The sequence below is a fragment of the Glycine soja genome, chromosome 16, assembly GCF_004193775.1.
Source record: "Glycine soja cultivar W05 chromosome 16, ASM419377v2, whole genome shotgun sequence".
Classification (NCBI taxonomy): domain Eukaryota; kingdom Viridiplantae; phylum Streptophyta; class Magnoliopsida; order Fabales; family Fabaceae; genus Glycine; species Glycine soja.
Window position 1 is genome coordinate 35,853,119 of NC_041017.1, and position 144,179 is coordinate 35,997,297.

The 144,179-nt window shown below is 30.8% G+C and overlaps 5 protein-coding genes, 3 long non-coding RNA genes and 2 pseudogenes across 10 annotated transcripts; 9 read left to right on the top strand and 1 right to left on the bottom strand.

The window, feature by feature from the left end:
* Nucleotides 1-7,130: 7,130 nt before the first annotated feature.
* On the top strand, nucleotides 7,131-61,550 carry LOC114388910 (receptor-like protein EIX2). Of its 3 annotated transcripts, none has more exons than XM_028349455.1 (3): nucleotides 7,131-8,467; nucleotides 27,784-29,772; nucleotides 61,138-61,550. In XM_028349455.1, exons 1-3 carry the CDS (start codon nucleotides 7,138-7,140, stop codon nucleotides 61,182-61,184), a joined length of 3,366 nt encoding a protein of 1,121 aa, XP_028205256.1. In that variant the 5' UTR covers nucleotides 7,131-7,137; the 3' UTR covers nucleotides 61,185-61,550. The 3 variants fall into 3 exon arrangements, with proteins under 3 accessions (XP_028205256.1, XP_028205254.1, XP_028205253.1); XM_028349453.1 differs by lacking the exon at nucleotides 61,138-61,550 and adding an exon at nucleotides 39,525-39,966; XM_028349452.1 differs by lacking the exons at nucleotides 27,784-29,772; nucleotides 61,138-61,550 and adding an exon at nucleotides 56,123-57,723 and having other exon boundaries at nucleotides 7,131-9,203.
* On the top strand, nucleotides 32,213-33,244 carry LOC114388920. Its single transcript, XR_003661649.1, has 2 exons — nucleotides 32,213-32,400; nucleotides 32,968-33,244. It is a non-coding gene; the product is annotated as an uncharacterized LOC114388920 (long non-coding RNA).
* A 10,399-nt stretch (nucleotides 61,551-71,949) lies between the features above and the next one.
* Nucleotides 71,950-75,165, top strand: LOC114390079 (annotated as a pseudogene).
* Nucleotides 75,166-82,888: 7,723 nt separating this feature from the next.
* On the top strand, nucleotides 82,889-84,202 carry LOC114390083. Its single transcript, XM_028350765.1, has 2 exons — nucleotides 82,889-83,361; nucleotides 83,939-84,202. The coding sequence occupies exons 1-2, from the start codon at nucleotides 83,127-83,129 to the stop codon at nucleotides 84,031-84,033; spliced, it is 330 nt and encodes a 109-aa protein (XP_028206566.1). The 5' UTR covers nucleotides 82,889-83,126; the 3' UTR covers nucleotides 84,034-84,202.
* A 6,998-nt stretch (nucleotides 84,203-91,200) lies between these two features.
* LOC114390082 (receptor-like protein 34) lies at nucleotides 91,201-94,413 on the top strand. The gene has a single exon (XM_028350764.1). The coding sequence runs from the start codon at nucleotides 91,270-91,272 to the stop codon at nucleotides 92,104-92,106; it is 837 nt and encodes a 278-aa protein (XP_028206565.1). The 5' UTR covers nucleotides 91,201-91,269; the 3' UTR covers nucleotides 92,107-94,413.
* Nucleotides 92,219-94,416, top strand: LOC114390028 (receptor-like protein EIX2). The gene is made up of 2 exons (XM_028350714.1): nucleotides 92,219-92,245; nucleotides 92,344-94,416. Exons 1-2 carry the CDS (start codon nucleotides 92,219-92,221, stop codon nucleotides 94,216-94,218), a joined length of 1,902 nt encoding a protein of 633 aa, XP_028206515.1. The 3' UTR covers nucleotides 94,219-94,416.
* A 4,035-nt stretch (nucleotides 94,417-98,451) lies between these two features.
* LOC114390029 lies at nucleotides 98,452-101,499 on the top strand (annotated as a pseudogene).
* A 10,562-nt stretch (nucleotides 101,500-112,061) lies between these two features.
* LOC114390078 (receptor-like protein EIX2) lies at nucleotides 112,062-115,226 on the top strand. Its single transcript, XM_028350763.1, has one exon. The coding sequence runs from the start codon at nucleotides 112,094-112,096 to the stop codon at nucleotides 115,145-115,147; it is 3,054 nt and encodes a 1,017-aa protein (XP_028206564.1). The 5' UTR covers nucleotides 112,062-112,093; the 3' UTR covers nucleotides 115,148-115,226.
* Nucleotides 115,227-117,545: 2,319 nt separating this feature from the next.
* On the top strand, nucleotides 117,546-118,576 carry LOC114390085. The gene is made up of 2 exons (XR_003661821.1): nucleotides 117,546-117,733; nucleotides 118,304-118,576. It is a non-coding gene; the product is annotated as an uncharacterized LOC114390085 (long non-coding RNA).
* Nucleotides 118,577-141,548: 22,972 nt separating this feature from the next.
* LOC114390084 lies at nucleotides 141,549-143,356 on the bottom strand. The gene is made up of 3 exons (XR_003661820.1): nucleotides 143,312-143,356; nucleotides 142,116-142,217; nucleotides 141,549-141,993 (listed from the first exon to the last, which is right to left on the bottom strand). It is a non-coding gene; the product is annotated as an uncharacterized LOC114390084 (long non-coding RNA).
* Between the last annotated feature and the right edge of the window lie 823 nt (nucleotides 143,357-144,179).

A 144,179-nucleotide genomic window follows, 5' to 3' on the forward strand; every position in this document is an offset into this window, starting at 1 on the left:
GCTATTCATGCATTTTTTCTATAATACTCATTAACAGGACTTAGGCAATAATTGGGTAATAAAAAGTATAATTTCTATACTATGAATATTTGAAATTAATTAACATTAGCTAATTTGATTTAAATAACAATATGCATAAAGATAAAGAAATTAAAGGAAGAAATAAAAATAAGAAAACTAAAGAAGAAAATAAAAGAAAAAATTAAGGATAAAATTGTTTGAGAATTTTAACAAGCACCCCATGTAATTGTTGGGGTTAAATCAATGAAAAAATTGTTGGGGTTTAATTTCATTGAAGTTTCTATCACCTAATAACTACACATTCATATTTAATAAAGGTTATATTATCATAAACCCATTATATTATCTTCACTTTAATTCCTAGTGAAGAGACCTAAATCCCTTAATTACACTATCAATCCCTTAAATTAATATAACTAAATTATTTTCATTAAGATAAAATGTTTATTGATGCCCAATTCTTTTTATCTTATTCCTAGACATAAAAATTATTAGGTGTTTTTTGCAATTCGTAGTTCAAAGAAATTTTTTAATTACAATTGAATAAAAAAAATCATACAAACGGGTGATTAAGCCAAAAACACATATTAAACATTGAAGAGAAACAATTAGAATGCTTTATTCAATAAAAAAAATAGTCATTAGATGAAAAATGAACCAATTATATTCAACTCCAACAAAAGAGAAGATTAGTTCATGACAATAAAAAAAGCATAAAAGACATATATCATATAAATATCCTAAAATGACACCAAAATCTAAGAATACATGATAATTATCTATCATCCAAACTTAACTCAGGATAAAAAAAAAAAAAGTAGCACATTAAAATTTTACAGGGATAGAAATGATATATTTTACCCTATTTTTTTCATGCTTGACTTAACTCTCAACATTTGTTGTCAATGATAAGAAACTTTGGCATAGATTTGATGGAGTGGCCTATGGTTCAAGTTGAAAAAGTGGGGACCTTGATATGGATTTGGTGGAGTTGTCTGTGGTTTGTCTAGAAGACAATTTTTTTTTCTTTTATTTTATTTTGAATAATAAAAATTTGATAATTTAAAATTAGTTATAGGTTCAAATTGCATGTAATAGAAGACTTGAATTTAATAATGCAAGAATTTTTTTGTTGTTTATTTGGCACTAGAATAAATTATATTTCTTTGTAGATTATTTAAGTTATCTCATGAATTATTTTTTAAAAATATTATATTGAACGTGAGTATTTTTATGATTGCTTAAATTTGTCACTTAAAATTATTTAAAAAGTAAAATGGAAATTAAAATTATGTTGCTCCTATTAGTATTTAAGTTGATAACTTGTAAAGAAAATAAAAATATGATACTAATTTTTATGATAAAAAATTAAGATTCATTTTCAAATTAATTAGAAATAGACAATTAACACAAAAAATATTTCCAAATAATGATAATATATAAACTGAAAAGCTTATGCATTAAGAATGCAAATCTTCATAAGTTAGATATTTCAATAAATTATATATTTATTTTTCTCTTCTATCACTATTCTTAAAATATCACCACACAAGTAAATGAAATTCAGACAAAGACTTTAATATATGAAGACTTGTGGTCTAACAATAAAATAGCTAAGGCCATAGATAAATAATTTAAAAAAACATGCCACACTTCTTGGTATATCATATCCTCTAATTTACTTTTTAAGCTAAATATGATCTACAATATATGGAGAAATTTGAACCAAGACTTATAAAAGGAAAAAGTAATGATCTCAATAATTATGATAGACCAAGTTAAACAAGCATTTTACACTTCTTTGTATCTTACTAATTAATTTTTAATGAAAAAGAATATAATATTCATGCTAAAATACAATTAGAAATAGACGATACAACAATCTTTCCGATTAATGACAATGAAAATTAGCCTTTTTCACATATAAGAAGAATATTATTTTGTAAATTAAAAAATAGATCAAAATTAAATAGTTAGATTGAAACGAAAGTGTCTTTTTTTATATAGATTTTTTAACCGAAATAGTCTTTAAATTAGATCATTTTCCTATAATTGATGTATTCATCATTTATAATTTTTTCCTTGCTTACTTAATTCTAAACATTTGTTGTCAATGATAAGTAACTTGATATGAAGGTAATATAGTGACCTATGGTTCATGTTGAAGAAGATAGAGACCTAAATATGGTTGGCTGGACTTTGTGGAGTGTCCTAAGGTTCAAGATGAAAAAATGAAGGACATTGACTTGGACTTGATGGAGTAGTCTATGGTTCAAGTGGGAAAAGTGGGGTCCTTGATATGAATTTGGTGGAGTGGGAAGTGGTTTGTCTAGGAGACTAGACAATTTTGTTTTCGTTTCTTTTATTTGGAATAATAAAAAATTGATATTTTAAAATTAATTATGGGTTCAAACTGCAAGTAATAGAATATTTGAATTTTATAAGGCAAGACATTTTGTTATTTACTTAACACATACAGGTTTAATGAAAGGATTAATTAATTTAAATAATAGTTAAAATTTTAAGAATAATTAAGCCGAATTTAATTACCTTTGCTGTAAACTACTCAAAGTTTTAAAAAAATTATTAATATTTTATTAAAATAAAAATTTCATTGATTTAAGAAATCCTATACTGTAAATTAAAATAAAATGTTTCTTATTTTAGTATTTGAGACAAGAATAAAATATATTTCTTTGTAGAAGATTGTTTAAGTTATCGTATAAATATATTTTTTAGAATATTATATTGAACGTGAGTATTTTTATGATTGTTTAAATTTGGCACTTACAATTATTTAAGAAGTAAAATGAAAATAAAAATTATGTTTCTCCTATTTAAAAAGTACAATGAAAATAAAAATTATGTTTCTACGATTATTTAAGTTGATAACATATAAAAAAAAAACAAAATATGATACTATTTTTTATAGAAAAAAGTTAAATTCTTTTTCACCACTTCTTTTTATATCAATAATTAATTTTTATATGATAAAGAAAATCATATTTAGGTTTGAATACAATTAGAAATAGATGACACAAACAACCTTTTCAATTGATGACAATTAAATTTAGTCTTTTTTTTCATATATAAGAGAATATTATTTTGTGAATTAAAAAATTGATCAAAATTAAATAGTTGGATTGGAATTAAATACTCTGTCTTTTATATAGATTCTTTAGCCGAAATAGTCTTTAAAGTACACCCTTTTCCTATAATTATTGATGTATTCATCAGCTATATTTTTTTTCCTTGCTTGACTTAACTCGCAACATTTGTTGTCAATGACAGGGAACTTGATATGAAGGTAATGAAGTGACCTATGGTACCTATGGTTCAAGTTGAAGAAGTCAGACCATGACATGGCTGGACTTTGTGGAGTGTCCAAAGGTTCAAGATGAACAAATGGAAAACCTTGAGATGGACTTGATGGTGTGAGCTATGGTTTAGAAGACAATTTTATTTTGCATTATTTTTAATTGGAATATTAAAAAATTGATAATTTAATATTTATTATGGGTTGGGATATGATGAAATAGAAGACTTGATTTTTTTTTAAATGTTGGACTTTTGTACATAACAAAAGTTTAACGAAAGATTGATTAAATAATGGTTAAAATTTGAAGTTTAATGACACCAAATTTTCATTTAATCAGTTCTAAAGGGTAAATTAAAATAAAATAATGGTTAGCAAAGTAATTTTTTTTCACATGGTAATCCAAAGCTAGTTCCATTTGCCAAAAGAGGTTCAATTAAAGATCGACTGTTCCCAAATAGAAGAGTTTTCTTGTACGCCACAAAATTTTGGTACATGATTAGAGTGTGATCTTTTAGGGCAAAAAGTGATAAAAGTTAAATGCCACATAAATCCTCGATTCGGTTTGGTTTGACTTTCATGTACATGTTACTAAGAAATAAATAAAAAAATTAATAAATGTTTTATATGAAAATATATAAGAGATATATGATACAGAATAGTTTGTTGTAATAGTACTTGACTTATATTTTCAAAGACTTCTCTATATAAACAACATTATATAAGATGCACTTTCATTATTTTTGGAAATGTCTATTTGTTTTTCACCTAAAGGAAAGGAAAACATCATGGAGGAAATGTTCTCTAAAATCAATAATTTGTTCTTCATATCCTTATTTTGAAACAAATCTTTTAAAATTTGAAGTGGCAGATAAAAATATTTCAATGTGATTTTTCCTTGCATACCACATTTTTGTGTTAAGCAAAATTTAGATTCGCATATAGCATCTCCAATATCCCAAATACCTATAAACAAATGTAAATGTAGAACGATTTAGATTTATTTCTTAATTATTGTTAAAATATAATTGAAAAACATAAAATTATTTGTAAATTTAATATCCTGAATTTAATGCATTCATGTGATTCTCAATGAATTAATCGTTACATCAACATTGTTCTCCAATGATATTGGATGTTCGTTTTGCCACAAATGATACGCGATTGAAGAAATATCAGTTATTATCAAATGAAATTAAGTGCAATAAATATTAGTTGTCAAGTGTCAATTATAATACGAAATTAATGATTAAATTGTTAAATATTTTTATGATAATGAATACGGAATTTTTTTATAATTAGAATTTAATACAATTATTTAAATTAGGTATCAATTATTCTTAACGGATACGAAAGCTAATGTCCCTATTTGAATTAAAAAAGAATTTGATTCACTAAAAACAACCTATATGCAATTTTTTTTTGTATAAAATTAATTTTGATGTGTAGCTAAATATAACATTGAATTGGAAAAAAATCACATAATATAACATTGCATGTGGAGGACCTTGACATAGAGTTGATGGAGTAGTCTATGGTTCAAGTTGGAAAAGTGGGGACCTTGATATGGATTTGGTGGAGTGGTCAGTGGTTTGTCTAGGAGACAATTTTGTTTTCATTTCTTTTATTTTGAATAATTTAAATTTGATAGTTTAAAATTAATTATGGGTTCAAACCGCATGTAATAGAATGTTTGAATTTTATAAGAAAGACTTTTTGTTGTTTACTTAACACGTACAGGTTTAACGAAAGGATTGATTTGAATAATAGTTAAAATTTGAAGACTAATTAAGCCAAATTTAATTATCTTTGATGTAAATTACTTAAAGTTTTAAAAAATCATTAATATTTTCTTAAAATAAAAATTTCATTGATTTAAGCAATTCTATCTATACGGTAAACTAAAATAAAAAAATATTTCTTGTTTTAGTATTTGGCACAAGAATAAATTATATTTCTTTATAGATGGTTTAAGTTATCGTATGGATTTTTTTTTGAGAATATTATATTGAACGTGAGTATTCTCATGATTATTTAAATTTGGCACTTGCAATTATTTAAAAAGTAAAATGGAAATTAAAATTATGTTTCTCCTCTTATTTAAGTTGATAACTTGTAAAAAATATAAAATATGATACTGATTTTTTTTTTTAGAAAAAAAGTTAATATTCTTTTTACTTCTTTTATATAACTAATTAATTTTTATATGATAAATAAAATAATATTCAAGTTAGAATACAATTATAAATACATGACACAATAACTTTTCCAATTGATGATAATTAAATCTAGTCTTTTTTTCCTATATAAGAGAATATTATTTTGTGAACTGAAAAATTGATTAAAATTAAATAATTAGATTGGAAGGAAATAATTTTTTTATAGATTTTTTAATAGAAATAGTCTTTAAAGTACACTCTTTTCCTATAATTGATGTATTCATCAATTAATTGAGTTAGATATTTCAATAAATTGAGTATTTATTTTTGTCTTCTATCACTATTCTTAAACTATCACCATAAATGAAATTTAGACAAAAACTTTAATATATGAAAACTTGGGGTCTAACAATAAATAGCTAGGACCATAATTTTATAATTTAAAAAACATGTCACACTTCTTTGTAAATCTTCTAATTTACTTTTTAAGTTAAATATGATTTACAATACATGGAGAAATTTGGACCAAGACTTATAAAAGGAAAAACTATGATCTCAATAATTATGATAGATCAAGTTAAACTTCTTTGTATCTCACTAATTAATTTTTAATAAAAAGAAAATAATATTATGATTAAAAAAACAATTAGAAATAGACAACACAACAATCATTAATGACAATGAAGATTAATTAGTCTTTTTCACATATAAGAAGAATATTATTTTGTGAATTGAAAAATTGATCAAAATTAAATAGCTAGCTTGGAATGAAATAATTTTTTTTATAGATTTTTTTAACCAAAATAGTCTTTAAAGTAAACTCTTTTCCTATAATTGATTTATTCATCAATAATATTTTTTTTCCTTGCTTGACTTAACTCGCAACATTTGTTGTCAATGACAGGGAACTTGATATGAAGGTAATGCAGTGACCTATGGTTCAAGTTGAAGAAGTCAGACCTTAACATCATGGCTGGACTTTGTGGAGTGTCCAAAGGTTCAAGATGAAAAAATGGAAAACCTTGAGATTGACTTGATGGTGTAAGCTATGATTTAGAAGACAATTTTCTTTTACATTATTTTTAGTTTGAATATTGAAAATTTGATAATTTAATATTAAATTTGATAAAATAAAAGACTTGATTTTTTTCTTAAAAAAATGTTGGACTTTTGTACGTAACAAAAGTTTAACGGAAGGATTGATTAAATAATAGTTAAAATTTGAAGTTTAATGACACCAAATTTTCATTTAAGCAGTATTCTAGAGTAAATTAAAATAAAATAATTCTTATTTATTTTTGTAAAAAAAAACTGTACCTAAAAGAATTTAGTGTATATAGGAATTTTAAAAAGGGAGATAGATATAGTAAATACAAAAAAATTCGTATTCTAAGAATTAATTCGGGAGAATTGGATAATTAAATCGATAATTTAAAGAGGCCAGCGTAAAAAAAGAATGGAAGAATATTTTAGTATTTGGCACAATAATAAAAAAGGTAAAAAATAATGAAAGTGAAGAAAAAAACAGGCAGGGCAGCAGTATAAATAATAGAAGTTTGATGATTTATATGCAGAACCAACAACTACACTTGTTTCGATCAGCTCTAAAAAAAAAACACTCGTTTTCTATATTTGCGTTGCATGATCATGAATTCCTCCTCCATTTATATTCTTGTCTTTCTCCACCTTTGGTTATGTAGGTTACCATGCAGAGATAGTGTGTGCATCCCAAGTGAGCGTGAGACACTTATGAAGTTTAAGAATAATCTCATAAATCCTTCAAATAGGCTTTGGTCTTGGAATCATAATAATACCAACTGTTGCCACTGGTATGGAGTCCTCTGCCACAACGTCACTTCCCATATTCTTCAGCTTCACCTCAACACTTCACCTCCTGCTGATTTCTATTATGACTACGAAGTTTATTGGAGATCCCGGTTTGGTGGAGAGATAAGTCCTTGTTTGGCTGATTTAAAGCATTTGAATTACTTGGACTTGAGCGCCAATGAATTCCTTGGAGAAGGTATGTCAATTCCTTCTTTCCTTGGGACAATGACTTCCTTGACTCACCTCGACCTCTCTCATAATGGATTCAATGGGAAGATTCCTCCTCAGATTGGGAATCTCTCAAATTTGGTGTATCTTGACCTGAGTTATGTTGTTGCCAACGGAAGAGTACCCTCTCAGATCGGGAATCTCTCTAAGCTTCGATATCTTGACTTGAGCGACAATGATTTACTTGGAGAAGGTATGGCAATTCCTTCTTTCCTTTGTGCAATGACCTCCTTGACTCACCTCGACCTCTCTGATACTGGATTCATGGGGAAGATTCCATCTCAGATTGGGAATCTCTCCAATTTGCTCTACCTTGACCTTGGATTTAATAATCTGTTAGCTGAAAATGTAGAATGGGTATCAAGTATGTGGAAGCTTGAATATCTTGATTTGAGTAATAAAAACCTATCCAAAGCATTTCATTGGCTACACACTCTCCAATCTCTTCCTTCTTTGACCCACCTATATTTGTATCAATGCACACTCCCTCACTATAATGAACCATCCTTGCTCAACTTCTCATCTCTGCAAACTCTCGATCTTTCCCTTACTCGTTATTCCCCTGCCATTTCTTTTGTCCCCAAGTGGATATTCAAATTGAAGAAACTTGTTTCTCTTCAATTACAGGGTAATGAAATTCAAGGTCCCATTCCTGGTGGTATTCGAAACCTCTCACTTCTTCAAATTCTTGACTTGTCTGAAAATTCATTCTCATCTTCTATACCTGATTGCTTATACGGTCTTCATCGTCTCAAGTTCCTCAACCTAGGGGACAACAACTTGCATGGGACTATTTCTGATGCCCTGGGAAATTTGACTTCTCTTGTTGTACTTGATTTGTCATACAATCAACTTGAAGGAAACATTCCAACTTCTTTGGGAAATTTGACTTCTCTTGTTGAACTTGATTTATCACGTAATCAACTTGAAGGAACAATTCCGACTTTTTTGGGTAATCTCCGCAACTCAAGGGAGATAGATTTAAAATATCTCTATCTCTCTATTAATAAATTCAGTGGAAATCCATTTGAAAGTCTTGGATCACTCTCTAAATTGTCAGTTCTTCATATTGATGGCAATAATTTTCAAGGAGTTGTCAACGAAGATGATCTTGCAAATCTTACAAGCTTGGAGGAGTTCGGTGCATCAGGAAACAATTTCACTTTAAAAGTGGGTCCCAATTGGATTCCTAATTTTCAACTTACCTATTTGGATGTGACATCATGGCAGATAGGTCCCAACTTTCCATCGTGGATTCAGTCACAAAACAAACTTCAATATGTTGGACTGTCTAACACGGGGATTTTAGATTCTATTCCCACTTGGTTCTGGGAACCACACTCTCAGGTTTTGCATTTAAACCTCTCTCATAATCATATCCATGGTGAGCTTGTGACTACAATAAAAAATCCAATATCTATCCAAACTGTTGATCTAAGCACAAATCACTTATGTGGTAAATTACCCTATCTTTCAAATGATGTGTATGAGTTAGACCTTTCAACCAATTCATTCTCTGAATCCATGCAAGATTTTTTATGTAACAATCAGGACAAGCCAATGCAATTAGAATTTCTCAATCTTGCATCAAATAATCTATCAGGAGAAATACCTGATTGTTGGATTAATTGGCCATTTCTAGTGGAAGTGAATTTACAAAGCAACCATTTTGTTGGGAACATCCCCCCATCCATGGGTTCCTTGGCAGACCTGCAGTCTTTACAAATTCGTAACAACACACTCTCAGGAATATTTCCTACCAGTTTGAAGAAGACTAACCAATTGATATCCTTGGATCTTGGAGAAAATAATCTTTCAGGATGTATTCCAACATGGGTTGGAGAAAAGCTCTCAAATATGAAAATCCTCCACCTTCGATCAAACAGTTTTTCCGGTCACATTCCAAATGGAATATGTCAGATGAGTCTTCTTCAGGTTTTAGATCTTGCAAAAAATAGTTTGTCTGGCAATATACCCAGCTGTTTCCGTAACTTGAGTGCCATGACACTAGTGAACCGGAGTACAGATCCCCGTATCTATTCTCAAGCACCAAATGATACACAATACTCTTCGGTATCAGGTATAGTTAGTGTGCTACTATGGCTGAAAGGAAGAGGAGATGAGTATGGAAACATTCTGGGTTTGGTAACAAGTATTGATCTGTCAAGTAACAAATTATTAGGAGAAATTCCTAGAGAAATCACAGATCTAAATGGATTGAACTTTTTGAACTTGTCCCACAACCAATTGATTGGTCCTATTCCAGAAGGTATTGGTAATATGGGATCGTTACAAACCATTGATTTTTCGAGGAATCAAATTTCTGGTGAAATCCCTCCAACCATTTCTAATTTGAGCTTTTTGAGCATGCTAGACGTGTCTTATAATCATTTGAAGGGAAAAATTCCAACAGGAACACAATTGCAAACCTTTGATGCCTCCAGCTTTATTGGCAACAATCTATGTGGTCCACCACTGCCCATAAACTGCAGCTCCAATGGGAAAACTCATAGTTATGAAGGAAGTCATGGGCATGGAGTGAATTGGTTTTTTGTTAGTGCCACAATTGGATTTGTTGTGGGACTTTGGATAGTGATTGCTCCTTTGCTGATTTGTAGATCATGGCGGCATGTCTATTTTCATTTCCTTGATCATGTGTGGTTCAAACTTCAATCTTTTTCCTCGTATAGTATCACTGTTTAGTGTTGCTTACAACCGATGTTGTATCATTGTATTGCCAGGTTGTTCAATTTGCATTGTAGTTATTTCTATCTTTTTTTTCAAATTTGAGAGTCTTATTTAAATTCTGTTTTGGGATGTACATATTTGCATATTGAGCATATTTGTAGTTAAGATCAACTAGTTGTAATTCTGTGTATCACATTCTTGTTTCCAAAAAATGGGGGACTAGTGGTTCAAGAAAACGTGGTTGAATAGGAAAAAAACTTATATTTAATTTTAGTCGCTAACCATTGAAGTGAAAAATTAGTTCTTTCGTGTTAATTAAAGTCTCTCGTGGCTGCATACAAGACTTGACTCTCCAAGCCGGCCAGGCCAAGAACTTTGATGAGATATCCGTAGATAACCAATGATGCTAAAGATCAATTAAGGGTATTTTTCAACATTTACTCACTTCTTCCATTATAATGAACTGGAGGCTGAAAGTCGTAATCTTCATTTTTATACTTTCTAGATTATACAAAGTTGGAAAAATTAAAACATTATGTGGTGGGCGAATTAGTGAACAAAAATTATAAGATCTGCACAGCTTATTCTAATTTAATTCTAATTAAGAAATTAACTATTTTCCATTTTACTCCCTTTATGACAAATTTAATTTTTACTTATAAGCCGGTCTCTGATAAACCTTGTACCATATTTTAAAGCAAACCGTAACACATCATAAAATTTAGTGATCTAGTTTTAGATGTCTTTGTGTGTGTGAGATGTATTGTTAATATTTATAGCATCCTTCCTCATAAAATTTAGGGATATAAAATAATTTGATTTGCCTTTTATGTGTGTGCGCGTGATGTAATGTTAATGTTTACGACCAAGCGAAAAGTACAACAAAAATAATTTTTATCTGAAGGTTTTCTTGTAATAAATATAATGGCCGGGTGAAATTAGCCATAATCAAATTCTAGCTACTTTTTTTATTTCCTTTTTATATACAGTGCCATATATAACAGGAAACTGAATTTGTCCGTTTTCACACTAGACTAACAGCGCCAAGAATGAGAATGAACATAATTTTCAGCAACTTTGATCTGTAGACTCTAGGTTAGTATTAAAAACATAAAACAAAATATTATTGTAAACATAAAGATGAAAATTATTGACTCTAACCTTTTTTATGAAAAGAGGGAGGAAAGGAAGAACCAATAGAAAAATCAATTTTTGATTCAAAACGTTCTTAATTGCCCCTGTAGCTCAATGGTACGTAGAGACTTCAGTCTTGCAAACTGAAGGTCTGTAGTTGCACACTATGGGGGCATCCAATATTATTAATTTTTTTTTCACTTGATTATGAAAAATGAATAAAGTACTAACTGATTAGATATTTTTTTCCAACTTATTTTCAGAGCATAGTAAATAAATTTTTCTTAGAATGTAAGTTGATAAAATTATATATGATAGAAATATGACACTCTTACAACAATTCATATAATTCAGACAACGTCAATTTATTTATCTATTTCTAACCATCATATCATTTATTATACTTTATTTGTAACGAAAGAACTGATTTAAATAATAGTTAAAATTTGAAGACTAATTAAGCTAAATTTAATTACCTTTGATGTAAACTACTCAAAGTTTTAAAAAAATTCTTAATATTTTCTTAAAATAAAAAAGTTTCCTATTTTAGTATTTGGCACAAGAATAAATTATATTTCTTTCTAGATTGTTTAAGTTATCGTATGAATTTATTTTTGAGAATATTATATTGAACGTGAGTATTTTTATGATTGTTTAAATTTGACACTTGCAATTATTTAAAAAGTAAAATGGAAATAAAAATTATGTTTCTTCTCTTATTTAAGTTGATAACTTGTAAAAAATACAAAATATGATACTGATTTTTTTGAGAAAAAAAGTTAATATTCTTTTTCACACTTTTTTTTATATAAATAATTAATTTTTATATGATAAAGAAAATAATATTCAGGTTCGAATACAATTAGAAATATATAATACAACAACCTTTCCAATTGATGACAATTAAATCTAATCTTTTTCTCATATATAAGAGAATATTATTTTGTGAATTGAAAAATTGATCAAAATTAAATAGGTAGCTTGGAATGAAATAATCCTTTTTTATAGATTTTTTAACCAAAATAGTCTTTAAAATACACCCTTTTCCTATAATTGATTTATTCATCAATTATATTTTTATTTTTCTTGCTTGACTTAACTCGCAACATTTGTTGTCAATGAGAGGGAACTTGATAGGAAGGTAATGTAGTGACCTATGGTTAAAGTTGAAGAAGTCAGACCATAACATGGCTGGACTTTGTGGAGTGTTCAAAGGTTCAAGATGAACAAATGGAAAACCTTGAGATGGACTTGATGGTGTGGGCTATGGTTTAGAAGACAATTTTCTTTTGCATTATTTTTAGTTTGAATATTGAAAATTTGATAATTTAATATCAATTATAGGTTGGGATATGATGAAATAGAAGACTTATTTTTTTTTTTTAAAAAAATGTTGGACTTTTGTACGTAACAAAAGTTTGAAGTTTAATGACACCAAATAAATTTTCATTTAATCAGTTCTATAGGGTAAATTAAAATAAAATAATTCTTATTTATTTTTGGAAAAAAAACTATACCAAAAAGAATGTTTCTTATTTTAGTATTCAGCACAAGAATAAATCATATTTTAAAAAAAATATTTTAGTATTTGGCACAATAATAAAAAAGGTAAAAAATAATGAAAGTGAAGAAAAAAAAAACAGGCAGGTTAACAGTATAAATAATAGAAGTTTGATGATTTATATGCAGAAGCAAGAAGTAGACTTGTTTTGTATATATTCTTGTGTTGCATGACACATCATGAATTCCTCCATTATTTATATTCTTGTCTTTGTCCAGCTTTGGTTGTTTAGGTTACCATGCAGAGAGAGTGTGTGCATCCCAAGTGAGCGTGAGACACTTTTGAAGTTTAAGAATAGTCTGAATGATCCTTCAAATAGGCTTTGGTCTTGGAATCATAATCATACCAACTGTTGCCACTGGTATGGAGTCCTCTACCACAACCTTACTTCCCATGTTCTTCAGCTTCACCTCAACTCTTCACTTTCTGCTTTCGATCATGGCTACTATGACTTCGATGAGGAAGCTTATGAGAGATCCCAGTTTGGTGGAGAGATAAGTCCTTGTTTGGCTGATTTAAAGCATTTGAATTACTTGGACTTGAGCGGCAATGATTTTGAAGGTATGTCAATTCCTTCTTTCCTTGGGACAATGACTTCCTTGACTCACCTCGACCTCTCGTATACTGGATTCATCTGGAAGATTCCATTTCAGATTGGGAATCTCTCCAATTTGGTCTATCTTGACCTTGGAAGTGATTTTTTGGAGCCTCTGTTTGCTGAAAATTTAGAATGGGTATCAAGTATGTGGAAGCTTGAATATCTTCATTTGAGTAATGCAAACCTATCCAAAGCATTTCATTGGCAACACACTCTCCAATCTCTTCCTTCTTTGACCCACCTATATTTGTCATACTGTACGCTCCCTCACTATAATGAACCATCCTTGCTCAACTTCTCATCTCTACGAACTCTCCATCTTTCCAATACCAGTTATTCCCCTGCCATTTCTTTTGTCCCCAAGTGGATATTCAAATTGAAGAAACTTGTTTCTCTTCAATTACGGGGTAATGAATTCCCAGGTCCGATTCTTGGTGGTATTCGAAACCTCACACTTCTTCAAAATCTTGACTTGTTTGAAAATTCATTCTCATCTTCTATACCCGATTGCTTATACGGTCTTCATATCTCAAGTTCCAGAACCTAATGGCCAGCAACTTGCATGGGACTATTTCTGACGCCCTGGGAAAACTTTCATCATTTAGATATCTTGATTTGTCTACTAACAAATTCAGTGGAAATCCATTTCAAAGTCTTGGATCACTCTCTAAATTGTCATTTCTTCTTATTGATGGCAATAATTTTCATGGAGTTGTCAAAGAATATGATCTTGCAAATCTTACAAGCTTGAGGGGAATTGATGCATCAGGAAACAATTTCACTTTAAAAGTGGGTCCCAATTGGCTTCCTAATTTTCAGCTTTCCTATTTGGATGTGAGATAATGGAAGTTAGGTCCCAGTTTTCCATCGTGGATTCTGTCACAAAACAAACTTCTATATTTAGACATGTCTAACACAGGGATTATTGATTCTATTCCCACACAGATGTGGGAAGCACTTTCTCAGGTTTTGTATTTAAACCTCTCTCATAATCATATCCATGGTGAGATTGGGACTATATTAAAGAATCCAATATCTATCGACAATACTGATCTAAGCTCAAATCACTTGTGTGGTAAATTACCCTATCTTTCAAGTGATGTGTGCCGGTTAGATCTTTCAAGCAATTCATTCTCTGAATCCATGCATGACTTTTTATGTAACAATCAGGACAAGCCAGTGCGATTGGAATTTCTGAATCTTGCATCGAATAATTTGTCAGGAGAGATACCTGATTGCTGGATGAATTGGACATTTCTTGTGGATGTAAATTTACAAAGCAACCATTTTGTTGGGAACTTACCCCAATCCATGGGTTCCTTGGCAGAGCTGCAGTCTTTACAAATTAGTAACAACACACTCTCAGGAATATATCCAACCAGTTTGAAGAAGAATAACCAATGGATATCCTTGGACCTTGGGGAAAATTATCTTTCAGGAACTATTCCATCATGGGTTGGAGAAAAGCTCTTAAATGTGAAAATCCTCCGGCTTGGATCAAACAGTTTTGCCGGCCACATTCCAAATGAAATATGTCAGATGAGTCTTCTTCAGGTTTTAGACCTTGCACAAAACAATTTGTCTGGCAATATTCTGAGCTGTTTCAGTAACTTGAGTGCCATGACACTAAAGAACCAAAGTACAGGTCCTCGTATCTATTTTCTAGCACCTTTTAGTTCAAGTTATACTTCCAGATATAGTATAGTTAGTGTGCTACTATGGCTGAAAGGAAGAGGAGATGAGTACAAAAACTTTCTGGGTTTGGTAACAAACATTGATCTGTCAAGTAACAGGTTATTAGGGGAAATACCAAGAGAAATCACAGATCTAAGTCGATTGAATTTTTTAAAATTGTCCCACAACCAATTGATTGGTCCTATTCCAGAAGGTATTGGTAATATGGGATCGTTACAGTGTATTGATTTTTCGAGGAATCAACTTTCTGGTGAAATCCCTCCAACCATTTCACATTTGAGCTTTCTAAGCATGCTGGACTTGTCTTATAATCATTTGAAAGGAAAAATTCCAACAGGAACTCAATGGCAAACCTTTGAAGCCTTCAACTTTATTGGCAACAATCTATGTGGTCCACCACTGCCCATAAATTGCAGCTCCAATGGGAAAACTCACAGTTATGAAGGAAGTGATGAGCATGAAGTCAATTGGTTTTTTGTCGGTGCAACAATTGGATTTGTGTGGGATTCTGGATAGTGATTGCTCCTTTGCTGATTTGTAGATCATGGCGGTATGCCTATTTTCATCTGCTTGATCATGTGTGGTTCAAACTTCAATCTTTTTACTCATGTAGTATCAGTGTTTAGTGTTGTTTAGAATACACCGATGTTGTATCATTGTATTGGCAGGTTGTGATCAATTTGTAGTCATTGCTATCTTCTGTTTTCAGATTTTAGAGCCTTATGTAAATTCTGTTTTGGGACGTAAAGATTTTCATATTGAGCATAATATCACAGATGAATTCTTGTTAATTTTGTAATTTAGATCAACTAGATGTAATTCTATGATAAAAACATTTGCTAAATCCCGTAGATTAAAATTCAAATAGTTAGTAAGTACTCTTGGTTAAAACCAAGTTTTGAAATCACATGTTAGGTAAGTTGCTTAAGTTAATATTGAATGAGTTTTTTTAAACTTTAAGAAAAGTAACTTTAAAATAAATGTTTTTTATATAAGTGTTTTTTTTAAGAAATAGATAAAATTCGTTTCTTAAAAAAAGTAAAAATAATTTAGAGAAACATACTAAAAAAAGTTACTTATTTTATTAAAATAATTAACCATTTATTTCAATAAATAGTTTAAACAAATTGATGTATTATATTGAAATCAGATTTCAAATATTCATTTATTGTTGGGTATTACATCCATTTCTATCCAATTATTTGGGCTTATAACACATTCCTAGTATTGGCTGCCTTTGGAGCACAATTGAGACTTTTCTAGAGTTTCTATTGAACATGATTCAGAAAGTACGCCCTTAGAGCCTTAGAAGCAAACAAAATTTTATGATCAAAGTAAGCAAACCACATGACCACAAAATAAATGTTTACTTCTACTAGTCAGCATGTCTTGGATATATATATATATATATATATATATATATATATATATATATATATATATTCTGCAATGTCAATTTTTTTGTTGAACCTATTTTTTAGTTCAACAATTGAGGTACGACAATTTAAATAATAAATTCTTCAGCTTGTTTGTAAGCTTAAGGACATTGATAATAGAATTTCAGAAGTTTTCTCGTCTTCATTTTAGTTCATACCCACGTTATTCTCTTTTCTGCATTTAATTTGCTTGCTGTCAAAGACTTGGCAACTTGTCATTGTTTAAACATTTGTTGCATTGTTAACATAGATGTATCCTAACTTGGTAAATGTTTGTCTTAACTTACAAATTCTTTCACAAAAATACCTCTGAAACTTATTCTATTTTTTCATAATTAATTTCTTATTTCGGAAACTGCAATACAAATGTTTGCTGAGTAGTCAAACTACACCTTAAGTACTGTTGGGGTTTGATCAGAACCTAGGATCATGGGTCGTAACACAAATTTTAGGTTCTTAATCAATGTGCCGTATAAAAAAAAAAATAATCTATCTTATTTAATAGTACTATCTGAAAGAGGTTGTCAATTTCTCTGTATATTTAATCTTATCCAATTTACAGAATAAAACACTCATATATGGAAGTTTTTTGAGGAACTGCACCTCCCAAGCCAAAAGCCATGAACCATAATTCTCTCACAATTGACAAGATACTCCTTTCACTCCATCTCTCCTCTTATTTATAAGCAATCTGCCATACTTCTTCTCTACCTAAGCTCAACAAACAGGTATCAACAATTAAAAAACTAACGAACTGACTAACTCTAAATACTAACAGATATTCTTTTTAAACGTATTAGATGGAATGTTACCAATGCCTTTTAATTATGAGTAATTATCCAATAAATGAGTTAACTTAAAATGGAATATTCTTAACACACTTTTTAAACGGTCAAAGAACAATCATTTAGGTAGTATAGAAAGAGTTGGTGAGGGATAATTGTAGAGCATAATTGAGGAGGTGATGACACATAAGCAAATAGTGTGGTGTGGCAATATATACTTGACATGGCAGCCACGCTGCATATTGTCTTGTAGCTTAAGATTTATATATTATAAATAGATAGATAGTGTATGCATCAAAGGTTGCTGGCATGACATAGTTGGTGTAGTGACAACTGACAGAGTTGGGAAGCAAAGTACAAAAGTTCAATGTTGAGAATTATTGTCCACAAATCTGCGCTCACATGCATCTGGTGTCAAATACAAAGATGACTCAACCGTACGCGTTGAAATGTTGAATGCTCCTTCCGAAAGTGATCTTTAAAAAACTTAAAATCTCATAAACTTTTTCGATCTCCTGTGTTCTGTCCTTTGGAATTTCAAAATTAGGAGGTGAAAGGACGAAATCTGCTGTGTGTGTGAAAGTTGTTGTCATTTCATAACTTGTTATGCCGAAATTTAAATTATGATAAGATGAATTGGAAAGAAAACATTGATCCACTGGAATGTGAAAGGAATTTAAAAAGTCCACAGGAATTAGAAAAAAAAATTGTAGAAGATGTGGCCGTACAAGAGGACTTGATCATAAAAAAACTCAAGTAAGGGTCATTCAACTGAGAAGAAAAAATAAAGCGGTTGCTAAAAGATAAAGTCATGAAGTTACAAGCCTAAAACAAGAAAGTCATGGTATAATTAATAGAATCATTTGGTTACTTAGAGACCAAGTTGTTCTTGGATTATAAATGAAACTCGTTACCCTCAAAGAGGGGGACGAATAAAGAAGGAAAATTCAGTGAAGGGGCATGTATTTGTTTTATTCCATTTTTCTGTTGTTAGAAAGTGATGAATTATTTTCCTTGTAGTATAAAAATTCCGAGTTTATGTTCTTTCTTAATTTATATTGCTTTTTTTTAAATAAAAATAATTTAATTTTAACTCATTCAATTGTTTGTGACATTAAAAGAGTAGCACTCCTACTTTTTGATGTTGCTTAATCATAAAATTTAATTGAATAATCATTAATTTGTTATCTTAAAAGTTCATAGTTTTTATTTATAAAAAATTGATTCAAGTATCAATCAATAACATTAACAAATAAAAATTCTATCTTCAATATTATTGGATTGTGAGGGTCTAATGAATAATCATTTTGCTAGCTTAAATCCTTGGGCTACATTTTTTCTTTTGATAAAAAATTAAAAAAAAAAATCTTTAAAAAAATCAAATGTGCTCTTTTTAAAATAAATGAAAAGAATGTTTTGGTGTAAAATAAATATATATAAAATTATAAAGATTTTGTGCATTTAAATATAGGTTCCATTTTTTTAATGGACACTTTAGGGTGTCAAGACCTTTCCTAATCCACTCCCCAACCTATTTTTTGTTCAAAGACCATTATTTTTTGAGGATTTTTCAATGTTTACGTGTGTATTCTGGTCACGTAAACTTTTGCTTCCTATTCTTTAGGCTTGTCAAATAGATAGATTAAATAATTTTTTTTATTTAGATTACAGTGGATGGATTATTAAAAGCAATCCGTTAATCATTTATGATCTATTAAAAAGTCGGATAGTAATTATTTTGTTTATCTTTTAATTAGAATACCATTCTGTTAGACAATCAGTTAATCAATTTAGGATCTATTGAGAATACTATATATTTCTGTCAACAGTTCATAAGAAAAAATGATGCAGGTTTATCTTTTATCCTTTCCATTATATTAGTTTATCTTTTAGAATAATTTATCGTTTAGTTTATTTATTTTTAGATTAATTTATCTTTTAGTTTACTTTTTATTCGTGAACACACATATTCAAATAAATAAATAATAAACTATTCAACCTATTCTTTAAAAAGATATTATAAAAGGTAAAAAATAAACTAAGAGATTAATCATCGATTATATATCCGTTGAATGAAATTCATCCAATTCATCTTATTTATAAGCCTTTCCCTTTACTTGGTCATCCTCATAACTCACAAGCCACGATGGTATTCATCTTTCCCTTCCTTTAATTATGCGATTCATTACAATGCAAAGTATTTCTAGCTTTTCATTTTCTGATACTGCTATATATTGATAACGGGATATTGGAAACGATTTTTGTTTTGGTTTTTCGCCCATGATATTACATTATTAATGCTGTGCATGATTCATATTTTAAGGACAACACAAAATGATAGAGTAAACATAAAAGTCATTTCTTGTTGGGTTACAAATGGGTTGGGGTTGTATATGTGTTTCTCTCATATCCTTCAGAATTCTTGTAGTTATTCCTAACAACAATTAAATTTTATTCTTCTTTTTAGACAACTATCTCTACTTTTTTGGAACAAAAAATTGCATGCAAAGTTATTGATATCAGTATTATCTAAAATAAAAAAATTGAAGCATTTGTACGTCTAACGTTTTTGTGGACAGGCACCAGGAAAAGGAAAAGAAACATAGGGGGAATTGGTGGTGAGGAAACAGACGCAAATTATAAGAAATGCAAAAGATGATAGGGACAGGATCAGTGAGTTACCTATTCACGTTTTCCTCAGAATAATATTGGAATTTATGAACACAAAAGATGTTGTTCGGCTTTGTGCTTTGTCTAAAAGTTGGAAGGATTTTTGGAAACGTTTAACTACTCTCTCAGTTTTGATTCCTGGGAGTCAAGTATTTTCAATTGCCACAAGTTTGTGTTCGAGGTTTTGTCTGGTCGAGATGGTTAATTCCATTCCTCTACTTAATCTTGAGATCATTCTCCGCACCGACCTCGAGCAACTAGATGATATATATCCTGAAATATGGCGTGTCTCACAACATCCAGCAATTGAAAATCTTTCTTTTTGTGAACCATAGATTCCATTTGGTGTTTCCCTCTTCTATTTTTTCTGTCCAACTATGACATCTCTTCGCTTTTCCCCTTCCTGAAAATATGCTGTGTTAAAGTCCTTTGGATTAATAATTCTAACCCGGATCTTGCTTACCCTATTGATGGTTACAAAATTGTGTTTTCAACTCCGAGTCTTGGTTTTCTCATTATCAACAATGTTCATCATGGTCACCAACTTCCCTCCACGTGTAATCTTTCATCTCTTGAAGTAGATATTAATGTCAGTGTTTCGCCATGTTCTCCATTCTTTAAAAGTTTGTTGCAAGTGCTTGCTAATGTTAACAAATTGACACTTTCTTGGAGGACCCTTAGGATGATGCTATTTTTAAGTTTTACTTTGTATGTTTTTTCTTTTTCGGTATGTGTTTGAAAGTATTTTTTTTTTCTCTACGATTTTAAACTTATTATCTATTCTAATAAAGTGCTGAAAGTTATATTCCTATTTCTTGCTTAAATAATTTAGTAAATATTTCTTTTATTTCCCTTTCTTTCTGATGCTCTCTTGAAAGAAACTATAGGATGTTATATATATTGTGGGGAGTGAAAAACACAAACTTTTCTTATATATTCTTTTGAACGTTTACTTAAAATTCTTAAGGTGAAGATTTTTTTAAAATTGTTTAGTTTTTTATTTCATTTTATTATTAACTTATTCCTTTTTTTTTCGGTCCAAGATTAACGTATTCCCTTATGCTCTCTTACATTAGATTATAGATTGTTACACTGTGAGTGCTCTGTTTGCTCTGTTTGTTATATATGTTGTTTTTAATTGACTTTTACGTAAGATGAAAGTTTTTAATTATAAGAAACTATTAGAGTGAAGCAGGGGAACAAAAATCTTGCATTGATATTAAGAAATACATTCTTTGGTGATGCAGAAACAATGTTGTGCCATTTGCAGAGCATTATTTGAGAAAATAGTATCAAATAACGACATAATCAATTGGTGTGGTTTGTGTGTGTAAAATAGAAAAGCAAGTAGCATAGCAAGAGCAGGAGTTTGAATAAGAAATAAATGTTGAGCATGTTAAATCAACAAAACAAAATTGCAAATAATGATTTAAGAATATGGCTGAAAACAAGGATGTGATCCAACACTAAGGTAGAAAATAAAAGCATATCAGTCAAATGGCAAGCCAGGACAGAAAAATATTTATTTAGTACTTTGTATAGACTAATAGTGATTAGGAAGGGAAGGTGGAATCTGGGTTTGTGGAGTAGGTCTAAATTCCTAATAATTTGCATATAATATTTCAGTTATGTATTTTTAATATTTGTTAACATGTTTGTAATCTTTTGTTTATTGCAATCAATTACTTATCTCATTTTATGCACATGTAAGTAGTAAATTTATAAAATATTTTTGTCAATTTTATAAGTTAGTTGTTTTGAAGCAAAATGAACATTGGGGAACTTGAAGTCTCCTTGCTGAGCTGTAGTCTTAACACATTCCTAACATAAAACCTACAGGAATATTTCCTACCAGTTTGACGTAGAATAACCAATTGATATCCTTGGACCTTGGGAAAAATAATCTTTGAGTAACTATTCCAACATAATGCAGTGACATGTGGTTCAAGTTGAAGAAGTCAGACCTTAACATGGCTGGACTTTGTGGATTGTCCAAAGGTTCAAGATGAAAAAATGGAACACCTTGAGATGGACTTGATGGAGTGGGCTATGGGTTGGGATATCATGAACTAGTACACTTGATTTTTTTATTTTTTTTAAATGTTGGACTTTTATTGTTTACATAACAAAAATTTAATGAAAGGATTGATTATAATAGTTAAAATTTGAATTTTAATGACACCAAATTTTCATTTTAAGCAATTCTATAGGATAAATTAAAATATAATGATTCTTTTTTTTAAAAAAAACTGTACCAAAAAGAATGTCTTTTATTTTAGTATTCAGCCCAAGAATAAATCATATATATTTCTTTGTTATTAATTTTGAATTTTATTTTATGAATTTTGTGTATATATGAATTTTAAAAAGGGAGATAGATAAAGTAAATTCAAAATTATTTCCTATTCTAAGAATTAATTAAGTCGGGAGAATTGGATAATAAAGTCAATAATTAAAAAAAGGCAACTAAAAAAAAAAAGAAGAAGAAAGGCACTTGCGGCAGTATAAATAATAAAAAGAAGTAAGTTTAATATGCAGAAGCAAGAAGCACTTATACAATTAACTTGTTTCATATATACGTTGAATGATCATGAATTCCTCCATTATGTATGCGTTGCATGCTTGAATCTCTCTTGAAATGAGATTTCAAATATTCACTTGTTGTTGGGTAATGAAATCCAAGGTCCGATTCCCTGGTGGTATTCGAAACCTCACATTTTCAAAATCTTAACTTGTCCAAAAGTTCATTCTAATATTCTATACCTGATTGGTTATACGGTCTTCGTCGTCTCAAGTATCTGGACCTAAGGTACAGCAACTTGCATAGGACTATTTCTTATGTTCTAGGAAATTTTTCTCTTGTTGAACTTGATTTATCAATCAATCAACCTGAAGCAACCATTCGAACTTCTTTGGGTAATCTATGTAACTTAAGGGAGATTGATTTCTCATATCTCAAACTCAACAACCAGATTAATGATATTTTAGAAATTCTAGCTCCTTGTACTTCCCGTGGACTCAACACTTTCAGGAAATTTGACGGTTTGTTACCGTTCAGGGGCAAATCTTTTCCATTTTTTACCATATGGAAGTATTTTCTTAAATTATTTTTCAAAAGAGGATAAGTTGTATCAATTTTTACTGAGTTAGAAGTCGTGATATCGATCATGACTTATTATTTTTTTCTTTTTTAACGGAAATCATAAAATTATTTATGATTTTAATGTCATTTTTTTATCTACAACTTTAAAGTTATTATTTTTTTAAAAAATTTATGAATTTAAAGTTGTAAGTGTGACACCCTTTACCCCAACATATATATAAATAAATAAAATATATAAAAATATCAGTAACCAAATTTACACAGGATCACATTCACTTCACTATCATCAATTAAAACTTATTAAAACATATTCGGCTCAAATAAGGCCGTCAAAATTTACAAAAATATTTTGTTAAATAAGTGAGATAAAATAAAGTAGACTAACATCATGCAATTAATATAAAACTTATGCCCCACATTCACATCCTATCAGTGCATTGTGTCCCGACATCCTTCAGCACAAGGTTTCTTAAATCACTTCACCTAGCCATCTGCTTCCCCGAATACAAGGTTCAAGATCATCACAGGATCCGAACACAAACAACACACAGAGAGTGAATTATCACATTCCTAACTAATAGAGAAAAATAAAACAACATATAGGTATAAATATTATATAACAAAATACAATTTACTTGAGCATAACTCACGTTATTTCACCACATGTCTCATTCGTTTTCACAACATTTGCATACTCAATAGTCAAAACACAATATCATCAAATCAATCAATATAGAACAATACACAAGTGTTATGCAGCAGATACACTAAGACTTAATCTTATATGCAATGTAGTACCATGTCAGTGAAAAATCTCGTCGCCCTTAAAGGGTCTTAACATTAACTCATCGTCCTTAAAACTCTTAACATTAACTCATTGCCCTTAAAGGGTCTTATAGTCATGTGATTGTCAGCTTACAACTCAAATGCACACAACATCTCAATCACGTGCATACTCAGTTTATCACATACACTCGATCTCAATTACAATGTTATAATATCAAAATAGCATGTTGTCACACCTCATGAATCATATTCACTTTACCTATGAACTATGCAATACTTGACATGGACTATGTTAAGTGTCCTAAGGTTCAAGATGAAAAAATGGAGAACCTTGACATGGACTTCATGGAGTAGTCTATGGTTCAAGTTGGAAAAGTGGGGACCTAGTTATGGATTTGGTGGAGTGGCCAGCGGTTTGTCTAGGAGAAAATTTTGTTTTTCATTTCTTTTATTTTGAATAATAAAAAATTGATAATTTAAAATTAATTATGGGTTCAAATTGAAAGTAATAGAATATTTGAATTTTATAATGCAAGACTTTTTCTTATTTACTTAACACAGGTGTAACAAAAGGATTTGATGTAAACTACTAAAAGATTAAAAGAATTATTAATATTTTCGTAAGATAAATTTTTCATTGATTTAAGAAATTATATATGGTAAACTAAAATAAAAAATGTTCATTATTTTAGTATTTGGCACAAGAATAAATTATATTTCTTTGTAGATTGTTTAAGTTATCGTATGAATTTGTTTTTTTTTAGAATATTAAATTGAACATGAGTATTTTTATGATTGTTTAAATTTGGCACTTGCAATTATTTAAAAAGTAAAATAGAAATTAAAATTATGTTTCTCCTCTTATTTACATTGATATCTTGTAAAAAATACAAAATGCGATACTGGTTTTTTTGAGAAAAAAAGTTAATATTCTTTTTCACACTTCTTTTTATATAACTAATTAATTTTTATATGATAAAGAAAATAATATTCACGTTTGAATACAATTAGAAATACATGACACAACAATTTTTCCAATTGATGACAATTAAATTTAGTCTTTTTTCATATATAAGAGAATATTATTTTGTGAATTGAAAAATTGATCAAAATTAAATAGCTAGATTGTAACGAGAGAATCTTTTTTTTTTTTTATATAGATTTTTGAACTGAAATAGTCTTTAAAGTACACCATTTTCCTATAATTGATTTATTCATCAATTATATATTTTTTTTCTTGCTTGACGTAACTTGCAACATTTGTTGTGAATGACAAGGAACTTGATAGGAAGATAGTGCAGTGACCTACGGTTAAAGTTGAAGAAGTCAGACCATAACATGGATGGACTTTGTGGAGTGTCCAAAGGGTTCAAGATGAACAAATGGAAAACCTCTAGATGGACTTATGGTGTGGGCTATATATGTTTAATTTAGAAGACAATTTTCTTTTACATTATTTTTAGTTTGAATATTGAAAATTTAATAATTTATTATTAACTATGGCTTGGGATATCATGAAATAGAAGACTTGATTTTTTTTTTAAAATTGGACTTTTATTGTTTACGTAACAAAAGTTTAACGAAAGGATTGATTAAATAATAGTTAAAATATGAAGTTTAATGACACAAAATTTTCATTTAAGCAGTTCTATAGGGTAAATTAAAATAAAATGATTCTTATTTATTTTTGTAAAAAAACCTGTACCAAAAAGAATGTTTCTTATTTTAGTATTCAGCACAAGAATAAATCATATTTCTCTGTTATTAATTTTGATTTCTTTTATGAATTTAGTGTACATAGGAATTTTAAAAAAGGAGATAGATACAGTAAATGCATAATTTTTCGTATTCTAAGAATTAATTCGGGAGAATTGGATAATTAAGTCGATAATTTTAACAAGCCAGCTTAAAAAAAGAAGTGAATTACAATGTTAAAAAAATATTTTAGTATTTGGCACAATAATAAAAAAAGGCAAAAAAATAATGAAAGTGAAGAAAAAAATAGGCTTAAAATATAATTGTTGTCTTTTTTTTTAATATGTTATTTTATTTTTTTATTTTTTAATTTAAATATTTTATCTCTTATTTTTTTAAAATCTTATAATTTTAGTCTTTTTATTTTTTAATTGAGATATTTTTAAAAAAATATGTCATTTTAGTCCATTTGATCAAATTCTTGTTTTTTAATTAGGATATTTTGTCCTTTAAAAGTTAGAGACAATAATATCGCTGGACTTTGTGGAGTGTCCAAAGGTTCAAGATGAAAAAATGAAAAACCTTGAGATGGATTTGATGGAGCCGGCCATGGTTTGTTTAGAAGATAATTTTCTTTTACATTATTTTGAGTTTGGATATTAAAATTTTAATAATTTAATAATAATTATGGGTTGGGATATCATGAAATAGAAGACTTGAATTTTTTTTAATAAAATGTTGGACTTTTATTGTTTAATTAACAAAATTTTACGAAAGGATTGATCAAATAATAGTTAAAGTCAATAATTAAAAAAGGAGATAGATAAAGTAAATTCAAAATTATTTCCTATTCTAAGAATTAAGTCGGAAGAATTGGATAATAAAGTCAATAATTAAAAAAAGGCAACGTAAAAAAAGAAAAAAGAAAAGAAAGACGCTTGCATCAGTATAAATAATAGAAAGAAGTAAGTTTAATATGCAGAAGCAAGAAGCACTTATACAATTAAGCTGTTTGATATATCCTTGTGTGATCATGAATTCCTCCATTTATATTCTTGTCTTTGTCCAGCTTTGGTTGTTGAGCTTACCATGCAGAGAGAGTGTGTGTATCCCAAGTGAGCGTGAGACACTTTTGAAGATTAAGAATAATCTCATAGATCCTTCCAATAGGCTTTGGTCTTGGAATCATAATCATACCAACTGTTGCCACTGGTATGGAGTCCTCTGCCACAACGTCACTTCCCATCTTCTTCAGCTTCACCTCAACACTACGTTTTCTGCTGCTTTCTATGATGGCTACTATCACTTCGATGAGGAAGCTTATGAGAAATCCCAGTTTGGTGGAGAGATAAGTCCTTGTTTGGCTGATTTAAAGCATTTGAATCACTTGAACTTGAGCGGCAATTATTTCCTTGGAGCAGGTATGGCAATTCCTTCTTTCCTTGGGACAATGACTTCCTTGACTCACCTCGACCTCTCTCTTACTGGATTCATGGGGAAGATTCCATCTCAGATTGGGAATCTCTCCAATTTGGTCTATCTTGACCTCGGAGGTTATTCTGTCGAGCCTATGTTAGCTGAAAATGTAGAATGGGTATCAAGTATGTGGAAGCTTGAATATCTTCATTTGAGTTATGCAAACCTATCCAAAGCATTTCATTGGCTACACACTCTCCAATCTCTTCCTTCTTTGACCCACCTAGATTTGTCAGGATGCACACTCCCTCACTATAATGAACCATCCTTGCTCAACTTCTCATCTCTGCAAACTCTCCATCTTTCCTTCACTAGTTTTTCCCCTGCCATTTCTTTTGTCCCCAAGTGGATATTCAAATTGAAAAAACTTGTTTCTCTTCAATTATGGGGTAATGAAATCCAAGGTCCGATTCCTGGCGGTATTCGAAACCTCACACTTCTTCAAAATCTTGACTTGTCTGGAAATTCATTCTCATCTTCTATACCTGATTGCTTATATGGTCTTCATCGTCTCAAGTTCCTCAACCTAAGGGACAACCACTTGCATGGGACTATTTCTGATGCCCTGGGAAATTTGACTTCTCTTGTTGAACTTGATTTATCAGGTAATCAACTTGAAGGAAACATTCCAACTTCTTTGGGTAATCTCTGCAACTTAAGGGACATTGATTTCTCAAATCTCAAACTCAACCAACAGGTTAATGAACTTTTAGAAATTCTTGCTCCTTGTATTTCCCATGGACTCACAAGACTTGCAGTTCAGAGTTCACGACTTTCAGGCCATCTGACAGATCATATTGGGGCATTTAAAAATATTGACACGTTACTTTTTTCCAACAACTCAATTGGTGGTGCTCTTCCTAGATCATTTGGAAAACTTTCATCATTAAGATATCTTGATCTGTCTACTAATAAATTCAGTGGAAATCCATTTGAAAGTCTTGGATCACTCTCTAAATTGTCATCTCTTTATATTGGTGGCAATCTTTTTCAAACTGTTGTCAAGGAAGATGATCTTGCAAATCTTACAAGCTTGATGGAGATTCATGCATCAGGGAACAATTTCACTTTAAAAGTGGGTCCCAATTGGCTTCCTAATTTTCAGCTTTTCCATTTGGATGTGAGATCATGGCAGTTAGGTCCCAGCTTTCCATCGTGGATTAAGTCACAAAACAAACTTGAATATTTAGACATGTCTAACGCAGGGATTATTGATTCTATTCCCACACAGATGTGGGAAGCACTTCCTCAGGTTTTGTATTTAAACCTCTCTCATAATCACATCCATGGTGAGAGTGGGACTACATTAAAGAATCCAATATCTATCCCCGTTATTGATCTAAGCTCAAATCACTTGTGTGGTAAATTACCCTATCTTTCAAGTGATGTGTCTCAGTTAGATCTTTCAAGCAATTCATTCTCTGAATCCATGAATGACTTTTTATGCAATGATCAGGACGAGCCAATGCAATTACAATTTCTGAATCTTGCATCAAATAATTTGTCAGGAGAGATACCTGATTGCTGGATGAATTGGACATTTCTTGTGAATGTAAATTTACAAAGCAACCATTTTGTTGGGAACTTACCCCAATCCATGGGTTCCTTGGCAGAGCTGCAGTCTTTACAAATTCGTAACAACACACTCTCAGGAATATTTCCAACCAGTTTGAAGAAGAATAACCAATTGATATCCTTGGACCTTGGGGAAAATAATCTTTCAGGATGTATTCCAACATGGGTTGGAGAAAAGCTCTTAAAAGTGAAAATCCTTCGCCTTCGATCAAACAGTTTTGCTGGCCACATTCCAAATGAAATATGTCAGATGAGTCATCTTCAGGTTTTAGACCTTGCAGAAAACAATCTGTCTGGCAATATACCGAGCTGTTTTTGTAACTTGAGTGCCATGACACTAAAGAACCAAAGTACAGATCCTTCTATCTATTCTGAAGCACAATATGTTGGTAGCTCTTACTCTTCCATCTATAGTATGGTTAGTGTGCTACTATGGCTGAAAGGAAGAGGAGATGAGTATAGAAACATTCTGGGTTTGGTAACAAGCATTGATCTGTCAAGTAACAAATTATTAGGAGAAATACCTAGAAAAATCACAAATCTAAATGGATTGAACTTTTTGAACTTGTCCCACAACCAATTGATTGGTCATATTCCACAAGGCATTGGTAATATGGGATCATTACAATCCATTGATTTTTCTAGGAATCAACTTTCTGGTGAAATCCCTCCAACCATTTCAAAATTGAGCTTTTTGAGCATGCTAGACGTGTCTTATAATCATTTGAAGGGAAAAATTCCAACAGGAACTCAATTGCAAACCTTTGATGCCTCCAGCTTTATTGGCAACAATTTATGTGGTCTACCACTGCCCATAAACTGCAGCTCCAATGGGAAAACTCATAGTTATGAAGGAAGTGATGGGCATGGAGTGAATTGGTTTTTTGTTAGTGCGACAATTGGATTTGTTGTGGGATTCTGGATAGTGATTGCTCCTTTACTGATTTGTAGATCATGGAGGTATGCCTATTTTCATTTCCTTGATCATGTGTGGTTCAAACTTCAATCTTTTCGCTCAGGTAGTATCACTGTTTAGTGTTGCTTAGAATACTCCGATGTTTTATCATTGTATTGGCAGGTTGATCAATTTATGTCAACAAAGAAATTTAAACAAACTAATCCATTATATTTCAATTTTCAGTAATGTGTTATATTTAATGAATAAGAGTTGTACCGTGGGAATTGTTGTCATTGCATCTAAATACACAAGTGTATCTATTTTTTTTTAAGTTATGTTTCTTTGAAATTTATTCATATGTTTGAATCTCTCTTGAAATGTGATTTCAAATATTCCCTTGTTGTTGGGTAATGAAATCCAAGGTCGATCCGATTCCCTGGTGGTATTCGAAACCTCACACTTCTTTAAAATCTTGACTTGTCTCAAAATTCATTCTCATATTCTATACTTGATTGGTTATACGGTCTTCATCGTCTCAAGTATTTGGACCTAAGGTACAGCAATTTGCATAGGACTATTTATGATGTCTGGGGAAATTTGACTTCTCCTGTTGAACTTGATTTATCAATTAATCAATCTGAAGCAACCATTCGAACTTCTTGGGGTAATCTCAGCAACTTGGGAACTTGGGGGAGATTGATTTCTTATATCTCAAACTCAACCAACAGGTTAATGATATTTTAGAAATTCTAGCTCTTTGTATTTCTCATGGATTCACAACACTTGCAGTTTCGAGTTCACAACTTTCAGTCAATTTGACTGCTTTTTACCATTCAGGGATATTTTTCAAATTATTTTCCATAAAATGACTCTTTAATAAAAAAGTCTTATCAGGTGCTACTATATGAGTTAGAAGTCATAAAATGACTCTTTTTAATAGAAGTCATAAAATTATTTATAACTGTAATTTTTTTTATTTGGGACTTCAAAGTCGTTAATTTTTTTTTATTTTACAACTAGTCTTTTTTTAATTTTTTTAACTTAAGACTTTAAAATTGTAAGTTTAATTTTTTTTTATTTTTATGACTTTTGAAATTGTGTTTCGTTTTTTTTTACGTTTAAATTTTTTAATTTTAGAATTTTTTACTTACTTGTATTTTATTTTTTATTTTTTTCAAAAATTATAAAAAAATTATTTATTTAATTATTAAGTAAATATTTTATTTATTCATTTAAAAAATAAAATTCTATAACATTATTTAAAATTTATCTAAATTTTAAATATGTAAAATATATTAAATAAAATAATATTAAAAAACATAATATATTTTAAATAAAAAAATATTAAAAAATATATAATATATTTAATAAAACCATAAAAAATATAATACAAATCAAATAAAACTAATAGTATGAAATTTTTCCATTTTAATTATTTTTTATTTATCACATTTGGTTTATTTAAAATTTAGATAATCTTTTAATAATGTCATTGAATTTTTTTTAAAATGAATAAATAAAATATTTATTTAATAATTAAATAAATAAAATTAATAACATTTTAAAAAAATGTAACAAAATAAAAAATAAAATACAAGAAATTAAAAAATTCTAAAATTCTAAAATTAAAAAGTTTGAACTTAAAAAAAAAACCAAAATGACTACAAAGTCGTAAAAAGAAAAATAAAATAAAAAAACAAAACTTATCACTTTGATATCATAATAAAAAAAACTATTGACTTTGAAGTCGTAAAAAAAACACAAATATTGTAATCGATTACCGGCTTCAAAATTTAAATTCAAATTTCTAAAGGATGTTACAAAACGTTTAAACCTAGTGATCGATTACAAGCCTTGTGTAATCGATTATAGGCTTTAAAATTAAATTCAAATTTTATAAGAGCATTTTAGAAATTAATTTGATCACAGGTAATCGATTACATTCCCTGATAATCGATTACCAGAGAGTAAATATTACTTTTATGAAATCTCAAAAAGCTTCTGGAAAATATTCTTTGGTCAAACCTGTGCATCATCAATTCATAAACTCTTTCTAAGATTCTAGGAACTAAGTTCATCAATTATATTGAATTTCTGGATTCTTGACTTGGATCAAACGTGAGAAGCACTTATCTTTGACATCGTCAAAACTTCATATCATTATATGCTTCTACAAAAATATGATATTGATTTTTTTGAGAACAAAAGTTAATATTCTTTTTCACACTTCTTTTTATATAACTAATTAATTTTCATATGATAAAGAAAATAATATTCAGATTTGAGTACAATTAGAAATACATGACACAACAACCTTTTCAATTGATGACAATTAAATCTAATCTTTTATATATATATATATATATATATATATATATATATATATATATATATATATATATATATATATATGAGAATATTATTTTGTGAATTGAAAAATTGATCAAAATTAAATAGCTAGATTGGAACGAAATATTTTTTTAATATATTTTTTAACCGAAATAGTCTTTAAAGTACACCCTTTTTCCTATAATTGATTTTTTTTTTCCTATAATGAAACATCAAAGAATACTGGGAAAGGTAACTGAGTCAGAGGAAGTGAAGAGAAGGTTAGGAGGGGAAAGTGTGGTGACAGAGAAAAAGTACCAAGAGATGTATGTGAATAGTCCAGGGAAAAGTGTGGTTGATAAGCTTAAAGGTATGGTTGGGACATGGTTTACCAACCCAGCAGAGAATCAATCTTCACAAGGTAAATAACAATGAATAGTAGCTCTAGTTGTCTCCATGAGGTTTCTCTTGGTTGATCAATGCTTTTTGCAAATTTTACTTATTTCTAAATTAGTTTATTATATTCTTTTACCATACTTCTCTGACTAATTCTTTTGTTACTCTTCACGTTCTGCTTGAGTTTTGCAGTTAGACAAACATATTTTGTATCGATATTAAAATTTATTTTCTCTATATTTGTCTTGTGACATTTTTTCTATTTTCTTATCTTGGAAGAAGTGTTTTCAGAAACAAACGAAATTATGATTATGTATGTTTCTCTTAGTCTTAAGACTTGATTCCAAGATGAATCGCAGTTATTTGTTTGCTTATTTTGGGCATGCTTGCATATTTTTCTATTATGTTTTTTTTTTCATTTTGTAAGAGCTGTTTCAAAAATAGTGGAGTATTTATTTTCTAGTAGTTTTAGACTTCAGTCCAAGATGAGTTACAGTTTTTTTTTTTTTTTTTACTTTATTTTGGGTATGCTAGTTTTTGCTGAAGCAAAGTGCCACATTAATTTTGAATTTGTGGTTTGCATGGGTCGAAGATTTATCTATGAATTATGAGGCAGGAAGGGCAGAAGTGGAACAAGTTAACCAAGGTGCAGCAGGTGAAAGAAGGCTGCAGGAGTCATCTAATTGAAGAAGGGCTTTGAAGGAGTCTTTGCTTTGGGTGATTGTGTAGATTTTCTTAAAAGCTGTTTCAATATCTAGCCGTGTGTCTAGTTCTTTCTTGGAAGAAAGTTAGGATGTTCAAGTCACAGTAAAATAAATATTTGTGTTTTTTTTAATGTTTATGTAAATATCCAATTTTATCCGGGTTTAGTTTTATCTTTTAAATAAAAATATTTAAAATATTTTTGAGAAAAAGAAAAGAAAAATTATATATAGAAGATTTGACAGTTACAAGAAGACTTGGCATCAGAAAACTGGAGTAATGGTGATTCAATTGAGAAAAAAATAAAATATTACTAAAAGATAAGGTCATTTAAAATATTTTTGAGAAAAAGAAAAAAGAAAAATTATAGAAGATTCTTTTAAATAAAAATATTTAAAATATTTTTGAGAAAAAAAAAGAAAAATCATAGAAGATGTGACAGTTACAAAATTGATATTCAGAAAACTGGAGTAATGGTGATTCAATTGAGCAAAAAAAATAAAATATTAGTAACCGATAACGTCATCGAAGTTGTAAGTCTAAAAACAATGGTATAATGGAATCCTAAGTTGTTCTTGGATTATAAAAGAAGAGACGTACTAGCATACAAGGAGGGGGGCGGAGAAAAAAGGAGAATTATGTGAAGGCCGGGACACCCATAGAAAGATTTTTTTCGCAATTCTTTCAAAAGATGATTATGATGCTATAAGATCAGGTCCTTGTTCTTTTTTCTCTATAAGATCAGGTTTGTTCTTTTTTTTTCTTTTCTCGTTCATTTCTTGTTATGTTTGGTTTTTTGATTTAATTTTTGGTTTCATGAATTCGTGTATGTATGCTATCCAAATGTTTATTTTCTGAATAAAATAAGTATATATATTTTGACCACATGTTTACCTTCATATTATGGGTTAAAAAGCATCATTTTTTATTACTTATTGGTCCCCCGATAAATATTTATTTTTTATGTTTGGTCTCTAATAAATTTTTTTGAGACTGGATTCCTAATATTTGAAATTTTGTCTCTTATATTTGTTGTTAGTCCCAAATTATTATCTACCTATGTGGTTGTTTGACCATGATGTATGTCACGTGTGGTGTCACTTGTTTGATTTGGATTACACGTGAGAAAAAAATTTTAAAAATAAAAATAAAATCTATGTCGTATTGTCCCCTTCTTCTTTCTCCTTTTTGTCTCCATCACCCTTCATCTTCCTTATATCTCACCATTGTGTCACGGATGGTGTTTCATTTTCTCCCCTAGTGGATGGACTAAAGGAAAACAAGCTAGATGAAAGAATAGATATAAATCAACAAAATCTTAACAACAAAACATCAAACCACAAAATGAGAAAAGAAAAATTGTTTGGTGGGCTTCACTAAGGTTCACGGCTGGATTGGTAGTTGGACTTCATGTGGGGTTTCACAATGAGGTTTGCCATGAGTTGGGGCTCATTGAGTTTGGCAGTGACAGTGGAGATCACAGTCTTTGGGTTTTATGATGGGATTGTGCACGCGCGGTTGAGATCACAGTTGGGCTCCTACCAATATTTCTACCCTATGAATAAAGATAAAGAAATTTCTACACTATGAATATTTGGAATTAATTAAGATTAGCTAATTCAATCTAAATAACAATATGCAAAAAGATAAAGAAATTAAGAGAAGAAATAAAAATAAGAAACTTAAGGAAGGAAATAAAAGAAAAAATTAAGGGAATTTTTGTTTGAGAATTTTAACAAACACTCCTGTATGCAAAGTAAATTGAGATTAAATCAATGAAAAAATTGTCTAGGTTTAATTTTATTGGAGTTCCTATAAAGTAATCACTACACATTTATATTTAATAAATGTTATATCATCATTAATCTACCATATTATCTTAACTTTAATTCCTTAAGTGAAGAGATCTAAATCTCTTGATTAAACTATCGATTCCTTGGATTGGCATAACCAAAGGATTTGCATTAAGACAAAGTGTTTATTAATGTTCTATTATCCCTAGACATAAAAATTATTGGATGTTCTCTCTAATTCGCTACTCAAAGAAATTTTTCTATTACAATTGAATAAAAAATCATACAAACATGTGTTCAAGTCAAAAACACATATCAGACATATAAGAAAAACAATTACAATATTTTACTGAATAAAAAAGTAGTCATTTCATGAAAGAAGAACCAATTACTGTACATTAAACTCTAAGAGAAGATTAGTTCATGGCAAAAAAAAAAACATAAGAGATATACATCACATAAATGTCTTAAAATGACACCAAAATCTAAGAATACATGATAATTATCTATCATCCAAATTTAATTTAGGATAAAAAGTAACATTAAAATTTTATAGGGACAAAAATGATATATTTTACTCTATCTTTTTCATGCTTAAGGTAACTCTCAACATTTGTTGTCAGTCATAAAAAACATTGACATGGATCTGATGGAGTGGCTGTGGTTCATGTTGAAAAAGTAGGGACCTTGATATAGATTTGGTAGAGTTGTCTACGGTTTGTCTACAAGATAATTTTTTTTCTTTTATTTTATTTCAAATAATAAAATTTTGATAATTTAAAATTAATTATAGTTTTATATTGCATGTAATAGAAGACTTGAATTTAATAATGCAAGACTTTTTGTTGTTTACTTTACACAGGTGCATGTAACAAAAGGATTGATTTAAATAATTGTTAAAATTTGAAGACTCATTATTAAACCAAATTTTATTACCTTTATTGTAAACTACAAATGATTTTTTATAAAAATATTAATATTTACTTAAAATAAAATTTTCATTAATTTAAGCAATTCTACACGTTAAACTAATAAAATAAAATGTTTCTTATTGAAGAGAGAGTGTGTGCATCCTCCTCCATTTATATTCTTGTCTTTGTCCACCTTTGGTTATGTAGGTTACCTTGCAGAGAGAGTGTGTGCATCCCAAGTGAGCGTGAGACACTTTTGAAGTTTAAGAATAATCTGAATGATCCTTCAAATAGGCTTTGGTCTTGGAATCATAATAATACCAACTGTTGCCACTGGTATGGAGTCCTCTGCCACAACCTTACTTCCCATCTTCTCCAGCTTCACCTCCACACTTCTGATTCTGCTTTCTATCATGATGCCTACCATTATCGATTCTACCATAGATTTGATGAGGAAGCTTATAGGAGATGGAGCTTTGGTGGAGAGATAAGTCCTTGTTTGGCTGATTTAAAGCATTTGAATTACTTGGACTTGAGCGCCAATGCATTTCTTGGAGAAGGTATGTCAATTCCTTCTTTCCTTGGGACAATGACTTCCTTGACTCACCTCAACCTCTCTTATACTGGATTCAATGGGAAGATTCCTCCTCAGATTGGGAATCTCTCAAATTTGGTGTATCTTGACCTGAGTTATGATGTTGCCAACGGAACAGTACCCTCTCAGATCGGGAATCTCTCTGAGCTTCGATATCTTGACTTGAGCTACAATTATTTTGAAGGTATGGCAATTCCTTCTTTCCTTTGTGTAATGACCTCCTTGACTCACCTCGACCTCTCTTATACTGCATTCATGGGGAAGATTCCATCTCAGATTGGAAATCTCTCCAATTTGGTCTATCTTGGCCTCGGAAGTTATGATTTCGAGCCTCTGTTAGCTGAAAATGTAGAATGGGTATCAAGTATGTGGAAGCTTGAATATCTTTATTTGAGTAATGCAAACCTATCCAAAGCATTTCATTGGCTACACACTCTCCAATCTCTTCCTTCTTTGACCCACCTATATTTGTTAGAGTGCACACTCCCTCACTATAATGAACCATCCTTGCTCAACTTCTCATCTCTGCAAACTATCGATCTTTCCGGTACTAGTTATTCCCCTGCCATTTCTTTTTTCCCTAAGTGGATATTCAAATTGAAGAAACTTGTTTCTCTTCAATTAGGGGGTAATGACATCCAAGGTCCGATTCCTGGTGGTATTCGAAACCTCACACTTCTTCAAAACCTTGACTTGTCTGTAAATTCAATTGCATCTTCTATACCTGATTGCTTATACGGTCTTCATCGTCTCAAGTTCCTGGACCTAGAGGGCAACAACTTGCATGGGACTATTTCTGATGCCCTGGGAAATTTGACTTCTCTTGTTGAACTTGATTTGTCATACAATCAACTTGAAGGAACCATTCCAACTTCTTTGGGAAATTTGACTTCTCTTGTTGAACTTGATTTATCAGCTAATCAACTTGAAGGAACCATTCCAACTTCTTTGGGAAATTTGACTTCTCTTGTTAAACTTCAATTATCACGTAATCAACTTGAAGGAACCATTCCAACTTCTTTGGGAAATTTGACTTCTCTGGTTAGACTTGATTTGTCATATAATCAACTTGAAGGAACAATTCCAACTTCTTTGGCTAATCTCTGCCTCCTAATGGAGATTGATTTCTCATATCTCAAACTCAACCAACAGGTTAATGAACTTTTAGAAATTCTAGCTCCTTGTATTTCCCATGGACTCACAGCACTTGCAGTTCAGAGTTCACGACTTTCAGGCAATCTGACAGATCATATTGGGGCATTTAAAAATATTGACACGTTACTTTTTTCCAACGACTCAATTGGTGGTGCTCTTCCTAGATCATTTGGAAAACTTTCATCATTAACATATCTCGATCTGTCTATTAATAAATTCAGTGGAAATCCATTTGAAAGTCTTAGATCGCTTTCTAAGATGTCATCTCTTCAGATTGATGGCAATAATTTTCAAGGAGTTGTCAAGGAAGATGATCTTGCAAATCTTACAAGCTTGATGGAGTTTCATGCATCAGGGAACAATTTCACTTTAAAAGTTGGTCCCAAATGGCTTCCTAATTTTCAGCTTTCCTATTTGGATGTGACATCATGGCAGTTAGGTCCCAACTTTCCATCATGGATTCAGTCACAAAACCAACTTCAACATTTTGGACTGTCTAACACGGGGATTTTAGATTCTATTCCCACCTGGTTCTGGGAAGCACTTTCTCAGGTTTTGTATTTAAACCTCTCTCATAATCATATACATGGTGAAATTGGGACTACATTAAAGAATCCAATATCTATCCAAACTATTGATCTAAGCTCAAATCACTTGTGTGGTAAATTACCCTATCTTTCAAGTGATGTGTTTCAGTTAGATCTTTCAAGCAATTCATTCTCTGAATCCATGAATAACTTTTTATGGAATGATCAGGACGAGCCAATGCAATTAAAATTTTTGAATCTTGCATCAAATAATTTGTCAGGAGAGATACCTGATTGCTGGATGAATTGGACATTTCTTGCGGATGTAAATTTACAAAGCAACCATTTTGTTGGGAACTTACCCCAATCCATGGGTTCCTTGGCAGACCTGTAGTCTTTACAAATTCGTAACAACACACTCTCAGGAATATTTCCAACCAGTTTGAAGAAGAATAAAAAATTGATATCCTTGGACCTTGGGGAAAATAATCTTTCAGGAAGTATTCCAACATGGGTTGGAGAAAAGCTCTTAAATGTGAAAATTCTCCGCCTTCGATCAAACAGTTTTGCCGGCCTCATTCCAAATGAAATATGTCAGATGAGTCTTCTTCAGGTTTTAGACGTTGCACAAAACAATCTGTCTGGCAATATACCGAGCTGTTTCAGTAACTTGAGTGCCATGACACTAAAGAACCAAAGTACAGATCCTCGTATCTATTCTCAAGCACAATATAATATGTCTTCCATGTATAGTATAGTTAGTGTGCTACTATGGCTGAAAGGAAGAGGAGATGAGTATCGAAACATTCTGGGTTTGGTAACAAGCATTGATCTGTCAAGTAACAAATTATTAGGAGAAATACCTAGAGAAATCACAGATCTAAATGGATTGAACTTTTTGAACCAAGTAATTTTAAAAGCTTTGGTAGTCTCAATAGCATTTTTGATAGTGACAATAGTAGCCCATATATATATAAATGATTATATGTGTGATACAACAAAATGCAGGATAGATAAAACAACCCATACCAACTATACAAATTACAAGTTAATTATTATTTTTACATATTTTGATGTACAATAAACAGCACCAACACAAAAATGTTATATTTACTAGTAGCAGTAGTAATTAACTAGTTTTTTATATATAAAAGTGGTAATTAACAACTCTTTCATCACACATATGGACCCCTCCAAATACAATCTTTTTTTTTCATAGTAAAGGGAATCTGCCGTCAATTTAGTTCTCACTATCAGATTTAATTAAACCACTGCTCTAACGAGGCACATATCCTGTTAATAAATTTAGTATTTTTAATGAAAAATTAAAATAAAATATCTCAATAAATAATATACATGCACTTACACATATAAAAATGTTATTTAAACCCTGAACTGAACACACAATGATATATGATTATAAATTGTCTAATAAATTATAAGTTTTGTCTTTCATGTATGCACAGGTGTGTTTCTTCCCAAATTGTGCAAATGCTCGTTGACAAATGGGTGAGATCAAAAGCTCAGGTATGGTGGCTCCAGGACCTGTGCACTCTCTTCAATTCACCTCAATTTCTCCACAACCTTTTGATGCTATGGAGCTCTCAGATGAACCTGCCGTTGCTCCATTCCCGCAATACTAAGTAGAAGTATTTTTCTTAATGATTGCAAGAAATAATTTAAATGAGTGTATTTTGATGCTTAATGCGTGTTTAGTTTGTAATAAGGATGTTGCGCTGCACACCAATATGTAGCTACGTAGGGGATTTGGAATGTGTCATTAATTTATGTATTCTGTTGTACAAAATTTTAATGCTGGAAGTGGTCTCTCAGACTCTTCCCATTGAAAACCAGTGTAGTCGGCTTTCATTATTTTTGGTTAATATATATAAATTGTTCTTTAGTACTGATTGGTCTGAATAGTGTGATAGATTCTAACTCTTTAAATGAATGGTTAAGAATTTCAATTTTATCAACTTTTAGTTCTTCATGGAATATGCTTTGTCACACTATGTCCAGCTCTTGAAAATCATTATTTTTTGTCCTTTGGGTTAATAATTGTTGGGCTGTGACCAAAATTCATATGGAAGTTTATTTTTGTTATTTTTTCAGTTTTTTCCTCTGCTTATATAAAGCAAGGATGCCCTGTATTTTACATAGAGGATAAACTTCCACTTGTATACTGCAACCATAATAATAATAAAAACTTTCTGTTTTCCTTTCCGTGGATGTAACCTTACTCAAAGTGAACCACGTAAATTTGTTTGTGTGTTCTTTCTCTCATCTCTTTCTCTTTCATTTTGCAGCAATCTGTGTGTATGATATTTTTGTTCTGCTGCATCTACTGTTGCTGTTCTTGTTTGTTCTTCATCACTTCCATAACAATAATTCTAACCTGGATCGTGTTTACCCTATTGATGCTTACAAAATTGTGTGTTTTCAACTCCAATGCAAGTCTTGGTTTTCTCACTATCAACAATGCTCTCCATGGTCACCAACTTTCCTCCACATGTAATCTTTCATCTCTTGAAGTAGATATTAATGTCAGTGTTTCGCCATGTTCTCCATTCTTTAAAAGCTTGTTGCATGTGCTTTCTAATGTTAACAAAATGACACTTTCTTGGAGGACCCTTAGGATGATGCTATTTTTAAGTTTTATTTTGTATGTTTTGTCTTTTTCGGTATATGTTTGAAAGTAATTTTTTTCTATACATTTTTAAACTTCTTATTATATATTCTAATAAAGTGCTGAAAGTTATATTCCTATTTCATGCTTAAATAATTTGGTAAATATTTCTTTTATTTCCCTTTCTTTCTTATGCTCTCTTGAAAGAAATTATAGGATGTTTTATATATTGTGGGGAGTGTAAAACACAAACTTTTCTTATATATTCTTTTGAACGTTTACATAAAATTCTTAAGGTGAAGATTTAATTTTAAATTGTTTAGTTTTTTATTTCATTTTATTATTAACTTATTCCTTTTTTTTTGGTCCAAGATTAACTTATTCCCTCATGCTCTCTTACGTCAGATTATAGATTGTTATATTGTGAGTGCTCTGTTTGTAATGTATGTTGCGTTTAATTGGCTTTTACGTAAGATGAAAGTTTTTGATTCTAAGAAACTATTTGAGTGAAGCAGGGGAACAAAAATCTGGTATTCATATTAAGAAATACATTCTTTGGTGATGCAGCAACACAATGTAGTGCCAGTACATGATTTGCAGAGCATTATTTGAGAAAATAGTATCAAATAATGACATAATCAATTGGTATCGTTTGTGTGTGTAAAATAGCAAAGCAAGTAGCGTGGCAAGAGCAGGAGTTTGAATAAGAAATAAATGTTGAGCATGTTAAATCAACAAAACAAGATTGTAAATAATGATTTAAGAATATGGCTGAAAACAAGGATGTGATCCAACACTAAGGTAGAAAATAAAAGCATGTTAATCAAATGGCAAGCCAGGACAGAAAAATCTTTATTTAGTACTTTGTAGAGACTAATAGAGATAAGGAAGGGAAGGTGGAATCTGGGTTAGTGGAGTAGATCTAAATTCATAACAACACACCCTCAGGAATATTTCCTACCAGTTTGAAGAAGAATAACCCATTGATATCCTTGGACCTTGGGGAAAATAATCTTTCAGGAAATATTCCAACATGGATTGGAGAAAAGCTCTCAGATATGAAAATCCTCCGCCTTCGATCAAATGAAATATGTGAGATGAATCTTCTTCAAGTTTTAGACGTTGCACAAAACAATCTGTCTGGCAATATATCTAGCTGTTTCAGTAACTTGAGTGCCATGACACTAATCAACCAAAATACAGATCCTCGTATCTATTCTCAAGCACCAAATGGTACAGATTCCTCTTCCACATATAGTATAGTTAGTGTGCTACTTTTGCTGAAAGGAAGAGCAGATGAGCACAGAAACTTTCTGGGTTTGGTAACAAACATTGATCTGTCAAGTAACAAATTATTAGGGGAAATGCCAAGAGAAGTCACAGATCTAAATGGATTAAATTTTTTAAACTTGTCCCACAACCAATTGATTGGTCATATTTCACAAGGTATTGATAATATGGGATCTTTACAGTCCGTTGATTTTTCGAGGAATCAACTTTCTGGTGAAATTCCTCCAACCATTTCAAATTTGAGCTTTCTGAGCATACTAGACTTGTCTTATAATCATTTGAAGGGAAAAATGCCAACAGGAACTCAATTGCAAACCTTTGATGCCTCCAGCTTTATTGGCAACAATCTATGTTGTCCACCACTGCCTATAACTGTAGCTCCAATGTGAAAACTCATAGTTATGAAGGAAGTGATGGGCATAGGTCAGTTGCTTAACTTTGAAATTGATCCCTTGGTGCTTGAATCTCTCTTGAAATGAGATTTCAAATATTCACATATTAGTGGGTATTACATCCATTTCCATCCAATTATGAGTGCATATTAGAATTGGCTGCCTTTGGAGCAAATTTGTTTCCAACAATGACGAAGGTGATTGTAGAAGATTGGTAGGAGGAGGTTGGGGTTTCCGTGTGCTATGTCCTACGATAATTCTGCAGGCATAAAAGAATCCAATGGATATAAAAATAAATAAATCATTTTACAGAGGGATCTTTAAAAATGAAATTCTGATAAGAAGATTGTGATAAAAAACATGGTGGTGAAAATAATAAAAAACATGCAGCTGCCAAATTTGTTTCCAACAATGACGATGGTGATTGTAGAAGATTGGTACCTAGGAGGGGTTTGGGGTTTGGGTGTGCTATGTCCTACGATAAATCTCTAGGTATAAAAGAATCCAACGGATGTAAAAAAATTGTTCACAGTGGATCACTTAGACGTCGTCTCTTTTACAGAGTGATCTTTAAAAATGAAATTCTGTATTCATGTTTGCGTGTTGAATGTTTCTTCTTTCACGGTGGTCTTTAATCAAAATAGTATTTAAATTAGACCCTTTTCCTATAATTGATGTATTTATCATTTATATATTTTTTGTGGTCTATGGGCTATGGTTAAAGTTGAAGTCAGAGACAATAATAACATGGCTGGACTTTGTGGACTGTCCAAAGGTTTAAGATGAAAAAATTAAAAACCTTGAGATAGATTTGATGGAGTGGGCCATGGTTTGTTTAGAAGACAATTTTCTTTTACATTATTTTTAGTTTGAATATTGAAAATTTGATACAACAACCATTCCAATTAATGACGATTAAATCTAGTCTTTTTTTTATATATAAGAGAATATTATTTTGTGAATTAAAAAATTAATCAAAATTAAATAACTAGATATGAACGAAATAATCTTTTTTATATAGATTTTTTTAATCAAAATAGTCTTTAAATTAGACCCTTTTCCTATAATTGATGTATTTATCATTTATATATTTTTTGTGGCCTATGGGCTATGGTTCAAGTTGAAGTCAGAGACAATAACATAGCTGTACTTTGTGGACTGTCCAAAGGTTTAAGATGAAAAAATTAAAAACCTTGAGATGGACTTGATGGAGTGGGCCATTTTGTTTAGAAGACAATTTTCTTTTACATTATTTTTAGTTTGGATATTGAAATTTTAATAATTTAATATTAATTATAGGTTGGGATATCATGAAATAGAAGACTTGAATTTTTTTTAATAAAATGTTAGACTTTTATTGTTTAATTAACAAAATTTTACGAAAGGATTGATTAAATAATAGTTAAAGTCAATACAAAATTTTGTGTATATAGGATTTTTAAAAAAGGAGATAGATAAAGTAAATTCAAAATTATTTCCTATTCTAAGAATTAAGTCGGGAGAATTGGATAATAAAGTCAATAATTAAAAAAAGGCAACCTAAAAAAAAGAAAAAAAAAAAGAGAGACACTTGCATCAGTATAAATAATAGAAAGAAGTAAGTTTAATATGCAGAGGCAAGAAGCACTTATACAATTAAGCTGTTTGATATATCCTTGTGTGATCATGAATTCCTCCATTTATATTCTTGTCTTTGTCCAGCTTTGGTTGTTGAGCTTACCATGCAGAGAGAGTGTGTGCATCCCAAGTGAGCGTGAGACACTTTTGAAGTTTAAGAATAATCTGAATGATCCTTCAAATAGGCTTTGGTCTTGGAATCATAATAATACCAACTGTTGCCACTGGTATGGAGTCCTCTGCCACAACGTCACTTCCCATCTTCTTCAGCTTCACCTCAACTCTTCACCTTCTGCTTTCGTTCATTACTATGATGGCTACGATTGGGAAGGTTATAGGGGATTCCAGTTTGGTGGAGAGATAAGTCCTTGTTTGGCTGATTTAAAGCATTTGAATTACTTGGACTTGAGCGGCAATGATTTTGAAGGTATGTCAATTCCTTCTTTCCTTGGGACAATGACTTCCTTGACTCACCTCAACCTCTCTGATAGTGGATTCCATGGGAAGATTCCTCCTCAGATTGGAAATCTCTCAAACTTGGTGTATCTTGACCTGAGTTCTGTTGTTGACGACGGAACAGTACCCTCTCAGATCGGGAATCTCTCTAAGCTTCGATATCTTGACTTGAGCGACAATTATTTTGAAGGTATGGCAATTCCTTCTTTCCTTTGTGCAATGACCTCCTTGACTCACCTCGACCTCTCTTCTGGATTCATGGGGAAGATTCCATCTCAGATTGGGAATCTCTCCAATTTGGTCTATCTTGGCCTTGGAGGTAGTTATGATCTGTTTGCTGAAAATGTAGAATGGGTATCAAGTATGTGGAAGCTTGAATATCTTCATTTGAGTAAAGCAAACCTATCCAAAGCATTTCATTGGCTACACACTCTCCAATCTCTTCCTTCTTTGACCCACCTATATTTGTCAGACTGCACACTCCCTCACTATAATGAACCATCCTTGCTCAACTTCTCATCTCTGCAAACTCTCCATCTTTACCGTACTAGTTATTCCCCTGCCATTTCTTTTGTCCCCAAGTGGATATTCAAATTGAAGAAACTTGTTTCTCTTCAATTACAGAGTAATGAAATTCAAGGTTCGATTCCTGGTGGTATTCGAAACCTCACACTTCTTCAAAATCTTGACTTGTCTGGAAATTCATTCTCATCTTCTATACCTGATTGCTTATACGGTCTTCATCGTCTCATGTATCTGGACCTAAGTTACAACAACTTGCTTGGGACTATTTCTGATGCCCTGGGAAATTTGACTTCTCTTGTTGAACTTGATTTATCACGTAATCAACTTGAAGGAACTATTCCAACTTCTTTGGGAAATTTGACTTCTCTTGTTGAACTTTATTTATCAAATAATCAACTTGAAGGAACCATTCCACCTTCTTTAGGAAATTTGACTTCTCTGGTTAGACTTGATTTGTCATATAGTCAACTTGAAGGAAACATTCCAACTTCTTTGGGAAATTTGACTTCTCTTGTTGAACTTGATTTGTCATATAGTCAACTTGAAGGAAACATTCCAACTTCTTTGGGTAATGTCTGCAACTTAAGGGTGATACGTTTATCATATCTCAAACTCAACCAACAGGTTAATGAACTTTTAGAAATTCTTGCTCCTTGTATTTCCCATGGACTCACAAGACTTGCAGTTCAGAGTTCACAACTTTCAGGCAATCTGACAGATCATATTGGGGTATTTGAAAATATTGTGCTGCTAGATTTTTCCAACAACTCAATTGGTGGTGCTCTTCCTAGATCATTTGGAAAACTTTCATCATTAAGATTTCTCAATCTGTCTATTAATAAATTCAGTGGAAATCCATTTGAAAGTCTTGGATCACTCTCTAAATTGTCATCTCTTTATATTGATGGCAATCTTTTTCATGGAGTTGTCAAGGAAGATGATCTTGCAAATCTTACAAGCTTGACGGAGTTTGGTGCATCAGGGAACAATTTCACTTTAAAAGTGGGTCCCAATTGGCGTCCTAATTTTCGGCTTTCCTATTTGGATGTGACATCATGGCAGTTAAGTCCCAACTTTCCATCGTGGATTCAGTCACAAAACAAACTTCAATATGTTGGACTGTCTAACACGGGGATTTTAGATTCTATTCCCACCTGGTTCTGGGAAACACCTTCTCAGATTTTGTATTTAAACCTCTCTTATAATCATATCCATGGTGAGATTGAGACTACATTAAAGAATCCAATATCTATCCAAACTATTGATCTAAGCTCAAATCACTTGTGTGGTAAATTACCCTATCTTTCAAGTGATGTGTTTCAGTTAGATCTTTCAAGCAATTCATTCTCTGAATCCATGAATGACTTTTTATGTAAGCATCAGGACGGGCCAGTGCAATTAGAATTTCTGAATCTTGCATCAAATAATTTGTCAGGAGAGATACCTGATTGCTGGATGAATTGGACATCTCTTGTGTATGTAAATTTACAAAGCAACCATTTTGTTGGGAACTTACCCCAATCCATGGGTTCCTTGGCAGACCTGCAGTCGTTACAAATTCGTAACAACACACTCTCAGGAATATTTCCAACCAGTTTGAAGAAGAATAACCAATTGATATCCTTGGACCTTGGGGAAAATAATCTTTCAGGAAGTATTCCAACATGGGTTGGAGAAAAGCTCTTAAATGTGAAAATCCTCCTCCTTCGATCAAACAGTTTTACCGGCCACATTCCAAATGAAATATGTCAGATGAGTCTTCTTCAGGTTTTAGACCTTGCACAAAACAATTTGTCTGGCAATATACCGAGCTGTTTCAGTAACTTCAGTGCCATGACACTAAAGAACCAAAGTACAGATCCTCATATCTATTCTCAAGCACAATTTGTTATGCTTTACACTTCCGATTATAGCATAGTTAGTGTGCTACTATGGCTGAAAGGAAGAGGAGATGAGTATAGAAACATTCTGGGTTTGGTAACAAGCATTGATCTATCAAGTAACAAATTATTAGGAGAAATACCTAAAAAAATCACAAATCTAAATGGATTGAACTTTTTGAACTTGTCCCACAACCAATTGATTGGTCATATTCCACAAGGCATTGGTAATATGGGATCATTACAATCCATTGATTTTTCTAGGAATCAACTTTCTGGTGAAATCCCTCCAACCATTTCAAATTTGAGCTTTTTGAGCATGCTAGACGTGTCTTATAATCATTTGAAGGGAAAAATTCCAACAGGAACTCAATTGCAAACCTTTGATGCCTCCAGCTTTATTGGCAACAATCTATGTGGCCCACCACTGCCCATAAACTGCTGGTCCAATGGGAAAACTCATAGTTATGAAGGAAGTGATGGGCATGGAGTGAATTGGTTTTTTGTTGGTGCGACAATTGGATTTGTTGTGGGATTCTGGATAGTGATTGCTCCTTTACTGATTTGTAGATCATGGAGGTATGCCTATTTTCATTTCCTTGATCATGTGTGGTTCAAACTTCAATCTTTTTACTCATGTAGTATCAGTGTTTAGTGTTGCTTAGAATACACCGATGTTGTATCATTGTATTGGCAGGTTGATCAATTTATGTCAACAAATAAATTTAAACAAACTAATCCATTATATTTCAATTTTCAGTAATGTTGTTATATTTAATGGATAAGAGTTGTACCGTGGGAATTGTTGTCATTGCATCTACATACACAAGTGTCTCTATTTTTTTTTTTAAGTTATGTTTCTTTGAAATTTATTCATATGTTTGAATCTCTCTTGAAATGAGATTTCAAATATTCCCTTGTTGTTGGGTAATGAAATCCAAGGTCGATCCGATTCCCTGGTGGTATTCGAAACCTCACACTTCTTTAAAATCTTGACTTGTCTAAAAATTCATTCTCATATTCTATACTTGATTGGTTATACGGTCTTCATCGTCTCAAGTATTTGGACCTAAGGTACAGCAATTTGCATAGGACTATTTATGATGTCTGGGGAAATTTGACTTCTCTTGTTGAACTTGATTTATCAATTAATCAATCTGAAGCAACCATTCGAACTTCTTGGGGGTAATCTCTGCAACTTGGGGGAGATTGATTTCTTATATCTCAAACTCAACCAACAGGCTAATGATATTTTAGAAATTCTAGCTCTTTGTATTTCCCATGGACTCACAACTTTCAGTCAATTTGACGGCTTATTAACATTCCGGGGTATTTTTCAAATTATTTTCCAAAAAACAATAAGTCATATCAGGTATTATGATATATTAGTTGGACATCGTAGACTTTTTTTCGTATTATGATATATGAGTTGGAAGTCGTAACATGACTTTTTTTCTAATGAAAGTGATAAAATTATTTATGAGTTTAATGTAATTTTTTTTTATATGGGACTTCAAAGTCGTAAATTTTTTTTTTAATTTTACTATTCAAAGTCGTAAGTCTTTTTTAAAATTTTTTTAACTTAAGACTTCAAAACTGTAAGTTTAATTTTTTTTTTCTTTTTATGACTTTTGAAATTGTGTTTCTTTTTTTTTTTTACGTTTAATTTTTTTAACTTTAGAATTTTTTACTTACTTGTATTTTATTTTTTTGTTTCTAATTTTTTTCAAAAATTATAAAAAAATTAATTATTTAATAATTAAGTAAATATTTTATTTATTCATTTAACAAATAAAATTCTATAACATTATTTAAAAATTATCTAAATTTCAAATATGTAAAATATATTAAATAAAATAATATTAAAAAACATAATATATTTTAAATAAAAAATATGTAATATATTAAATAAAACCATAAAAAATCTAAAACAAATCAAATAAAACTAATACTATGAAATTTTTCCATTTTAATTATTTTTTATTTAACATATTTGGTTTATTTAAAATTTAGATAATTTTTTAATAATGTCATTGAATTTTTTTAAAAATGAATAAATAAAATATTTATTTAATAATTAAATAAATAAAATTAATAACATTTTTAAAAAATGTAACAAAATAAAAAATAAAATACAAGAAAATAAAAAATTCTAAATTTATAAACTTTAAATGTAAAAAAAAAACAAAATGACTAAAAAGTCATAAAAAGAAAAATTAAAAAAAAAACTTATCACTTTGAAATCATAATAGAAAAAACTATTGACTTTGAAGCCGTAAAATTAAAAAAATCTTAATGACTTTCGTTTTTCAAGAAATCCGCGCAGCGGAAGATTCTGAATTTGAGACTTTCAACACCAAAAATATTCTCTTAAACGAAGGTATTCGTGTGTGGACCGCGAAAGTCATACAAAAAGGAAGTGTAAATAATTTTATGATTAAAGTTTTAAAAAATAATAAATCATAACCGATATTACGATTTCTAACTTAATGTCGTAATGCAGCTTATTCCCTTTTGGGGCATAATTTGAAAAGTACCCACATGAGAAAAAGAAACAGAAAAAAATTGTCCCTAATGATAAAAAAGCTCAATTTGACGGATCAAATTGGGGTTTTTAAAAATATTGACATGCTAGATTTTTACAACAACTCAATTGGTGGTGCCCTTTCTATATCATTTGGAAAACTTTCTACATTAAGATATCTTGAACCGTCTATTAATAAATTCAGTGAAAATTCATTTGAAAGTCTTTGGTCACTCTCTAAATTGTCATCTCATGAATATCTCTAAATTGTCATCTCTTCATATTGATGGCAATCTTTTTCAAAGAGTTGTCAAGGAAAAGGATCTTACAAATCTGACAAGCTTGAAGGAGTTTCATGCATCAGGGAACAATTTCACTTTAAAAGGGGTCCCAATTGGCTTCCTAATTTTCAGCTTACCTCTTTGGATGTGAGATCGTGGCAGTAAGGTGCCAATTTTCCATCATTGATTCAGTCACAAAACAAACTTCAAGATGTTGGACTGTCTAACACGGGGATTTTGGATTCTATTCCCACACGGATGTAAGAAGCACTTTCTCAGGTTTTGTAGTTAAACCTCTCTCACAATCATATCCATGGTGAGCTTGGGACTACATTAAAGAATCCATTATCTATCCATACTATTGATCTAAGCTCAAATCACTTATGTGGTAAATTACCCTATCTTTCAAGTGAACTGTTTCGGTTAGATCTTTCAAGCAATTCATTCTCTGAATCCATGAATGACATTTTATGTAACAATCAGCACAAGCCAATGCAATTAGAATTTCTGAATCTTGCATCAAATAATTTGTCAGGAGAAATATCAAATTAGAATTTCTTAATCTTTCAAGCAATTCATTCTTTGAATCCATGAATGACATTTTATGTAACAATCGGGACAAGCCAATGCAATTAGAATTTCTGAATCTTGCATCAAATAATTTGTCAGGAGAAATACCAAATTGTTGGAGGATTTGGCCATTTCTAGTGGAATTGAATTTTCAAAGCAACCATTTTTTTGGGAACTTACCCTCATCCATGGGAATGACTACAGAGATAGAAATGAGGACGAATTTTACTGTCTTTGTTCTGCATAATTAAGTTTTTTCGTATTATTTAGTTTTTTCACAATCTTTTGTTTCCTTCTCTTCCTGATGTTATTTTAGACTCTTCTCAATCATCAAACTGACAGCCTAGACTTGTTTATTTCAGCTTTGGTGGAAGTTAATTTATAATGTAATGAATTGTTATATCACTTTGTGGGATAATTTGCATGTGTGAAATGTACTATCTTACTCTATCCCACTCAAATATCTTTATTGTTTTTCCTATTATTGACTTCATCACGAGCCAAGAGTTGTAGTAATTGTTTCTCCAACTAATGGAATTAATCCGAGAAGACCCACAAACCCAACTTGAACATTTTGTTAGGTCACAGGGTCAGAGAAAGCAAGGCATGCTAAAATCAAGTTTGAGGGACCAATGGACTTGGAAGAAGATCCTCATGCCCACAAAGTACATATCAAGTGTATATGCTCCAGCCAATTATCAAGCAGTGGATCATATGATTGACGCTCAAGTAAATTGAACAAACTAAAGCTGCAGAAATCAATTTTCAATGATCTGTCATTGCTTACTTAAGCTATGGATAATTACTTGATTTATGTCTCATTACACAATTTTGGAAGATCAGCTGGTAAAAATGTATAATAAAATTTATTGTGGCTTAAAATAATGCGGTGTTTGATTTTGTGAGGTCCTTAAGTGGCATAGATATGGTGTGATCCACAAGTTCCGTAACAATCCAAAATAGAAGGTTGAATTGCTCTAGGAATCCTATCATCTTACAAGATTTAACATTTTCAATCTGTGATTTTTTTTTGACATGGGTGTCAATCATAGTATATGGTGGTTAACAAGTTGCATTTAGCAAGAATTTATTGAGTTGCTTCTAATCAATTCTCATGCCATTTTATTAATGCCTTATGGCTAACAGTTGGGGCAAAAATTGACATTACCCCATTGAGAAATATATCTCTAGGATGATGACTGTCCACAATTATCCAAAACACTTCAGTGCAACAAAAACTCAATATCCATCTGCTGGAAGAAACGATCAGTTTCTAACTCGATCAATCATAGTATATGGGAGTTCGCTGCCTATTTTCCACAATGTCAGAATCTCCTATTCGGCGCACGTTCAAAGTCGATTAAAACAAATGCCCTTGGCATATTTGACCACAAATGAAGAATAGTTGCAGAAATTTGGAAATGGAATCTTAAGGTTCGGGTTAAGGGTTTCTAAAATATAGGTATTTAATTTGTGATACAAATGTCATATTATATCGTATGAGAGGCAACACAAGGCCACATAATCAGGAAAGTTAACTATTTAAGCTAACATAAAACTTGGTGAGAACCCATGGATTGCAAACAAGCAGGGAGGTATCAAGTGAGTTTTTTTTTTTTTCACATGAATGAAAAATAAATATTAAACATTAGATTTGATCATGAACTGTCAAATTAAAATCTAGGACAAGTGTAAAATTACATACACTAATGGGATCTAGTTTAATTGGTTGAACAAGTGGATTTATTATTGTAAAATTCTCTAGTAATTATCTTTGATTTCTATGAATAAAAAACTTACATAAATTTATTTTTATTATCCATTTAATTTTAAACTTCCATTCAATCAATATCAACCTGGATAAATTCATAAAAGGTATAGATTTTGTTATTATCAAGGGTATATGTATTAGAAGGAAGGAGTAAAGTTTTTTGGGGTAAATCTCTTATGGGTAATATTTTCATTGATCAAATAACATTTGCGCTTTTCTATATATAGGTTTTCCGAATAAGAGGGTTTAGTGGTAATTAATATTCAAATCAATAGATTTTATGACAGTCTAATGACTTTGAAATTGATCCCTTGGTGCTTGAATCTCTCTTGAAATGAGATTTCAAGAGAGACAATTTTAACAAATGACTATAAAGGAAAACAATTTATTTAATAATTAAATAAATACTAGTTAACAATTTTTTTAAAAAAGGAAAACAAAATAAAAAAATAAAATACAAGAAAATAAAAAATTCTAAAATTAAAAAATTTAAACGTAAAGATATGACTATAAAGTCGTAAAAGGAAAAATAAAGTAAAAAAATAAAACTTATCACTTTAAAATCGTAATAGAAAAAACTTATAACTTTGAAGTCGTAAAATTAAAAAAATATATCTAAATGACTTTGAAGTAATAAAAAAAGGAGGCATAAATAATTTTACGATTTAAGTTAAAAAAAATAATAAGTCATAATAGATGTTAGACTTATAACTTAAATGTTATAATACCACTTATTCACTTTTGGAGCATAATTTGAAAAGTACCCACATGAGAAAAAAAACACAAAAAATTTGTCCCTAGATGATAAAATAACCCAATTTGACGGATTAAATTGGAGTTTTTAAAAATGTTGACATGCTAGATTTTTACAACAACTCAATTGGTGGTGCCCTTTCTAGATCATTTGGAAAACTTTCAACATTAAGATATCTTGATCTGTCTATTGATAAATTCAGTGAAAATTGATTTGAAAGTCTTTGATCACTCTCTAAATTGTCATCTCATGAATATCTCTAAATTGTCATCTCTTCATATTGATGGCAATCTTTTCAAAGAGTTGTCAAGGAAAATGATCTTAGAAATCTTACAAGCTTGAAGGAGTTTCATGCATCAGGGAACAATTTCACTTTAAAAGTGGGTCCCAATTGGCTTCCTAATTTTCAGCTTACCTCTTTGGATGTGAGATCCTGGCAGTAAGGTGCCAATTTTCCATCATGGATTCAGTCACAAAACAAACTTCAAGATGTTGGACTGTCTAACACGGGGATTTTAGATTCTATTCCCATACGGATGTGAGAAGCACTTTCTCAGGTTTTGTATTTAAACCTCTTACAATCATATCCATGGTGAGCTTGGGACTACATTAAAGAATCCATTATCTATCCATACTATTGATCTAAGCTCAAATCACTTATGTGGTAAATTATCCTATCTTTCAAGTGATGTGTTTCGGTTAGATCTTTCAAGCAATTCATTCTCTGAATCCATGAAATTAGAATTTCTGAATCTTGCATCAAATAATTTGTCAGGAGAAATACCAAATTGTTGGATGATTTGGCCATTTCTAGTGGAAGTGAATTTACAAAGCAACCATTCTGTTGGGAACTTACCCTCATCCATGGGAATGACTACAGAGATAGAAATGAGGACGAATTTTACTGTCTTTGTTCTGCATAATGAAGTTTTTTCGTATTATTTAGTTTTTTCACCATTTTTTGTTTCCTTATCTTCCTGATGCTATTTTAGACTCTTCTCAATCATCAAACTGACAGCCTAGACTTGTTTATTTCAGCTTTGGTGGAAGTTAATTTTTAATGTAATGAATTATTATATCACTTTGTGGGATAATGTACTGTCTTACTCTATCCCACTCAATATCTTTATTGTTTTTTCTATTATTGATTTCATCACGAGTCAAGAGTTGTAGTAATTGTTTTTTTTCACATGAATGAAAAATAAATATTAACCATTAGATTTGATCATGAACTGTCAAATTAAAATCTAGGACAAGTGTAAAATTACTTACATACACTAATGGGATCTAGTTTAATTGGTTGAACAAGTGGATTTGTTATTGTAAAACTCTAGTAATTATCTTTGATTTCTATGAATAAAAAACTTACATAAACTTATTTTTATTATCCATTTAATTTTAAACTTCCATTCAATCAATATCAACCTGGATAAATTCATAAAAGGTATAGGTTTTGTTATTATCAAGGGTATATGTATTAGAAGGAAGGAGTAAAGTTTTTTGGGGTAAATCTCTTATGGGTAATATTTTCATTGATCAAATAACATTTTGGCTTTTCTATATATAGGTTTTCCGAATAAGAGGGTTTAGTGATAATTAATATTCAAATCAATAGATTTTATGACAGTCTAATGACTTTGAAATTGATCCCTTGGTGCTTGAATCTCTCTTGAAATGAGATTTCAAATATTCACTTATTACTGGGTAGTACATCCATTTCCATCCAATTATGAGTGCATATCAGAATAGGCTGCCTTTGGAGCAAATTTGTTTCCAACAATGACGAAGGTGATTGTAGAAGATTGGTAGGAGGAGGTTGGGGTTTCCGTGTGCTATTTCCTACGATAAATCTGTAGGCATAAAAGAATCCAACGGATATAAAAAAAAAAAAAATCATTCACAGTGGATCACTTATGAAAGTGGTTCACCTTAGACGTCGTCTCTTTTACAAAGTGATCTTTAAAAATTAAATTTTAATTTGTATTCATCTTTGGGTGTTGAATGTACGTTCCTTCTTTCACAGTGATCTTTAAACAATTTGATATGTTATAAACATTTGCTGTTTTTTTCTGTCAATCACTAGAGACTTAGTATTGGAATTAAAGAATTTGGATGTGAAAGGAAGAAAACTACAACGTGAAAGTTGTTACACAGAAAAAAGAAAGTTTAAAAAGCACAAACCCCGCGTGAGCCTCACTAATTAAAGTTAAAGTTAAAGTTGGACAAAATAAAAGAACCAAAAAACAAAAAGTAAAAGAAATAAATGGCCACAGTCAGGGTACAACGCCAACGTACATAATAAACCATAAAATGTTGAGCAACTATTCTTAACTTTACTATTCTTAAGTTAAAAATATGATAAGAATAGTCAGGGTACAACGCCTCACTCTTTGACCTGACGTATGCCGCCAATGGAACAATTCCATCTCAGATTGGGAATCTCTCCAATTTGCTCTATCTTCGCCTTGGAGGTAATTATCTGTTTGCTGAAAATGTAGAATGGGTATCAAGTATGTGGAAGCTTGAATATCTTCATTTGAGTAATGCAGACCTATCCAAAGCATTTCATTGGCTACACACTCTCCAATCTCTTCCTTCTTTGACCCACCTATATTTGTCACACTGCACACTCCCTCACTATAATGAACCATCCTTGCTCAACTTCTCATCTCTGCAAACTCTCCATCTTTCCTTCACTAGTTATTCCTCGGCCATTTCTTTTGTCCCCAAGTGGATATTCAAATTGAAGAAACTTGTTTCTCTTCAATTACAGGGTAATGAAATTCAAGGTCCGATTCCTGGTGGTATTCGAAACCTCACACTTCTTCAAAATCTTGACTTGTCTGGAAATTCATTTTCATCTTTTATACCTGATTGCTTATACGGTCTTCATCGTCTCAAGTTCCTGAACCTAATGGACAACAACTTACATGGGACTATTTCTGATGCCCCGGGAAATTTGACTTCTCTTGTTGAACTTTATTTGTCATATAATCAACTTGAAGGAACAATTCCGACTTTTTTGGGAAATCTCCGCAACTCAAGGGAGATAGATTTAACATTTCTCGATCTCTCTATTAATAAATTCAGTGGAAATCCATTTGAAAGTCTTGGATCACTCTCTAAATTGTCAGTTCTTCATATTGATGGCAATAATTTTCAAGGAGTTGTCAACGAAGATGATCTTGCAAATCTTACAAGCTTGAAGGAGTTTATTGCATCAGGGAACAATTTCACTTTAAAAGTGGGTCCTAATTGGATTCCTAATTTTCAACTTACCTATTTGGATGTCACATCATGGCAGATAGGTCCCAACTTTCCATCGTGGATTCAATCACAAAACAAACTTCAATATGTTGGACTGTCTAACACGGGGATTTTAGATTCTATTCCCACTTGGTTCTGGGAACCACACTCTCAGGTTTTGCATTTAAACCTCTCTCATAATCATATCCATGGTGAGCTTGTGACTACATTACAAAATCCAATATCTATCCAAACTGTTGATCTAAGCACAAATCACTTATGTGGTAAATTACCCTATCTTTCAAATGATGTGTATGAGTTAGACCTTTCAACCAATTCATTCTCTGAATCCATGCAAGAATTTTTATGTAACAATCAGGACAAGGCAATGCAATTAGAATTTCTCAATCTTGCATCAAATAATCTGTCAGGAGAAATACCTGATTGTTGGATTGATTGGTCATTTCTAGTGGAAGTGAATTTACAAAGCAACCATTTTGTTGGGAACTTCCCCCCATCCATGGGTTCCTTGGCTGAGCTGCAGTCATTAGAAATTCGTAACAACTTGCTCTCAGGAATATTTCCTACCAGTTTGAAGAAGACTGGCCAATTGATATCCTTGGATCTTGGAGAAAATAATCTTTCAGGATGTATTCCAACATGGGTTGGAGAAAGACTCTCAAATATGAAATTCCTCCGCCTTCGGTCAAACAGTTTTCCCGGTCACATTCCAAATGAAATATGTCAGATGAGTCTTCTTCAGGTTTTAGACCTTGCAAAAAATAGTTTGTCTGGCAATATACCCAGCTGTTTCCGTAACTTGAGTGCCATGACACTAGTGAACCGGAGTCCATATCCCCAAATCTATTCTCATGCACCAAATAATACAGAATACTCTTCGGTATCAGGTATAGTTAGTGTGCTACTATGGCTAAAAGGAAGAGGAGATGAGTATGGAAACATTCTGGGTTTGGTAACAAGTATTGATCTGTCAAGTAACAAATTATTAGGAGATATTCCTAGAGAAATCACAGATCTAAATGGATTGTACTTTTTGAACTTGTCCCACAACCAATTGATTGGTCCTATTCCAGAAGGTATTGGTAATATGGGATCGTTACAAACCATTGATTTTTCGAGGAATCAACTTTCTGATGAAATCCCTCCAACCATTTCTAATTTGAGCTTTTTGAGCATGTTAGACGTGTCTTATAATCATTTGAAGGGAAAATTTCCAACAGGAACTCAATTGCAAACCTTTGATGCCTTCAGATTTATTGGCAACAATCTATGTGGTCCATCACTGCCCATAAACTGCAGCTCCAATGGGAAAACTCATAGTTATGAAGGAAGTCATGGGCATGGAGTGAATTGGTTTTTTGTTAGTGCCACAATTGGATTTGTTGTGGGACTTTGGATAGTGATTGCTCCTTTGCTGATTTGTAGATCATGGCGGCATGCCTATTTTCATTTCCTTGATCATGTGTTGTTCAAACTTCAATCTTTTTCCTCGTATAGTATCACTGTTTAGTGTTGCTTACAATCGATGTTGTATCATTGTATTGCCAGGTTGTTCAATTTGCATTGTAGTCATTGCTATCTTCTTTCTTTCTTTTCTTTTTTTTTCTTTTCAAATTTGAGAGTCTTATTTAAATTCTGTTTTGGGATGTACATATTTGCATATTGAGCATATTTGTAGTTAAGATCAAATAGTTGTAATTCTGTGTATCACATTCTTGTTTCCAAAAATGAGGGACTAGTGGTTCAAGAAAACGTGGTTGAATAGGAAAAAAACTTATATTTAATTTTAGTCACTAACCATTGAAGTGAATAATTAGTTCTTTCGTGTTAATTAAAGTCGTGACTCGTGGCTGCATACAAGACTTGACTCTCCAAGCCGGCCAGGCCAAGAACTTTGATGAGATATCCATAGATAACCAATGATGCTTGAGAACCAACAAAATTGTTGGAGTAATATTCTAAATTACCCTAACTATAAAAAGGGAAAATAATAGGTGAAACTTTTTAAGTATTATTCGTTTTGCTTTTTCAAGTTTTACTTTATATAATAATAAAAGTCAGCTTTTAAAATTAATTATCAAATTGAAATGTTAACTTTACTTAAAAATTAACACAAAAAAATACTAAAGAATTTATCTTTATAAAAAAAAAATTGAAGAGTCAAAATGAATTAATATTCAAGTGTTCCAGGATCAGTATTAATTACAACAAAAACTAACGGAATATGAAGCCTGAAACAGAAAAGTGATAACAAAATCACAGGAAGTATCTTGGCTAATTTTTTATTTGATAAATATATAAATTTTTGGAATTCATTTTTGTAAAAATTTAATAAATTTTTTATCTTTACAAAATTAAAATACCTTATTATTATTTGGTCTGAATGTAGATTCAGATAAATTTAAATTATGAGTTTTTATATTGATTATACATATATTTAATCGATGTAATTAATTATACATATAACCAAAAATCTAATAAATAATTTGGAATGTTTAAATCTTACTTCAAGAAAAAAATAATATATTTTAATTTTATGAGAACTAAAAATATATTAAAATTTTATTCAGATAAATTTTCAATATTTTAATATTTATAAGATTAAAAATATATTTTAACCTTATAAAAATATCAACAAATAAACAAAATGTCTTTTGTTTAACAGTTTTAAGAATTAAATAATTGATAGTAATCATAATTTTAAAAAATTAATTAACGTATTATACAAAATGTTGAGCTAAAGATCAATTAAGGGTATTTTTGAATGATCATGGCCCAAGCATTCTTTGACAAGGTCAGCTACCGATATCGCATCAACATTTACTCACTTCTTCCATTAAAAGGAACTGGAGGCTGAAAGTCGTAATCTTCATTTTTATACTTTTTAGATTATACAAAGTTGGAAAAATTAAAACATTATGTGGTGGGCGAATTAGTGAACAAAAATTATAAGATCTGCACAGCTTATTCTAATTTAATTCTAATTTAGAAATTAATTATTTTCCATTTTACTCCCTTTATGACAAATTTAATTTTTACTTATAAGCCGGTCTCTCATAAACCTTGTACCATATTTTAAAGCAAACCGTAACACATCATAAAACTTAGTGATATAATTTTAGATGTCTTTGTGTGTGTGAGGTGTATTGTTAATATTTATAGCATCCTTCCTCATAAAATTTAGGGATATAAAATAATTTGATTTGCCTTTTATGTGTGTGTGCGTGATGTAACGTTAATGTTTACGACCAAGCTAAAAGTACAAAAAAATAATTTTTATCTAAAGGTTTTCTTGTAATAAATATAATGGGTGAAATTAGCCATAATCAAATTCTACTTTTTTTTAATTTCCTTTTTATATACAGTGCCATATATAACAGGAAACTGAATTTGTCCGTGTTCAAACTAGACTAACAGCGCCAAGAATGAGAATGAACATAATTTTCAACAGCTTTGATCTGTAGACTCTAGGTTAGTATTAAAAACATAAAACAAAATATTATTGTAAACATAAAGATGAAAATTATTGAGTCTAACCTTTTTTATGAAAAGGGGAGAGTATAAGGGAGGAAAGGAAGAACCAATAGAAAAATCAATTTTGATTCAAAATGTCCTTGCCCCTGTAGCTCAATGGTGGAGACTATGGGGGCATCCAATATTATTAATTTTTTTTTCACTTGATCATGAAAAATGAATAAAGTACCAACTGATTAGATTTTTTTTTCCAACTTAATTTTAGAGCATAGTAAATAATTTTTTTTTTTAGAATGTAAGTTGATAAAATTATATATGATAGAAATATGACACTACTCATACAACAATTCATATAATTCAGACAACTTCAATTTATTTATCTATTTCTAACCATCATATCATTTATTATACTTTAAATTTATCTTTCCTTTTATTGTAAATAACATTTATGTTGTATTTTAAATTTTTAATTAATTTAAAAATATCCAGCATAATGTAAAAGATATTTGTTAATTTTTTCCAAAAGGAAAAATTAATATATATATATATATATATATATATATATATATATATATATATATATATATATATATATATATATATATACATATATTATACAATAGTAGCTTGACCAAAAGGATCAGTAGAAATAATTAAATTTTGTCGAGTATAAGAAACGTACGTAGCTTCACTGTCCATTATTATTAGCCAAATGTTAACTGGTGAGGACATTCATTAAAAAAGTAAAAAGAAAATAATTTTCATTGAAGTGTATAAAATTATGTTATTTATGATTTTTTTTAAATTTTTATTGTTCACTATATTTTTCATTTGAATTTCTTAATTAATGCTACAAGAGTAGTTGTTAGTAAGATTCTTATTCTTGTATGAAAAATAATGTTGTGTTATGATATAAAAACATCATACGTAATTTTCAGCATGAGATAGTTTCTGTATGAGGACCCAGTAAGAGCAATCTTTTTGTTTTCTTTCAAACATAAAGTATCGCAGGTAGTTTGGAGCAACAGGTTCTCCATTGATAGCGGGCACTGCTTGACTAGTAGCAGTAGCTAGTGACCAAACCTAATTCGTCATTATCATAGCCATCATACAAACCTAGCTCACACTGTCACTTGCATCGATATGATCATGTCTAACTATAACACCATAAAACACTAAGTCTATTGATCAGTTAATGTAATCTTATTTTAGTTTAATTGGAAGTTTTAAATTTGAATCTTAAATATATAATTACATTAATATTTATATAAAAAAATTATCATCTATAATAATTCTATTTCTATTGAACAAGTAGATTATCTTTAATAAAAATATACCTTGTCATTTAAAAATAAAAAACTATAACACAGCATCAATTTTTACATTGCTAATTAACTTAAGATAATTCTAATTTTTATCATTGAATGCATGAATTATGTATTTGGCATACGGTTCTATCTTAATTAAATTGATCTAATATTGTAACAAAAACAAATAGATCTAATATTGTATGTAGTTACTTTTGTTTTCAATTTATTTTTATCTTTTATGAATACGCATCTAAAAAACATTTTCAGAACTGAACACACAAAATGATATACGATTATAAATTGTCTAATAAATTATAAGTTTTGTCTTTCATGTATGCACAGGTGTGTTTCTTCCCAAATTGTGCAAATGCTGGTCGACAAATGGGTGAGATCAAAAGCTCAGGTATGGTGGCTGCAGGACCTGTGCACTCTCTTCAATTTCTCCACAACCTTTTGATGATGTAGATCTCTCAGATGAACCTGCCGTTGCTCCATTCCCGCAATACTAAGTAGTAGTATTTTTCTTAATGCTTGCAAGAAATAATTTAAATGAGTGTATTTTGATGCTTAATGCGTGTTTAGTTTGTAATAAGGATGTTGCGCTACACACCAATATGGAATGTGTCATTAATTTATGTATTCTGTTTTGTACAAAATTTTAATGCTGGAAGTGGTCTCTCGGACTCTTCCCATTGAAAACCAGTGTAGCCAGCTTTCATTATTTTTGGTTAATATATATAAATTGTTCTTTAGTACTGATTGGTCTGAATAGAGTTATAGATTCTAACTCTTTAAATGAATGGTTAAGAATTTGAATTTTATCAACTTTTAGTTCTTCATCCTTCTACGAAAGTGATTATTAGTCTCTCAATTATCTTTTGGGCGGTCTTAATCTATAATTCTGTTTGTCATTGCTCAGTCACTTTCATAATAAATAAAAAATCACTGTTAAATAATGATGATGTGATAATCATATGATTTCTCACTTGGGTTATGACGTAAAAATCTTGTGACAAAACGTTGTTAAGGTATTACAAATATTTTGTCATCAGTGTAAAACTGCCAAATAATTAAAATTTTGAAAAAAAGAAAAGAAAAAGGATATATAATAAACAAAATCAATAATTCACAATACACAAATTAACCTTTTAGCATGTGATTATTATATCAAAACCTTTTTTTTTTTGGTACCTTTCAATTTGTCATTCAAGTCTAGAAGGACCTATGTGTGGACATCTAAAGGAGTCCATTTATGAGTGAAAATTTTCAAAATTTGTTTATCGTATCGTAGCAGGCTAAGTAGGATTTTATATTGCTATTCACATTAGCCATGTGGGTAGAAAATTAGAAAATTCTAGAAGTATTCTTTTTAAATAAATATGATATTGTTATACAAATATACAATAGAATTATATTTTTATTACATTGTTTGGGACACAATTCTAGAAGTAGTTCTTTGTGTTCGGTTTCAAAATCATTAAAAATTAAACTCAGTTTATGTTTGGAGTTTTTAGTTTCAGTTTATTTTAATTTTTAGATTTTAAAAAATTATTTAATAGATAAAATAATTTAAATATTTAATCTTATCACACTCCAATATAAAATCATGTAATATTAAAAAAATATTGACACAAAAATAAATAAAAAAGAATTCAACATAATAAAAATAATTAAAAAATATTATAAAAAAAAACAGTAAAGGTTAAAACATAAACAATAATCAATAAATTAAACAAAATTTTATTGTTTGTTATATGTGATAAAAACCATTTCAGAAAGATGTAAAAAATCAACTTAGTGCAATTTTTGTTGAACATGTTTGTATTTCGAAATTATATTTTAAAACGGAAAATTGAAAATTGACAATCACCCCTAAGGCGACCTTAATTTTTAAATAAGTAAAAAGTATTGTATGTGTGCTGCACAGGGCAGAGATTAATATAAAGCCATGGCATATTTTGTTGGGAGAGTTGAACAGAGAGCCTTATGCTTACTGGAAAGGTAATCCAGCTGTTGCTGAAACCAGACAAGACCTCATGAAATGCAATGTTTCTGAAAATCAAGATTGGAATGCTCGTTTATTTGCCTAGGTATCACACTTCTTATTAGCTTTGTTTGATTACACTTATTGAAAGTAGTTTTATTATTTGGATATGAAAAAATGAATTTTGTAAGTAATATTTCTTATAAGCAAAAGTTTCATTATATAAAATTGGCTTAAGCACATGGTGTGCAGAAACTAGAAATAACAGGCAAATTCAAGCAACACAATGGCCAGCAGCAATATTGTATATAACATTATACACTTTTTTAACTTTTAATCTTTTATTAATACACAACTTAAAAGTACATTCAAAATCAAAGGAAATAACCTGTTATTGAACATTACTGATTTTTTCCTTCTGAACAATATATTTTGTCTGTTAATTGACTCACAATAAAGCCACATATATAGCTTCCTTCTCGCACAAATGAAAATTTTGTTTCAGGATTGGTTTCGAGAATCACAAGAGGGGTTCAACAAATCAGACTTGCCAAGTCAATGCACTTATAGGTATAACATTAAAACTGTCCATTCATGCTTCAGTTATAATTATATGTAATAATATATTTTTGTTATTAGATATATATGTTCAGTTTATCAATAAATAAATGTTTCAATTCAATCATGATCGTGCAGATATAAGGTGTACATTGAAGGTTCTGCTTGGTTAGTCAGTCAAAAATACATTCTGTCATGTGACTCTACCACTCTACGTGTACGACTACATGTTTCATCTCCTGAATTCATATGCCAAACTCTTCAGATACAAACCCTCCATAAGTTCTAATGCTACAGAACTATGTGTGGAGTCAATGGTTTGTGGAGCAGAAGGATCAGTAAAGAAATTTATGATGGAATCATTGGTCAAGGTTCAATTCAACAAGTTGAATCATGGGAGAAAAGTTATTGGGATAATCAAACCATAACATCTTAATGAATATTTGTTTTTCCATATTCAACTTAACTCATTCATTCTTAGACTATCTTGGAAGGATACAAGTAGAATCTAGATTATCTTGTACTTGGCTAAAGAAACCATATCAGGCTTGACGAATTATCTGTTTTAGACTTTACGAGGGAAAAAAAATTAGTTTGTTAATTTTGTAAATATGGCTACCAAAATGTAAAATTTGATATCAATTAAGTTAACTAATGAATCAAATTTGTAAAATTTGAAAATATGGAAACGAACCGAGCAATTGAAAAGTGGGATACCAAAATCATCCTCAAGTGTACTTAAAAAAAATAATAGGATTTTAATTTCTATTACAACAAGTCGTTATTTCTTATTAGAGATAAAAGAATTTTAGGACTGAACAATAAGATTTGTGTAACAAGCATTTAGTTGTATGAGATTAAAGCCAAAATGCTCACAAAAATAAATCTCCAATAAGGTTTTGCAATAATATCTATTGTGAGTCTGTCAGAGATTTAATACACTCGAGTGTAAATATTTTTACACTATCAACTAATCAATGGTTTACATTTCAACGTGATATGAAAATGGTAATATATAGGTAGTATTTGAGTTAAGCTCATGAAAGCCAAATTAGAAGCCCTGCAACTGCAACTAAACTTTCTAACAATCTCTTCCCGATATAAGACGCACTATTCTTCTTAGCTGTGGCCGTTTCATCTGTCCCCTGGTTTCTACCATTCTGGGAACTTCCTTCAGCTGAATGCACAAAAGAACACATTAAAATTAAATGCAAAATTTAGTACCATTGAAACTCACATGTCAATGTCAAAAATAAATTCTAAAAATGAAATATTTTGTTGAAAGGATCACTACCAGAAGTAGTGGGCGAAGGACTGATAGAACCACCATTGGATTTCTGACCAATTTGATTAAAAGCTTGAGCTTCAGGTGATTTAGGATCCAAGTGCAGAAGTGCTGTTCAAAAGTTTCAAACAAGAATTTCTTGAGAAAAAATCAAACCTCAAATATTTTTAACTTTCGCAGTTGAAAACTCAGAGATAACAGATACACAAACAAAGTAAAATTGGCAGATTTAGATGCCCTTGTTTTCCCCTTTAAAATGTGTTATTGTCCAGTTACGAATGAGAAAAGTAGAAAAGTTTGAAGTACATGACTTGTTGACCATTCATTACATAGTAAATGGAATGTGACACTCTTTTGTTCTTTAAGGAAAATGAAAGGCTTGATAATGATAAAACTTAGACCACAAATATTCTGATTTTTTTTTTAGAAATATACTAAAATTGGAAGATTTAGGGCCTGAGTATTCTCAGTTAAGAAACTGTTTTATAAAATAATTTTAGACTACTTAGTAATCAATTTCTTATCCAAAATATATAAGTTAGGAGAATCCTATCCAAAATAAGTGTTCTAAAATCCAAAAAAACAAAAACAACGGGAAAATGTTTTCTCAGCTTCTTCTGTTTTAATCTTATTCAAGTTCCCTCTCAATTTCACATTCTGCGTCTCACATCATTCTCCGCCAAACAGTCTGAAGAACTGATAGCAGAGGCTATCTGCTAAGAGCAAAACGAAGGAAATAAAGAGAAGATAAGCAAATTCAAATTCTGTTCTGTGCTTTTTCATTCCTTTTCTCTTGATATTTATAGGCTTACACTGCTTATTGTTTTCTAGCAGATAATAACAGAATTTGAGGATAACAGAATTTGGGAAAAGCACTATCTCTGTCCCCTAACTAACTGCAGTGCACTAATGCTGTCGCGGCTAAACCTAATCCCTGAGGTGAGTGGGTCTGTTGTGTGGAGAAGAAATCAGCTTGTTGCTCCAATTAATTAATGTTGTAGAAAAAAGGTGACTGAGGAGGATCAAGTTTTCTCAGGGTATCTTCTTTTTTTGTATTTGAAAAAACACAATTGACATGAGGAACAGTCGTTACCTTCTGCTACGTTTTCTTTTTTATTATGGAAGACAAGAGGCAGATCTTTAGCCTCTCTCTCTCTCTCTCTTTTTTTAACAATTTGTAGTCCTGGCTTTCGTATACTGATTCTTAGATTCATACATGCATTCGGATGTTGGAGCTTGGTCTTAGTGCATCGTTAATTAATTAGTAGTAATAAGCTTAAATTATCATTTTTGTTTTCTTATAATTTTAACTTTCTGATTTTTGTCCGCCTATTTTTAAATCAAAACATTAAGTTTTTTTTTGTTTTTTTTTTAATAAATAATCTTTGTCTTTCCATCATTGATCTTTGACCACTAAGACATTTATTTTATTTAATTGATTTTATAAATACTATTTTATATGTATTATTAGTCAAAATTTATTAATTTTTTTTAATTATAAAAATTTATAACTTAAAATAAAATATTTAATATTTAAATATATTTAACATTTCATTTTACATGTATTTAAATAGTTAAACTTACGAATGACTTCGAAGTTGTGTTTTGTTTTTCTTTTTTACCTTTAAAGTTTTTAATTTTAGATTTTTATTTATTTATTTGTATTTTCATTTTTTTTGTTTTTAATTTTTCCAAAAATTATAAATAATTTTACTTATTTAATTATTAAATAAATATTTATTTATTCATTTAAAAAATAAAATTCTATATCATTATTTAAAAATTATATCAATTTTAAATATAAGAAATAATTAAATAAAACAATATTAGAAAACATAATATATTTTAAATAAAAAAACATTAAAAAATATATAACATATTAAATAAACCCATAAAAAATATACAATAAATTAAATAAAACTAATACTATCAAAGTTTTCCATTTGAATATTTTTTATTTAATATATTTTGTATATTTAAAATTTAGATAATATTTAAATAATTTTATTGAATTTTAATTTTTTAAAATGAATAAATAAAATATTTATTTAATAATTAAATAAATAAAATTATTTTAAAAAATAAAAATAAAAAATATAATACAAGAAAATAAAAAAATTTAAAAGTAAAAAGAAAACCAAAATGACTACAAAATCATAAAAAGAAAAATAGAAAATAAAAAACAAATGACTTTGAAATCGTAATAAAAATACCTTACAACTTTGAAGTCGTAAAATTTTTTGTCTCGGATATTTTCTGTTAGTCCAAAATTATTATCTACCTACATGATCGTTAATTGGTCATGATGCATGCCACGTGTGATATTAGGTGTACTCTTTGTCTGATTGGAAATTATACATAAAAAAAAGTTTTTAAAAAACATAAAAATGATGTCGTATTGCCTCTTTCTTCTTTCTCCTATCTGTCTCCATCACCCTTCATCTTCATTATATCTCACCACTCATTTTTTCCCCTGGTGGGTGGACTAAATGAAAACAAGCTAGATAAAAGAATAGATATGAACCATCAAAATCTTAACAATAAAACATCAAACCACAACATGAAGAAAAGAAAAACTGTTTGGTGGACTTCAGTAGGTTTCACACGACTGGATATGCAGTTGGATTTCATGTGGGGTTTCATGATGAGGTTTGCCAGGAGTTAGGGCTCATTGGATTTTGCCGCGACGGTGGCAGAGGAGATCACATTTGTTGGATTTTATGACGAGGTTGCGGTTGAAATCACAGTTGGGTTCTACTACCAATATTTCTACCCTATGAATAAAGATAAAGAAATTTCTACACTGAATATTTGGAATTAATTAAAGATTAGCTAATTCAATATAAATAACAATATGCATAAAGCTAAATGAATTAAGGAAAGAAATAAAAATAAGAAAATTAAGAAAGGAAATAAAAGAAAAAATTAAGGAGAAACTTTTGTTAGGGAATTTTAACAAACACTCGTGTATGCAAAGTAAATTGAGATTAAATCAATGAAAAAATTGTCCAAGTTTAATTTTATTGGAGTTCCTATCAAGTAATCACTACACAGTTATATTTAATAGATGTTATATTATCATTAACCTGCCATATTATCTTAACTTTAATTAATTTCTTAAGTGAAGAGCACTAAATCCATTAAACTATCTATCCCTTGGATTAGCATAACCAAACGTTTTGCATTAAGATAAAGTATTTATTGATGCTCAACTATCCTTAGACACTCCAATTCGCAGCTCAAAGGAATTTTTCTATTATAATTGAATAAAAAAATTATGCAAGCAGGTGATCAAGTCAAAAACACATATTAGACATAGAAGAGAAACAATTGCAATATTTTATTGAATAAAAAAGTAGTCATTACATGAAAGAAGAACCAAATATATTAAACTCTAAGAGAAGATTAGTTCATGGCAATAAAAAAAACATAAGAGATACACATCACATAAATGTCTTAAAATAACACCAACATTTAAGAATACATGATAATTATCAGTATCCAAACTTAACTTACGATAAAAAATAACATATTAAAATTTTATAGGAATGAAAATGATATATTTTAGTCTATTTTTTTATACATAACTCCCTACATTTGTTATTAGTCATAAAAAACTTTGACGTGGATTTGATGGAGTGGCTTATGGTTCAAGTTGAAAAAGTGGGGACCTTGATATGGATTTGGTGGAGTTGTCTACGGTTTGTCTAGAAGACAATTTTTTTTCTTTTATTTTTAATAATAAAAATTTGATAATTTAAAATTAATTGTAGTTTCAAATTGCATGTAATAGAAGACTTGAATTTAATAATGTAAGACTTTTTGTTGTTTCCTTAACACAAGTGTAACCAAAGGATTGATTTAAATAATTGTTAAAATTTGAAGACTCATTATTAAACCAAATTTTATTACCTTTATTGTAAACTATTAATGTTTTTTTATAAAAATATTTACTTAAAATAAAATTTTCATTAATTTAAGCAATTCTACACGTTAAACTAAGAAAATAATTTTTTTTTTAGTATTTGGCACAAGAATAAATTATATTTCTTTGTAGATTATTTAATTTATTGTATGAATTATTTTTTTAGAATATTATATTGATCGAAGGTGAGTATTTTTATGATTGCTTAAATTTAGCACTTAAAATTATTTAAAAAGTAAAATAGAAATTAAATTATGTTGCTCCTATTATTTAAGCTGATAACTTGTAAAGAAAATAAAAAATATGATACTAATTTTTATGATAAAAAAAATTAATATTCATTTTCGAATTAATTAGAAATAGACAATTAACACAAACAACCTTTCCAAATAATGATAATGAAAACTGAAAAACGTATGCATGAAGAATGCAAATCTTCATAAGTTGGATATTTCAATAAATTGTAAATTTATTTTTCTCTTCTATCACTATTCTTTAAATATCACCACACAAGTAAAAGAAATTCAGGCAACGACTTTAATATATGAAGACCTGTGGTCTAACAATAGAATAGCTAGGACCATAGAAAAATAATTTATAAAACATGCCACACTTCTTAGTAGATCATATCCTCTAATTTACATTTTAAGTTAAATATGATCTACATGGAGAAATTTGGACCAAGACTTATAAAAGGAAAAATTATGATCTCAATAATTACGATAGACCAAGTTAAACAAGCATTTTAGACTTCTTTGTATCTCACTAATTAATTTTTAATATAAAAATAATAATATTCAGGTTAAAATACAATTAGAAATAGATGACACAACAATCTTTTCAATTGATGACAATGAAAATTAGTCTTTTTTCACGTATAAGAAGAATATTATCTTGTAAATTAAAAAATGGATCAAAATTAATAGCTAGATTGAAACGAAATAGTCTTTTTTTATATAGATTTTTAAATCGAAATAGTCTTTAAATTAGATCCTTTCCTATAATTGATGTATTCATCATTTATAATTTTTTTCCTTGCTTACTTAATTCTAAACATTTGTTGTCAATTATAAGGAACTTGATATGAAGGTAATATAGTGCCCTATGGTTCAAGTTGAAGAACAAGTGGGGGGACATTCACATGAAATTGGTGGAGTGACCTATGGGATATGTATCAAGTTGAAGAAGTCAGGGACCTTAATATGGCTGGACTATGTGGAGTGTCCTAAGGTTCAAGATGAAAAAATGGAGGACCTTGACATGGACTTGATGGAGTAGTCTATGGTTCAAGTTGGAAAAGTGGGGACCTTGATATGAATTTGGTGGAGTGGCCAGCGGTTTGTCTAGGAGAAAATTTTGTTTTTCATTTCTTTTATTTTGAATAATACAAAATTGATGGTTTAAAATTAATTATGGGTTCAAATTGCAAGTAATAGAATATTTGAATTTTATAATGCAAGACTTTTTCTTATTTACTTAACACAGGTGTAACAAAAGGATTTGATGTAAACTACTCAAAGATTAAAAGAATTATTAATATTTTTGTAAGATAAATTTTTCATTGATTTAAGAAATTATATACGGTAAACTAAAATAAAAAAATGTTTCTTATTTTAGTATTTGGCATAAGAATAAATTATATTTCTTTGTAGATTGTTTAAGTTATTGTATGAATTTGTTTTTTTTAGAATATTAAATTGAACTTGAGTATTTTTATGATTGTTTAAATTTGGCACTTGCAATTATTTAAAAAGTAAAATTGAAATTAAAATTATGTTTCTCCTCTTATTTACGTTGATATCTTGTAAAAAATACAAAATACGATACTGATTTTTTTGAGAAAAAAAAAGTTAATATTCTTTTTTCACACTTCTTTTTATATAACTAATTAATTTTTCTATGATAAAGAAAATAATATTCAGGTTTGAATACAATTAGAAATACATGACACAACAACCTTACCAATTGATGACAATTAAATTTAATCTTTTTTCATATATAAGAGAATATTATTTTGTGAAGTGAAAAATTGATCAAAATTAAATAGCTAGATTGGAACAAGAGAATCTTCTTTTTTTTTTTTTTTTAGATTTTTTAACTGAAGTAGTCTTTAAAGTACACCATTTTCCTATAATTGATTTATTCATCAATTATATATATTTTTTCTTGCTTGACATAACTTGCAACATTTGTTGTGAATGACAGGGAACTTGATAGGAAGGTAATGCAGTGACCTACGGTTAAAGTTGAAGAAGTCAAACCATAACATGGATGGACTTTGTGGAGTGTCCAAAGGGTTCAAGATGAACAAATGAAAAATCTCGAGATGGACTTGATGGTGTGGGCTATATATGGTTAATTTAGAAGACAATTTTCTTTTACATTATTTTTAGTTTGAATATTGAAAATTTAATAATTTCATATTAACTATGGCTTGGGATATCATGAAATAGAAGACTTGATTTTTTGTTTTTAAAAAAAATTTGGACTTTTATTGTTTACGTAACAAAAGTTTAACGAAAAGATTGATTAAATAATAGTTAAAATTTGAAGTTTAATGACACCAAATTTTCATTTAAGTTCTATAGGGTAAATTAAAATAAAATGATTCTTATTTATTTTTTTGTAAGAAAAACTGTACCAAAAGGAATGTTTCTTATTTTAGTATTCAGCACAAGAATAAATCATATTTCTTTGCTATTAATTTTGATTTTTTTTTTTATGAATTTAGTGTACATAGGAATTTTAAAAAGGTGATAGATACGGTAAATGCATAATTTTTTGTATTCTAAGAATTAATTCGGGAGAATTGGATAATTAAGTCGATAAATTTAAAAAGCCATCTTAAAAGAAGAAGTGAATTAAAATGTTAAAAAAATATTTTAGTATTTGGCACAATAATAAAAAAAAGAGGTAAAAAAATAATGAAAGTGAAGAAAAAAACAGGCTTAAAATATAATTGTCGTCTTTTTTTTAATATGTTATTTTAGTTTTTTATTTTTTAATTTAAATATTTTATCTCTTATTTTTAAAAAATCTTGTAATTTTAGTCTTTTTATTTTTTAATTGAGATATTTTTAAAAAATATGTCATTTTAGTCCATTTGATCAAATTCTTGTTTTTTAATTAGGATATTTTGTCCTTTAAAAGTTATTTTGAAGAAACCAAGAAATACAATAAAATTGATTGATTTTAATAAAATAAGTATTTCCTATTCTAAGAATTAAGTCGGGAGAATTGGATAATAAATCAGATTAAAAAAGGAAACGTCAAAAAAAGAAAAAGAAAAGAAAGACACTTGCATCAGTATAAAAGGAAACCGTTCTAAGAAGTGAATCAAAATATTAAAAAAATATTTTAGTATTTGGCACAATAATAGAAAAGGTAAAAAATAATGAAAGTGAAGAAAAAAACAGGCAGGGCAGCAGTATAAATAATAGAAGTTTGATGATTTATATGCAGAACCAACAACTACACTTGTTTTCTATATATTCTTGTGTGATCATGAATTCCTCCTCCATTTATATTCTTGTCTTTGTCCACCTTTGGTTATGTAGGTTACCTTGCAGAGAGAGTGTGTGCATCCCAAGTGAGCGTGAGACACTTTTGAAGTTTAAGAATAATCTGAATGATCCTTCAAATAGGCTTCGGTCTTGGAATCATAATCATACCAACTGTTGCCACTGGTATGGAGTCCTCTGCCACAACGTCACTTCCCATCTTCTTCAGCTTCACCTCCCCACCTCATTTTCTGCTTATGAGATGGAGCTTTGGTGGAGAGATAAGTCCTTGTTTGGCTGATTTAAAGCATTTGAATTACTTGGACTTGAGCGGCAATTATTTCCTTGGAAAAGGTATGTCAATTCCTTCTTTCCTTGGGACAATGACCTCCTTGACTCACCTCCACCTCTCTTATACTGGATTCATGGGGAAGATTCCATCTCAGATTGGGAATCTCTCCAATTTGGTCTACCTTGACCTCGGAGGTTATACTGATCTCGAACCTCCTCTGTTAGCTGAAAATGTAGAATGGGTATCAAGTATGTGGAAGCTTGAATATCTTCATTTGAGTTATGCAAACCTATCCAAAGCATTTCATTGGCTACACACTCTCCAATCTCTTCCTTCTTTGACCCACCTATCTTTGTCAGGATGCACACTCCCTCACTATAATGAACCATCCTTGCTCAACTTCTCATCTCTGCAAACTCTCCATCTTTCCTTCACTAGTTATTCCCCTGCCATTTCTTTTGACCCCAAGTGGATATTCAAATTGAAGAAACTTGTTTCTCTTCAATTATCATATAATTATGAAATCCAAGGTCCGATTCCTTGTGGTATTCGAAACCTCACACTTCTTCAAAATCTTGACTTGTCTGGAAATTCATTCTCATCTTCTATACCTGATTGCTTATACGGTCTTCATCGTCTCAAGTCTTTGGACCTAAGTTCCAGCAACTTGCATGGGACTATTTCTGATGCCCTGGGAAATTTGACTTCTCTTGTCGAACTTCATTTGTCATCTAATCAACTTGAAGGAACCATTCCAACTTCTTTGGGAAATTTGACTTCTCTTGTTGGACTTGATTTGTCATATAATCAACTTGAAGGAACAATTCCGACTTTTTTGGGAAATCTCCGCAACTCAAGGGAGATAGATTTAACATTTCTCAATCTGTCTATTAATAAATTCAGTGGAAATCCATTTGAAAGTCTTGGATCACTCTCTAAATTGTCATCTCTTTATATTGATGGCAATCTTTTTCATGGAGTTGTCAAGGAAGATGATCTTGCAAATCTTACAAGCTTGACGGAGTTTGGTGCATCAGGGAACAATTTCACTTTAAAAGTGGGTCCCAATTGGCGTCCTAATTTTCGGCTTTCCTATTTGGATGTGACATCATGGCAGTTAAGTCCCAACTTTCCATCGTGGATTCAGTCACAAAACAAACTTCAATATGTTGGACTGTCTAACACGGGGATTTTAGATTCTATTCCCACCTGGTTCTGGGAAACACTTTCTCAGATTTTTTATTTAAACCTCTCTCATAATCATATCCATGGTGAGATTCAGACTACATTAAAGAATCCAATATCTATCCCAACTATTGATCTAAGCTCAAATCACTTGTGTGGTAAATTACCCTATCTTTCAAATGGTGTGTTTCGGTTAGATCTTTCAAGCAATTCATTCTCTGAATCCATGAATGACTTTTTATGTAACGATCAGGACGAGCCAATGCACTTAGAATTTCTGAATCTTGCATCAAATAATTTGTCAGGAGAGATACCTGATTGCTGGATGAATTGGACATCTCTTGTGGATGTAAATTTACAAAGCAACCATTTTGTTGGGAACTTACCCCAATCCATGGGTTCCTTGGCAGAGCTGCAGTCTTTACAAATTCATAACAACACACTCTCAGGAATATTTCCAACCAGTTTGAAGAAGAATAACCAATTGATATCCTTGGACCTTGGGGAAAATAGTCTTTCAGGAAGTATTCCAACATGGGTTGGAGAAAAGCTCTTAAAAGTGAAAATCCTTCGCCTTCGATCAAACAGTTTTGCCGGCCACATTCCAAATGAAATATGTCAGATGAGTCATCTTCAGGTTTTAGACCTTGCACAAAACAATTTGTCTGGCAATATACCGAGCTGTTTCAGTAACTTGAGTGCCATGACACTAAAGAACCAAAGTACAGATCCTCGTATCTATTCTCAAGGAAAATATATTGTGTCTTACTCTGCCACGGAAAGTATAGTTAGTGTGCTACTATGGCTGAAAGGAAGAGGAGATGAGTACAGAAACATTCTGGGTTTGGTAACAAGCATTGATCTGTCAAGTAACAAGTTATTTGGGGAAATACCAAGAGAAATCACATATCTAAATGGATTGAAATTTTTAAACATGTCCCACAACCAATTGATTGGTCATATTCCACAAGGTATAGGTAATATGAGATCATTACAGTCCATTGATTTTTCGAGGAATCAACTTTTTGGTGAAATCCCTCCAAGCATTGCAAATTTGAGCTTTCTGAGCATGCTAGACTTGTCTTGCAATCATTTGAAGGGAAATATTCCAACAGGAACTCAATTGGAAACCTTTGATGCCTCCAGCTTCATCGGCAACAATCTATGTGGTCCACCACTGCCCATAAACTGCAGCTCCAATGGGAAAACCCATAGTTATGAAGGAAGTGATGGGCATGGAGTGAATTGGTTTTTTGTCAGTATGACAATTGGATTTATTCTGGGATTCTGGATAGTGATTGCTCCTTTGCTGATTTGTAGATCATGGCGGTATGCCTATTTTCATTTCCTTGATCATGTGTGGTTCAAACTTCAATCTTTTCGCTCAGGTAGTATCACTGTTTAGTGTTGCTTAGAATACTCCGATGTTTTATCATTGTATTGGCAGGTTGATCAATTTGTAGTCATTGCTATCTTCTTCTTTTTTTCAAATTTGAGAGCCTTATTTAAATTCTGTTTTTGGATGTAAAGAGGGAGAGTAGCTGAACGTAAAGAGGGGAAGGATAGGAGGTGTGGGGAAATGGAACTAAGGATAACCAAGTAATTTCAAATGCTTTGGTAGTCTCAATAGCATTTTTGGTAGTGACAATAGTAGCCCATATATATATAAATGATTATATGTGTGATACAACAAAATCCAGGATAGATAAAACAACCCATACCAACTATACAAATTACAAGTTAATTATTATTTTTACATATTTTGATGCACAATAAATAGCACCAACCCAATAATGTTATATTTTTTAATATTTACTATTTTAATACAATTAATACTGTTATTTGAACAACATAGACATTATCTTCATTTTTTTTTTCCTTCACCGTCTTCACCCATCTCCCTTTGTTACTAAAAAATGTAACAATTACAGTAAAAGTTAATTTCTTATGAAACATGCTTCACTTAGCTTATTTTAAAAATTAATGTGATAACATTTTTATTAGATGTAAATAAAGAAGAGTAATTATTTTAAAAGGAATTATATAAACATACACTTATTAGTATTGGATATGACTTTACACTCCATATAAAACAAATTTAATAAACGAAACCTGAATCTTTTGTTCATAAATTTAGGGACATGAAAGGTGCATACATTTTTCTAGTAGTGTCACAGTCCTACTATTGTACGTATCCCACTTTTTCTCTTTTTCAGAATGATAGATACCACCACGCATATTGTTTCTGGTTCTATACTCCTTTCAGGACAGATTCCTCCATGCACAGTGGTATTTGGCTAAAGAGTGTTGTGTAGGTACGTATAAAAAAAACAATTCGACACGCAAATTTCCAAACAGAGCACTAAAATGGCAAATATTGCATACCTGAATATAACTAAATTTGGGTTTATACAACTGACTAATAAGATTTTAAAAAACAGTTTGCCATTGCAATTTCTACTTGATCATGATTTACTAAACATATTCTTTGAAGAGTCTTTGTAATTGCAACATGACAATAATTAATTATGACTGTATCAATTATATTTGTCCATAGTATTTTCCAATACAAAAATCACGAGAAAACTATAACAACAACTGTGTTGGGTGAATGCATGCAAGTGATGCAACACAAACGTTGGGGTGGGGTCGATCCAATTCAGATGGCTATGACTAGGAGGGATGATCTAGGCCCAAAATGTTTGAACTTTGAATCTACATTTGGGCATATATATGTGTACTCTGCCAATACAAAACAATTATTTTATATTTTTATCATTTAATATTCAGTCTCTCTTTTACACTATTAATACATAGACCTTGAGTGAGTTTATCAGATGTGCATCAAGCATTTTTTTTTCTGTGGCTGTGCAAGATCTTTTACAGTTGCTGATGTGTGTAATTATAACCACCGCCATGATTGGTATGAGCCTCTGTCTAATCTTAAAGTAAAGCTTTTCTGCAATTTAAGTAACACGTTTAATCATAAAGTAATAGTATATACGTACTCCGAACAATGGTGGAAACAAAACTAACAATGATCGACATGGTAGTTATCGAACTAATTTAATAGTATGAATAACACAATAATTGATTCTGGAGGAAATAAAATAAAGTGAAAAATTTTGTGTAAAAGACAGATACACTTTGATAAAGGGGATCTAAATTGTTTTACAAAACATGAAATCATATTCAACTTAGCTGGAATTATGGTTAGAGTAACATGCAAGTAACTTTGTTACTTTGATTTTGATGTTACTCCACACCGGAAAAATGATATAATAACATAACAAGCATAATTAATTTGATTTCTTTATTTTACACAAAGAATCAAATTTTAATTTTCTTTATGATATCAAGAGTCTAATCCATTTGATTCAACAGACTATACGTGAGCTGTTAGAATCAAGAATTCAAAATTAATTTTATTCATTGAAAAATCATTGAACCCTAATCAATAAGGTTTAATCGTTAGTGGAAGCAGAGAATGGAGAATGGAGACACATGAGATGATGCAAGGAACAAAAGTTTATGCAAGTGCATCAACCGACATGTTAGATTGATGGGCTTGTCCATTGGGCCATTCATGTTGGGGGTTGATGTGATAAAGATTTCGTACAACTCTTTCATCACATATGGACCCCTCCAAATACTATTTTTTTTTTCACAGTAAAGGAAATCTGCCGTCAATTCAGTTCTCACTATCAGATTTAATTAAACCACTGCTCTAACGAGGCACATATCATGTTAATAAATTTAGTATTTTTAATGAAAAATTCAAATAAAATATTTCAATAAATAATATACATGCACTTACACATATAAAAATGTTATTTATAATAAATTTATTAATATTTATAATAATCATCTTAAAAATTATAAAAAAAATATTTTTATTTAATTAAGAATATCCATAATAAATATAAAAATTGTAAGTTATAGGATAATATATATGTGTGGAGACAATACTTATAAAGTTATTGACTTTTTATTTATTTTATTTTAAATTATAGGGACAGTTTGTATTCACATATATTATATTATGACAAGTTAATGAAAAGCTTGTGGGGTAATTGTCTCCGCACTATATAGTAACAGTGTGTTAACTAAAAACTCTATTTTTTTCTCTGTAAATCGAAAAAAAACTCATTTTTTTAAGTGAAATTAAAAATTGTAAATATATAATCATAAATAAGAAATTCATTTAAAAACGTCAAAATACTAAAATTATATATAGCGCCGTTATTTAACAACGATTTGACAATCGACGATTCCTAAGGATATACTGAAACCTGCGGCAAACAACTGAGACAAACCACGTGAAACTAAGGAATATAATTCTCGAAGAATTAAGGAATTTCTGCTACCGACAAATATATTCAGAGTTATGATATTTAGACATTCAGGTTTATTGTAAAAATTAAGGTTATAGTATATTAAAATCTTGCCCATAACTTAGTATTTCTATCTTTTTACGGATATTTTGACAATATGAATCTTTTTTTTTAGGAGTGTGTGGTTTAGGCTCATTCAATTTAGAAACACTAGATGATTATACAGAGATTTGCTTAAAATATCAAGATAATTGTATATTAATTAAATGAATTTGATGATATAAAGATGAACGTGAAAAGTTTACGAAAGATAGTGTGCGTGAGCAAGAGGAATATGTTAGCTATTTAGGTGTAACTTATTGGAAAGTAAGACATAGTCATGTAGATGTGGTAGGTTTAACCCTTGCTGCCAAAGTAAAAAATTAAGTGGGAAAAAAAAAAGATAGAAACCCTCAGGGTAGCTTATAGTTAGGAGGGCTCAATATATGTCTCCCTTGACCAAACAATTTGACTAAAACTTGAAGACAATTGAATAAGGATTCAAGTTTTTTTATTGTCGGACGACTCAGGCAAGATTCAACATTACATTTTAAATTTTAGTTGGAAATTAGTATTAAATTATAAGACTTTTATTTGAAGTAATATTTTTATAAAATCATAATATTTTTGTGTATAAAATTTACTTTAAAATACATTTAGTAAAACATTTTAGTTTTAGCTTTATAATTTTAAAAACCTAAGACTTAATATATGAGAAAAATTTGCTAAATAAAATATGAGATCAGCTGAATTTTTTATTTTAATAAATTTTAAAATAAAAAATAATATATTAGAAAAGTGTGTTAACATTTCTCTTGAAATGATTAGTGTTTTTGCTAGCCTATGTTCCTAACCGCAACAGGCGCCGAAATTGTGGGTTAACCAGGCATAGAGAAATTCCAAAGGTTGTGAGTTGTAACAAGTCTTTGTATATCACATGTCCTTCAAACTTTACACACATCCCAAAGAAGGGACCAACGAATTCTTGACTTTATGGGATCGTGAGCCTTGTAGTTTCATGCACGTAGAATTATCTTGGACCCATAATTTTGTCACTGTTGTACCCTTACATTATTCATTAAATAATGCTGTTTTGTTCTCACTTTTCAACGGAAGTAATCTGGACACGTGGTGTACATGTAGCGTATGTTTTCCGGTGCATCATCTTCCAAATCAGCACAAAGCACCACGCCATATGGCCCGAGTCCTTTCACAGTCTCCATCCGGAAGCCAATAGCCCCGTTGAACTGCACCGCATACAACCTCACCGGAACATGCCCCACAAACCTACAAGACCATCAGAGCAGTCCAGCCACCGCCACGTGTCCAGATTACTTCCGTTGGATCCACGAGGATTTGAGGCCATTGGCCCGCACGGGCATCACGCAAGACATGGTGGAGAGGGCAAAGCAAACGGCAAATTTTAGGTTTTTTTTTTATCGGTCAATATTAGTTATTAGTTTTTGTTAGAGAAAAAAAAAAAAGATTCAAACCCATCTGTGTTTTTTTTTTATCATCAAATCAACTTTATAACTTGTAAGAATTATTTTAGGTTGATAATATTAAAGGGTAGGGCTTATTTGGAGACTTACTGAAGGCCCTATCAAACAAGGGATGTTTTTAGCATATGGGGGATTCTACAATTGTTGAGAAGGTACCCTGGGAAGATACCTGATTTAGAGCTTATGTTTGATTGTGTGGATTGGCCTGTGGTTTTGTCTGATCGTTACAATGGCCCTAATGTTGAGCAACCACCTCCCTTGTTTCGGTATTGTGGAAATGATGCTACCTTGGACATTGTCTTCCCTGATTCTTCCTACACTTCAATAATATATATCTCGATCTGCCTATTCTTCTTGTAAATTTTGAATTAGATAATCCATAATGTAAAAAATTAACTTAGTGCAATTTTTGTTGAACATGTTTGTATTTTGAAATTATATTTTGAAACGGAAAATTGAAAATTCACAATCAGCTCTAACGGGACCTTAATTTTTAAACAAGTAAAAAGTATTGCATGTGTGGTGCACAGGGCAGAGATTAATATAAAGCCATGGCATATTTTGTTGGGAGAGTTGAAAGAAGGCACTACGAGGATACCATGGCTGAACAGAGAGCCTTAAGCTTACTGGAAAGGTAATCCAACTGTTGCTCAAACCAGATAATATCTCATGGAATGCAATGTTTCTGAAAATCAAGATTGGAATGCTCGTTTATTGGCCCAGGTATCACACTTCTTATTAGTTTTGTTTGATTACACTAGCTTATTGAAAGTAGTTTTATTATTTGGATATGAAAAAATTAATTTTGTATGTAATATTTCTTATAAGCAAAAGTTTCATTATATAAAATTGGCTTAAGCACATGGTGTGCAGAAACTAGAAATAACAGGCAAATTCAAGCAACACAATGGCCAGTAGCAATATTGTATATAACATTATACACTTTTTTAACTTTTAATCTTTTATTAATACACATGAAAGGGTTAGCAGTACCTCATGTAAAGGAAGGTTCATTCCAACTTCAGATGAAGTTAAACGCAAATTGGCAAATCGTCGTAAATTTCTTTCAGCTATACTTGGAAGGATATACCCATCTATTTAATGAAATGTAAATTAGCAACACAAAATAACTATGAAAAGTCCAGCACAGACATAGCACAGCTCAAATTTATAATTCAAATCACTAAGAAATCATTACATGACCAATGAACAAAATAGTCTTTACTTAGTAGTAAGTGCTCACAGTTGTGCACCCAGGCCACCCCCAAACCACAAAATAAATTAGTTGTTAAGACATGTTACTATAATAAATTATTCCACTGGAGGTATGAATTGTTCTATTAGAATATGTCAAAGAAGACGAAGAACCTGTTTTCTCTGAAGGCCACTCAAAGAATCCAACACATATCTGCTGGAGTTTAGTACGTTGAAACGGATATTGAGCAAGACCCCTATAGAGATGAGTAAATTTTAAGTAGCTGACAACAGTGCTATACAATTTATATGCCAGATCTAATTCATCAGGTTACATTAAAAATAAAATTCCAATTAAGAATCTCAGAAGCTTAATTAAATTTTAACAAAACATGTGCTATCAGTAACTGTTTCAAATGGACTTCATATCTGTTTTCAGAAAATAACATTTATACCTGATCATTAGTCAGTATTAAGAACCATAACTGAAAGGCATGACCTTTCTTGGCTAGAAAGAGAATGAGATGCGTTAACAATACCAGACGTAAATTGACTCAGTTTTCGCATGTTCGGATTAGTGAGTATATTGAATATATTTCAATCAGTATTAAGAATCAATCTTTATGAGTGGAAACCATGAATAAAAAAGACAAACCTACTTGTGCACAATATCTGAATCTGCTTGGTGACATTTTGGGTTCATATAAGCATTAATTACTTGTAAAATGTTATCATCCGGCCATAAATCATTCTTACCTCCTGCATAGACAAAAGATAGAAGCTAAGATACAATGTTCAAGAGACACCAACAATCCTCCATTTGACAAAAATAATTATTAACTGCAAGTCAACATTTGTGTACAAGTTGATGCAGACAATGCATTCTAGAAGACATAAAAAAAGCACAAAGATATTAGGTATATAATTCCATCCTTTGGTTTAGAATTAGATATTATATTGGGTCCACTGTAACATCTCTCATTGCTTAACAATTTACATTTACATGGACAGTAATCAGTTAGTGTTAATTTAGCTTTTTTCTAATATACTAATTTAGCTGATATTATATTTTCAGATAGCGGATATAATTGGTTCATGACATGCTATCAAAACATGCATGATTAATAGCATGTTTGAATCTAACTCCATGATCCACATTGTCCAAGAAATTTGAGTCAAAATTTTAAAAATGACACAAAAGCAAGTATTTTTTGCTTCAATTTGACGTGCATTCACAACAATGAACACCAAACCAAACGGGCACTAAGTGGTCTAGAGTTTGATCATTGTTACCCCCATTTTTCTAATAAAAAGTAGAATTTCAAAACAAGGTAGGTGAGCATTTACATTATTTATGCTTCAATCCAAAAGGTTTTGGTGTTTTACTAGTGGAAAGGGACATGTAAGAGACTCAATAATTCACACCTTAAAGTTTGCATTTATTATGTACAAATACAGTTAATAACCTATAAATCAAATCCTGATACGTTTGTTGACAAAATTCTTTTAAAAACATTAAAACCTCTCTTCTATGTCAAATATTAAGTGTATTATTACATAATTTGGACAGATAATATGTCCCTAATTCTCTGAAAAGTTTACTTGTATAGTAACACTAGAGCAGTGCCATAAACTGTTTTCTAGTTTGAGAAGGAAACCTGTCAGAAAAAATAATCAACTGCAACTTTCAATTCAAGTAATGTGAATTGAATACTCCGAAGACGGTAATATCCCCACACTTACAAGTTACAATGACAAATGTTGAACATTTTTCATGTGACATACAAACATTTACCCCCTTAACTAAAAAAAAAAGACGATAAAAAATATCAAATTAAATTGTAGTGAAAAATGAAACTATTAATTTTAATTAAAGAAAATACTACTTATTTATTCCTTCCAATAATCAAATATTTTCTCATTACCAACTTGTCTCATTCATCTCTTATTTACTACTAATTGTTACTTGTAGTTAAGTGTGTTAGATTCATGGGTTAACAATGAGTCATGTATGTAATTAATAATCATTAATGTCATATTTTTTTATCATTTGAAGTGGAGTATTCATTTTTTCTCTTAATATTATTTTATCCTTCACAAAATTCAAATAAGATATTTTATTTGAGAGGATGAATTCAGAACCACTCAAACTAATGAGTTAAGGACTTATTGGTTATTAACATCGAATTAAAACTAGTTTTATGTATTTTGTTTTTATAAATTAAAGACTAATACTTGCTTATTGTCATTATTCAAAAAAGAAAAAAGGTTAAAAAGAAAAGAAAAGTGAGTGGGAAAGACACACTCGAGTCGAGCGGGAGTCAAAGCTGGAAGTCCAAAGTTTCTGGAACTCAAACTAGTAGTGTGGGTGTGGAACAGGACAAGGGGGTTTCTGTGAAGGACTATTTGGTGGACAAACTGAGGCCTGGTGATGAAGACAGGGCTCTCTCTGAAGTGATATCAGAGACTCTGCACAAGAAGGAACTGCCCCCAGTGGAAGTTACTGAAGAAGGTGTGAGAAAGGTGGTTTCTGATGCTGTGCATAAGAGAGACGATGATCCTGAGAGAAGAATGGAACATCAAAAGAATACTGGGAAAGGTAACTGAGTCAGAGGAAGTGAAGAGAAGGTTAGGAGGGGAAAGTGTGGTGACAGAGAAAAAGTACCAAGAGATGTATGTGAATAGTCCGGGGAAAGGTGTGGTTGATAAGCTTAAAGGTATGGTTGGGACATGGTTTACCAACCCAGCAGAGAATCAATCTTCACAAGGTAAATAGCAATGAATAGTAGCTCTAGTTGTCTCCATGAGGTTTCTCTTGTTTGATCAATGCCTTTTGCAAATTTTACTTATTTCTAAATTAGTTGATTGTATTCTTTTACCATACTTCTCTGACTAATTCTTTTGTTACTCTTCACATTCTGCTTGAGTTTTGCAGCTAGACAAAGATATTTTGTATCGATATTAAAATTTATTATCTCTCTATTTGTTTATTATATTTGCCTTGTAACAGTTTTTCGATTTTCTTATCTTGGAAGAAGTGTTTTGAGAAACAAAGGAAATTATGATTATGTATGTTTCTGTTAGTCTTAAGACTTGATTCCAAGATGAATCGCAGTTATTTGTTTACTTGTTTTGGTCATGCTTACATATTTTTCTATATGTTTCTTTTTTTTTTCATTTTGTAAGAACTGTTTAAAAAAAAGTGGAGTATTTTTTATCCTAGTGGTTTTAGACTTCAGTCCAAGATGAGTTACAATTTTTTTTTTACTTTATTTTGGGTATGCTATTTTTTACTGAAGCAAAGTGCCACATTAATTTTGAATTTGTGGTTTGCATGGGCCGAAGATTCATCTATGAATTATGAGGCAGGAAGGGCAGAAGTGGAACAAGTTAACCAAGGTGCAGCAGGTGAAAGAAGGCAGCAGGAGTCATCTAATTGAAGAAGTGCTTTGAAGGAGTCTTTGCTTTGGGTGATTGTGTAGATTTTCTTAAAAGCTGTTTCAATATCTGTGTGTCTAGTTCTTTGTTGGAAGAAAGTTAGGATGTTCAAGTCACAGTAAACTAAAAATTTGTGTTTTTTTTTTTTAATGTTTATGTAAATATCCAATTTTATTCGGGTTTATTTTTATATTTTATATAAAAATATTTAAAATATTTTTTGAGAAAAAGAAAAGAGAAAAATTATAGAAGATTTGACAGTTACAAGAAGACTTGGCATCAGAAAACTGTAGTAATGGTGATTCAATTGAGAAAAAAAATATTACTAAAAGATAAGATCATTTAAAATATTTTTGAGAAAAAAGAAAAAAAGAAAAATTATAGAAGATTCTTTTAAATAAAAATAATTAAAATATTTTAGAGAGAGAAAAAAGAAAAATCATAGAGGATCTGAAAGTTACAAAATTGATCATCAGAAAACTGGAGTAATGGTGATTCAATTGAGAAAAAATAAAATATTAGTAAAAGATAACGTCATTGAAGTTGTAAGTCTAAAGACAAGGAGATCGTGGTATAATGGAATCCTAAGTTGTTGTTGGATTTTAAAAGAAGAGACGCACTAGCATACAAGGAGAATTCTGTGAAGGGAAACCCATAGAAAGATTGTTTTTTCGCAATTTTTTCAATGGATGATTATGATGCTATAAGATCAGGTCTTTGTTCTTTTTGCGCTCTATAAGATCAGGTTTGTTTGTTTTTTTTTTCTTTTCTCTCGTTCATTTGTTGTTATGTTTGGCTTTTTTTATTTAATTTTTGGTTTCATGAATTCGTGTATGTATGCTATCCAAATGTTTGTTTTTTGAATAAAATAAGTATACACATTTCGACCGCATGTTTACATTCATATTGTGGGTTAAAAAGCATATTTTTTACCTGCTTATTGGTCCCGATAAATTTCCGTATATAAAACAGTAAGATCGAGTATCGAGTTTACAAGGACTTTAACTGTATCCAGAGTTTGTATATGTTCAATTTTAAGTAATCAATAAATTAAAATTGATATTTGTCAAATAATGATACGGAATATAAAATTTGACATAAATGAAGATAATTAAGCATAGTACATTAAAGAGATAGAATACAAACACTCAGAGGTGGGTTGTCAGTTGAAGTAGAATTACAGAATATGTTGAGACTCAACCTATCAAAATTACTCTTGATGCAACATTAAGGGTTTTTTACTATTTAACGTTATTTTGATTATTACCTTCATCCACTAACATACCCTAATCATGATTTCTCATGTGAAAGAGTTTAAATTACCTAATTTCACTCTTAATCCCTTAAGAGCTATATGAAATAATTTGCTTTAAGAATAAAGATGTATAATAAATAAGGCAAAATAATATCATTCTATTCCTAAACATGGATTACCTAGATTTTCTTTTCAAGTTCATAGGAAATAAACATTTTCCAATACATAAACCCTATAACACTACATGAGAATAGGTAATCAAGCTATAAACATGATATTAAGCACAGAAAAAGACAATAATATTAAAATAACATTAAATAAATAGTTAGAATCATTACATCAAGAGTGTTTAATAGTTGAACTCCCAACAATGGGTGATTTAGCCTCTCATTGTCATGAGAGGGTTACTAATACAAAAAGAAAGCAAGAGGTGTGAAAGAAAATGGAGGAAAGGGTCCCAAGTGAATAGATTTTCTCTCATCTCTCGTGTCTTAGCTTCTCAATTTTGGTCCCACTAAAGAATTGCTTGATTTTTCCTTTCTTTTTCCTTTAAAATGAAGCACAATCATGTTTTGTGATATTGATCATGCGCTAAGCCAGCATGTGCTCGCGAAGCGCACATGCAAAGTCCATCTGACATAAGTGAATGTGCGTTAAGCCGCAAGGTGCAGGCTAAACCGCAGATGCGTACTAAGCCGCCACATACAGGCTAAGCTGTAGATGCGCACTAAGTCGTCGTATGCACGCTAAGCATGACCTCCAAGTTGGCTCCTCGCGTTGAACGGTTGTTGACGCGCTGAGCGAACTGCTCCAGTTCTTCAACCATATTACAGACCTCCTACTGTGTAATTCTATAAAAAAAAATACACTAAAAAATACTATAAATTTGATAACTTTAACATTTATTGGACAAAAACTCAGAAGAAGTTAAATTTCTAATGTTCTAACACAAAAGAAGCAATAAAAGAGAGGAAAATTAGATAATTGTTATGTGATTTAAACATTTAAATTACGTAAGCGTATCAATTAACAGATTATACGTGGAAAAAAGTTTTTTTTAAATAAAAACAATGTTGTATTTGCCCATTTCTTCTCTCTCTTATCTATCTCTCCATCACCCTTCATTTTCCTCATATCCCACCACTGTGCCACTGATGGTGTTTCGTTTTTTCCCTGGTGGTTGGACTAAATGAAAACAAAATAGATGAAAGAATAGATATGAACCAACAAAATCTTAATATCAAAACATTAAACCACAAAATCGAGAAAAGAACAATGTTTGGTTGGCTTCACTAGGTTTCATGGCTGGATTCACATTTGGATTTCATGTGGGATTTCACAATGAGGTTTGTTGTGAGTTGGGGCTCATTGGGTTTTGCAACGGTGGTGGCAGTGGAGATCACAGTCGTTGGGTTTTATGACCGGTTGAGATTGAGATCATAGTTGGGTTCCTACCAATATTTCTACACTATGAATAAAGATAAAGAAATTTCTACACTATGAATATTTGAAATTAATTAAGATTAGCTAAATTCATCTAAATAACAATATGCATAAAGATAAAGAAAATTAAGGAAGGAAATAAAAGAAAAAATTAAGGAAAATTTTTTGTTTGGGAATTTTAACAAACACTCGTGTATGCAAAGTAAATTGAGATTAAATCAATGAAAAAATTGTTCGGGTTTAATTTTATTGGAGTTCCTATCACGTAATCACTACACATTTATATTTAATAAAGATTATATTATCATTAACCTACCATATTATCTTAACTTTAATTTCTTAAGTGAAGAGAGCTAAATCCCTTGATTAAACTATCAATCCTTTGGATTAGCATAATCAAACAATTTGCATTAAGACAAAGTGTTTATTGATGCTCAAATATCCCTAGACATAAAAATTATTGGGTGTTCTATCCAATTCGCAACTTAATGGAATTTTTCTATTACAATTGAATGAAAAATCATGCAAACAGGTGCAAGCCAAAAACACATATTAGGCATAAAAGAGAAACAATTACAATGTTTTATTGAATAAAAAAAAGTAGTTATTACATGGAAGAAGAAACAATTACATTAAACTCTAAGAGAAGATTAGTTCATGACAATAAAAAAACATGAGATATACATCACATAAATGTCTTAAAATGACACAAAAATCTAAGAATACATGATAATTATCGATCATCCAAAATTAACTTAGGATAAAAAAAAGTAACATATTAAAATTTTATAGGAATGAAAATGATATATTTTAGTCTATTTTTTTTAATGCTTGACATAACTCTCAACATTTGTTGTCGGTCATAAAAAAACTTTGACATGGTTTTGATGGAGTGGCCTATGGTTCTTGTTGAAAAAGTGGGGCCTTGATATGGATTTGGTGGAGTTGTCTACGGTTTGTCTAGAAGATAATTTTTTTTCTTTTATTTTATTTTAAATAATAAAAATTTGATAATTTAAAATTAATTATAATTTCAAATTGCATGTAATAGAAGCCTTGAATTTAATAATGCAAGACTTTTTGTTGTTTACTTAACACACGTGTAATGAAAGGATTGATTTAATTAATGATTAAATTTGAAGACTCATTATTAAACCAAATTTTATTACCTTTATTGTAAACTATTAATGTTTTTTTATAAAAATATTAATATTTACTTAAAATAAAATTTTCATTAATTTAAGCAATTCTATAAGTTAAACAAAGAAAATAAAATGTTTCTTATTTTAGTATTTGGCACAAGAATAAATTACATTTCTTTGTAGATTATTTAAGTTATCGTATGAATTATTTTTTAAGAATATTATATTGAAGTGAATATTTTTATGATTGCTTAAATTTGGCACTTAAAATTATTTAAAAAGTAAAATGGAAATTAAAATTATGCTACTCCTATTATTTAAGCTGACAACTTGTAAAGAAAATAAAAAATATGATACTAATTTTTATGATAAAAAATAATAATATTCAATAAATTGTATATTTATTTTTCTCTTCTATCACTATTCTTAAAATATCACCACATAAGTAAATGAAATTCAGGAAAAGATTTTAATATATGAAGACTTGTGGTCTAAAAATTAAATAGCTAGGACCATAGATAAATAATTTCAAAAACATGCCACACTTCTAGTAGATCATATCCTCTAATTTACATTTTAAGTTAAATGTGATCTACAATACGTGAAGAAATTTGGACCAAGACTTATAAAAGGAAAAACTATGATTCAATAATTATGATAGACCAAGTTAAACAAGCATTTTACATTTTTTTGTATCTCACTAATTAATTTTTAATGAAAAAGAAAATACTATGCAGGTTAAAATACAATTAGAAATAGACGACATAACAATTTTTCCAATTAATGACAATGAAAATTAGTCTTTTTTCATATATAAGAAGAATATTATTTTGTGAATTAAAAAATGGATCAAAATAAAATAGCTAGGTAGGAACGAAATAGTCTTTTTTTATATAGATTTTTTAACCGAAATAATTTTTAAATTATATCCTTTTTTCTATAATTGATGTATTCATCATTAATTTTTTCCTTGCGTACTTAATTCTAAACATTTGTAGTCAATGATAAGGAACTTGATATGAAGGTAATGTGGTGACCTATGGTTCAAGTTGAAGAAGTGGGAGGACATTGACATGAACTTGGTGGAGTGGCCTATGGGCTATGGATAAAGTTGAAGAAGTCAGAGACCTTAATATGGGTGGACTTTGTGGAGTGTCCTAAGGTTAAAGATGAAAAAATGGAGGACCTTGACATGGACTTGATGGAGTAGTCTATGGTTCAAGTTGAAAAAGTGGGGACCTTGATATGGATTAGGTGGAGTGGCCAGCGGTTTCTCTAGGAGAAAATTTTGTTTTCATTTCTTTTATTTTGAATAATAAAAATTTGATAGTTTAAAATTTATTATGGGTTCAAATTGCAAGTAATAAAATATTTGAATTTTATAATGCAAGACTTTTTGTTATATACTTAACACAAGTGTAACAAAAGAACTGATTTAAATAATAGTTAAAATTTGAAGACGAATTAAGCTAAATTTAGTTACCTTTGATGTAAATTACTCAAAGATTAAAAAAATTATTAATATTTTTTTAAGATAAATTTTTCATTGATTTAAGCAATTATATACGGTAAATTAAAATAAAAAATGTTTCTTATTTTAGTATTTGGCACAAGAATAAATTATATTTCTCTATAGATTGTTTAAGTTATCGTATGAATTTGTTTTTTTTTTTTTAGAATATTAAATTGAACGTGAGTATTTTTATGATATTTTAAATTTGACACTTGCAATTATTTAAAAAGTGAAATGGAAATTAAAATTATGTTTCTCCTCTTATTTAAGTTGATAACTTGTAAAAAATACAAAATATGATACCAATTTTTGTAGAAAAAAAGTTAATATTCTTTTTCACACTTCTTTTTATATAACTAAGTAATTTTTATATGATAAAAAAATAATATTCAGATTTAAATACAATTAGAAATACATGATACAACAACCTTTCCAATTGATGACAATTAAATTTAGTCTTTTTTCATATATAAGAGTATTATTTTGTGAATTGAAAAGTTGATCAAAATTAAATAGCTAGATTGGAACGAGATAATCTTTTTTTTATATAGATTTTTTTAAACTGAAATGGTCTTTAAAGTACACCCTTTTCCTATAATTGATTTATTAATCAATTATATATTTTTTCCTTGCTTGACTTAACTCGCAATAATTGTTGTCAATGACGAACTTGATATGAAGGTAATGGAGTGACCTATGGTTAAAGTTGAAGAAGTCAGACCATAACATGGCTGGACTTGGTGGAGTGCCCAAAGGTTCAAGATCAACAAATGGAAAACCTTGAGATGGACTTGATGGTGTGAGCTTTGGTTTAGAAGACAAATTTTCTTTTACATTATTTTTAGTTTGAATATTGAAAATTTGATAATTTAATATTAATTATGGGTTGGAATATCATGAAATAGAAGACTTGATTTTTTCTTTTTTTAAAAATATTGGACTTTTACTGTTTTCGTAACAAAAGTTTAACGAAAGGATTGATTAAATAATAGTTAAAATTCAAAGTTTAATGATACCAAATTTTCATTTAAGCAGTTCTATAGGGTAAATTAAAATAAAGTGATTCTTATTTATTTTTGTAAAAAAAAAGCTGTACCAAAAAGAATGTTATTTATTTTAGTATTGAGCACAAGAATTAATCATATTTCTTTGTTATTAATTTTTTTTATGAATTTAGTGTACATAGGAATTTTAAAAAAAGAGATAGATACAGTAAATGCATAATTTTTCGTATTCTAAGAATTAATTCGGGAGAATTGGATAATTAAGTCGATAATTTAAAAAAGCCAGCGTAAAAAAAGAAGTGAATTAAAATGTTAAAAAAATATTTTAGTATTTGTCACAATAATAAAAACACGTAAAAAATAATGAAAGTGAAAAAAAAGGCTTAAAATATAATTGTCGTCTTTTTTTAATATGTTATTTTAGTTTTTTATTTTTAATTGAAATATTTTATCTCTTATTTTTAAAAAATCTTGTAATTTTAGTCTTTTTATTTTTTAATTGAGATATTTTTAAAAAATATGTCATTTTAGTCCATTTGATCAAATTCTTGTTTTTAATTAGGATATTTTGTCCTTTAAAAGTTATTTTGAAGAAACCATGAAATACAATAAATTTTATTGATTTTAATAAAATAATTATTTTCTATTCTAAGAATTAAGTCGGAGAATTGGATAATAAAGTCAATAATTAAAAAAAGGAAACGCCAAAAAAAAAAAGAAAAGAAAGACACTTGCATCAGTATAAAGGAAACCGTTCTAAGAAGTGAATTAAAATATTAAAAAAATATTTTAGTATTTGGCACAACAATAAAAAAAGGTAAAAAAATAATGAAAGTGAAGAAAAAAACAGGCAGGGCAGCAGTATAAATAATAGAAGTTTGATGATTTATATGCAGAACCAACAACTACACTTGTTTTCTATATATTCTTGTGTGATCATGAATTCCTCCATTTATATTCTTGTCTTTGTCCAGCTTTGGTTGTTGAGCTTACCATGCAGAGAGAGTGTGTGCATCCCAAGTGAGCGTGAGACACTTTTGAAGTTTAAGAATAATCTCAATGATCCTTCAAATAGGCTTTGGTCTTGGAATCATAATCATACCAACTGTTGCCACTGGTATGGAGTCCTCTGCCACAACCTCACTTCCCATCTTCTTCAGCTTCACCTCAACTCTTCAGATTCTTTTTTCAATGATGATTGGGAAGCTTATAGGAGATGGAGCTTTGGTGGAGAGATAAGTCCTTGTTTGGCTGATTTAAAGCATTTGAATTACTTGGACTTGAGCGCCAATAAATTCCTTGGAGAAGGTATGTCAATTCCTTCTTTCCTTGGGACAATGACCTCCTTGACTCACCTCGACCTCTCTATTACTGGATTCCGTGGGAAGATTCCTCCTCAGATTGGGAATCTCTCAAATTTGGTGTATCTTGACATGAGATATGTTGCCAACGGAACAGTACCCTCTCAGATTGGGAATCTCTCCAATTTGCTCTATCTTGGCCTTGGAGGTGATTCTGATGTCGAACCTCTGTTAGCTGAAAATGTAGAATGGGTATCAAGTATGTGGAAGCTTGAATATCTTCATTTGAGTTATGCAAACCTATCCAAAGCATTTCATTGGATACACACTCTCCAATCTCTTCCTTCTTTGACCCACCTATATTTGTCAGGATGCTTACTCCCTCACTATAATGAACCATCCTTGCTCAACTTCTAATCTCTGCAAACTCTCCATCTTTTCGATACTCATTATTCCCCTGCCATTTCTTTTGTCCCCAAGTGGATATTCAAATTGGAGAAACTTGTTTCTCTTGAATTATCTGGTAATTATGAAATCCAAGGTCCGATTCCTGGCGGTATTCGAAACCTCTCACTTCTTCAAAATCTTGACTTGTCTGGAAATTCATTCTCATCTTCTATACCTGATTGCTTATACGGTCTTCATCGTCTCAAGCTCCTCAACCTAGGGGACAACAACTTGCATGGGACTATTTCTGATGCCCTGGGAAATTTGACTTCTCTCGTTGAACTTGATTTGTCATATAATCAACTTGAAGGAACAATTCCGACTTTTTTGGGTAATCTCCGCAACTCAAGGGAGATAGATTTAAAATATCTCTATCTCTCTATTAATAAATTCAGTCGAAATCCATTTGAAAGTCTTGGATCACTCTCTAAATTGTCAGTTCTTCATATTGATGGCAATAATTTTCAAGGAGTTGTCAACGAAGATGATCTTGCAAATCTTACAAGCTTGAAGGAGTTTGATGCATCAGGGAACAATTTCACTTTAAAAGTGGGTCCTAATTGGATTCCTAATTTCCAGCTTACCTATTTGGATGTGACATCATGGCATATAGGTCCCAACTTTCCATCGTGGATTCAGTCACAAAACAAACTTCGATATGTTGGACTGTCTAACACGGGGATTTTAGATTCTATTCCCACTTGGTTCTGGGAAGCACATTCTCAGGTTTTGTATTTAAACCTCTCTCATAATCATATCCATGGTGAGCTGGTGACTACAATAAAAAATCCAATATCTATCCAAACTGTTGATCTAAGCACAAATCACTTATGTGGTAAATTACCCTATCTTTCAAGTGATGTGTATGGGTTAGACCTTTCAACCAATTCATTCTCTGAATCCATGCAAGATTTTTTATGTAACAATCAGGACAAGCCAATGCAATTAGAATTTCTCAATCTTGCATCAAATAATCTGTCAGGAGAAATACCTGATTGTTGGATTAATTGGCCATTTCTAGTGGAAGTGAATTTACAAAGCAACCATTTTGTCGGGAACTTCCCCCCATCCATGGGTTCCTTGGCTGAGCTGCAGTCATTACAAATTCGTAACAACTTGCTCTCGGGAATATTTCCTACCAGTTTGAAGAAGACTGGCCAATTGATATCCTTGGATCTTGGAGAAAATAATCTTTCAGGATGTATTCCAACATGGGTTGGAGAAAAGCTCTCAAATATGAAAATCCTCCGCCTTCGATCAAACAGTTTTTCCGGTCACATTCCAAATGAAATATGTCAGATGAGTCTTCTTCAGGTTTTAGACCTTGCAAAAAATAATTTGTCTGGCAATATACCCAGCTGTTTCCGTAACTTGAGTGCCATGACACTAGTGAACCGGAGTACATATCCCCAAATCTATTCTTATGCACCAAATCATACAGAATACTCTTCGGTATCAGGTATAGTTAGTGTGCTACTTTGGCTAAAAGGAAGAGGAGATGAGTATCGAAACATTCTGGGTTTGGTAACAAGTATTGATCTGTCAAGTAACAAATTATTAGGAGAAATTCCTAGAGAAATCACAGATCTAAATGGATTGAACTTTTTGAACTTGTCCCACAACCAATTGATTGGTCCTATTCCAGAAGGTATTGGTAATATGGGATCGTTACAAACCATTGATTTTTCGAGGAATCAAATTTCTGGTGAAATTCCTCCAACCATTTCTAATTTGAGCTTTTTGAGCATGCTAGACGTGTCTTATAATCATTTGAAGGGAAAAATTCCAACAGGAACTCAATTGCAAACCTTTGATGCCTCCAGATTTATTGGCAACAATCTATGTGGTCCACCACTGCCCATAAACTGCAGCTCCAATGGGAAAACTCATAGTTATGAAGGAAGTCATGGGCATGGAGTGAATTGGTTTTTTGTTAGTGCGACAATTGGATTTGTTTTGGGACTTTGGATAGTGATTGCTCCTTTGCTGATTTGTAGATCATGGCGGCATGCCTATTTTCATTTCCTTGATCATGTGTGGTTCAAACTTCAATCTTTTTACTCGTATAGTATCACTGTTTAGTGTTGCTTACAACCAATGTTGTATCATTGTATTGCCAGGTTGTTCAATTTGCATTGTAGTTATTGCTATCTTCTTTCTTTCTTTTTTTTTTAAAAAAAAATTTGAGAGTCTTATTTAAATTCTGTTTTGGGATGTACATATTTGCATATTGAGCATATTTGTAGTTAAGATCAACTAGTTGTTCAATTCTGTGTATCACATTCTTGTTTCCAAAAATGGGGGACTAGTGGTTCAAGAAAACGTGGTTGAATAGGAAAAAAACTTATATTTAATTTTAGTCGCTAACCATTGAAGTGAATAATTAGTTCTTTCGTGTTAATTAAAGTCGTGACTCGTGGCTGCATACAAGACTTGACTCTCCAAGCCGGCCAGGCCAAGAACTTTGATGAGATATCCATAGATAACCAATGATGCTTGAGAACCAACACAATTGTTGGAGTAATATTCTAAATTACCCTAACTATAAAAAGAGCAAATAATAGGTGTAACTTTTTAAGTATTATTCGTTTTGCTTTTTCAAGTTTTACTTTATATAATAATAAAAATCAACTTTTAAAATTAATTATCAAATTGAAATGTTAACTTTACTTAAAAATTAACACAAAAAATACTAAAGAATTTATCTTTATAAAACAATTTTTTTGAAGAGTCAAAATGAATTAATATTCAAGTGTTCCAGGATCAGTATTAATTACAACCAAAACTAACGGAATATGAAACGTGAAACAGAAAAGTGATAACAAAATTGCAGGAAGTATCTTGGCTAATTTTTTTTTTTGATAAATATATAAATTTTTGGAATTCGTTTTTGTAAAAATTTAATAAATTTTTTATCTTTACAAAATTAAAATGCATTATTATTATTTGGTCTGAATGTAGATTCACATAAATTAAAATTATGAATTTTTATATTGATTATACATATATATAATGAATGTAAATATATTATTTTTAAATCAGTTATACATATAACTAAATATGTAATAAATAATTTGGAATGTTTAAATCTTACTTCAAGAAAAAAAATAATATATTTTAATTTTATGAGAACGAAAAATATCTTAAAATTTTATCTAGATAACTTTTCAATATTTTAATATTTATAAGATTAAAAATATATTTTAACCTTATAAAATATCAACAAATCTTTTGTTTAACAGTTTTAAGAATTAAATAATTGATAGTAATCATAATTTTAAAAAATTAATTAACGTATTATACAAAATGCTGAGCTAAAGATCAATTAAGGGTATTTTTGAATGGTCATGGCCCAAGCATTCTTTGACATGGTCACTGCCCATGAAAGCTACCGATATCGCATCAACATTTACTCACTTCTTCCATTAAAAGGAACTGGAGGCTGAAAGTCGTAATCTTCATTTTTATACTTTTTAGATTATACAAAGTTGGAAAAATTAAAACATTATGTGGTGGGCGAATTAGTGAACAAAAATTATAAGATCTGCACAGCTTATTCTAATTTAATTCTAATTAAGAAATTAATTATTTTCCATTTTACTCCCTTTATGACAAATTTAATTTTTACTTATAAGCCGGTCTCTCATAAACCTTGTACCATATTTTAAAGCAAACCGTAACACATCATAAAACTTAGTGATCTAGTTTTAGATGTCTTTGTGTGTGTGCGATGTATTGTTAATATTTATAGCATCCTTCCTCATAAAATTTAGGGATATAAAATAATTTGATTTGCCTTTTATGTGTGTGTGCGTGATGTAATGTTAATGTTTACGACCAAGCTAAAAGTACAACAAAAATAATTTTTATCTGAAGGTTTTCTTGTAATAAATATAATGGCCGGGTGAAATTAGCCATAATCAAATTCTATTTTTTTTTATTTCCTTTTTATATACAGTGCCATATATAACAGGAAACTAAATTTGTCCGTTTTCACACTAGACTAACAGCGACAAGAATGAGAATGAATATAATTTTCAGCAACTTTGATCTGTAGACTCTAGGTTAGTATTAAAAACATAAAACAAAATATTATTGTAAACAACAACAACAACAACGCCTTATCCCACTAGGTGGGGTCGGCTACATGGATCAACTTCCGCCATAATGTTCTATCAAGTACCATACTTCTATCTAAATCATTAAGTTCGAGATCCTTTTTTATCACCTCTCTTATAGTCTTTTTGGGTCTTCCTCTGCCTCGAATTGTTTGCCTACTCTCCATCTGGTCTACTCTCCTCACTACAGAGTCTACCGGTCTTCTCTCTACATGCCCAAACCACCTAAGTCTATTTTCCACCATCTTCTCTACAATAGGCGCTACTCCAACCCTCTCTCTAATAGCTTCGTTTCTAATTTTATCCTGTCGAGTCTTACCACACATCTATCGCAACATCCTCATCTCCGCTACACCTACTTTATTCTCATATTGACTCTTGACCGCCCAACATTCTGTTCCGTACATAAAGATGAAAATTATTGACTCTAACCTTTTTTATGAAAAGAGGAGAGTATAAGGGAGGAAAGGAAGAACCAATAGAAAAATCAATTTTTGATTCAAAACGTCCTTAATTGCCCCTGTAGCTCAATGGTACGTAGAGACTTCAGTCTTGCAAACTGAAGGTCTGTAGTTGCACACTATGGGGGCATCCAATATTATTAATTTTTTTTTCACTTGATTATGAAAAATGAATAAAGTACGAACTGATTAGATATTTTTTTCCAACTTATTTTCAGAGCATAGTAAATAATTTTTTTTTAGAATGTAAGTTGATAAAATTATATATGATAGAAATATGACACTCTTACAACAATTCATATAATTCAGTCAACGTCAATTTATTTATCTATTTCTAACCATCATATCATTTATTATACTTTATTTGTAATCAAAGAATTGGTTTAAATAATAGTTAAAATTTGAAGACTAATTAAGTTAAATTTAATTACCTTTGATATAAACTACTCAAAGTTTTAAAAAAATTCTTAATATTTTCTTAAAATAAAACTTTCATTTGATTTAAGCAATTCTATACGGTAAACTAAAAGAAAAAAGTTTCCTATTTTAGTATTTGGTACAAGAATAAATTATATTTCTTTGTAGATTGTTTAAGTTATCGTATGAATTTATTTTTGAGAATATTATATTGAACGTGAGTATTTTATGATTGTTTAAATTTGGCACTTGCAATTATTTAAAAAGTAAAATGGAAATAAAAATTATGTTTCTTCTCTTATTTAAGTTGATAAATTGTAAAAAATACAAAATATGATACTGATTTTTTTGAGAAAAAAAGTTAATATTCTTTTTTACACTTTTTTTATATAACTAATTAATTTTTATATGATAAAAAAAATAATATTCAGGTTCGAATACAATTAGAAATATATAATACAACAACCTTTCCAATTGATGACAATTAAATCTAATCTTTTTCTCATATATAAGAGAATATTATTTTGTGAATTGAAAAATTGATCAAAATTAAATAGGTAGCTTGGAATGAAATAATCCTTTTTTTATAGATTTTTTAACCGAAATAGTCTTTAAAATACACCCTTTTCCTATAATTGATTTATTCATCAATTATATTTTTATTTTTCTTGCTTGACTTAACTCGCAACATTTGTTGTCAATGAGAGGGAACTTGATAGGAAGGTAATGCAGTGACCTATGATTAAAGTTGAAGAAGTCAGACCATAACATGGCTGGACTTTGTGGAGTGTTCAAAAGTTCAAGATGAACAAATGGAAAACCTTGAGATGGACTTGATGGTGTGGGCTATGGTTTAGAAGACAATTTTCTTTTACATTATTTTTAGTTTGAATATTGAAAATTTGATAATTTAATATTAATTATTGGTTGGGATATGATGAAATAGAAGACTTAATTTTTTTTAAAAAAAAAATGTTGGACTTTTGTACGTAACAAAAGTTTGAAGTTTAATGATACCAAATTTTCATTTAATCAGTTCTATAGGGTAAATTAAAATAAAATAATTCTTATTTATTTTTGAAAAAAAAACTATACCAAAAAGAATGTTTCTTATTTTAGTATTCAGCACAAGAATAAATCATATTTTAAAAAAAAATATTTTAGTATTTGACACAATAATAAAAAAGGTAAAAAATAATGAAAGTGAAGAAAAAAAAAACAGGCAGGTTAGCAGTATAAATAATAGAAGTTTGATGATTTATATGCAGAAGCAAGAAGTAGACTTGTTTTGTATATATTCTTGTGTTGCATGACACATCATGAATTCCTCCATTATTTATATTCTTGTCTTTGTCCAGCTTTGGTTGTTTAGGTTACCATGCAGAGAGAGTGTGTGCATCCCAAGTGAGCGTGAGACACTTTTGAAGTTTAAGAATAATCTGAATGATCCTTCAAATAGGCTTTGGTCTTGGAATCATAATCATACCAACTGTTGCCACTGGTATGGAGTCCTCTGCCACAACGTCACTTCCCATGTTCTTCAGCTTCACCTCAACTCTTCACCTTCTACTGCTTTCTATCGTTACTATGATGGCTACGATTGGGAAGGTTATAGGGGATTCCAGTTTGGTGGAGAGATAAGTCCTTGTTTGGCTGATTTAAAGCATTTGAATTACTTGGACTTGAGCGCCAATGATTTTGAAGGTATGGCAATTCCTTCTTTCCTTGGGACAATGACTTCCTTGACTCACCTCGACCTCTCGTATACTGGATTCATCTGGAAGATTCCATTTCAGATTGGGAATCTCTCCAATTTGGTCTATCTTGACCTTGGAAGTGATTTTTTGGAGCCTCTGTTTGCTGAAAATTTAGAATGGGTATCAAGTATGTGGAAGCTTGAATATCTTCATTTGAGAAATGCAAACCTATCCAAAGCATTTCATTGGCTACACACTCTCCAATCTCTTCCTTCTTTGACCCACCTATATTTGTCATACTGTACGCTCCCTCACTATAATGAACCATCCTTGCTCAACTTCTCATCTCTGCAAACTCTCCATCTTTCCGCTACTATTTATTCCCCTGCCATTTCTTTTGTCCCCAAGTGGATATTCAAATTGAAGAAACTTGTTTCTCTTCAATTTAGGGGTAATGAATTCCCAGGTCCGATTCTTGGTGGTATTCGAAACCTCACACTTCTTCAAAATCTTGACTTGTTTAAAAATTCATTCTCATCTTCTATACCCGATTGCTTATACGGTCTTCATCATCTCAAGTTCCTGAACCTAATGGCCAGCAACTTGCATGGGACTATTTCTGATGCCCTGGGAAATTTGACTTCTCTTGTTAGACTTGATTTGTCATATAATCAACTTCAAGGAACCATTCCAACTTCTTTGGGTAATCTATGCAACTTAAGGGACATTAATTTCTCAAATCTCAAACTTAACCAACAGGTTAATGAACTTTTAGAAATTCTAGCTCCTTGTATTTCCCATGGACTCACAAATCTTGCAGTTGAGAGTTCATGACTTTCAGGCAATCTGACAGATCATATTGGGGCATTTAAAAATATTGACATGCTACATTTTTACGACAACTCAATTGGTGGTGCTCTTCCTAGATCATTTGGAAAACTTTCATCATTAAGATATCTTGATTTGTCCACTAACAAATTCAGTGGAAATCCATTTCAAAGTCTTGGATCACTAAATTGTCATTTCTTCTTATTGATGGCAATAATTTTCAAGGAGTTGTCAACGAAGATGATCTTGCAAATCTTACAAGCTTGAGGGGAATTGATGCATCAGGAAACAATTTCACTTTAAAAGTGGGTCCCAATTGGCTTCCTAATTTTCAGCTTTCCTATTTGGATGTGAGATCATGGAAGTTAGGTCCCAGTTTTCCATCGTGGATTCTGTCACAAAACAAACTTCTATATTTAGACATGTCTAACACAGGGATTATTGATTCTATTCCCACACAGATGTGGGAAGCACTTTCTCAGGATTTGTATTTAAACCTCTCTCATAATCATATCCATGGTGAGATTGGGACTACATTAAAGAATCCAATATCTATCGACAATACTGATCTAAGCTCAAATCACTTGTGTGGTAAATTACCCTATCTTTCAAGTGATGTGTGTCGGTTAGATCTTTCAAGCAATTCATTCTCTGAATCCATGCATGACTTTTTATGCAACAATCAGGACAAGCCAATGCGATTAGAATTTCTGAATCTTGCATCGAATAATTTGTCAGGAGAGATACCTGATTGCTGGATGAATTGGACATTTCTTGTGGATGTAAATTTACAAAGCAACCATTTTGTTGGGAACTTACCCCAATCCATGGGTTCCTTGGCAGAGCTGCAGGCTTTACAAATTAGTAACAACACACTCTCAGGAATATATCCAACCAGTTTGAAGAAGAATAACCAATGGATATCCTTGGACCTTGGGGAAAATTATCTTTCAGGAACTATTCCATCATGGGTTGGAGAAAAGCTCTTAAATGTGAAAATCCTCCGGCTTCGATCAAACAGTTTTGCCGGCCACATTCCAAATGAAATATGTCAGATGAGTCTTCTTCAGGTTTTAGACCTTGCACAAAACAATTTGTCTGGCAATATTCTGAGCTGTTTCAGTAACTTGAGTGCCATGACACTAAAGAATCAAAGTACAGGTCCTCGTATCTATTCTCTAGCACCTTTTAGTTCAAGTTATACTTCCAGATATAGTATAGTTAATTAGTGTGCTACTATGGCTGAAAGGAAGAGGAGATGAGTACAAAAACTTTCTGGGTTTGGTAACAAACATTGATCTGTCAAGTAACAGGTTATTAGGGGAAATACCAAGAGAAATCACAGATCTAAGTGGATTGAATTTTTTAAACTTGTCCCACAACCAATTGATTGGTCCTATTCCAGAAGGTATTGGTAATATGGGATCGTTACAGTGTATTGATTTTTCGAGGAATCAACTTTCTGGTGAAATCCCTCCAACCATTTCACATTTGAGCTTTCTAAGCATGCTGGACTTGTCTTATAATCATTTGAAAGGAAAAATTCCAACAGGAACTCAATTGCAAACCTTTGAAGCCTTCAACTTTATTGGCAACAATCTATGTGGTCCACCACTGCCCATAAATTGCAGCTCCAATGGGAAAACTCACAGTTATGAAGGAAGTGATGAGCATGAAGTCAATTGGTTTTTTGTCGGTGCAACAATTGGATTTGTTGTGGGATTCTGGATGGTGATTGCTCCTTTGCTGATTTGTAGATCATGGCGGTATGCCTATTTTCATCTGCTTGATCATGTGTGGTTCAAACTTCAATCTTTTTACTCATGTAGTATCAGAGTTTAGTGTTGCTTAGAATACACCGATGTTGTATCATTGTATTGGCAGGTTGTGATCAATTTGTAGTCATTGCTATCTTCTTTTTTCAGATTTTAGAGCCTTATGTAAATTCTGTTTTGGGACGTAAAGATTTTCATATTGAGCATAATATCGCAGATGAATTCTTGTTAATTTTGTAATTTAGATCAACTAGATGTAATTCTATGATAAAAACATTTGCTAAATCCGGTAGATTAAAATTCAAATAGTTAGTAAGTACTCTTGGTTAAAACCAAGTTTTGAAATCACATGTTAGGTAAGTTGCTTAAGTTAATATTGAATGAGTTTTTTGAAACTTTAAGAAAAGTAACTTTAAAATAAATGTTTTTTATATAAGTGTTTTTTTAAGAAATAGATAAGATTCGTTTCTTAAAAAAAGTAAAAATAATTTAGACAAACATACCAAAAAAAAGTTACTTATTTTATTAAAATAATTAACCATTTATTTCAATAAATAAGTTTAAACAAATTGATGTATTATATTCGCTTGAAATCAGATTTCAAATATTCATTTGTTGTTGAGTATTACATCCATTTCTATCCAATTATTTGGGCTTATAACACATTCCTAGTATTGGCTGCCTTTGGAGCACAATTGAGACTTTTCTAGAGTTTCTATTGAACATGATTCAGAAAGTACGCCCTTAGAGCCTTAGAAGCAAACAAAATTTTATGATCAAAGTAAGCAAACCACATGACCACAAAATAAATGTTTACTTCTACTAGTCAGCATGTCTTGGATCACATTTTGAGCTAGCTAGTAATCAAATATATATATATATATATATATATTCTGCAATGTCAATTTTTTTTTTGAACCTATTTTTTAGTTCAACAATTGAGGTACGACAATTTAAATAATAAATTCTTCAGCTTGTTTGTAAGCTTAAGGACATTGATAATAGAATTTCAGAAGTTTTCTCGTCTTCATTTTAGTTCATACCCACGTTATTCTCTTTTCTGCATTTAATTTGCTTGCTGTCAAAGACTTGGCAACTTGTCATTGTTTAAACATTTGTTGCATTGTTAACATAGATGTATCCTAACTTGGTAAATGTTTGTCTTAACTTACAAATTCTTTCACAAAAATACCTCTGAAACTTATTCTATTTTTTCATAATTAATTTCTTATTTCGGAAACTGCAATACAAAGGTTTGCTGAGTAGTCAAACTACACCTTAAGTACTGTTGGGGTTTGATCAGAACCTAGGATCATGGGTCGTAACACAAATTTTAGGTTCTTAATCAATGTGCCGTATAAAAAAAAAAAAATCTATCTTATTTAATAGTACTATCTGAAAGAGGTTGTCAATTTCTCTGTATATTTAATCTTATCCAATTTACAGAATAAAACACTCATATATGGAAGTTTTTTGAGGAACTGCACCTCCCAAGCCATAAGCCATAAGCCATAATTCTCTCACAATTGACAAGATACTCCTTTCACTCCATCTCTTCTCTTATTTATAAGCAATCTGCCATACTTCTTCTCTACCTAAGCTCAACAAACAGGTATCAACAATTAACAAACTAACGAACTGACTAACTCTAAATACTAACAGATATTCTTTTTAAACGTATTAGGTGGAATGTTACCAATGACTTTTAATTATGAGTAATTATCCAATAAATGAGTTAACTTAAAATGGAATATTCTTAACACCCTTTTTAAACGGTCAAAGAACAATCATTTAGGTAGTATAGAAAGAGTTGGTGAGGGATAATTGTAGAGCATAATTGAGGAGGTGATGACACATAAGCAAATAGTGTGGTGTGGCAATATATACTTGACATGGCAGCCACGCAGCATATTGTCTTGTAGCTTAAGATTTATATATTATAAATAGATAGATAGTGTATGCATCAAAGGTTGCTGGCATGACATAGTTGGTGTAGTGACAACTGACAGAGTTGGGAAGCAAAGTACAAAAGTTCAACGTTGAGAATTATTGTCCACAAATCTGCGCTCACATGCATCTGGTGTCAAATACAAAGATGACTCAACCGTACGCGTTGAAATGTTGAATGCTCCTTCCGAAAGTGATCTTTAAAAAACTTAAAATCTCATAAACTTTTTCGATCTCCTGTGTTCTGTCCTTTGGAATTTCAAAATTAGGAGGTGAAAGGACGAAATCTGCCGTGTGTGTGAAAGTTGTTGTCATTTCATAAGTTGTTATGCCGAAATTGAAATTATGATAAGATGAATTGGAAAGAAAACATTGATCCACTGGAATGTAAAAGGAATTTAAAAAGTCCACAGGAATTAGAAAAAAAAAAATTGTAGAAGATGTGGGCGTACAAGAGGACTTGATCATAAAAAAACTCAAGGGTCATTCAACTAAGAAAAAATAAAGCGGTTGCTAAAAGATAAAGTCATGAAGTTACAAGCCTAAAACAAGAAAGTCATGGTATAATTAATAGAATCATTTGGTTACTTAGAGACCAAGTTGTTCTTGGATTATAAAAGAAACTCGTTACCCTCAAAGAGGGGGACGAATAAAGAAGGAAAATTCAGTGAAGGGGCATGTATTTGTTTTATTCCATTTTTCTGTTGTTAGAAAGTGATGAATTATTTTCCTTGTAGTATAAAAATTCTGAGTTTATGTTATTTCTTAATTTATATTGCTTGATTTTAAATAAAAATAATTTAATTTTAACTCATTCAATTGTTTGTGACATTAAAAGAGTAGCACTCCTACTTTTTGATGTTGCTTAATCATAAAATTTAATTGAATAATCATTAATTTGTTATCTTAAAAGTTCATAGTTTTTATTTATAAAAAATTGATTCAAGTATCAATCAATAACATTAACAAATAAAAATTCTATCTTCAATATTATTGGATTGTGAGGGTCTAATGAATAATCATTTTGCTAGCTTAAATCCTTGGGCTACATTTTTTATTTTGATAAAAAATTAAAAAAAAAATTCTTTAAAAAAATCAAATGTGCTCTTTTTAAAATAAATGAAAAGAATGTTTTGGTGTAAAATAAATATATATAAAATTATAAAGATTTTGTGCATTTAAATATAGGTTCCATTTTTTTAATGGACACTTTAGGGTGTCAAGACCTTTCCTAATCCACTCCCCAACCTATTTTTTGTTCAAAGACCATTATTTTTTGAGGATTTTTCAATGTTTACGTGTGTATTCTGGTCACGTAAACTTTTTCTTCCTATTCTTTAGGCTTGTCAAATAGATAGATTAAATAATTTTTTTTATTTAGATTACAGTGGATGGATTATTAAAAGCAATCCGTTAATCATTTATGATCTATTAAAAAGTCGGATAGTAATTATTTTGTTTATCTTTTAATTAGAATACCATTCTGTTAAACAATCAGTTAGTCAATTTAGGATCTATTGAGAATACTATATATTTCTGTCAACAGTTCATAAGAAAAAATGATGCAGGTTTATCTTTTATCCTTTCCATTATATTAGTTTATCTTTTAGAATAATTTATCGTTTAGTTTATTTATTTTTAGATTAATTTATCTTTTAGTTTACTTTTTATTCGTGAACACACATATTCAAATAAATAAATAATAAACTATTCAACCTATTCTTTAAAAAGATATTATAAAAGATAAAAAATAAACTAAGAGATTAATCATCGATTATATATCCGTTGAATGAAATTCATCCAATTCATCTTATTTATAAGCCTTTCCCTTTACTTGGTCATCCTCATAACTCACAAGCCACGATGGTATTCATCTTTCCCTTCCTTTAATTATGCGATTCGTTACAATGCCTGTATTTCTAGCTTTTCATTTTCTGATACTGCTATATATTGATAACGGGATATTGGAATCGATCTTTGTTTTGGTTTTTCACCCATGATATTACATTATTAATGCTGTGCATGATTCATATTTTATGGACAACACAAAATGATAGAGTAAACATAAAAGTCATTTCTTGTTGGGTTACAAATGGGTTGGGGTTGTAAATGTGTGTTTCTCTCATATCCTTCAGAATTCTTGTAGTTATTCCTAACAACAATTAAATTTTATTCTTCTTTTTAGACAACTATCTCTACTTTTTTGGAACAAAAAATTGCATGCAAAGTTATTGGGGTTGTAAATGTGTGTTTCTTGGAAGTCAAGTATTTTCAATTGCCACAAGTTTGTGTTCGAGGTTTTGTCTGGTCGAGATGGTTAATTCCATTCCACTACTTAATCTTGAGATCATTCTCCGCACCGACCTCGAACAACTAGATGATATATATCCTGAAATATGGCGTGTCTCACAACATCCAGCAATTGAAAATCTTTCTTTTTGTGAACCATAGATTCCATTTGGTGTTTCCCTCTTCTATTTTTTCTGTCCAACTATGACATCTCTTCGCTTTTCCCCTTCCTGAAAATATGCTGTGTTAAAGTCCTTTGGATTAATAATTCTAACCCGGATCTTGCTTACCCTATTGATGGTCACAAAATTGTGTTTTCAACTCCGAGTCTTGGTTTTCTCACTATCAACAATGTTCATCATGGTCACCAACTTCCCTCCACGTGTAATCTTTCATCTCTTGAAGTAGATATTAATGTCAGTGTTTCGCCATGTTCTCCATTCTTTAAAAGTTTGTTCCAAGTGCTTGCTAATGTTAACAAATTGACACTTTCTTGGAGGACCCTAGGATGATGCTATTTTTAATTTTTACTTTGTATGTTTTGTCTTTTTCGGTATGTGTTTGAAAGTATTTTTTTTCTCTACGATTTTAAACTTATTATCTATTCTAATAAAGTGCTGAAAGTTATATTCCTATTTCTTGCTTAAATAATTTAGTAAATATTTCTTTTATTTCCCTTTCTTTCTGATGCTCTCTTGAAAGAAACTATAGGATGTTATATATATTGTGGGGAGTGAAAAACACAAACTTTTCTTATATATTCTTTTGAACGTTTACTTAAAATTCTTCAGGTGAAGATTTTTTTAAAATTGTTTAGTTTTTTATTTCATTTTATTATTAACTTATTCCTTTTTTTTTTTCGGTCCAAGATTAACGTATTCCCTTATGCTCTCTTACATTAGATTATAGATTGTTACACTGTGAGTGCTCTGTTTGCTCTGTTTGTTATATATGTTGTTTTTAATTGACTTTTACGTAAGATGAAAGTTTTTAATTATAAGAAACTATTAGAGTGAAGCAGGGGAACAAAAATCTTGCATTGATATTAAGAAATACATTCTTTGGTGATGCAGAAACAATGTTGTGCCATTTGCAGAGCATTATTTGAGAAAATAGTATCAAATAACGACATAATCAATTGGTGTCGTTTGTGTGTGTAAAATAGAAAAGCAAGTAGCATAGCAAGAGCAGGAGTTTGAATAAGAAATAAATGTTGAGCATGTTAAATCAACAAAACAAAATTGCAAATAATGATTTAAGAATATGGCTGAAAACAAGGATGTGATCCAACACTAAGGTAGAAAATAAAAGCATATCAGTCAAATGGCAAGCCAGGACAGAAAAATATTTATGTAGTACTTTGTATAGACTAATAGTGATTAGGAAGGGAAGGTGGAATCTGGGTTTGTGGAGTAGGTCTAAATTCCTAATAATTTGCATATAATATTTCCGTTATGTATTTTTAATATTTGTTAACATGTTTGTAATCTTTTGTTTATTGCAATCAATTACTTATCTCATTTTATGCACATGTAAGTAGTAAATTTATAAAATATTTTTGTCAATTTTATAAGTTAGTTGTTTTGAAGGAAAATGAACATTGGGGAAGTTGAAGTTTCCTTGCTGAGCTGTAGTCTTAACAAATTCCTAACAACAAACCTACAGGAATATTTTCCTACCAGTTTGACGTAGAATAACCAATTGATATCCTTGGACCTTGGGAAAAATAATCTTTGAGTAACTATTCCAACATAATGGAGTGACCTGTGGTTCAAGTTGAAGAAGTCAGACCTTATCATGGCTAGAATTTGTGGATTGTCCAAAGGTTCAAGATGAAAAAACGGAGCACCTTGAGATGGACTTGATGGAGTGGGCTATGGGTTGGGATATCATGAACTAGTACACTTGATTTTTTTTTTTAAATGTTGGACTTTTATTGTTTACATAACAAAAATTTAATGAAAGGATTGATTATAATAGTTAAAATTTTGAATTTTAATGACATCAAATTTTCATTTTAAGCAGTTCTATAGGATAAATTAAAATATAATGATTCTTTTTTTTAAAAAAAAAACTGTACCAAAAAGAATGTCTCTTATTTTAGTATTCAGCCCAAGAATAAATCATATATATTTCTTTGTTATTAATTTTGAATTTTATTTTATGAATTTTGTGTATATATGAATTTTAAAAAGGGAGATAGATAAAGTAAATTCAAAATTATTTCCTATTCTAAGAATTAATTAAGTCGGGAGAATTGGATAATAAAGTCAATAATTAAAAAAAGGCAACTAAAAAAAAAGAAGAAGAAAGAAGCACTTATACAATTAAGCTTAATATGCAGAAGCAAGAAGCACTTATACAATTAACTTGTTTCATATATGCGTTGCATGATCATGAATTCCTCCACCATTTATGCGTTGCATGCTTGAATCTCTCTTGAAATGAGATTTCAAATATTCACTTGTTGTTGGGTAATGAAATACAAGGTCCGATTCCCTGGTGGTATTCGAAACCTCACTTTTTCAAAATCTTAACTTGTCCAAAAGTTCATTCTAATATTCTATACCTGATTGGTTATACGGTCTTCGTCGTCTCAAGTATCTGGACCTAAGGTACAGCAACTTGCATAGGACTATTTCTTATGTTCTAGGAAATTTTTCTCTTGTTGAACTTGATTTATCAATCAATCAATCAACCTGAAGCAACCATTCGAACTTCTTTGGGTAATCTATGTAACTTAAGGGAGATTGATTTCTCATATCTCAAACTCAACAACCAGATTAATGATATTTTAGAAATTCTAGCTCCTTGTACTTCCCATGGACTCACAACACTTTCAGGAAATTTGACGGTTTGTTACCGTTCAGGGGCTAATCTTTTCCATTTTTTACCATATGGAAGTATTTTTTAAATTATTTTCCAAAAGAGGATAAGTTGATTAGTTGTTACTGAGTTAGAAGTCGTGATATCGATTATGAATTATTATTTTTTTCTTTTTTAACGAAAATCATAAAATTATTTATGACTTTAATGTCATTTTTTTATCTATAACTTTAAAGTTATTTTTTAAAAAAAAAAATTATGAATTCAAAGTTGTAAGTGTGACACCCTCTACCCAGACATATATACGAATAAATAAAATATATAAAAATATCGATAATCATATTCACACGGATAAAAGATTCACATTCGCTTCACTGTTATCAATTAAAACTTATTAAAACATATTCGGCTCAAAATAAGGCCATCAAAATTTACAAAAATATTTTGTTAAATCAGTGAGATAAAATAAAGTAGACTAACATCATGCAATTAATATAAAACTTATGTCTCACAGTCACATCCTATCAGTGCATTGTGTCCCGACGTCCTTCAGCACAAGGTTTCTTAAATCACTTCACCTAGCCATCTGCTCCCCCGTATATAAGGTTAAAGATCATCATAGGATCCAAACACAAACAATACACAAGGAGTGATTTATCACATTCCTAACTAATAGAGAAAAATAAAACAACATATAGGTATAAATATTATATAACAAAATACAATTTACTTGAGCATAACTCACGTTATTTCACCACACGTCTCATTCGTTTTCACAACATTTGCATATTCAATAGTCAAAACACAATATCATCAAATCAATCAATATAGAACAATACACAAGCGTTATGCAGCAGATACACTAAGACTCAATCTTATATGCAATGTAGTACCATGTCAGTGAAAAATCTCGTCGCCCTTAAAGGGTCTTAACATTAACTCATCGCCCTTAAAGGCTCTTAACATTAACTCATTGCCCTTAAAGGGTCTTATAGTCGTGTGATTGTACAATCTACAGTTTACAACTCAAATGCACACAACATCTCAATCATGTGCATACTGAGTTTATCACATACACTCGATCTCAATTACAATGTTATAATATCAAAATAGCATGTTGTCACACCTCATGAATCATATTCACTTTACCTATGAACTATGCAATACTTGACATGGACTATGTGAAGTGTCCTAAGGTTCAAGATGAAAAAATGGAGAACCTTGACATGGACTTCATGGAGTAGTCTATGGTTCAAGTTGGAAAAGTGGGGACCTTGATATGGATTTGGTGGAGTGGCCAGCCGTTTGTCTAGGAGAAAATTTTGTTTTTCATTTCTTTTATTTTGAATGATAAAAAATTGATAGTTTAAAATTAATTATGGGTTCAAATTGCAAGTAATAGAATATTTGAATTTTATAATGCAAGACTTTTTCTTATTTACTTAACACAGGTGTAACAAAAGGATTTGATGTAAGCTACTCAAATATTAAAAGAATTATTAATATTTTCGTAAGATAAATTTTTCATTGATTTAAGAAATTATATATGGTAAACTAAAATAAAAAATATTCATTATTTTAGTATTTGGCACAAGAATAAATTATATTTCTTTGTAGATTGTTTAAGTTATTGTATGAATTTGTTTTTTTTTTTAGAATATTAAATTGAACATGAGTATTTTTATGATTGTTTAAATTTGGCACTTGCAATTATTTAAAAAGTAAAATGGAAATTAAAATTATGTTTCTCCTCTTATTTACATTGATATCTTGTAAAAAATACAAAATACGATACTGGTTTTTTTGAGAAAAAAAGTTAATATTCTTTTTCACACTTCTTTTTATATAACTAATTAATTTTTATATGATAAAGAAAATAATATTCAGGTTTGAATACAATTAGAAATACATGACACGACAATCTTTCCAATTGATGACAATTAAATTTAGTCTTTTTTTCATATATAAGAGAATATTATTTTGTGAATTGAAAAATTGATCAAAATTAAATAGCTAGATTGTAACAAGAGAATCTTTTTTTTTATATAGATTTTTGAACTGAAATAGTCTTTAAAGTACACCATTTTCCTATAATTGATTTATTTATCAATTATATATTTTTTTTCTTGCTTGACGTAACTTGCAACATTTGTTGTGAATGACAAGGAACTTGATAGGAAGATAGTGCAGTGACCTACGGTTAAAGTTGAAGAAGTCAGACCATAACATGGATGGACTTTGTGGAGTGTCCAAAGGGTTCAAGATGAACAAATGGAAAACCTCTAGATGGACTTATGGTGTGGGCTATATATGTTTAATTTAGAAGACAATTTTCTTTTACATTATTTTTAGTTTGAATATTGAAAATTTAATAATTTAATATTAACTATGGCTTGGGATATCATGAAATAGAAGACTTGATTTTTTTTTTTAAAATTGGACTTTTATTGTTTACGTAACAAAAGTTTAACGAAAGGATTGATTAAATAATAGTTAAAATATGAAGTTTAATGACACAAAATTTTCATTTAAGCAGTTCTATAGGGTAAATTAAAATAAAATGATTCTTATTTATTTTTGTAAAAAAACCTGTACCAAAAAGAATGTTTCTTATTTTAGTATTCAGCACAAGAATAAATCATATTTCTCTGTTATTAATTTTGATTTCTTTTATGAATTTAGTGTACATAGGAATTTTAAAAAAGGAGATAGATACAGTAAATGCATAATTTTTCGTATTCTAAGAATTAATTCGGGAGAATTGGATAATTAAGTCGATAATTTTAAAAAGCCAGCTTAAAAAAAGAAGTGAATTACAATGTTAAAAAAATATTTTAGTATTTGGCACAATAATAAAAAAAGGCAAAAAAATAATGAAAGTGAAGAAAAAAATAGGCTTAAAATATAATTGTTGTCTTTTTTTTAATATGTTATTTTATTTTTTTATTTTTTAATTTAAATATTTTATCTCTTATTTTTTTAAAATCTTGTAATTTTAGTCTTTTTATTTTTTAATTGAGATATTTTTAAAAAAATATGTCATTTTAGTCCATTTGATCAAATTCTTGTTTTTTAATTAGGATATTTTGTCCTTTAAAAGTTAGAGACAATAATATCGCTGGACTTTGTGGAGTGTCCAAAGGTTCAAGATGAAAAAATGAAAAACCTTGAGACGGCCATGGTTTGTTTAGAAGATAATTTTCTTTATTATTTTTAGTTTGGATATTAAAATTTTAATAATTTAATATTAATTATGGGTTGGGATATCATGAAATAGAAGACTTGAATTTTTTTTAATAAAATGTTGGACTTTTATTGTTTAATTAACAAAATTTTACAAAAGGATTGATCAAATAATAGTTAAAGTCAATAATTAAAAAAGGAGATAGATAAAGTAAATTCAAAATTATTTCCTATTCTAAGAATTAAGTCGGGAGAATTGGATAATAAAGTCAATAATTAAAAAAAGGCAACGTAAAAAAAGAAAAAAGAAAAGAAAGACGCTTGCATCAGTATAAATAATAGAAAGAAGTAAGTTTAATATGCAGAAGCAAGAAGCACTTATACAATTAAGCTGTTTGATATATCCTTGTGTGATCATGAATTCCTCCATTTATATTCTTGTCTTTCTCCACCTTTGGTTGTTCAGCTTACCATGCAGAGAGAGTGTGTGTATCCCAAGTGAGCGTGAGACACTTTTGAAGATTAAGAATAATCTCATAGATCCTTCCAATAGGCTTTGGTCTTGGAATCATAATCATACCAACTGTTGCCACTGGTATGGAGTCCTCTGCCACAACGTCACTTCCCATGTTCTTCAGCTTCACCTCAACACTACGTTTTCTGCTGCTTTCTATGATGGCTACTATCACTTCGATGAGGAAGCTTATGAGAAATCCCAGTTTGGTGGAGAGATAAGTCCTTGTTTGGCTGATTTAAAGCATTTGAATCACTTGAACTTGAGCGGCAATTATTTCCTTGGAGCAGGTATGTCAATTCCTTCTTTCCTTGGGACAATGACTTCCTTGACTCACCTCGACCTCTCTCTTACTGGATTCATGGGGAAGATTCCATCTCAGATTGGGAATCTCTCCAATTTGGTCTATCTTGACCTCGGAGGTTATTCTGTCGAGCCTATGTTAGCTGAAAATGTAGAATGGGTATCAAGTATGTGGAAGCTTGAATATCTTCATTTGAGTTATGCAAACCTATCCAAAGCATTTCATTGGCTACACACTCTCCAATCTCTTCCTTCTTTGACCCACCTAGATTTGTCAGGATGCACACTCCCTCACTATAATGAACCATCCTTGCTCAACTTCTCATCTCTGCAAACTCTCCATCTTTCCTTCACTAGTTTTTCCCCTGCCATTTCTTTTGTCCCCAAGTGGATATTCAAATTGAAAAAACTTGTTTCTCTTCAATTATGGGGTAATGAAATCCAAGGTCCGATTCCTGGCGGTATTCGAAACCTCACACTTCTTCAAAATCTTGACTTGTCTGGAAATTCATTCTCATCTTCTATACCTGATTGCTTATATGGTCTTCATCGTCTCAAGTTCCTCAACCTAAGGGACAACCACTTGCATGGGACTATTTCTGATGCCCTGGGAAATTTGACTTCTCTTGTTGAACTTGATTTATCAGGTAATCAACTTGAAGGAAACATTCCAACTTCTTTGGGTAATCTCTGCAACTTAAGGGACATTGATTTCTCAAATCTCAAACTCAACCAACAGGTTAATGAACTTTTAGAAATTCTTGCTCCTTGTATTTCCCATGGACTCACAAGACTTGCAGTTCAGAGTTCACGACTTTCAGGCCATCTGACAGATCATATTGGGGCATTTAAAAATATTGACACGTTACTTTTTTCCAACAACTCAATTGGTGGTGCTCTTCCTAGATCATTTGGAAAACTTTCATCATTAAGATATCTTGATCTGTCTACTAATAAATTCAGTGGAAATCCATTTGAAAGTCTTGGATCACTCTGTAAATTGTCATCTCTTTATATTGGTGGCAATCTTTTTCAAACTGTTGTCAAGGAAGATGATCTTGCAAATCTTACAAGCTTGATGGAGATTCATGCATCAGGGAACAATTTCACTTTAAAAGTGGGTCCCAATTGGCTTCCTAATTTTCAGCTTTTCCATTTGGATGTGAGATCATGGCAGTTAGGTCCCAGCTTTCCATCGTGGATTAAGTCACAAAACAAACTTGAATATTTAGACATGTCTAACGCAGGGATTATTGATTCTATTCCCACACAGATGTGGGAAGCACTTCCTCAGGTTTTGTATTTAAACCTCTCTCATAATCACATCCATGGTGAGAGTGGGACTACATTAAAGAATCCAATATCTATCCCCGTTATTGATCTAAGCTCAAATCACTTGTGTGGTAAATTACCCTATCTTTCAAGTGATGTGTCTCAGTTAGATCTTTCAAGCAATTCATTCTCTGAATCCATGAATGACTTTTTATGCAATGATCAGGACGAGCCAATGCAATTACAATTTCTGAATCTTGCATCAAATAATTTGTCAGGAGAGATACCTGATTGCTGGATGAATTGGACATTTCTTGTGAATGTAAATTTACAAAGCAACCATTTTGTTGGGAACTTACCCCAATCCATGGGTTCCTTGGCAGAGCTGCAGTCTTTACAAATTCGTAACAACACACTCTCAGGAATATTTCCAACCAGTTTGAAGAAGAATAACCAATTGATATCCTTGGACCTTGGGGAAAATAATCTTTCAGGATGTATTCCAACATGGGTTGGAGAAAAGCTCTTAAAAGTGAAAATCCTTCGCCTTCGATCAAACAGTTTTGCCGGCCACATTCCAAATGAAATATGTCAGATGAGTCATCTTCAGGTTTTAGACCTTGCAGAAAACAATCTGTCTGGCAATATACCGAGCTGTTTTTGTAACTTGAGTGCCATGACACTAAAGAACCAAAGTACAGATCCTTCTATCTATTCTGAAGCACAATATGTTGGTAGCTCTTACTCTTCCATCTATAGTATGGTTAGTGTGCTACTATGGCTGAAAGGAAGAGGAGATGAGTATAGAAACATTCTGGGTTTGGTAACAAGCATTGATCTGTCAAGTAACAAATTATTAGGAGAAATACCTAGAAAAATCACAAATCTAAATGGATTGAACTTTTTGAACTTGTCCCACAACCAATTGATTGGTCATATTCCACAAGGCATTGGTAATATGGGATCATTACAATCCATTGATTTTTCTAGGAATCAACTTTCTGGTGAAATCCCTCCAACCATTTCAAAATTGAGCTTTTTGAGCATGCTAGACGTGTCTTATAATCATTTGAAGGGAAAAATTCCAACAGGAACTCAATTGCAAACCTTTGATGCCTCCAGCTTTATTGGCAACAATTTATGTGGTCTACCACTGCCCATAAACTGCAGCTCCAATGGGAAAACTCATAGTTATGAAGGAAGTGATGGGCATGGAGTGAATTGGTTTTTTGTTAGTGCGACAATTGGATTTGTTGTGGGATTCTGGATAGTGATTGCTCCTTTACTGATTTGTAGATCATGGAGGTATGCCTATTTTCATTTCCTTGATCATGTGTGGTTCAAACTTCAATCTTTTCGCTCAGGTAGTATCACTGTTTAGTGTTGCTTAGAATACTCCGATGTTTTATCATTGTATTGGCAGGTTGATCAATTTATGTCAACAAATAAATTTAAACAAACTAATCCATTATATTTCAATTTTCAGTAATGTGTTATATTTAATGAATAAGAGTTGTACCGTGGGAATTGTTGTCATTGCATCTACATACACAAGTGTATCTATTTTTTTTTAAGTTATGTTTCTTTGAAATTTATTCATATGTTTGAATCTCTCTTGAAATGAGATTTCAAATATTCCCTTGTTGTTGGGTAATGAAATCCAAGGTCGATCCGATTCCCTGGTGGTATTCGAAACCTCACACTTCTTTAAAATCTTGACTTGTCTAAAAATTCATTCTCATATTCTATACTTGATTGGTTATACGGTCTTCATCGTCTCAAGTATTTGGACCTAAGGTACAGCAATTTGCATAGGACTATTTATGATGTCTGGGGAAATTTGACTTCTCCTGTTGAACTTGATTTATCAATTAATCAATCTGAAGCAACCATTCGAACTTCTTGGGGTAATCTCAGCAACTTGGGAACTTGGGGGAGATTGATTTCTTATATCTCAAACTCAACCAACAGGTTAATGATATTTTAGAAATTCTAGCTCTTTGTATTTCTCATGGATTCACAACACTTGCAGTTTCGAGTTCACAACTTTCAGTCAATTTGACTGCTTTTTACCATTCAGGGATATTTTTCAAATTATTTTCCATAAAATGACTCTTTTTAATAAAAAAGTCTTATCAGGTGCTACTATATGAGTTAGAAGTCATAAAATGACTCTTTTTAATCGAAGTTATAAAATTATTTATAACTTTAATGTAATTTTTTTTATTTGGGACTTCAAAGTCGTTAATTTTTTTTTATTTTACAACTAGTCTTTTTTTAATTTTTTTAACTTAAGACTTTAAAATTGTAAGTTTAATTTTTTTTATTTTTATGACTTTTGAAATTGTGTTTCGTTTTTTTTTTACGTTTAAATTTTTTAATTTTAGAATTTTTTACTTACTTGTATTTTATTTTTTATTTTTTTCAAAAATTATAAAAAAATTATTTATTTAATTATTAAGTAAATATTTTATTTATTCATTTAAAAAATAAAATTCTATAACATTATTTAAAATTTATCTAAATTTTAAATATGTAAAATATATTAAATAAAATAATATTAAAAAACATAATATATTTTAAATAAAAAATATTAAAAAATATATAATATATTTAATAAAACCATAAAAAATATAATACAAATCAAATAAAACTAATAGTATGAAATTTTTCCATTTTAATTATTTTTTATTTATCACATTTGGTTTATTTAAAATTTAGATAATCTTTTAATAATGTCATTGAATTTTTTTTAAAATGAATAAATAAAATATTTATTTAATAATTAAATAAATAAAATTAATAACATTTTAAAAAAATGTAACAAAATAAAAAATAAAATACAAGAAATTAAAAAATTCAAAAATTCTAAAATTAAAAAGTTTAAACTTAAAAAAAACCAAAATGACTACAAAGTCGTAAAAAGAAAAATAAAATAAAAAAACAAAACTTATCACTTTGATATCATAATAAAAAAACTATTGACTTTGAAGTCGTAAAAAAAACACAAATATTGTAATCGATTACCGGCTTCAAAATTTGAATTCAAATTTCTAAAGGATGTTACAAAACGTTTAAACCTGGTAATCGATTACAAGCCTTGTGTAATCGATTATAGGCTTTAAAATTAAATTCAAATTTTATAAGAGCATTTTAGAAATTAATTTGATCACGGGTAATCGATTACATCCCCTGATAATCGATTACCAGAGAGTAAATATTACTTTTATGAAATCTCAAAAAGCTTCTGGAAGATATTCTTTGGTCAAACTTGTGCATCATCAATTCATAAACTCTTTCTAAGATTCTAGGAACTAAGTTCATCAATTATATTGAATTTCTGGATTCTTGACTTGGATCAAACGTGAGAAGCACTTATCTTTGACATCGTCAAAACTTCATATCATTATATGCTTTACAAAAATATGATATTGATTTTTTTGAGAACAAAAGTTAATATTCTTTTTCACACTTCTTTTTATATAACTAATTAATTTTCATATGATAAAGAAAATAATATTCAGATTTGAGTACAATTAGAAATACATGACACAACAACCTTTTCAATTGATGACAATTAAATCTAATCTTTTATATATATATATATATATATATATATATATATGAGAATATTATTTTGTGAATTGAAAAATTGATCAAAATTAAATAGCTAGATTGGAACGAAATATTTTTTTAATATATTTTTTAACCGAAATAGTCTTTAAAGTACACCCTTTTTCCTATAATTGATTATATTTTTTTTTTCCTATAATGAAACATCAAAGAATACTGGGAAAGGTAACTGAGTCAGAGGAAGTGAAGAGAAGGTTAGGAGGGGAAAGTGTGGTGACAGAGAAAAAGTACCAAGAGATGTATGTGAATAGTCCAGGGAAAGGTGTGGTTGATAAGCTTAAAGGTATGGTTGGGACATGGTTTACCAACCCAGCAGAGAATCAATCTTCACAAGGTAAATAACAATGAATAGTAGCTCTAGTTGTCTCCATGAGGTTTCTCTTGGTTGATCAATGCTTTTTGCAAATTTTACTTATTTCTAAATTAGTTTATTATATTCTTTTACCATACTTCTCTGACTAATTCTTTTGTTACTCTTCACGTTCTGCTTGAGTTTTGCAGTTAGACAAACATATTTTGTATCGATATTAAAATTTATTTTCTCTATATTTGTCTTGTGACATTTTTTCTATTTTCTTATCTTGGAAGAAGTGTTTTCAGAAACAAACGAAATTATGATTATGTATGTTTCTCTTAGTCTTAAGACTTGATTCCAAGATGAATCGCAGTTATTTGTTTGCTTATTTTGGGCATGCTTGCATATTTTTCTATTATGTTTTTTTTTTCATTTTGTAAGAGCTGTTTCAAAAATAGTGGAGTATTTATTTTCTAGTAGTTTTAGACTTCAGTCCAAGATGAGTTACAGTTTTTTCTTTTTTTTTTTTTACTTTATTTTGGGTATGCTAGTTTTTGCTGAAGCAAAGTGCCACATTAATTTTGAATTTGTGGTTTGCATGGGTCGAAGATTTATCTATGAATTATGAGGCAGGAAGGGCAGAAGTGGAACAAGTTAACCAAGGTGCAGCAGGTGAAAGAAGGCAGCAGGAGTCATCTAATTGAAGAAGGGCTTTGAAGGAGTCTTTGCTTTGGGTGATTGTGTAGATTTTCTTAAAAGCTGTTTCTATATCTGTGTGTCTAGTTCTTTCTTGGAAGAAAGTTAGGATGTTCAAGTCACAGTAAAATAAATATTTGTGTTTTTTTTAATGTTTATGTAAATATCCAATTTTATCCGGGTTTAGTTTTATCTTTTAAATAAAAATATTTAAAATATTTTTGAGAAAAAGAAAAGAAAAATTATATATAGAAGATTTGACAGTTACAAGAAGACTTGGCATCAGAAAACTGGAGTAATGGTGATTCAATTGAGAAAAAAATAAAATATTACTAAAAGATAAGGTCATTTAAAATATTTTTGAGAAAAAGAAAAAAGAAAAATTATAGAAGATTCTTTTGAATAAAAATATTTAAAATATTTTTGAGAAAAAAAAAAAGAAAAACCATAGAAGATGTGACAGTTACAAAATTGATATTCAGAAAACTGGAGTAATGGTGATTCAATTGAGCAAAAAAATAAAATATTCGTAAAAGGTAACGTCATCGAAGTTGTAAGTCTAAAAACAATGGTATATAATCTCTATAAGATCAGGTTTGTTCTTTTTTTTCTTTTCTCGTTCATTTCTTGTTATGTTTGGTTTTTTGATTTAATTTTTGGTTTCGTGAATTCGTGTATGTATGCTATCCAAATGTTTATTTTCTGAATAAAATAAGTATATATATTTTGACCACATGTTTACCTTCATATTATGAGTTAAAAAGCATCATTTTTTATTATTTATTGGTCCCCGATAAATATTCATTTTTTATGTTTGGTCTCTAATAAATTTTTTTGGGACCGAATTCCTAATATTTGAAATTTTGTCTCTTATATTTGTTGTTAGTCCAAAATTATTATCTACCTATGTGGTTGTTTGGCCATGTGTGTGCCACGTGTGGTGTCACTTGTTTGATTTGGATTACAAATGAGAAAAAAAATTTAAAAATAAAAATAAAAACTATGTCGTATTGTCCCTTCTTTCTTTCTCCTTTTTGTCTCCATCACCCTTCATCTTTCTTATATCTCACCATTGTGCCACGGATGGTGTTTCATTTTCTCCCCCGGTGGATGGACTAAAGGAAAACAAGCTAGATGAAAGAATAGATATAAATCAACAAAATCTTAACAACAAAACATCAAACCACAAAATGAGAAAAAAAAAATTGTTTGGTGGGCTTCACTAAGGTTCACGGCTGGATTGGTAGTTGGACTTCATGTGGGGTTTCACAATGAGGTTTGCCATGAGTTGGGGCTCATTGAGTTTGGCAGTGACAGTGGAGATCACAGTCTTTGGGTTTTACGATGGGATTGTGCACGCGCGGTTGAGATCACAGTTGGGCTCCTACCAATATTTCTACCCTATGAATAAAGATAAAGAAATTTCTACACTATGAATATTTGGAATTAATTAAGAATAGCTAATTCGATCTAAATAACAATATGCATAAAGATAAAGAAATTAAGAGAAGAAATAAAAATAAGAAACTTAAGGAAGGAAATAAAAGAAAAGATTAAGAGTATGTTTGGATAGAGAATTTTAACTGAGAGAAGTAATTTATCAGAGAATTTGAATTTCTGTAATCTAGAATTCATTGTTTGGATGTTTTTTTAGAATATTATATTGAAGGTGAGTATTTTTATGATTGCTTAAATTTGGTACTTAAAATTATTTAAAAAGTAAAATGGAAATTAAAATTATGTTGCTCCTATTATTTAAACTGATAACCTGTAAAGAAAATAAAAAATATGATACTAATTTTTATGATAAAAAATTAGTATTCATTTTCAAACTAATTAGAAATAGACAATTAACACAAACAATCTTTCCAAATAATGATAATGAAAACTGAAAAACGTATGCATGAAGAATGTGAATCTTCCATAAGTTAGATAGTTCAATAAATTGTATATTTATTTTTCTCTTCTATCACTATTCTTAAAATGCCACCACATAAGTAAATGAAATTCAGACAAAGACTTTAATATATGAAGACTTGTGGTCTAACAATAAAATAGCTAGGACCATATATAAATAATTTAAAAAACATGTCACACTTCTTGGTAGATCATATCCTCTAATTTACACTTTAAGTTAAATATGATCTACAATACATGGAGAAATTTGGACCAAGACTTATAAAAGGAAAAACTATGATCTCAATAATTATGATAGACCAAGTTAAACAAGCATTTTACACTTCTTTATATTTCACTAATTAATTTTTAATGAAAAAGAAAATAATATTTAGGTTAAAATACAATTAGAAATAGATGACACAACAATCTTTCCAATTAATGAAAGCGAAAATTAATCTTTTTTCACATATAATTGATGTATTCATCATTCATAATTTTTTCCTTGACTACTTAATTCTAAGCATTTGTTGTCAATTATAAGGAACTTGATATGAAGGTAATATAATGTAGTGACCTATGGTTCAAGTTGAAGAAGTCAGACCCTAACATCATGGCTGGACTTTGTGGAGTTTCCAAAGGGTTCAAAATGAAAAAAAATGGAAAACCTTGAGATGGACTTGATGGTGTGTGGGCTATGGTTTAGAAGACAATTTTCTTTTACATTATTTTTAGTTTCAATATTAAAAATTTGATAATTTAATATAAATTATGAGTTGGGATATCATGAAATAGAAGACTTGAATTTTTTTTTTAAAAATGTTGGACTTTTATTGTTTACATAACAAAAGTTTAACAAAAGGATTGATTAAATAATAGTTAAAATTTGAAGTTTAATGACACCAAATTTTCATTTAAGCAGTTCTATAGGGTAAATTAAAATAAAATGATTCTTATTTATTTTTGTAAAAAAACTGTACCAAAAAGAATGTTTCTTATTTTAGTATTCAGCACAAGAATAAATCATATTTCTTTGTTATTAATTTTGATTTTTTTATGAATTTAGTGTACATAGGATTTTTAAAAAAGGAGATAGATACAGTAAATGCATAATTTTTCGTATTTAATTCGGGAGAATTGGATAATTAAGTCGATAATTTAAAAAAGCCAGCGTAAAAAAAGAAGTGAATAATATTTTAGTATTTGGCACAACAATAAAAAAAGGTAAAAAAATAATGAAAGTGAAGAAAAAAACAGGCAGGGCAGCAGTATAAATAATAGAAGTTTGATGATTTATATGCAGAACCAACAACTACACTTGTTTTCTATATATTCTTGTGTGATCATGAATTCCTCCATTTATATTCTTGTCTTTGTCCAGCTTTGGTTGTTGAGCTTACCATGCAGAGAGAGTGTGTGCATCCCAAGTGAGCGTGAGACACTTTTGAAGTTTAAGAATAATCTCATAGATCCTTCAAATAGGCTTTGGTCTTGGAATCCTAATAATACCAACTGTTGCCACTGGTATGGAGTCCTCTGCCACAACCTTACTTCCCATCTTCTTCAGCTTCACCTCAACTCTTCACCTTCTGCTTTCAATGATGATGAGGAAGCTTATGAGAGATCCCAGTTTGGGACAATTCCTTCTTTCCTTGGGACAATGACTTCCTTGACTCACCTCAACCTCTCTCATACTGGATTCCATGGGAAGATTCCTCCTCAGATTGGAAATCTCTCAAATTTGATGTATCTTGACCTGAGTTCTGTTGTTGACGACGGAACAGTACCCTCTCAGATCGGGAATCTCTCTAAGCTTCGATATCTTGACTTGAGCGACAATTATTTTGAAGGTATGGCAATTCCTTCTTTCCTTTGTGCAATGACCTCCTTGACTCACCTCGACCTCTCTTCTGGATTCATGGGGAAGATTCCATCTCAGATTGGGAATCTCTCCAATTTGGTCTATCTTGGCCTTGGAGGTAGTTATGATCTGTTTGCTGAAAATGTAGAATGGGTATCAAGTATGTGGAAGCTTGAATATCTTGATTTGAGTAATGCAGACCTATCCAAAGCATTTCATTGGCTACACACTCTCCAATCTCTTCCTTCTTTGACCCACCTATATTTGTCACACTGCACACTCCCTCACTATAATGAACCATCCTTGCTCAACTTCTCATCTCTGCAAACTCTCCATCTTTCCTTCACTAGTTATTCCCCTGCCATTTCTTTTGTCCCTAAGTGGATATTCAAATTGAAGAAACTTGTTTCTCTTCAATTTAGGGGTAATGAAATCCAAGGTCCGATTCCTGTTGGTATTCGAAATCTCACACTTCTTCAAAATCTTGACTTGTCTCAAAATTCATTCTCATCTTCTATACCTGATTGCTTATATGGTCTTCATCGTCTCAAGTATCTGGACCTAAGGGGCAACAACTTGCATGGGACTATTTCTGATGCCCTGGGAAATTTGACTTCTCTTGTTGAACTTCATTTGTTATATAATCAACTTGAAGGAACCATTCCAACTTCTTTGGGAAATTTGACTTCTCTTGTTGAACTTGATTTATCCAATAATAAACTTGAAGGAACCATTCCACCTTCTTTAGGAAATTTGACTTCTCTGGTTAGACTTGATTTGTCATATAGTCAACTTGAAGGAAACATTCCAACTTCTTTGGGAAATTTGACTTCTCTTGTTGAACTTGATTTGTCATATAGTCAACTTGAAGGAAACATTCCAACTTCTTTGGGTAATGTCTGCAACTTAAGGGTGATAGGTTTATCATATCTCAAACTCAACCAACAGGTTAATAAACTTTTAGAAATTCTTGCTCCTTGTATTTCCCATGGACTCACAAGACTTGCAGTTCAGAGTTCACAACTTTCAGGCAATCTGACAGATCATATTGGGGCATTTAAAAATATTGTGCTGCTAGATTTTTCCAACAACTCAATTGGTGGTGCTCTTCCTAGATCATTTGGAAAACTTTCATCATTAAGATATCTCAATCTGTCTATTAATAAATTCAGTGGAAATCCATTTGAAAGTCTTGGATCACTCTCTAAATTGTCATCTCTTTATATTGATGGCAATCTTTTTCATGGAGTTGTCAAGGAAGATGATCTTGCAAATCTTACAAGCTTGACGGAGTTTGGTGCATCAGGGAACAATTTCACTTTAAAAGTGGGTCCCAATTGGCGTCCTAATTTTCGGCTTTCCTATTTGGATGTGACATCATGGCAGTTAAGTCCCAACTTTCCATCGTGGATTCAGTCACAAAACAAACTTCAATATGTTGGACTGTCTAACACGGGGATTTTAGATTCTATTCCCACCTGGTTCTGGGAAACACCTTCTCAGATTTTGTATTTAAACCTCTCTCATAATCATATCCATGGTGAGATTGAGACTACATTAAAGAATCCAATATCTATCCAAACTATTGATCTAAGCTCAAATCACTTGTGTGGTAAATTACCCTATCTTTCAAGTGATGTGTTTCAGTTAGATCTTTCAAGCAATTCATTCTCTGAATCCATGAATGACTTTTTATGTAAGCATCAGGACGGGCCAGTGCAATTAGAATTTCTGAATCTTGCATCAAATAATTTGTCAGGAGAGATACCTGATTGCTGGATGAATTGGACATCTCTTGTGTATGTAAATTTACAAAGCAACCATTTTGTTGGGAACTTACCCCAATCCATGGGTTCCTTGGCAGACCTGCAGTCGTTACAAATTCGTAACAACACACTCTCAGGAATATTTCCAACCAGTTTGAAGAAGAATAACCAATTGATATCCTTGGACCTTGGGGAAAATAATCTTTCAGGAAGTATTCCAACATGGGTTGGAGAAAAGCTCTTAAATGTGAAAATCCTCCTCCTTCGATCAAACAGTTTTACCGGCCACATTCCAAATGAAATATGTCAGATGAGTCTTCTTCAGGTTTTAGACCTTGCACAAAACAATTTGTCTGGCAATATACCGAGCTGTTTCAGTAACTTCAGTGCCATGACACTAAAGAACCAAAGTACAGATCCTCATATCTATTCTCAAGCACAACTTGTTATGCTTTACACTTCCGATTATAGCATAGTTAGTGTGCTACTATGGCTGAAAGGAAGAGGAGATGAGTATAGAAACATTCTGGGTTTGGTAACAAGCATTGATCTGTCAAGTAACAAATTATTAGGAGAAATACCTAGAAAAATCACAAATCTAAATGGATTGAACTTTTTGAACTTGTCCCACAACCAATTGATTGGTCATATTCCACAAGGCATTGGTAATATGGGATCATTACAATCCATTGATTTTTCTAGGAATCAACTTTCTGGTGAAATCCCTCCAACCATTTCAAATTTGAGCTTTTTGAGCATGCTAGACGTGTCTTATAATCATTTGAAGGGAAAAATTCCAACAGGAACTCAATTGCAAACCTTTGATGCCTCCAGCTTTATTGGCAACAATCTATGTGGCCCACCACTGCCCATAAGCTGCAGCTCCAATGGGAAAACTCAAAGTTATGAAGGAAGTGATGGGCATGGAGTGAATTGGTTTTTTGTTAGTGCGACAATTGGATTTGTTGTGGGATTCTGGATAGTGATTGCTCCTTTTCTGATTTGTAGATCATGGAGGTATGCCTATTTTCATTTCCTTGATCATGTGTGGTTCAAACTTCAATCTTTTTACTCATGTAGTATCAGTGTTTAGTGTTGCTTAGAATACACCGATGTTGTATCATTGTATTGGCAGGTTGATCAATTTATGTCAACAAATAAATTTAAACAAACTAATCCATTATATTTCAATTTTCAGTAATGTTGTTATATTTAATGGATAAGAGTTGTACCGTGGGAATTGTTGTCATTGCATCTACATACACAAGTGTATCTATTTTTTTTAAGTTATGTTTCTTTGAAATTTATTCATATGTTTGAATCTCTCTTGAAATGAGATTTCAAATATTCCCTTGTTGTTGGGTAATGAAATCCAAGGTCGATCCGATTCCCTGGTGGTATTCGAAACCTCACACTTCTTTAAAATCTTGACTTGTCTCAAAATTCATTCTCATATTCTATACTTGATTGGTTATACGGTCTTCATCGTCTCAAGTATTTGGACCTAAGGTACAGCAATTTGCATAGGACTATTTATGATGTCTGGGGAAATTTGACTTCTCTTGTTGAACTTGATTTATCAATTAATCAATCTGAAGCAACCATTCGAACTTCTTGGGGTAATCTCTGCAACTTGGGGGAGATTGATTTCTTATATCTCAAACTCAACCAACAGGTTAATGATATTTTAGAAATTCTAGCTCTTTGTATTTCCCATGGACTCACAACTTTCAGTCAATTTGACGGCTTATTAACATTCAGGGGTATTTTTCAAATTATTTTCCAAAAAACAATAAGTCATACCAGGTATTATGATATATGAGTTGGAAGTCATAACATGACTTTTTTTAGGTATTATGATATATGAGTTGGAAATCGTAACATGACTTTTTTTCTAATGAAAGTGATAAAATTATTTATGAGTTTAATGTAATTTTTTTTTATTTGGGACTTCAAAGTCGTTAATTTTTTTTTTAATTTTACTATTTCAAAGTCGTAAGTTTTTTTTTTAATTTTTTTAACTTAAGACTTCAAAACTGTAAGTTTATTTTTTTTTCTTTTTATGACTTTTGAAATTGTGTTTCTTTATTTTTACGTTTAAATTTTTTAACTTTAGAATTTTTTACTTACTTGTATTTTATTTTTTTTGTTTCTAATTTTATTCAAAAATTATAAAAAAAAATTATATATTTAATAATTAAGTAAATATTTTATTTATTCATTTAACAAATAAAATTCTATAACATTATTTAAAAATTATCTAAATTTTAAATATGTAAAATATATTAAATAAAATAATATTAAAAAAATATGTAATATATCAAATAAAGCCATAAAAAATAAAAAACAAATCAAATAAAACTAATACTATGAAATTTTTCAATTTTAATTATTTTTTATTTAACATATTTGGTTTATTTAAAATTTAGATAATTTTTAATAATGTCATTGAATATTTTTTAAAATGAATACATAAAATATTTATTTAATAATTAAATAAATAAAATTATTAACATTTTTTAAAAATGTAACAAAATAAAAAATAAAATACAAGAAAATAAAAAATTCTAAAATTAAAAACTTTAAACGTAAAAAAAAAACAAAATGACTAAAAAGTCGTAAAAAGAAAAATTAAAAAAAAAACTTATCACTTTGAAATCATAATAGAAAAAACTGTTGACTTTGAAGCCGTAAAATTGAAAAAAAAAATCTTAATGACTTTCGTTTCTCAAGAAATCCGCGCAGCGGAAGATTCTAAATTTAAGACTTTCAACACCAAAAATATTCGTGTGTGGACAATGGAAGTCATAAAAAAAAAATGAAGTGTAAATAATTTTAAGATTAAAGTTTTTAAAAATAATAAGTCGTAACCGATATTACAATTTCTAACTTAATGTTGTAATGTAGCTTATTCCCTTTTGGGGCATAATTTGAAAAGTACCCACGTGAAAAAAAGAAACAGAAAAAAATTGTCCCTAGATGATAAAATAACCCAATTTGACGGATCAAATTGGGGTTTTTAAAAATATTGACATGCTAGATTTTTACAACAACTCAATTGGTGGTGCCCTCTCTAGATCATTTGGAAAACTTTCAACATTAAGATATCTCGATCCGTCTATTAATAAATTCAGTGAAAATTCATTTGAAAGTCTTTGGTCACTCTCTAAATTGTCATCTCATGAATATCTCTAAATTGTCATCTCTTCGTATTGATGGCAATCTTTTTCAAAGAGTTGTCAAGGAAAATGATCTTAGAAATCTTACAAGCTTGAAGGAGTTTCATGCATCAGGGAACAATTTCACTTTAAAAGTGGGTCCCAATTGGCTTCCTACTTTTCAGCTTACCTCTTTGGATGTGAGATCGTGGCAGTAAGGTGCCAATTTTCCATCATTGATTCAGTCACAAAACAAACTTCAAGATGTTGAACTGTCTAACACGGGGATTTTGGATTCTATTCCCACACGGATGTAAGAAGCACTTTCTCAGGTTTTGTATTTAAACCTCTCTCACAATCATATCCATGGTGAGCTTGGGACTACATTAAAGAATCCATTATCTATCCATACTATTGATCTAAGCTCAAATCACTTATGTGGTAAATTACCCTATCTTTCAAGTGGACTGTTTCGGTTAGATCTTCCAAGCAATTCATTCTCTGAATCCATGAATGACATTTTATGTAACAATCAGCACAAGCCAATGCAATTAGAATTTCTGAATCTTGGATCAAATAATTTGTCAGGAGAAATATCAAATTAGAATTTCTTAATCTTTCAAGCAATTCATTCTTTGAATCCATGAATGACATTTTATGTAACAATCGGGACAAGCCAATGCAACTAGAATTTCTGAATCTTGCATCAAATAATTTGTCAGGAGAAATACCAAATTGTTGGATGATTTGGCCATTTCTAGTGGAATTGAATTTTCAAAGCAACCATTTTTTTTTGGGAACTTACCCTCATCCATGGGAATGACTACAGAGATAGAAATGAGGACGAATTTTACTGTCTTTGTTCTGCATAATTAAGTTTTTTCATATTATTTAGTTTTTTCACCATCTTTTGTTTCCTTCTCTTCCTGATGTTATTTTAGACTCTTCTCAATCATCAAACTGACAGCCTAGACTTGTTTATTTCAGCTTTGGTGGAAGTTAATTTTTAATGTAATGAATTGTTATATCACTTTGTGGGATAATTTGCATGTGTGAAATGTACTGTCTTACTCTATCCCACTCAAATATCTTTATTGTTTTTCCTATTATTGACTTCATCACGAGCCAAGGGTTGTAGTAATTGTTTCTCCAACTAATGGAATTAATCCGAGAAGACCCACAAACCCAACTTGAACATTTTGTTAGGTCACAGGGTCAGAGAAAGCAAGGCATGCTAAAATCAAGTTTGAGGGACCAATGGACTTGGAAGAAGATCCTCATGCCCACAAAGTACATATCAAGTGTATATGCTCCAGCCAATTATCAAGCAGAGGATCATATGATTGACGCCCAAGTAAATTGAACAAATTAAAGCTGCAGAAATCAATTTTCAATGATCTGTCATTGCTTACTTAAGCTATGGATAATTACTTGATTTATGTCTCATTACACAATTTTGGAAGATCAGCTGGTAAAAATGTATAATAAAATTTATTGTGGCTTAAAATAATGCGGTGTTTGATTTTGTGAGGTCCTTAAGTGGCAAAGATATGGTGTGATCCACAAGTTCCGTAACAATCCAAAATAGAAGGTTGAATTGCTCTAGGAATCCTATCATCTTACAAGATTTAACATTTTCAATCTGTGAATTTTTTTTACATGGGTGTCAATCATAGTATATGGTGGTTAACAAGTTGCATTTAGCAAGAATTTATTGAGTTGCTTCTAATCAATTCTCATGCCATTTTATTAATGTCTTATGGCTAACAGTTGGGGCAAAAATTGACATTACCCCATTGAGAAATATATCTCTAGGATGATGACTGTCCACAATTATCCAAAACACTTCAGTGCAACAAAAACTCAATATCCATCTGCTGGAAGGAACGATCAGTTTCTAACTCGATCAATCATAGTATATGGGAGTTCGCTGCCTATTTTCCACAATGTCAGAATCTCCTATTCGGCGCATGTTCAAAGTCGATTAAAACAAATGCCCTTGGCATATTTGACCACAAATGAAGAATAGTTGCAGAAATTTGGAAATGGAATCTTAAGGTTCGGGTTAAGGGTTTCTAAAATATAGGTATTTAATTTGTGATACAAATGTCATTATATCGTATGAGAGGCAACACATGGCCACACAATCAGGAAAGTTAACTATTTAAGCTAACATAAAACTTGGTGAGAACCCATGGATTGCAAAAGGCAGGGAGGTATCAAGTGAGTTTTTCTTTTTTCACATGAATGAAAAATAAATATTAACCATTAGATTTGATCATGAACTGTCAAATTAAAATCTAGGACAAGTGTAAAATTACTTACATACACTAATGGGATCTAGTTTAATTGGTTGAACAAGTGGATTTATTATTGTAAAACTCTCTAGTAATTATCTTTGATTTCTATGAATAAAAAACTTACATAAACTTATTTTTATTATCCATTTAATTTTAAACTTCCATTCAATCAATATCAACCTGGATAAATTCATAAAAGGTATAGATATTGTTATTATCAAGGGTATATATATTGGAAGGAAGGAGTAAAGTTTTTTGGGGTAAATCTCTTATGGGTAATATTTTCATTGATCAAATAACAGTTTGGCTTTTCTCTATATAGGTTTTCCGAATAAGAGGGTTTAGTGGTAATTAATATTCAAATCAATAGATTTTATGACAGTCCAATGACTTTGAAATTGATCCCTTGGTGCTTGAATCTCTCTTGAAATGAGATTTCAAATATTCACTTATTACTGGGTAGTACATCCATTTCCATCCAATTATGAGTGCATATCAGAATAGGCTGCCTTTGGAGCAAATTTGTTTCCAACAATGACGAAGGTGATTGTAGAAGATTGGTAGGAGGAGGTTGGGGTTTCCGTGTGCTATGTCCTACGATAAATCTGTAGGCATAAAAGAATCCAATGGATATAAAAAAAAAAAATCATTCACAGTGGATCACTTATGAAAGTGGTTCACCTTAGAAGTCGTCTCTTTTACACAGTGATCTTTAAAAATTAAATTTTAATTTGTATTCATCTTTGGGTGTTGAATGTACGTTCCTTCTTTCACAGTGGTCTCTAAACAATTTGATATTTTATAAACATTTGCTGTTTTTTTTCTGTCAATCACTAGAGACTTAGTATTGGAATTAAAGAATTTGGATGTGAAAGGAAGAAAACTACAACGTGAAAGTTGTTACACAGAAAAAAGAAAGTTTAAAAAGCACAAACCCCGCGTGAGCCTCACTAATTGAAGTTAAAGTTAAAGTTGGACAAAATAAAAGAACCAAAAAAAAAAAGTAAAAGAAATAAATGGCCACAGTCAGGGTACAACGCCAACGTACATAATAAACCATAAAATGTTGAGCAACTATTCTTAACTTTACTATTCTTAAGTTAAAAATATGATAAGAATAGTCAGGGTACAACGCCTCACTCTTTGACCTGACGTATGCCGCCAATGGAACAATTCCATCTCAGATTGGGAATCTCTCCAATTTGCTCTATCTTCGCCTTGGAGGTAATTATCTGTTTGCTGAAAATTTAGAATGGGTATCAAGTATGTGGAAGCTTGAATATCTTTATTTGACTAATGCAAACCTATCCAAAGCATTTCATTGGCTACACACTCTCCAATCTCTTCCTTCTTTGACCCACCTATCTTTGTCAGGATGCACACTCCCTCACTATGATGAACCATCCTTGCTCAACTTCTCATCTCTGCAAACTCTCCATCTTTCCTTCACTAGTTATTCCCATGCCATTTCTTTTGTCCCCAAGTGGATATTCAAATTGAAGAAACTTGTTTCTCTTCAATTACAGGGTAATGAAATTCAAGGTCCGATTCATGGTGGTATTCGAAACCTCACACTTCTTCAAAATCTTGACTTGTCTGGAAATTCATTTTCATCTTTTATACCTAATTGCTTATACGGTCTTCATCGTCTCAAGTTCCTGAACCTAATGGACAACAACTTACATGGGACTATTTCTGATGCCCCGGGAAATTTGACTTCTCTTGTTGAACTTTATTTGTCATATAATCAACTTGAAGGAACAATTCCGACTTTTTTGGGAAATCTCCGCAACTCAAGGGAGATAGATTTAACATTTCTCGATCTCTCTATTAATAAATTCAGTGGAAATCCATTTGAAAGTCTTGGATCACTCTCTAAATTGTCAGTTCTTCATATTGATGGCAATAATTTTCAAGGAGTTGTCAACGAAGATGATCTTGCAAATCTTACAAGCTTGAAGGAGTTTATTGCATCAGGGAACAATTTCACTTTTAAAGTGGGTCCTAATTGGATTCCTAATTTTCAACTTACCTATTTGAATGTGACATCATGGCAGATAGGTCCCAACTTTCCATCGTGGATTCAATCACAAAACAAACTTCAATATGTTGGACTGTCTAACACGGGGATTTTAGATTCTATTCCCACTTGGTTCTGGGAACCACACTCTCAGGTTTTGCATTTAAACCTCTCTCATAGTCATATCCATGGTGAGCTTGTGACTACATTACAAAATCCAATATCTATCCAAACTGTTGATCTAAGCACAAATCACTTATGTGGTAAATTACCCTATCTTTCAAATGATGTGTATGAGTTAGACCTTTCAACCAATTCATTCTCTGAATCCATGCAAGAATTTTTATGTAACAATCAGGACAAGGCAATGCAATTAGAATTTCTCAATCTTGCATCAAATAATCTGTCAGGAGAAATACCTGATTGTTGGATTGATTGGCCATTTCTAGTGGAAGTGAATTTACAAAGCAACCATTTTGTTGGGAACTTCCCCCCATCCATGGGTTCCTTGGCTGAGCTGCAGTCATTAGAAATTCGTAACAACTTGCTCTCAGGAATATTTCCTACCAGTTTGAAGAAGACTGGCCAAGTGATATCCTTGGATCTTGGAGAAAATAATCTTTCAGGATGTATTCCAACATGGGTTGGAGAAAAACTCTCAAATATGAAAATCCTCCGCCTTCGGTCAAACAGTTTTCCCGGTCACATTCCAAATGAAATATGTCAGATGAGTCTTCTTCAGGTTTTAGACCTTGCAAAAAATAGTTTGTCTGGCAATATACCCAGCTGTTTCCGTAACTTGAGTGCCATGACACTAGTGAACCGGAGTCCATATCCCCAAATCTATTCTCATGCACCAAATAATACAGAATACTCTTCGGTATCAGGTATAGTTAGTGTGCTACTATGGCTAAAAGGAAGAGGAGATGAGTATGGAAACATTCTGGGTTTGGTAACAAGTATTGATCTGTCAAGTAACAAATTATTAGGAGAAATTCCTAGAGAAATCACAGATCTAAATGGATTGTACTTTTTGAACTTGTCCCACAACCAATTGATTGGTCCTATTCCAGAAGGTATTGGTAATATGGGATCGTTACAAACCATTGATTTTTCGAGGAATCAACTTTCTGATGAAATCCCTCCAACCATTTCTAATTTGAGCTTTTTGAGCATGTTAGACGTGTCTTATAATCATTTGAAGGGAAAAATTCCAACAGGAACTCAATTGCAAACCTTTGATGCCTTCAGATTTATTGGCAACAATCTATGTGGTCCATCACTGCCCATAAACTGCAGCTCCAATGGGAAAACTCATAGTTATGAAGGAAGTCATGGGCATGGAGTGAATTGGTTTTTTGTTAGTTCCACAATTGGATTTGTTGTGGGACTTTGGATAGTGATTGCTCCTTTGCTGATTTGTAGATCATGGCGGCATGCCTATTTTCATTTCCTTGATCATGTGTGGTTCAAACTTCAATCTTTTTCCTCGTATAGTATCACTGTTTAGTGTTGCTTACAATCGATGTTGTATCATTGTATTGCCAGGTTGTTCAATTTGCATTGTAGTCATTGATATCTTCTTTCTTTTTTCTTTTTTTTTTTTTCTTCAAATTTGAGAGTCTTATTTAAATTCTGTTTTGCGATGTACATATTTGCATATTGAGCATATTTATAGTTAAGATCAAATAGTTGTAATTCTGTGTATCGCATTCTTGTTTCCAAAAATGAGGGACTAGTGGTTCAAGAAAACGTGGTTTAATAGGAAAAAAACTTATATTTAATTTTAGTCACTAACCATTGAAGTGAATAATGAGTTCTTTCGTGTTAATTAAAGTCGTGACTCGTGGCTGCATACAAGACTTGACTCTCCAAGCCGGCCAGGCCAAGAACTTTGATAAGATTTCCATAGATAACCAATGATGCTTGAGAACCAACAAAATTGTTGGAGTAATATTCTAAATTACCCTAACTATAAAAAGGGAAAATAATAGGTGAAACTTTTTAAGTATTATTCGTTTTGCTTTTTCAAGTTTTACTTTATATAATAATAAAAGTCAGCTTTTAAAATTAATTATCAAATTGAAATGTTAACTTTACTTAAAAATTAACTCAAAAAATACTAAAGAATTTATCTTTATGAAAAAAAATTTTTGAAGAGTCAAAATGAATTAATATTCAAGTGTTCCAGGATCAGTATTAATTACAACCAAAACTAACGAAATATGAAGCCTGAAACAGAAAAGTGATAACAAAATCACAGGAAGTATCTTGGCTAATTTTTTATTTGATAAATATATAAATTTTTGGAATTCATTTTTGTAAAAATTTAATAAATTTTTTATCTTTACAAAATTAAAATAAATTATTATTATTTGGTCTGAATGTAGATTCTGATAAATTTAAATTATGAGTTTTTATATTGATTATACATCTATATAATCGATGTAAATATATTATTTTTACATTAATTATACATATAAGCAAAAATGTAATAAATAATTTGGAATGTTTAAATCTTACTTCAAGAAAAAAATAATATATTTTATTTTTATGAGAACGAAAAATATATTGAAATTTTATCCAGATAACTTTTCAATATTTTAATATTTATAAGATTAAAAATATATTTTAACCTTATAAAAATATCAACAAATAAACTGTTTATAATTAACAGTTTTAAGAATTAAATAATTGATAGTAATCATAATTTTAAAAAAATAATTAACGTATTATACAAAATGTTGAGCTAATGATCAATTAAGGGTATTTTTGAATGATCATGGCCCAAGCATTCTTTGACAAGGTCAGCTACCGATATCGCATCAACATTTACTCACTTCTTCCATTAAAAGGAACTGGAGGCTGAAAGTCGTAATCTTCATTTTTATACTTTTTAGATTATACAAAGTTGGAAAAATTAAAACATTATGTGGTGGGCGAATTAGTGAACAAATATTATAAGATCTGCACAGGTTATTCCAATTTAATTCTAATTAAGAAATTAATTATTTTCCATTTTACTCCCTTTATGAAAAATTTAATTTTTACTTATAAGCCGGTCTCTCATAAACCTTGTACCATATTTTAAAGCAAACCGTAACACATCATAAAACTTAGTGATATAATTTTAGATGTCTTTGTGTGTGTGAGATGTATTGTTAATATTTATAGCATCCTTCCTCATAAAATTTAGGGATATAAAATAATTTGATTTGCCTTTTATGTGTGTGTGCGTGATGTAACGTTAATGTTTACGACCAAGCTAAAAGTACAAAAAAAATAATTTGTATCTAAAGGTTTTCTTGTAATAAATATAATGGGTGAAATTAGCCATAATCAAATTCTACTTTTTTTTATTTCCTTTTTATATACAGTGCCATATATAACAGGAAACTGAATTTGTCCGTTTTCACACTAGACTAACAGCGCCAAGAATGAGAATGAACATAATCTGAACAAAGAGTAGTCCAATTTCACATTCAATGCGAAATGCATGTTGGATGATGAGCTATTGCAATCTTCCAATGGAACCCACCAAATCAAAACCATCCCCTTCATGGTCATCATCATCCCATCATCATCGTCATCGAAGGGTGGGTCTAAAACAGATACTGGACTGCACTGTTCCTTATCTTCCTCTTCTTCCCCTGATTGGAATTTGTTGACGCCATCAGCACCATTAATTTCTTTGTCCTATAAAAAATATTCACAACCACCATAGTTAGAATATTGTCCTAATTGGGGTAGTTAACACAAGTCCCTAATCATTCTTATAATGCCCATGGATTTAGACTCTACACTTGCTTCATAATTGGGTGGTTGTTGTTGTTGAAAAGTATTGTATGTGTGGTGCACAGGGCAGAGATTAATATAAAGCCATGGCATATTTTGTTGGGACGGTTGAAAGAAGACACTACGAGGATACCATGGCTGAACAGAGAGCCTTATGCTTACTGGAAAGGTAATCCAGCTGTTGCTGAAACCAGACAAGATCTCATGAAATGCAATGTTTATTAAAATCAAGATTGGAATGCTCGTTTATTTGCCCAGGTATCACACTTCTTATTAGCTTTGTTTGATTACACTTATTGAAAGTAGTTTTATTATTTGAATATGAAAAAATTAATTTTGTATGTAATATTTCTTATAAGCAAAAGTTTCATTATACAAAATTGGCTTAAGCACATGGTGTGCAGAAACTAGAAATAACAGGCAAATTCAAGCAACACAATGGCCAGCAGCAATATTGTATATAACATTATACACTTTTTTAACTTTTAATCTTTTATTAATACACAACTTAAAAGTACATTCAAAATCAAAGGAAATAACCTGTTATTGAACATTACTGATTTTTTCCTTCTGAACAATATATATTGTCTATTAATTGACTCACAATAAAGCCGCATATATAGCTTCCTTCTTGACAAATGAAAATTTTGTTTCAGGATTGGTTTCGAGAATTACAAGAGGGGTTCAACAAATCAGACTTGCCAAGTCAATGCACTTATAGGTATAACATTCAAACTGTCCATTCATGCTTCAGTTGTAATTATATGTAATAATATATTTTTGTTATTGGACATATATGTTCAGTTTATCAATAAATAAATGTTTCAATTCAATCATGATCGTGCAGATATAAGGTGTACATTGAAGGTTCTGCTTGGTCAGTCAGTCAAAAATACATTCTGTCATGTGACTCTACCACTCTACGTGTACGACTACATGTTTCTGTTGGAAATAAGGCTTTTTATGTTTAGGAAAAGTGTTTAGGAATATTGGAGACTTTGAATAGAAACTTGATAGGAAGGAGAATTCTTTATGGAGGAGAGAACTTTGTATTTTTGCTTGATACAAATGTGTAGGATTACATCTCTATTTATACTACTCTAAGGAGAACTCTAGACACACTAATTCTAGAGAGTTCTCAACTCTAGAGATCCAAAGAGTATTCTAGAGAATATTAAAACCATAAGAAATATCTAGACATTCCAAACACTACAAGAATTCTCTAGAAACATGACCCATAATTACTTAAGCCCAAAATAACTAAGTCCAAGGAACCAAATAATTAATTTGGGCCCAAATCAAGTTTATATTTCAACATCCCCCCTTAAACTTGATTTGTGACTCCAAGCATACTCCTTAGCTTCACGAAAGTTTCCAACTTGAGTGGCTTTGTGAAAATGTCGGCAGCTTGATCTTGAGACATCACATACTTCAACTTTACCTCCTTCTTCTCAATGCATTCTCTTATGAAGTGGTAACGGGTGTCGATGTGCTTACTTCTTTCATGAAAGACTGGATTCTTTGCCAAAGCGAGTGCTGATTTATTGTCAACACATATTTCCATAGGTTCTTCTTGTGGCATTTTTAACTCTTTCAACAAGTTCCTTAGCCAAATTGCATGACAAACGCATGATGTGGCAGCGACATACTCAGCTTCACAAGTTGATAGTGTGACTATTGGTTGCTTCTTTGACATCCAAGTGAAAGCAGTATCTCCCATAAAGAACACAAAACCAGTAGTGCTCTTTCTATCATCCAAGTCTCCACTCCAATCGCTATCACTATAGCCAACAATGTCATAATTGTCAGAAGAGTAATAGTGCAAACCAAAGTTTGTTGTACCTTTGATGTATCGAAGGATTCTCTTTGCCGCCTTGAAGTGAGTTGTGGTTGGAGCTTCCATGTAACGACTTACTACTCCTACAACATAGAGAATATCCGGCCTTGTACATGTCAAGTAACGTAAACTTCCAACCAAACTTTTGTAAAGAGTTGGATCCACATTCTCTCCTTTTTCATGCTTGCTCAACTTATTGCCACATTCCATCGGGGTGCCAACTGGATTGGCGTCATCCATCTTGAACTTCTTAAGGACTTCTTTGGCATAGCCTTCTTGGGTGATGAAAATTCCTTTGTCTTCTTATTTTACTTCGATGCCGAGATAATATGCCATGAGCCCCATATCCGTCATCTCAAATTCATTTGACATATCTTTCTTGAACTCTTCGAACATGCTTGGATTGTTCCCTGTAAAGATCAAGTCATCTACATACAAACACACAATCAAAATATCTCCACTTTGCGCTTTGATATAGAGTGCATGCTCATATGGACACTTGATGAAGTTCTTGTCTTGAAAGTACTTGTCGATTCGAACATTCCAAGCTCTCGGTGCTTGCTTGAGACCGTACAACGCCTTCTTCAACTTCAAGACTTTTTCTTCTTGCCCTTTTATTTCATAGCCCAGTGGTTGCTCAATATAGACTTCTTCTTCGAGAAAACCATTCAAGAAGGCTGACTTCACATCCATTTGATAGATCTTCCATTTATTTTGGGCTGCCAAAGAAATGATCAGTCTAATAGTTTCAAGACGAGCAACAGGAGCAAATACCTCATCATAGTCAATTCCTTGTCTTTGACTATAGCCTTTAGCCACCAATCTTGCTTTGTATCTCTCCACTTCTCCTTTAGCATTCTTCTTTGCCTTGTACACCCATCTTACTCCAATTGCTTTGTGTCCTCGTGGAAGTGTAGTAAGTTCCCACGTATCATTCTTCGTGATTGACTTGATTTCTTCGTCCATGGCGTCTTTCCACTTTATGTTTTCCGCTGCTTCTTGATAGCTTAGAGGCTCACAATCACCAAAAAGACAAAAAAGGTTAATGTCGTTTAGGTTTGTGGTTACCTCATAAATCTCTTCAATGCTCCTTAGTCGCGGTGTCCTCTCACTTGAACTTGTTTCATCCAGCCTTGGTGTCGGTGAGGCAGGTGGTGTAATATGTTCCTCTATGATTGGTTGTTCAATTTCATCATCTTCTTCAAAATAAGGAAGAAAATCATACTTATCTTCTTGAACAATCCAATCCCAACAATCTTCTTCGTCGAACTCCACGTCGCGACTTATGACGATCTTTCTACTATTTGGATTATAGAGCTTGTACCCCTTGGATCTTGAGTCGTAACCCACAAACACGTACTTCTCACTTTTATCATCAAGCTTTGTCCTCTTTTCGTCTGGAACATGGGTATAGGCAATGCTTCCAAACACTTTGAGGTGAGAGATCCCGGGCTTCCTTCCACTCCATGCTTCTTGTGGTGTCTTCTCATGCACGCTTCTTGTTGGAGAACGATTTGTTAGGTAAACTGCACATGCCACTGCTTCAGCCCAAAACTCCTTCGGCATCTTCTTGCTCTTGAGCATGCTTCGCACCATGTTAAGTATGGTCCGGTTCTTTCTCTCTGCTACTCCATTTTGTTGTGGCGATCTTGGCACTGTCAGTGGGCGATGGATTCCATGGTCTTCACAATATTTGATGAACTTATTTGAAGTGAACTCTCCTCCTCGATCAGATCTCATGGCCTTGATGGAAAGACCACTTTCTTTCTCCACGAGGGCTTTGAACTTCTTAAAGTTTTCAAACACTTCTGATTTCTCCTTCAAGAAATAAACCCAGGTTTTTCTGGAATAATCATCAATAAAGAGGAGAAAGTACTTATTCTTACCAAATGAATTGGGTTTGATTGGTCCACAAACATCGGTGTGTATGAGCTCTAGCGGCTTTGTTGCTCTTGTTGTTGATTCCTTTGGAAAACTTTTACGAAATTGCTTCCCAATTAGACATCCTTCGCAAAGTTGGTCTGGGTGGTTAATGCTAGGCAAGCCTCTCACCATCTCCTTCTTCGCTAAACGTTCTAGACCGTCGAAGTTGAGGTGCCCGAACCGTAGATGCCATAGCCACGAAGAGTCGGTATAGCAAGCCTTGAGACACTTTGCCACATCATTTTGAATGTTCAAGAGGAACATTCTATTCTTTGACATAGGCACCTTAGCAATCAAGTTATGTCTACAATCTCTTAAGAAAAGACTATGTTCTTTCAAATGGATGTCATAGCCTTTCTCTAATAATTGTCCCAAGCTCAAAATATTATTCTTCATGTTAGGCACATAGTAGACATTGGATATGAATTGATGACTCTCATTCTTCAAACGTATGAGAATTTTACCTTTGCCTTTGACTGGTATCTTTGAGTCGTCTCCAAATGAGACATCGCCAGTTGCTGCTTCATTGATCTCCACGAACATGCTTTTATCGCCGCACATGTGGTTGCTTGCGCCGGTGTCGAGGTACCACTTGTTTCTTTTCTCTTCAAATTTGTTTTGGCACGCGAGTAGCAAAGTTTCTTCTTCTCCGCCTTTTTCTTCTACAAAGTTAGCTTTCTCTTCAACCTTCTTCGAGAATCTACACTCGGATGCATAGTGACCAATCTTGTTGCAATTGAAGCACTTGATTTGTGATTTGTCATACCTCGACCATGAATTTCCTCTTCCACGACCTCTTGTTACTTGTGGATTCCAACTTCTTTCTCCATTGTTGAATTTGTTGGAGTGGTTGTTGTAACCACCTCTTCCTTCTCCTCCATGTCCTCGTCCACGTCCACGATCTTGGCCGCAACCTCGTCCTCTTTGGCTCTTGTAATTTGCATAGTTTGCTTCCTTTACGTTGAGTTGTAGTAGTTGCTCCGTAGCCTCCTTTTGTTTAATTTTTCTCTTTTGTTTTTCTTCGTATGCTTGTAAGGAACCCATGAGTTGCTCAATAGTCATGGTCTTTAAATCCTTGTTTTCTTCAATGTTGGTAACAATGAAGTCAAAACTTGGATTTAAAGTTCGAAGTATTTTTTCCATGACCTTCACCTCATCAACATTTTCACCATTTCTTTTAAGTTGATTGACTACGGCCAATACTCGAGAAAAATAATCAGAAATTGACTCGGACTCCTCCATAAACAAACGCTCAAAGTCACCTCTAAGAGTTTGAAGACGAATCTTTTTTACCTGCTCAACTCCTTTGTTGCAAGTTTGAAGCTTATCCCATGCTTCTTTGGCCGTCGTTGCGTTGGATATCTTCTCAAATGTATCTTCATCCACCGATTGATAAATGAGAAAGAGAGCTTTCTTGTCTCTCTTTCTTGACTCCTTCAACGTCTCCTTTACACCTTGGCTTAGCGAGGCTTCATCTTGCTCCTCGAAGCCATTCTCTACGATATCCCACACATCTTGAGCTCCTAGTAGCGCCTTCATCTTGATACTCCAATTATCATAGTTGTTCTTTGTGAGCATCGGCATTTGGAAATGAAAACCTCCATTCGCCATCTTTTGAGGATCTTGAAGCTCTGATACCACTTTGTTGGAAATAAGGCTTTTTATGTTTAGGAAAAGTGTTTAGGAATATTGGAGACTTTGAATAGAAACTTGATAGGAAGGAGAATTCTTTATGGAGGAGAGAACTTTGTATTTTTGCTTGATACAAATGTGTAGGATTACATCTCTATTTATACTACTCTAAGGAGAACTCTAGACACACTAATTCTAGAGAGTTCTCAACTCTAGAGATCCAAAGAGTATTCTAGAGAATATTAAAACCATAAGAAATATCTAGACATTCCAAACACTACAAGAATTCTCTAGAAACATGACCCATAATTACTTAAGCCCAAAATAACTAAGTCCAAGGAACCAAATAATTAATTTGGGCCCAAATCAAGTTTATATTTCAACAGTTTCATCTCCTGAATTCATATGCTAAACTCTTCAGATACAAACCCTCCATAAGTGCTAATGCTACAGAACTATGTGTGGAGTCAATGGTTTGTGGAGCAGAAGGATCAGTAAAGAAATTTATGATGGAATCATTGGTCAAGGTTCCTGCAAATACCGACCCTTGCACCATGCCTGCCCCTTTTGACCCTCCAACTTTGTATGCAACATTACAGAGAAAGGAAATCTCAATTCAACAAGTTGAATCATGGGAGAAAAGTTATTGGGATAATCAAACCATAACATCTTAATGAATATTTGTTTTTCCATATTCAACCTAACTCATTCATTCTTAGACTATCTTGGAAGGATACATGTAGAATCTAGATTATCTTGTACTTGGCTAAAGAAACCATATCATGCTTGACGAATTATCAGTTTTAGACTTTACGAGGAATAAAAAATTAGTTTGTTAATTTTGTAAATATGGATACCAAAATGTAAAATTTGATATCAATTAAGTTAACTAATGAATCAAATTTGTAAAATTTGAAAATATGGAAACGAACCGAGCAATTGAAAAGTGGAATACCAAAATCATCCTCAAGTGTACTTAAAAAAAATAACAAGATTTTAATTTCTATTACAACAAGTCGTTATTTCTTATTAGAGATAAAAGAATTTTAGGACTGAACAATAAGATTTGTGTAACAAGCATTTAGTTGTATGAGATTAAAGGCAAAATGCTCACAAAAATAAATCTCCAATAAGGTTTTGCAATAATGTCTATTGTGAGTCTGTCAGAGATTTAATACACTCGAGTGTAAATATTTTTACACTATCAACTAATCAATGGTTTACATTTCAACGTGATATGAAAATGGTAATATATAGGTAGTATTTGAGTTAAGCTCATGAAAGCCAAATTAGAAGCCCTGCAACTGCAACCAAACTTTCTAACAATCTCTTCCCGATATAAGACGCACTATTCTTCTTAGCTGTGGCCGTTTCATCTGTCCCCTGGTTTCTACCATTCTGGGAACTTCCTTCAGCTGAATGCACAAAAGAACACATTAAAAGTAAATGCAAAATTTAGTACTACACCATTGAAACTCAAATGTCAATGTCAAAACTAAATTCTAAAAATGACATATTTTGTTGAAAGGATCACTACCAGAAGTAGTGGGCGAAGGACTGATAGAACCACCATTGGATTTCTGACCAATTTGATTAAAAGCTTGAGCTTCAGGTGATTTAGGATCCAAGTGCAGAAGAGCTGTTCAAATCGTTTCAAACAAGAATTTCTTGAGAAAAAATCAAACCTCAAATATTTTTAACTTTCGCAGTTGAAAACTCAGAGATAACAGATACACAAACAAAGTAAAATTGACAGATTTAGATGCCCTTTTTTCCCCCTTTAAAATGTGTTATTGTCTAGTTATGAATGAGAAAAGTAGTAAAGTTTGAAGTACATGACTTGTTGACCATTCATTACATAGTAAATGGAATGTAACACTCTTTTGTTCTTTATGGAAAATGAAAGGCTTGATAATGATAAAACTTAGACCACAAATATTCTGATTTTTTTAGAAATATACTAAAATTGGAAGATTTAGGGCCTGAGTATTCTCAGTTAAGAAACTGTTTTATAAAATAATTTTAGACTACTTAGTAATCAATTTCTTATCCAAAATATATAAGTTTGGAGAATCCTATCCAAAATAAGTGTTCTAAAATCCAAAAAAACAAAAACAACGGGAAAATGTTTTCTCAGCTTCTTCTGTTTTAATCTTATTCAAGTTCCCTCTCAATTTCACATTCTGTGTCTCACATCATTCTCCACCAAACAGTCTGAAGAACTGATAGCAGAGGCTATCTGCTAAGAGCAAAACGAAGGAAATAAAGAGAAGATAGGCAAATTCAAATTCTGTTCTGTGCTTTTTCATTCCTTTTCTCTTGATATTTATAGGCTTACACTGCTTATTGTTTTCTAGCAGATAATAACAAACTCTGTTATAACAGAATTTGAGGATAACAGAATTTGGGAAAAGCACTATCTCTGTCCCCTAACTAACTGCAGTGCACTAATGCTGTCGCGGCTAAACCTAATCCCTGAGGTGAGTGGGTCTGTTGTGGTTCCTTGCTGGTCTGCTATTAGCTGCTACCTCTGGTTCTTCCGTAATGTTGTTGTTGCTATCAAGAACCTTGTTTAGTTGTATCTTGAAAACTAAAAATAGATTTTGAAAATAGAAATAAAGACTTTTTTTTTCCTATTAAAAACATGTTATCATCAGACAATAAAGATAAAAACATTAGTTGTTATATGGCTACTAACAAGACTTATAGATCATTCACTGAAATTGAACATACCAGAGCACTGTGAGAGATTATCAGGAGTTTTGAAAAGAGAAGGGAGACCAACAGCAATTGTCATGTTAATCTTCAAGCCAAGATCAGGATCATCCCTGTCTTTGAGAATAAGGCAGACACACTTCTTGTTGGTCTTCATGGCTTGTGTGAGACCACTGCAACAATCTACCGAATATTTAACCGATACATTATTATTTAACTAATGATAGAGATTTAAAGCAAAAGATTTCAAATATTAGAGATTTTCGTTGAAGAAAAAAATTGTCAAAAGATCAAATAAAAAGTCCAATATAAATCATGGATTAAAACATAATTTTATTTTCTTCAAAAAAAGTACATTTTCCTATTCCAAAAGTGTTAAATTCTCTCATGTTATTATACCCCTAGTAGTTTTTTGTTTCTGACCGAGTCTCTTTAGTCTCCAATTTGCTGATGTGAAGGGTAGAAAGACCCAATGACAATGTTGTCATCAAATTTGAAAAGAAATAACTATAAAAAATATATAAAAAAACATAATACTAATAGACCAAAACACTATCAAACACTAAATGAAATTAAATATGTTTTTATCCTTAATAAATAGTTAATTTTTGTTTTTGTTTTTTAATAAATTTTTATTTTATATTTAATTTCTAATAAATTAATATTTTTATTTTTTATCTTTTGATTTTTTATGGATTTGTTAATCCAACTAACATTCCAAAATTCCTCACTAACCATCCGTATTATATTTGACAACCACACCCGTGGTGAAAATTATAGTGCGGTCTCATTCCACTGTCTCAATAAATAAAAAATATACAAAAAATCACAATAAGGATATGTTAATTAAGAATTTAATTTAAATACACTTAGAATTGCAATTAAT

Excerpts from the sequence above, each read along its gene's own strand:
- LOC114390078 (XM_028350763.1), top strand. The coding sequence starts at position 112,094 with ATGAATTCCTCCATTTATATTCTTGTCTTTCTCCACCTTTGGTTGTTC.
- LOC114390028 (XM_028350714.1), top strand. The coding sequence starts at position 92,219 with ATGAAATCCAAGGTCCGATTCCTGGCG. Across the intron at positions 92,246-92,343 it reads CCAAGGTCCGATTCCTGGCG|CTCCTCAACCTAGGGGACAA; the intron begins GTATTCGAAACC and ends CATCGTCTCAAG.
- LOC114390082 (XM_028350764.1), top strand. The coding sequence starts at position 91,270 with ATGATTTATATGCAGAACCAACAACTACACTTGTTTTCTATATATTCT.
- LOC114388910 (XM_028349452.1), top strand. The coding sequence starts at position 7,138 with ATGATCATGAATTCCTCCTCCATTTATATTCTTGTCTTTCTCCACCTT. Across the intron at positions 9,204-56,122 it reads CCATTTCTAGTGGAAGTGAA|TTTAGATTCTATTCCCACTT; the intron begins TTTACAAAGCAA and ends TAACACGGGGAT.
- LOC114390083 (XM_028350765.1), top strand. The coding sequence starts at position 83,127 with ATGCTGTGCATAAGAGAGACGATGATCCTGAGAGAAGAATGGAACATC. Across the intron at positions 83,362-83,938 it reads AGAGAATCAATCTTCACAAG|ATTCATCTATGAATTATGAG; the intron begins GTAAATAGCAAT and ends CATGGGCCGAAG.